The sequence below is a fragment of the Peromyscus maniculatus genome, chromosome 15 (genome assembly GCF_049852395.1).
Source record: "Peromyscus maniculatus bairdii isolate BWxNUB_F1_BW_parent chromosome 15, HU_Pman_BW_mat_3.1, whole genome shotgun sequence".
Lineage (NCBI taxonomy): Eukaryota > Metazoa > Chordata > Mammalia > Rodentia > Cricetidae > Peromyscus > Peromyscus maniculatus.
The window spans coordinates 30,186,125-30,312,165 of NC_134866.1; the positions used below are offsets into that span (position 1 = coordinate 30,186,125).

Here is a 126,041-nt window from a genome sequence, read left to right on the forward strand (position 1 = left end):
ATCACAATATACAGCTCCAGAGAAACTTCATAACTTAGGAGGACCCTAAAAAGGATACATGGATCACCTTGGGAAGGGGAAATAGATGAGTCCTTCTGGGTAAACTGGGAGTTGGGGTGTGATAAAGGGGAGGGCATGGGGGATGAGAACATTGGGGAGTGTGATGGTCATGTTGGAGGAGGAGAGAGCAAGGAAAAGGAGCCATTACAAGACTAGGGAGAAACCTGATGCTAGGGAAATACCTAGGAATCCACAAGGATGACCCCAGCTAAGACCCCTGGCAATAGGGAAGATAATGCTGGAACTGTCCTTCTCCTACAATGAGGTAGGTGACTACCTTAACTGTCACCATAAAACCTTCACCCAGTAACTGATGGAAGCAGATGCAGAGACCCACATGCAAGCCCTAGGCCAAACTCTAAGAGTCCAGTAAAAGTGAGAAAGAGGGATTATAGGAGCAATGGGTGGGGGTCAAGATAATAACGGGGAAACCCAGAGAGACGGATGACCTGAACTTGTGGGAGCTCATAGACTATAGACCAACAGCTGGGGAGACTGCGTTGGACTACACTATGACCTCTGTATGTGGGTGACATTTTTGTAGCCTGGTCTGTTTGTAGGACCCCTGGCAGTGGGACCAGAATCTATCCCTGGTGTGTGAGCTGGCTTTTTGGCATCCATTCCATATGCTGGGATGCCTTGTTCAGCCTTGATGTGGGGAGAGGGGCTTGTCTTCCCTCAACCAAATGTTATAGGCCTTGTTAACTCCCCATGGGAGGCCTTACCCTTTCTGAGAAGCCCATGGGCATGGGTTGGGAGAGGTGGGGGGTAGCAGGAGCAGGTGAGGGAGAGGGAGCTGTGGTTGATATGTAAAATGAATAAAAAATATTAATTAATTAATTAAAAAAACACTGATGGAGTACCAGTGGATTCATGACTAAATACAATCACTCCCCTCTCCCAAGATGTATCATCAGAAAACAGCTCACAATTGAGGAGTAGGTCCCCTCTAGTCCCTCCTCCATCCATGCCAGGCTGTTAATGGGCATCACTCAGGTGTTTATTCTTCTCAAGTTCTTCTTTGTTAATTTAGTTTTATTTGTTTCTTTGATTTTCTTTTAAGCTCCTTGAATTTAGATGAAGTTTATAATTTTCTTTTAGATTATGCATCCTGGGATTCATACAGGGATTTCTTGTCAGCAAATATTTCTATAGGCCTGATAGGTTTAGGGGTAAGATGCTGCCTTGATCTTTTATATCCTGGGAATTGGTCATGGGATCCCAGCACAGGGACTTTTTTTTTTTTTTGTCAATTCAGTGTTATATGTGAGCAGAGCAGATTGGGCAAGAGAATGGTGGGGTCTGGAGGTCGGGTGTGGCTTATGTGGAATGACATCAGGCAGACACAGGGAGCAGGCCTGGTACGCAGGAAATGGGTTCTTCAAACCACACATTTTCAAGGAACCTGGATTCCTTTTCATGGGAAATGGTATTTAGAGACTAGAATATATTACTGAGGTCTACTCCTTCCTAGTGAAAGACTGCTGCTTTTCTTTCTTATCTTTGTATTGGTCAGATTTAGGGAATAACAGGTTGATTAAGACTATAAAAGTCTCATATCTGTACCTCTGTGTTGAGCTCCTCCTATCTTTAGCACATAAAATGATGAATTTGGGGTCATCCCTTAAGGTGAAATATAAGCCCACATGGTAATGTCACTACTCTTTCCAAATCCCCATTTAAAATTCTCCTTTTACACCGGGCAGTGGTGACATATGCCTTTAATCCCAGCACTCGGGAGGCAGAGCCAGGCGGATCTCTGTGAGTCTGAGGCCAGCCTGGGCTACAAGTGAGTCCCAGGAAAGGCGCAAAGCTACACAGAGAAACCCTGTCTCGAAAAACCAAAAATAAATAAATAAATAAAAATAAAAATAAAAAAATAAAATTCTCCTTTTGTAGTGGGTAGCCATTCCAGCTTGGATCTGGAAGTTCCAACCACCATTGAGACTCTGGCAACTGTTACGCCTACGAGGCTGGGAGAGGGGAGGCGCCTGGAGACCCAAGAGCTGGATGGGCCAGTGCTCTCTCTGTGCGCTCTCTGTGCCGGGACGCGAAACGGTGAAGGTGGATTGTGCAGAGCTCCGGAGAACACCGCTGGATTGCAATACACCTTCCCCAGACCTTGTGACCTACCTTTCACTTAATTTGTGAGTTACGCCATTAAATAAATATCCTTTTAACTACATGGAGTGGCCAAAATAATTTCTCCAATCTCCTTTTAGTAGCTTTGGAAACTTTAAATGTCATCAAATATTTGCTTATTCTCTAAACCTATGCAAAGATAATGCATTCTCATATAATAATCCACACAACTATAAAATACAAACAATAAATTGCAAGGTCATTTGCAATTATCTTTGTCTTTAATCTGAGAATTTAATGTGCAAATTAAACTTTCTCAACTGTCATTGTAATAGCTTTTTTTTCATACTTGTATAGTTATAAAAATGCTGGTGAAAGAAGTGCATTCATTTCTGTATATATTTTATTTTAAGGGTTTAACTATTTTTCTATTTTAACATGTTTTATATATACAGTAGTAACAAACTTGCAAATCAAGAGGCTGTGTGTAATATGAGCTGTGATATGTGATCCTCATCCACACACTGCAGATATACCATCATAGGATTTTCCCATGTACACTTGGTTTCAAAAATAATATTTTATGAATAGCCACACATTGCTTGTTGTCCCTGAACTTCTATCAAATAGGACATTCTACATTTATCACTTCTCTTTCTATCTTCTTACTTAATATCACTGAAGTTGATGTTGAATCAATTTATAAATCTCTAGTTTATTCTGTTTTACTGCTATTCTGTTATTTCTGTTTTAGCTATTACTCCAATAGGTGGATAGAACGTAGTTCCTTTTCCTTACTTATTATAATTTCTCAGACATAGGGAAATAAATCTATCATATCAGTCATATCAAAAATGATTCTCCAAACCCTCCAACTGTATATGAACTACAATTTTGATATCTACCAAGAAAAATAAGGTTACTTCATTCATGTTGTCATTGTCAGGCAAATTGGTTCATATTACATCCTAGGAGTGACTGTTCCTGCCTAACAGAAAGTGTAGAATGGAGCAGGACAGGCATTCTGAACTCTAAAGAGAGATTATAAGATAAGAAAAATAGAGAGTAATAGAATTTGTCTAATTTTTATCTCAAATGATATGAGAAATTAAAGTGAGATGATAGAAGCCACAGAGAGGATGAAACTGTCATAATACTGTCAATGGCAGAAAGGAGTGAAGAGAAGAAATGGCTGGGAAAGGAAGGATTGTACTAGAGCCAGGCGATCCAGGTAGTGGAGTCACCAGTCAGTCAACGTACTGTATGAGTGTTAGGAAAGAGGCAGAAAATAGTGAGGACAACTTCCAGCAGCAGGAAGAGGGAAAGAGGAGAACCCTGGGAGTTCCTTGTGTTAGGGAAGGGGGAGGCCTCTAAAGAGCCAGATTTCCAACATCCTCCCCCAGGTCAACCCTAACATTAGGACTTCTTTTCCTTCCTGACCACACCCTGGGACCTGAGCAACAAGCCCAGCATTTTCTTCAACAACCACAAGGTGCCCAGAGTGAGCCCCAACAGGAACAATAGGACATCCAGCAGGTTCTGCACATGCCATGGCTGTTGAAAGCCTTGGGGCTTGAGATGTGCTCCTCCCCCTGTTTGTAGGATGTGGTCAATCCAGCCCACCAGACGCTGGGAAGGTGTCATGGGGTGAGAGCGCCTGATGGCCCTGGCAGCCATGGCTGCAGACTTGAACCTATGGGCAGACACAGAGAGAATGTGTTACCAATGTGCTATGATAGTACTTGAGACCTTATAACAGGCATACAAAACACACAAACACACACACACACACACACACACACACACACACACACACACAACACACACATCTTTTTCTTTTCTTTTTTTTATATAGAGATTTTCTATTTATTTTACGTATCAACCACAATTTCCCTATCCTACCTCCTCCCACCCCTCAGTCTCCCCCACCCACCCACCCACCCACCCACCCAACACACCATCCATTCCTAACTCCTCCAAGGCAAGGTCTCTCCTAGGGAGTCAGCAGAGCCTGGTACATTCAGTTAAGGCGGGTCCAAGCCCCTCCTCCCTGCACAAAGTCTGAGCAAAGTGTCTCAGCATAGGCACTAGGTTCCAAAAAACCATATCATGCACTAAGAACAGGTTCTGGTCTCACTGCTTGGGGGCCCACTAAACAGTTCAAACTAAACAACTGTCTCACTTATCCAGAGGGCCTAGTCCAGTACCATGGGGACTCCTCAGCTTTGGGTTCATAGTCCATGTGTTTTCACTAGTTTGGCTAGTTGTCTCTGTAGTTTTTCCAATCATGGTATACATATCTCTTGCTCATATAACCCCTTCTCTCTCTCCTCGATTGGACTCCTGGAGCTCTGCCTGGAACTTGGCTGTGGATCTCTGCATCTACTTCCATCACTCACTGGATGAGGATTCTATCATAATAGTTAGGCTGTTTGGCCATCTGATCACCAGAGTAGATCAGCTCAGGCACCCTCTCGACCGCTCAGGCACCCTCTCGACCATTGCCAGTATTCTATAGTGAAGTCATCTTTGTGGGTTCCTGGGGACCTCTCTAGCGTTCTGCTTTGTAATAGCCACATCATTTTCTAATATAGACCCACAGATCAGCTTCAAACAAAATTGCTGGCATATACTTGACAGCTAAAAGTTCAATAAAAATATAAAAAGGAAAACCTTATACAGAAGGATCAAAATTAACCCTGGAAGGGAAATTTTTAAAAATGGCTATGTTTGTAAGTATTGACCTATGGTACTAAAGGTGTGCTCACATTAAGTATATTTGAACACAGGTGACAGGATGTCTGTCTGATTAAGTGATTAGGACATTGAAACCTGAGTATTCAGTCCTGTTTGGTTGTGAAATCATTGTCCTAGATGGGCTAGGGAAATGTGGATCACCTGTTTTTGTGTTTGTGAAAACTTCCTTTATATCAGGCCTGTCCTGGGCCCTAGGAACATAGTGCAAAATGATACCCACTGATCCTCATGGTGCATGCTTTCTATGTGCTAGTGTGCAATAGACACACATTGCCAAGGGCTGTGGGTGTATATAGCAGGTGACAACTAGTGTTTGTGGTGATATTTCATTTGTGCTAAAATGTGGTGATATTTTATGTGTGCTTTAATAAATAAAGCTTGCCTGGAGATCAGAGGAAAAGGTCAGCCACTATAAGTAAACAAAGAAATCAGGCAACAATAGCACTTGCCCTTAATCCTATCACTTGGCAGGCAGGATCTCTGTGTGTTCAGGCCACACTGGAAACAGGGCCAGGTGTGGTAGCACACACCTTAAATTCCAAAACTAATTTAACATGGAGATCTGGAAGTCTGTACAGACAGGAAGTGACAGAGCTGTGTAGGCAGAGGAAGTGGTGTAGCTGAACGGAAAGAGAAAATCATGTGGCATAACAGCAAGGCATACAAACATGGGTAGACAGGAAGCAACTCGCATTTGGAAGCTGCAGAGTAGGTGAGGTAAGGTTTGCTGCGGCTTTCCTTATTTCCCTGATCTCTCTAAGGCTTTCACGCCTGTATTTGGCTCCGAGTTTTTTATTTAATGAGACAATTTAGAAATGTGTCTACAAGTGTTTGACAAGTCAACCCAACAGATGTATAACTCCCTGTAGGAAGCCCCACTTGACAAAGCCCTGGAGTTACTATTACTGACCAGTTGCTCCTGCCTGTCATTTTTCTCATGTGCTACTGTATTTCTTTCCTAAGAACAGCTATTGATGCTTTCCCACTGCTTGTGTGTTTATCTCTAGAATATATTCCATCTATTGGCACACATATAGTGGTGGATGGTCAGGAAGTTGATTTCTACTTAAGCTGTATTATTTTGATGTATAGAAACTATACTAGGATATTTTACATTACTCAAACTTACATAGGATTATCAATCACAAAGATAGCCTTTTATACAGACAGCTAACTTTAGACTTCAGAACAGATTCAAAGCTGGCTGCTTGCCCCTAGAGACAAATACCTGAAGCTGTTTTTCCAGGTGTTGTTTTGCTTATTCGAGGTCAGAGATTGAGCAACTTTAGACATAAATTTCTCAGTTATTGGCCCTCTGCACACAGTCCCAGCCTCAGTATAGGCTCAAGGTTCAGCCAAGTGTTTACTTATTGTCTGGGATAACTCACCAACTTAGAGCTACATGCACCAATCAATGTGACATTGCTAGCCTAAACGAATCTATGTGAATTACCTTGTGTTGTGAGAACGGGTAGGGTCCTGAAAATGTAACTTATAAGAGTTTGGCTGGCTGTAAGAGAGCAGTGGGAGTATGGAGAGAGACAGATGTATAGATTTATGTGAGAACTGACACAGAATGTGAGTGAATTGTTTGTGTGTGTGCAGGGGGTGTGTGGGTGTGGGTGCTGGTGTGTGCTGAGTGAGAGATGAAGAAAGTGGCAATGTAGAGGAGGAAGTTGTGCAGAATGTGAGTGAAGTGTGTGTGTATGCTGGGTGAGAAATGAGGAATAAGAAGCATTAGGTAATGTAAGAGAATGAATGAGGGCAAATGATATTAATGAACAGTGTAAGAGCTGGGCAGAGGGTAAGAGTGAGTGTGTGAGTGTCTGTAAATTCATGTGCTAACTGAGGAATGTAGCTGAATGGGCAGAGAGAAAAATGTAACATATAATTGTCCAAAGTTGGGCAGATAAGAAGAAGTAGTGTGAGACTAAGATGAGAAAATTAATGAATGAAAGAATGAATGAGTAAAGAGTGAAAAAATGATGTAATAATATGTGAAAAAATGTAACAGAGTAGAGAGAAGAAATGTGCAGATGTAACTGTGCCAAAGAGATTTGTAGCTATGTAGAGAAGAGGAAAATGAAACTGTATAGAAAAGAGATATAGAAGAGAAATGTTTGTAAAAGAATGATATGTAGACATGTGAAAACAGATATAACTGTGTATAGAGATATATGGCCATATGCATGTGAAGACAGACAGGTAGCTGTCCATATAGAAGGTAGCAGTGTGGAGATATGTAGACATGTGAAAACAGATATAACTGTGTATAGAGATGTATGGCCATATGCATGTAAAGACAGACATGTAGCTGTCCAAATAGAAGGTAGCAGTGTGGAGATATGTAGACATGTGAAAACAGATATAACTGTGCATAGAGATGTATGGCCATATGCATGTAAAGATAGACATGTAGCTGTCCATATAGAAGGTAGCAGTGTGGAGATATGTAGCAATGCAGAGACAGAAAGAGTCAGAGGCCATTGTTAAGATGAAGTAAAAGAGACAGTTAACATCAGAAAGTATGTGTGTTTTCTTATTTTACTGGAGAGATAAGAACTGATTTCTAAATACCCTCAGATCAAAAAGGCCTAGTCTTTACTGCCTTTGTGTATTTTCTTGCATTACCATGGAGGTGGTCTTGGAGCAGGCTCTCCACAGGCCATTGATAAATATGACACACGTGGTAGAGATATTGCAAATATTTCAAAGTGTTAAAGAGAAAGTAGTGTATGATGAGTGAGCTCAAGCACAGAAAGAAATAATAGCCAAAAACATGTTCTCCTAAGAGGATGACGTTGGAGAGATGGTTCTGTGAGTTCAACACAAAGACCCTGAAGAGTGAAGGTCACCCAATAAGGACATGCAATTGTCCTTGTCGTAGTTTAGTGAGAACGGCTCCCCTGCTCACATATATTTGAATGTTTGCTTATCAGTTGGTGCTCTGTTACGGAAGGATTAAGAACTGTGACTTTATTGGAGGAGGTTTCTCACTGGGTTGTTTCAAAAAGCCTACACCAGGCATAGTCTTGATCTTTCTGCCTCCTGCCTGCAGATCAAGGTGTAAGTTCTCACCTATTGCTCCTATTTTGAAAGATTGATGTTTGCATTTTATTTCAGTAAACAATTGCTAAAGACATCACAATAGAACATATGCAATGTTTTTATTACATACTTCTATTGAACATTACAGAATTCTTTGGGTTATTTGTAAATTAGTGAATAGATTTGAATACTTATAACCCAATACTTGTTATAACATAGAAGAGTTTGTTTTACTCTAAGGAATGAATTTGCATTTAAAATCTTAATGAATGTTTTCAAAAATGAATAGATGACATAGTACTCTAAAGTCTCCAAGTTATTTATTTATAATATTACATAGTAGTATGCTTAGCCTTTACTATGTATTAGCCATTTGTTAGATTTGTGTATGTATTTTATCACATGAATGTTAATGATAATGGTGTATGACTGCTTTACGTGAGTTCTTATGCATCTGGATAAGCAGATGCCTGTGGCCACAGTCACATCCATGATGATCATGGACTAACCTCTGAAACTGTAAGCAAGACCCAAATAAATGCTTTATCTTACATGTAGCCTTAGTCAGGGTACCTTTTCACAGCAATACAATGGTAATTAAGACAGTCCTCTTCTAATTCCATTCGAATTATATAGGTATATGATGAGTCAGGGAGATTAGCCACCTAAAGAACATGCAAATGATCTCTCCTGCCTCTATTGAAATTCTATTATAGCTATCCAAAATATAAGAGATCATGGCTGAAAGGTGTTTAAAGAAATGCTCAACATCCTTAATCATCAGAGAAATGCAAATCAAAACGACTCTGAGATACCACATTACACCTGTCAGAATGGCTATGATCAAAAACACTAATAATAGTCAATGTTGGAGAGGATGCGGAGCAAAGGGAACACTCCTCCACTGTTGGTGGGAATGCAAACTTGTACAACCACTGTGGAAATCAGTATGGCAGTTTCTCAGAAAATTGGGGATCGATCTACCTCAAGACCCAGCTATACCACTCTTGGGCATATATCCAAGGAATGCTCAATCATACCACAAAGATACATGCTCAGCTATGTTCATAGCAGCACTATTTGTAATAGTCAGAACCTGGAAACAACCTTGATGCCTGTCAACTGAAGAATGGATTAAGAAAATGTGGTACATATACACAACGGAGTACTACTCAGCAAGAAAAGCAATGACAGCATGAAATTTGCAGACAAATGGATGGAACTAGAAAAAATTATCCTGAGTGAGGTAACCCAAACCCAGAAGGACAAACATGGTATGTACTCACTCATAAGTGGATTTTAGATATAAAGCAAAGAACAATCAGATTGCAACCCACAGAACCCGGGAGTCTATATAGCAGGGGGGACCCTAGGATGACTGTGGCTTATAATAAGTTTTGGTTTTACTCAATTACTGGGCAAGCCGCAATGAAACATTTCACAATTAGGGTAAGAATTTATACTGTATCAAGCTGATAATAGAAAAATAAATTTTAAAAAGTGAAAAAAAATGAAGATAATGTGTGTATAAGAAATCATCCCACCACATTAGGTAGAGGCATAGTCTCAGTACCACATCTAAAATTAGAATTAATAACAAAAGAGCATCAGGACTTTCAGGGATCACGCATGTATTATAACACATCCCACAAAATTCTGTTTCATTGATAAACAGACTATACAAAACATGTATTCAGTCTAAGGTACCCCAATCCCAGAGAGCTGCATACCTCTTGTCTTCTATGACTTTTTTCAGTGTAAGTGCAAATGTCTCTGCCTTGAGTGTCTCTAGATGAACAGAAACACCAATTTTCTTTGCTTCTACTAGGACCATGTTTTCAGGTTGGTCTGCTAAAAAGGGAATCCCCACCATGGGTACTCCATGCTGGATGGCCTCCATTATGCTATTCATTCCCCCGTGGGTGACAAAGAGACGAATACTAGGATGAGCTGTTGCAAAAGAGAAAGATCATCCAGTATGTCACTATCAAAGTTCAGATACCAGGTAAAGCAGCAGACCCAAGAAATACCAATGTGCTAGGGAGAATGAATTTACTGATGTTGCTTTAGAGATTTGCAATGTTCCAGGATGTAATACCAAGCCTTCTCTCTGCAGAGAGATGCCTTACTTCAGTCAAAATCTATCTAAGATCTAGAGCCAGGGACAGCTACAAGGACAGTGACAAGTGAGGCAAGTTTCTTTGTCCTTCTATTCATCCTCATCTTCTCCACTGATGCCTTCTTCTTCATTTGTCTAACCTTGGCCTTCTCTTGCTTTTTACGTCTGATCTCACATGAAGTCTATATTATGGGTGTTATCTGCTCTGTTTGGGGAAGTTTACAGAAGGGGATGACAGACCAGAAACTTCTGTATTTACGGGTCGTGTCTCTTGCTCCATATTGAAAAAAAGGCTACTAAACATTTCTTATGATCATACAGAAATCATCCCAAACTATACCTCACTCAAAATCTACCCATTTTCCCTGGAAAGCAAGTCTTTTTCCTATTGTGTAGCCTGTGATTTTACTGAACAGAGATCTAAGTGAAAAATTTCCCAGCTTCTTTTGAGTCACAGTTTTAAGTACAAATCTCTGATTCAGCCACTGAGTGTAGAAAAGTGTATCCATAAAGTCACACAGAAACAAATAATTTGAGGGGAGGTGGCTTTAGGGAATTCTCTGTTGCTCAAGAAATCATTGTCTCCATATATTACTGTGAGCTTATGTGTGGTGGTACTCAAATATCTCCTTATGTCCTCAATCCCACAATATCCATGTTGTAAGTGTCTGAGTTTTCAGCTCAGCTGACAACCAAGATGTGTCTGCATGCTTACGTGTGTGTGTGTGTGTGTGTGTGTGTTTATAAATACCAAGGATTTCTCACATCACTGTGAGAATAGCAGCAACAAATGGTGGCAACTGCCAAAGGAGTAGTTATAGCTCACATATTGGTCAAGACTGTGTTGGAGTGATCAATGGTAAATACTCTTAAGTCAAGGCTACATATCTATTTAGGGAACTGAAATCTGTCTGTGTTGAAAAGGATGAGGAAGTTGTTGCTATGGCCAGTCTAGAGCACAGACTGATTCTCCCAAGAACCTTAGCTGCTTCTACCTGCCTGCTGGACATATATCTTCACCCATCAGCAGCCTTTTCTTCTGCAAGTCAAAGCACTCTGACATCAGTTATCTGTTAAGTCCCAAAGCACATTAAAAGAAATAAAGTAACAGGTCTAAAGGAGATGTTTACCCAGGAGGTCAGTCTGGGGAAGCCAATTCATGATTTTGACATTTGGAGCCATACTGACATCTTTGGGCCAATGAGCATCCTTACATGCCCACAGCACTCCTTGAGGGAGGTGAGCAAAGGCACTGTTCATCTCCTTAATAAGTTCCTTGGTCTGATACATTGTTGCTATGGAGCCCAGTGCCACAAGGACAAAACCCGATTCTCCAAACTTAATGATAAAATCTTCCAAGTCCTAGAAGAAACATAAAGAAATTAGAAAAAAGTGGTTTGTTAACGCAGGTGTGACATGAAACAAGACCAGTTGTTAAATAAACCCATGCCTTGCTTGCTTGTGTTCTATATGATAACACTCCTTTCAGAGTCCCTGTATAGCTGTGTCTGGAGTAGTTACTGCATTGAACAGCAGTCATCTCTTCAACTTTGTGTGGTTGAAATATTGTGCACCCCAATAAACTTATTTGGAGGTCAGAGAACAGAACATCCAGTATATTCAATATAGTTTTATGCAGGGGTAAGACACACATTTAATCCTAGCATTCCAGAGGCAGAGATCCATATGGATCTGTGTGAGTTCAAATCCACACTGGAAATAGCAGGCATGGTGACACACGCCTTTAATCCCAAGAAGTGATGGCAGGAAGTAAAAAGGTATATAAGGCATGAGGACTAGTATCTAGAGCCTTTTTAAGCTTTTAGCTTTTAGCAGCTGTTCAGTTGAGATCCATTCGGATGAGGATTCAGAGGCTTTCAGTCTGAGGAAACAAGGTGAAGTAAGGAATTGGCAAGGTGAGGTTGGATGATTTGTTCTGTTTCTCTGATCATTCAGTATTCACCTCAATACCTGGCTAGAGGTTTGTCTTTATCAATAAGACTTTGTAAGATTCATGCTACACCTTTGGACTCTTATGGTTTGCTCTTCCAAGCAAACACATACACCAGATTTTATTTGAATAACTGACTTTTACTGCTTAAAATGTAATCTCCAGAGTAATTTAATTGCTAAGGGCATTCTTTTTTGTTTAATAACTTGAGGCCCTTCCTAACTATTTTTGACATCATTTGTATTATTTTATATTCATGCTAGAAATTCAGTATATGAAATTTCTTCACTTGCTGTGTGGCATCGTGTCCTCTCTTCTGGTGTTGTTTTCTAGCTTTGCTTACCTAGTAATGACAGATTCATAGAATGGCTTGAGAAGTATTCCTTCCTGTGGAGGTGGCACAAATAATTATACAGGAACTGGCATTCATTCTTAAGTGTTTCACTTAATTCACCTGTTAATCCATGTTATATCAGACTTCCTTAATGAAAGACTTTGTTATTGATCAGTCTAATTTAATCCCATAACTTTAAGATTTTCTATTTTCCTCTTGAGTCAGTTATGTTAACAGCCTTGCATAGGAATATGTCCACTCATGTAGATCACCTAATTTGATGATATATCATGTTTGTATAATTCAATTATAATCTTTATTGTTTTAATAGTGGATAATTTTTTACTTTAGAACTTAATTATTTTGTTGTTCTTTCTTATTTATATTCTTAATGATCCTATTGCTTTTCAGCATACTACTCTTTTGAATTTATTGGTTCTAAATTTGTTTATTCATTATTTCAATGCTCTACACTCTGATTCTTTTATGTCCCTTCTTTCTGCTAGCATCCTGTTCAGTCATCTCTTCATTATCTCTGCCTTATATTGAAGGGTTAAATTATCAATTGCAAGTACCTTGGCTGTACTAATAAATATAATAATAGCTATGAATTATATCCTATGTCTTGTTTTTATTGCACTCCCTCATTCCATTGTGTTTTGTATCCTTATCCTTGGTATATAATATTTTCAAATGTTCCTCTTGATTTTTCTCTTTGAATTTAGATTATGTTGTTTTCTATTCACCCCACTGTGGTAAGAAATATTTACATTAACCTGAGAATTTGCAAAACTTGGGGTTGGGTTGGGGTGTGGCATGGGCTAACACACGAACCAAAGAATTTGTTTTGTGCATTAGAGAAGAATATGTGCTCTGCTGTTGTTGGAATGAACACTCAGAACTGGAGAGAAGGTTCAGCAGATTTCCTTCCAGAGGACCACAGATCAGTTCCCACAGAGCAATCACAATTCTCTGTAATTCTAGTTCTAGGGGATCCATCACCCTCTTCTGGCCTCTTCTGGGCACTTGCAGGAACATGATGCACACACATACATGCAGGGCAAGTACTCAGGCACATAAAGTCACTTACAAATACATTTTAAGCATGATCTATATATTTCTAATAATTCTATTGGGCCTATGGTATTATAAAAGGTGATAATTTGTATGGATAGTCATCTAATTCTAAAACTGTAGAATTGAAGTCTTAAGTTATTATTCATTTCTTCTTTAAATTACTTACATTTTTCGTCATAGTCTTTATTTCATAGTTTGTGCATAGATGACATATTTCCCTGTAAGTTAACTATTTCACATATTTTAAGTAATATTTTTATGGTTGCAATGTTTGATAAACACAAAGTTTCAAATATATGTAGTCTTTAAAATTCTTTGAGAGTTTTGATATAAAGTCTGATTTTCCTTATGTTGGCAACCACCACAGTCTATTTGCTTCTCACTTAATTCTTACAAAACAAGTATTGGAATACCCCATAAAGTGATTCCAGACTCTTGTGTCATGTATTATTTTGAAACATTTCCTCCCACTTTCTAACAATCCCTTCATCTCTCTGTGTGCCAATATCTGACCCATCAGTCCAGAAGGGGGAAGCTCTGGCAATCACATCTGGATTTATAAATGTAAGATATCTTCTACCACATAAAGATTCTGTCAGAGAACCCCAAACCTGTATACTGTACCCCTATTTCACCAACTTGGGTATTCAGGAGATTCTATCTAAAGCCCATATCCGAAAGCTCCTTCAAAAAGTATATATATATATATATATATATATATATATATATATAACAGTCTTCCAAACAGTATGAAAAAGCTCCTCAAAATATTTGTTGTTTATTTTTTACAGGTCCAACCATGACACCAATGTAATGATCTTTGTAAAGATTAATATAAAGCAGATAGATAGATAGATAGATAGATAGATAGATAGATAGATAGATGATAGATAGATAGATAGATAGATAGATAGATAGATAGATAGATAGATAGATAGATATCACTGATCACTCCCCAAACACTTGTTCTCACAAACTGCAAGGAAGGATGGGCACTGTGGTGCCCAACAGAGCCAGAACAAATCCACACCCTCTCTGCTTTGATCTGAACACAGGACAAATATCATCTTCATCATTTCAGCATCTTGGCCACCATGGTTTATATTCCCTTCATGGGTGAGGGAACCCCACAGTGACAGGGAACAAGCAATCTAACATCCTTAGCTCACTGTACTTGTAAATTTTCAGTGATAGTGATTCTGAGCCTTCATAGAAATGCACACTACATGGCAGCTTTGATGGTTTACAGTAGCTAGATGGAGTACCTAGTGCTCAACAGGCTGGGGACACAGAATAACAGAAGCAGTTCTTGTCACTAGTGATAAGTTCTGTCTAGGTACATGTCTTCTGAAAGCATTATCTGTTTCATTATGAAGAACCCACCTCCTTAACACATTCTAAGTGTTTTGACATTCACTGTATTTAATATATATATATATATATATATACATACATACTTACAAATATATATGTATATATATATATATATATATTCAAATAGAAATACCAATACTAACTAAAGATTTTTTCCATCACAGCAAGGAATAGAGACAAAAGAAACTCACATTTAGTACCATCTAACCAGGTATTCAAACTTAGCATGGGGTATTCTAACACTGTGCTATCACAATCCAAAAAATGTAGACTCAGAGTTCTTCTGTTGCCTTAGAGTACTTTCATTCAAGACATCTTTCCTAAGGGATAATTTCCACCTATGGTGGTTTGAAATAAAATGGCACCCAAAAGGATTGGCGCCATTAGGAGGTATGGCCTTGTAGGACTGAGTATGCCCTTGTTGAAGGAAGTGTGTTACTGTAGGGGTGGACTTTAAGGTCTCCTTTGCTCAACTATGCCTGATGTGACAGTTGACTTCCTGTTGCCTGTGGATCAAGATGTAGAACTCTGAGCTCCTTCTCCAGCATCATGTCTTCCTACATGGCACCATGTTTCCCACCATGATAATAATGGAATAAGCTTCTGAAACTGGAAGCCACCCAAATTAAATGTTTCCTTTATCAGTGTTGCTGTGGTCATAGAGTCTCTTTACAGCAATAGAAACCCTAACTAAGACACCATCTAAGCACCGCAGATCTCTGAATGAAAGATAAACTGAAAGCTAAGCTTTCACTCACTTGAGGTATTGGTCTAACAGGTTTGTCCGTTAAGCCTCCCACATAGATGATGTTGGGAAACATGGGATGAGGAAAATCCAAGGCAAAGTCAGAGCTGACAAACCACAACTCGGCTTTCCGTGGAAGTTCAGACAAAATTGGCCGAGAACCTTCTGCAAAATGCTCCTGGATGATGCCGTCATATTGAGAAAGTATTTCTCTTTGCTTCATGGATGAATCAAGGAACATCAGGAAGTTCTTCACTCTGGCCCAGAAGTCCATTTGGTCAGTTAAACTGGAACCAAATCCTGGGACAAAAGACAAAGGCCTTGGTAGCCCATAGTCTATAATGGTAAATATCATGGGAAGAAAGGCCACAAATTGTTTCCCAAGTTTCTCAGCGATCAAGAAAACACAAGGATCTGTTACATCCAAAAACAGCAGGTCAAATTTCTTATTCCTTAAGGAGTCCATGATGTCCTTTTTGCTTAATAAGTGACTGCATAAGTCCACATAGTGTTCAAAGATCTTTATGTCAGTGTGATGGGTAGACCTGTTTAAAAAAAAAAAAAAAAAGTATTTTGAGGAGCAATTTCATACTATTTGGAAGACTGTTATACTCAATCAAAGTATTTCACAGCTAGACAAATACAAACCTATAATCCAACACTCTGGAAAGGGAGTCAGAAGTATCAGAAGTTCAAGCCTTGTCACAGACTTATGACTTGAGGACAGCAGGCTGGGCTAAATAAAACCATAACTCACTTAGAATAAATTATTTTTAATATATTTCATGAGAAGAGGCTCTGAGGATTGAATTTTTCCTTCTGTTTAACGCTATACAAATTATAGTGTTACTTAATATGTAAAACACATTGCTTTTCATAAAATAAAATATTTTTAATTAAAAATAAATAGGCCCATAGGAATTCATTTTCCATTCATCTCCTTACCGCAAGGAGATATTTATTTTCTTCTTAACGATTTTTGCTTATCAGAGTTGGGGAGGATATTCTAGTTGATAATGCTGCACCACCTTTCCATGTGAATTACAGCTGTTGTTCAAAATCTTCAGCTTTAGTCATTCTGATATAGATATAGCTCTGCTTCCCAAACTATTTCTTCTTCCATCACATTTCCTCTAAGAGTCTATTTCCATTCATCATCAGTGTTAATTTATTTTCTTCTGTCTTAGAAGCCATCAATGATTATAGTGGATCTCAGAGTATCAGTCTCCATGGGCAGGTGTATAATGCTGTTTACTTCACATTGTATAATGATTTTTTGTTGTTGTTGAGAATCTTGCTCTATTGCCAATCTGTATAAGTTGCATGATTACAGCTTCTATAATGATCAGTGTTAAAGTCATTTCTTGTAGAGACCCAGAGAGGTTTCCTAGTGAGATCTGAGTTTGCTCTGGCAGTAAGGCTGCATAAGGGAATGCTTGGACCACAGGCATGCTTACCACGTGTTTGGAAGGGTCAACACTTGGCTGTGCAGTGTGCTTTGAGGGCAAAGTGGAGATCTTTAGCCCTGCCCTGGGGTCAAGAGAATGGACGCAAAGACTCTAGAGCCACTAATGAATTAGGCTCTGGTTTCAAACTTTAAGGAGAACTTTAAGACTATGATTAGGACTGATTTCTGAGCATTTGCAACCTCAGATATGAAACAGTTTTGAATTCACTATGGTAACTATGATAATCATGATTCATGTACCCTCTGTCTTGTTGGAAGAAATTATTAATATTTTTGTTAAGAGATCTCTTTAAGATGTTTGCTAAAGTTTACAAAGTAGTCCTGTAGAGAGTTTGCTTTTGAATTTAAGTTAGTGTTGTAAATATGCATAGTAATATTCATGCTAGTTGTAAATATGTATAGCAATATTCAGACAAGAATTATGTTAACCTGGTGATAATAATGAACCATGATTTGGTAAAGCTAAGGGAGTCTTTAAGTTTCATGCAGTTACATCACTAGTTTGTTTATTTAATGTGTTTATTTAATGCGTTTGCATCAAGAGTTTATTGATGTAAAAAAAGGGCTTGGCAAAATTAAGACTGTTATAGACATTATAGACACATTCAAAAAGGATATCCCTCTTAGTCATCCTCTACTCCTTTGGAAGGGTGGCAGCCCTAGGAATTCCTGTGTTTTTTTTTTCAAGTATTTGTAAGCTCTTAGTAGAGACCTGATTCAGAGCTGAGTTAAGCTCTGTACTTCCCCTGCTAGAAGCCTGTAGTCAGGGAAGGGTAACATTCCTCTTGCTGCTTTGCAATCTAAGACAGAGTATGCTTGATGGAAAGTGTATCTCAAGGAAGGGTAAGGCTGACTAGGGAAGAAGAATGATCTAAGGAAGGATATCTGAGGAGTCTGAGGGACCGTTTAAAATATTAAGAAGGGGGAGTTTTGGAGACCCACAGAAGTTTCCTAGTGGGATCTGAGCTTGCTCTACCCAGCAGGGCTGCATAAGGGAATAATCAGACCATGCTTGAGTGTGGTTAGCAGGTGTTTGGAAGTGTCTGCACTTAACTGTGCAGTGTGCTTTGATGGCAAGGGGAAGGTCCTTTTCTCTTATCCTTGACATTGTTATTAAAAGAGCCTTTGAAGAGGTAGAAGGGGCTGTTGGATTTTTATCCAGGTCCTCCCAAAGCTATCCTGTGTTTCTGTCTTTCTCCTCTTTGCTATCTTTCTATCTAAAATGTGTTTAATTCCTCTCTCCTCCTCATAGGAATCCTTTAAAAGGTGGGAGCTGGCCTCCCACAATTTCTTTTAACTCTGCATATCTTGGCTTGAATATATTATCCCACAAAGGGAACTTTCCAATGATAATATCGGAACAAGAAGATCATGATTCAAGTTCTTGTCTAGAAACTAAGCAATTAGAAAAATAAATATAAAACCCACAGATTTTTTTCTCTTATATATGAAGCCTAAATGTATGTGTGTGTGTGTGTGTGTGTGTGTGTGTGTTTCCCTTTTTGATGATGAAATCAGAAAGGAGGCAATGAGATCACATAAAAAACTCAAACTCATCAAAAGAGATACACATGTCATGGAATAGTGCTATGGAGGAAGGTGGCAACCCAGAACAAAAGATACTGACATTTATGTTTTCTAAAAAGTAGATAGCAAAGCCTATTACTTTATATACAAACTTAACTTTCTAATGGGAAGAAGAAGTGTGATTGGAAGCTTTTTGTTAGAATTTGCAACTCCTTAAAAGATCCACAACATGAGAGCCCAGAGTCTGGCTTATTTTTGCTCGCTTTTAAGCTCCATTTCAAGTCACAAGAGCTGTGGTTTGTCTGTTGTGGGAATTCACACTGCTCATGACCTTGGGATATCTGGCATGATAGAGGCATGGATTTTTTGGGTATGTGACTATTTAACTGAGCAGGGGCTGTGTACTTTCTCTCTTTCTTGGTGTGGCCAGAGACCAGAGGGCTGGTTCAATTCTCCCATGGGCAAAACAGAAGGATTCTGCAACTGGATCTACCTTGTCCTGTATATGTGAGTCTGTTTTGCCTTAGCACTCACAAATAAATTGACATATATTGACATATACATGCTTTTGGCTCTCTGTTCATTTGTCTTCAAAGGTTCACCTGTCAGAGAGTTGGTGCCCAATATGGCTGTGTAGATGTAGTGGGATCTTTAGGAGGATACCTTTGTAGAAGGTTATAAGAAACCCTTACCCTATAGAGGGTTAAAATAGTCCTCATTAGACTTTGAGTTAACTTCTGTGGGAGACATAATCCTGTTCTTTCTCTTCTCTTTTTTTTTTTTTTTTTTTTTTTTGGTTGTGAGCCTAGCCTTTAACGGCTGAGCCATCTCTCCAGCCCTCTTTCTCTTCTCTTGACTTTTCAAGTCACACATTCTTTAGCCATTATGTTGCCATTATCATGATGCTTTCAATCAACCTGCCTGATGTTGACACCAGGAGTTGAACCTCTACAACTATAACCTGAATAAGCTTCTTTTCATTATAAACTCACCTAAATTGAGTTACTCTGTTATAACAATGGAATGCAGATTGATACATGGCATAATTCATATTTATCACCTAAATTTCATTTTTTACATATTTTATATAATAATCCCTAAATACCTGTAGTAGAATGATAATCCCTTTAAAGTAAATCAATTATAAAATTCTCAACAAGTTCCTATTCTCATCAACTTGACTGTAATTTACTTGTAATTTGAACCACACTTCAAGAGTTCAAGCTTGAAAAGAAAATACAATATATATGTCAAAAATGTAAATAAATAACAACCATGTTAGACTAAGGTGCAAGTTGACTTCTTTCAAACATATGACAAAAGATATGTGATCTTTCAGTCTGTGAGTGAGAAATATTTCCAGAAAGAATCATGGTGCTGTGAGTACCATCTGGAATATTCAGTAGAATTTTTGCAGACAGAGATGAGTGAGACCAATGAAATTAATGAGGAAACAAATCTGTACTTGTCGTCCATGTGGAAGACAAAGGAGGTTCTGTAGTCAAAGACTAAAAGCCTCAGGCTCATCTGTATTACCTAGCCATTGAAAAATTTTAAACTAACCTCAAATAACCATTAGCTATTAAGTCAATGATAACCAAGCTATAATTCATAGAACCACAAAGGTTAGGTGAATAGTAAGGGACCACTAAGAATGGGGAGAGCTCATGAAGAAAGGAAACTAGACTAGATAGTTACTGTTGTAAGTGTGGGTCTGGGATGGGGGTGTTAAGTGGGGTGGGAGGAGAGTGATGAGGGAGGGAATACAGGGAGACACAGATAAAATAAATGGACATTTTAGGGATAGAATTGAAACCTATCATAATAGACACTTGCTAAAATGTATGTATATATATGTATATATGTATATACATATATATATATATATATATATATATATATATATATATATATATATATATGAAGGTGATCTCAGTAAAAATGCCAAATGATGTGGGAGACAGAGTCCCAACTCGCCATCTCTCGCCAGCAAATGATCTTGCAGTATCATAATTGAGTCAATCTAATTGAGATGATGGACAAAGGGGTCCCACAGAAATTCCCCAAACAACCCACACAATTGCCAAAACTATAGGTTACTCTCCACAAACTGACAGCAAGGCTCTTTTGCTGAAGACAACACCTACACAGACCACTGAACGTGGAGAAAGTGAGCTGTTGCCTATATAAAGTGAGGTTCTAGAAACTTTGGTAGAGAAACATACTCTGCACAGTACCAAAATAGAAATATAAACACCAAGCCAGCCACAAAACCAGTGATCTACAATGGTGTCCTGCCTGCAAGATGTGCTAGGCCAATGGAGGCACAAAGCTTGTAGGAGTAACCAGCCACTAACTGATCTGACTTTAAATCCACTCCATGAGATGAAACATACCAAACACTGCATGGGTGATCAAGAACCTGAGACTAAATAGCCCAGGGACCTAGGGTAAAACCAAATAATATTGGTCTATAAAAACAAGACAAGAAACGTAGCAATGAAATGACTTCTAAAGGCATTTTGCAATACTCCTAGATAAAGGCCTTGTACAGTCATAATCCCAGGAGCTTCCTGCTGTAGTAGATTGGAACAAATATAGAAACCCATAGCCAGATTTTATGCAAAGTGTGAGAGATCTTGGAACACTCAACACCAATTGGGATGTCCCTTTGGGGGTTAGGGATCCCAGAGAAATAGCAGGCCATGAAGGAGTCAGAGGGTTTAGGCCACATGAAGAAAACAAGGACCTCTAAAACAACATGAGGAAAGCAAATATGAACTCAGAGAGACTGAGGCAGCTCACACACACACAACACGCACACACGCATCCATCTTAGTGATGTTATGAAATTTATGATTATGTACAAGAGCAGGTCTCTGATTCTTGTGCCTTCTCTTGCACCCTTTTCCTTTTCTTTGTTTTTCTTGTGCAACTCTGATGTGATATTTTGCTTTATGTTATTATATTTTATTACCTTTTAGAAGATTGTTTGGCTTCTAATAGTGACAGAGTGACAGAAATAGAGTGGATCCGTGTGGGAGCACAGGTGGGGAGCTATTGGGAGGATAGAAGGAGGGGAAATTGCAATCAGGATATATCATGTTTGGAATAAAAAGGGGGAAAGGAAAGCTTTTAAATTAGTTTAACAGGAAATGACCAAGACAAGGCACAGCCATGTAAAGTAACTTCCTCCATTAAGGAACTTATGTAAGAAGGTGACAAGGTACATGGAACGAGGAGGCTCCTCTTTCCCTGAATAGAGAAGTTGAAGTGACTGCACCAGCTTCATTGAGATTACATGCACAGATGACAAGTAACAAACAAGGCCTAGAAGGCACATCTTCCACTTTCTAGAGACTATCCCATCATTTATGGAGCTGTCAGTCATCCACAGTGCACAACTCAAACACAATCCATCCCCACATCCACCAGTTCTCCCAGTCATCATTGCTCTTAAATTCACTCAAAGTGTCATGTGACCATCATCTCCCCATTTGTAATACTTGATTAGCAATAAGTTGGTTCCAAGAATTGAAACAAATTACCTGTAATGAACTAATTCCTCTGCAAGGAGTTGTCTTCTATTATCAATTTCCTTTTGCTTATCTTCAGATAGATGCCAGTTTATAACCTGGTATGATATTTTCTCCTCTTTAAAATCTAAGAAAACATGGATTGAGTAAAATTTAGATTTATCATAATATACCACACATTATTATGGGGATAAAAATAATTTTATTTTATTTCTTTGCAAAAATTTGATTTTTCTTCTTCAGTGGTTTCATTATTTTGATCCATTCAATTCTGTAATCTGGTAATATTTATTTGTAGTATAAATCCTAATTGATCATAAAAAAAATCCTGGAGCCGGATACTAGAATAAATTGTAAAAGATAAGAGAGACAAAGGAGCAAGCCACAGCCATCTCTTACCTTGCCAACTCCTCAGCCTGAAAGGGCCAAGCTCCTTTCTTCTCCTCCCTTATATTCCTCTCTCCACCCAGCCATATCACTTCCTGTATCCACCTGCCTATGGTTAACTAGTGACTAGCCCAACACTCTGATCTCCAGGCAAGCTTTATTTGTTAGAGCACAAAAAAGACACCACATTTATTGAGACTTTACAATAACACAAGAACATTTATACAGTCTACAGTAATGTAAAATTCTAGCAACAGCTTTCATTTAAAGACACAGCTATTATTTTTCATTTTATGTGTGAGAAAGTATAAAGGAAAACAGTCTAAAATTATTCATTAACTATCACTATAGTGAGTTAGAGTTTATAGTTAACTACAAGTCAGTTTGACTGCAGAGTCCCTGCATTTCATAGAAAAATTAAAATGAAATATGCCAAGTGTTGATATGCTTGTTTGCCTTTTTGTTGCTGTTCATTTCATGTTTGGAGTTTGTTTGTTTGATTGTTCGTTTCTTTGATTTGTGGCAGGGTTATGTTTAGTAGCCCACATTGGTTTTCAACTCACAAACCTGTTTCTTGAGGCTGCAAAGCACTTGGAGTATAAACAGTGCCAGGACAAAGTGGTGTGTATCTGGAGAGCTCTCTCTCCAGGTCCCGCCAAGCCCCGGCAGTCTGACAGTACATTTATAAAATAAACACAAAGACGCTTATATTACTTATAAACTGTGTGGCCATGGCATCGATTGTTGCTATTTATGAGAATTTAAATCAAGACAATTAGGTCAAAAACAGAATCCTCACATGATATTCACTGGAGAGTTTCAATTATTATTTGAAAACAGACTATAGGATTGGGACTTCCTTTTCATTGTTCCTGGATCATGTGTCTCAGCCCAAATTTATTTTAGAATCTGAGATTCAGTCACGATTGGAGATTGCAGCACACACTATGAATGTGTCTCCAAGTGGAAAGGCTCTTACCTTTGTGTCTGCAAGGCAGTAGTGCTCATAGTAAATAGTTAGGATCGCTACCCTGTATGACATAATATCCAGCTGAATAGATCCAACTGAATGTTTATACCCACACAACACAAATAACAATGACACAGGATCCCGGAAAATGCCCTTTATATCCCTACCAATTCCATATCTATAGCTAAAAAATTCTATTAATGATGTTACATGGAAAAGCACCCACAGAGTCATTACAATACAATCAAGGGTTCACTTCAAACTTGAGTTTAGTCTTAGACCTCTCAAAATTGTCACTCTCTTTGACAATTCTGATTTGGTCTCTCTGGAGGAAGTTATAAATATGAGAAGCTTAGAATGACACCCATCATCACTGAGGGAAGTCAAGGAACAATCAAAAGAAGGAATTGGGTGTGAGTCAAGGGTTATAAAAGAACATACATAATAATTTTAGAGAAAATTACAAAGGACTTTCCTTACATTTTGTATCTCAAAATTAGCATTAAAATCAGAGGAACTGTACCAGTAGAAACATTATTAATGGCATTAAGGCATAACAAAACAAAGGTTACAAAGACCCTTGGATACTTTCCTCAGGTGACTCTTCTTAACCCCCAGAGTATAAATTGCCTGATGCTCTGAATAAAACTAGCTATTGCATGAGACTAGTCTACCTAATTTATTGACTTCATTGTATCAGGCCCTACTGCCTCTAGAGTGGTAAACAAACCAGCAGTGAGTATGTGTTGACATGCTTCTGCAAAGTGCATGCATATTTATTCACACACACACACACACACACACACACACACACACACACACAACACAAATGTGTTCTTATGACATGTACTATGCTGTGCCCTTATATTATGATGCCAGCATTTGAAGTAATATTCTTTCAGGCATCTTTTCTTTATAGATAAAAAAAAAAACATTGCAAACTACATTTTTAAATAGAGATAGGGTGTGATTATATTTTATTTGTATGATAATAAAAGTTGCCTGTAGATTACAGGTCATAGCCAACCATAAATAGAAGTCAGGCGGTGGTAGCACATGCCCTTAATCTGAACACACAGAGACTCTGCCTGCCATCCTGTGGGCTTCAGCTACCCTATGGCGAGATCATGGTATGCAGGCTTGATCTGCAGCATGGCTGTGGATTCTTGCCATAGTACACAGAGGTGTCTCCAAGCCACACAATGTGCTGTGTGGTGGATTTAGGCTTTGCTAGTTCAGACCAAAAAATAAACAAATAAATAAATAAAAGTTTTCTGGGCTACACACTGCTTTAATGGAGGTATAGACCCACTGCTTCTGATAGTTGGTGGTACACATAGCCTCCAGACCCAGAGATGATGATAAATGCACCATTATACCACCACCATGTTGGAAAACTGAGGTGGGCAGAACCAGCAGCCAAAGCTGCCATTTCAGTCCTAGTAAGGCTGCAGTTTAAAGCAATAAATTCACAGTAATTCAGATCTAACAATACTTTAAATGGTTTACAGTGTGTGTAAAACTGTACATGTAGGCTTGGAAGAAGGAAGAATATGAATATAGGCAGTTATATAATGAAATAGTTTTAAAAAATAAACTCTTTAAAGAGATAGTAACGATCGTATAAAAATAAGCCATGTAAAGATGGATATTACACAAAGAATCTGGGTTATGTTGTCTTTGATATTTTTAACTGCAGAAAGACATTTGATTGTAAAGGCTGCTGAATTAAGCTTGGGGAAAAAAGGTATCTTGAATTCAAAATTTGGATTTAAGGATATATTGCTTTGGAAAGGACGGTCTGCTTTTGTTTCCACAGGAAGCAAGAGGCTATGGATTTGTTCTAGATTAAGATACATCAGGTTTGACCAGACAAGACCCCCTGAAAGTTCTCCAATGACACCATGGCCCAGATGATCCAACATCCAGGCAACTGCTCAGAGAATACAGCATCACAGACTACGCAGGTCAGAACTTGACCATAATTCTTAAGTTTCTCAAGATCCCCATAAGAATACAGCACCCTTTATCAGCAAGAAGTAGCCTAGAACTATGCCCACATTCCTAGGAAATGGATTATGGATATTTGTCTTTGTTTAGGTTATTAGTTACAAATTGTTATTGGTCATAGTCAATATCTTTCTAAGGTAAAAAGGGGGATATGATATGATTAAAGGACAGATTATTGAATCTACTTTTAGAGAGCAACTTGTTTAAAAATGTTTTACATTGCTATGGATTTTAGTTTATTGATAAAAATTTAAAGTTAATTTTGTTATACTGTATGTATATTTCTACTCTCATTTAAGGTATTACACTTACATAACTCATTTAAATTATAATGGATAATTAAGAAATACAGATTAATAATTGGTCTTCTATGAGAGTCAAACTTATAGTCATGATAAGTTTTCTAGGTATACATAGATATAACTCAGTTAGGTAGGTAATCTTCAAACACTCCAAAGACCTACAGAATATGGCATTTAAAATGTTTTAAAAATTTAGAATTTCTGGACAATGAGACATGTTTGCTCCTGGCAGCACCAATTTACTTCAGAGAGGAAGATGGGCATTTAAGGCACTCTATATGGAGTTTATCTTCTTCTTGGCAAAAATAGCCATTTGGGAAAGAAACTGTTCTTGCCTGGACTTCTAGATAAAATGCTGTATTGACTGGACATGCAGGACCCATAGAAAAGTGACCACTGAAATTTGCAAGGCAAGATGGTACGTCAGGTTCCTGCTTCACAGAAGAAACTGCTAGACATTCTACAAGACTCATGAAAAAGTGACTGAGAGACTAAGCCTATAGGCTCAAGATGAATGCCCCAACATTACAGAGGAACTTTGGATGACTGTCCAGGAAGCCAGCTGCCTCTGTCATTCTAGATTATTGAAAGTTGCTTACAATGCTCTTCCTGTTTACTTAGGTAATATTATATCCTTCTGAGGTCATTGATGTAGTTGAAAACTAGATAGTTATAGTTATGGTTTTCCTTGGTTATGATAAAAGATAAATTAGATATGATATTTTAGACTCACAAATATAGGATAGATAAAATATGTTCTTTAATTTTACAAAATACAAATAGACTAGATATTGTAACTGTAATTTTTGCTTGATATATGTAATTATACTAGGTTAAAGTTAAAACCATCCTTTTGTTTAGAAAGAAAAGGGGAAGTGATGGAGGACTGTCTTTTTGTATGCTGTGAAAATATGTTACTCTGATTGGTTGATAAATAAAGCTGTTTGGCCAATGTTGAGGCAGAATAGGGTTAGGCAGGACATTCTAACTAGAGAGGAGGAAGGAGAAAGGCAGAACAGAGGAGACACTGCCAGTCACCACCATGAGAAGCAAGATGTAAAGATACCAGTAAGCCATGAGCCATGTGGCAAATATAGATTTATAGAAATGGGTTAATTTAAGATGTAAGATCCAGCTAGTGAGAAGCCTGAGCCATGATCATGCAGTTATACATTATATTAAGCCTCTGTGTGTTCATTTGGGTCTGAGCAGCTACAGGAATGTAAGGACTCAGAAGACAGGTGGGCATGAGAGAACAAAGTGCTATGTGAGAGGGAGAAAATCTTTCATTGGAGATTTCCTAGAAACAGGTCAATACTAACTTTCCAATCCTCCTCAGTTCAGCAGTGATTAAGAAATAGTCAAGTAGAGCGCTATACAGAGGGCACACATGGTCCCTCCCTATGCGATTGTCCTTGATTCAACTGTTGATGTATAGAAGGGTTTCAATTGGCTCTAAACAAATAACAGTGTGAGTCTGACTCCTGTGAAAATGATCTCTCTCTCTGTCTCTCTCTCTTTCTCTCTCCCTTTCTCTCACTGTTTCTCTCTGTCTCTCTGTCTCTGTCTGTCTCAGTCTGTCTCTGTCTCTCTCTCTGTCTCTGTCTCTGTCTCTCTCTCTGCCTGTGTATATGAGAGAGAGACTGTGTGTGTGTGTGTGTGTGTGTGTGTGTGTGTGTGTGTGTGTGTGTGTGTGTGCATGCGTGACTGTCTGTCTAACTGACTGTTGGTCACCTTGACAATTCTGGTATTTAAGGATAAATGTGTGTTTTAAGAGGTAGAACCAACAGTATTGAATCAATTTTACCTTACATAGTGAATGAAAGTTTCATGCATTTCCTTCCTATAGACTAAAGTCAATAAGCTGATAGAGAAAGAAAGGCCTGTGTTTTAATCTGAAACTAAATTCTAAGGTAGGGATATCATCATATCTGCTCTATCTGCTTTTTTAATTAACTACCATGACAAAGAAGAACCAGCCTACTAGAAGGGATGAAGGTTGGCTGGTCAGGCAGAACATGTATACAAACAGGTCCTGGCCTGAATATTTGTAGCAAATCACTGAGGATCTCTGCTGTTATTGGACTGGTCCCCCCAAAACAAAAGCAACATTTAGCTTGAGATATATACCTAGTGAAAAGTGGGGTAGACAGGTATTTATATGTGGCTCAGTTGTTACAGTACCTGCCTAGTATATACAAAGTCCTACATTTGTTCTCAAGAACCATACATAAAATTTATGGCAGATTAATTATCCCAAAACTCAGAAAGTAGAGGAAGTTTGACCAGAAAATCAAGGTATTATTTAATACAAAGCAATATTGAAGCCAGCCTGGTATACATGAAAACCTTTCTCTAGATGATAAATAGACAGATAGGTATGTAGGTAGACAGTTAGACAGACACATACATATATAGATACATACATACATACATATGCTGTGGGATGTCTGTCTGTATGCTTTGAATATGTGTTGCTCTCATTGGTTGATAAATAAAGCTGTTTTGGCCAATGGCCAGGCAGAATAAAGTTAAGTGATACAATTGAACTTAAGATGGGGATGAAGAAGGCCATAGTCAAGGCAGATGCCAGCCAGCTACCAAGGAAGCAGGATGTGTAGAAAATGAGACAAGCCATGAACCACATAGCAAAGCATAGATAAGAAATATGGATTAATTTAAATGTAAGCACTAGGTGGTAATAAGCCTGAGCCTTCCGCCAAGGATTTATGTTTAATAAAATCTCTAAATGAATATTCAGGAATTGTCAGGCAGGAGAGAACCATCTGGTTACATAGATTTCTTTACAGTGAGTGCTAAAATGTGGTCAAAAGATTGACACATTATGAACAAGGCCTTGGGGAACTGTGAGAGAAGCTAGAGGGAAAAGAGGAGAGGACCTTTTACCTCAAGTGTATTTTTTTCCTTGGATTGTTCTTGGACATGATTTCATACTTGCTGCAACAGATACTTAAATTCAATTTATAAGACATGTTATTTTTGTTGCATGTCAGAACATAGCTATAGAACGCAATCTGGTAAAAGGATATTCCTAGCGCTCTCCTCAGGATATGCTGAATCTGGATATGGCTTCTAGTGTGCTTTTGTGCTTTCCCTGATAAAATCTATAGTACATGTTAAAACTGACCTGTCCTGAGTAAATTCTGGGAAAGGGTTGCTCTGTTAATATTTAATATGTGATTACTGGTGTGTATTTCCTTGTTTTTCCTGATCGTGTATTTCTGAACCCCAACAACATTCCTTGAATCATTGTTTTGATTGTTACAGTTGTGTATAAAGTACATTGAAACCGAAGTAATATTTTCTGTAACATTATAGACAGTAGTGTAACTCATTCCTTAAGTTCTTCAAATTTAAGTTCTTGAAAATAGATCTGCATAGGTCAACAAAGGTTGACAGTAAGTGTAAGAAAGCTTGTTATAGAAATGAAAGAACTATAAGGTCAAACCATTAAACTCTCCTTCCTGGCACTATCAAATACTTGCAAATCATGTGAACCCTAGATACCTTTACTTCCTCAAGTTGTCTGTCAGTTTTTCAAGTTGAATAACCACAGAATAAAAGTAATTCAGACAAATAATTAATGTTTACATGTTTTAATACAGAGTTTCAGTTGAAGGTTGGATAAAAATGCTCTAGTAATATTGTTTCTATATTCACAAATCCACTTAAACTCTACTAGGAAACAAAAAGAAAGTCTAACCCATTATCACATCTGAAATGTCCAATGTTTACGGAAGTAGAAAGGACCTCTGAATTGGGACTAGTGACTCATGCCTATGAACCCAGAAGTTGAGAAGCTAGGATAAGAGCATTCCCTGAGTTTGAGAACAACCATGGGTATATGAATATGTTCCATGAAGCCTGGGCATGTGTCAGAAAAACTAAGAAAAAGAAAAGAAAGAAGAGAACACAGCAAGGGGGGAAATAGCAGGGCATGGTGGCAGGGAGAAAGAAGAATTAGAAAATAAAAGACAAAAGAAAATTTAGGTCAACAACACATGCATCTAAGTATTAAAGACAATTGGTCAACAGACATGGAGGATTTCTTTGCAGACCTTTTGTGCATAGCTTGTTAAAAGATCAGAGAGTGTATAGGCTTGCGCAATGTATCAAAGGTTATGAGACTAGGCAAAAGAGGATAAGTATGAATTGCAGTTACGAAACCAGAATATTAAGGCAAATTAAATGTATAAAAATAGATCCAATAAACAAAGAATTGAAGTTTTCTGGGCTTCTGTGCCCGAATCGATCAGCAGAGAATGGTGGGTTTTGGTTTACTTAAGATTCTCTGTCCTCACTAATCTAAATAAAAACTTCTGATATCATTCTGCAAAGCTTTGTGAGAGCCAGTTACTCTTCAAGAATCTGGGGTTTTCTCAATCACACATCCTAAACTCTGAGCATAAATAAAAAGACTGCTAGAAAATATTTCTTAAATTGTAAGTCTTTTAAAAATAGAAACTGATTCATGCAGCCCTGAGTGTAGCTATTCTTAGATAATTAAAATCCTAAATATGGCAGAATTTGTCGGTTCAATAATACATTTAGACATACTTGACATGAAATTACTCAAAATTATCAATAATGATATGTAGTCTTGACTGTGAGTGACATACAAGTACTGGGATATTTATCTCTTTTTAGTGCCATAACAAAATATCTGATGTTATTTAATTTATAGTGTTAATATTTTATGAGATGGCTCAGCAATTTAAAGTGTATACTACTGTTGCAGAGGACCCATGTTAGGTTTCCAAAATCCATATCAGGCAGCTCCAAACTGCTTGCTAACTCCAGGTCAAGGTAATTCAACCACTTGTGTTGGCCCTCTTGGGCACTTGTACTCATATGCAGAAATACACACCATAACATGTAAATATAACAAGGAAAATATATATAAATATAAAAAATTATTTATTTCATAGTTTTAAATATTGACAATCTAGGATTATGTGGAGCTGTTGTGTGGAGCATTTGCTGGATGCCTTGTCACTGCATCATAACACAGAAGATGATGTGTTTAATATATAGTGAGCACTTGAGCCACATGACAAAAGAGAAGAAAGAGGCCAGAGAAGGAAAGCTTCATTGTTTCATAAACACCTACCCCACTGAGTCAATATATATATATATATATATATATATATATATATATATATATATATATATATATACCCATGGATGGACAATGTAATACCTTTCCAAGTGTATAGCTTCATAGGCCAACCAGCTTTTACTAGGCCTAGTACTTAAGGATCAATAATGTTCAATATCATTGGTTCTGGCCATCACAGTCAGCCTACACCAGGAAATAAAATACAGAAGTTTATCATATGAGGCCAAGACCACAAAGTCTAATGAGATCAATAAAACTTATATACCCACACATACACACATTCACACACATAAGAAAACACGTACATATACAAACATACATACCATAATTTATATCTAAATAAGATCAAATACAGTATTTATATCAAGCAGTTCTATATAAAAGCTATTATTTTTTATTCAAAGTGACTTAATGTAATAATTGATTTTAAAAGTACCTGGATAGAGAAGCTTTTCGTTAAGCAGACTGGTCACATTATGGCCATGGTCTTGAAGAATTTGTGACACACGGTTCATTAACATATAGTGGCTTCCACCTAGAAATAAAACATAAGTTCATTTTTATGAAAACTAATGAAAAGATTTCTGGTTACCATAAATAGCTGACATAAAGAAATCCAAAAGTAAGTGTAAAGACGTAGATAGCCTCATAATGCATACACAGAAATAAGCTCTTCCATGCCCTCAATTACATTTTAGGTAATATTCAGGACATGAACCCAGAGCTCTGACCAATAGCAATCCTCAACCAAAGATAGGAAGGTCATGCCTGAAAAGATGGCTCAGCAGTTAAAAGCACTTGCTGCTCTCATAGAGGACTTGGGTTCAATTCCCAGCACTCACATGGCGACTCACAACCAACTGAAACTTTAGTTCCAGGAGACCTAACACCCTCTTCTGGCCTCCATGGGCATTTCATGCACATGAAACACTTATATACTATATGTGCAGGCAAAGTAATCATAAACACAAACATAACAATAAATCTTTTTTAAAAATCTAAAGGTTCTCATCTTGATTAATGAGCTACTCTACTCAGACATTAGACACTCTTCATCCTGTGGTTCATGGATATTTACCACTGTGTCTTCCCATAACCACATTAATCATTCTGACTCCTCCTCTGAAATGATCCCTGAGCCTCAGGTACAGAAGTTGCTTCATTCAGTCATTTGGGTCAATAAATTACCACAATAACAGAAAATATATCACATTAGGATGGCTGATATTTTTTCAGTGAAAAAATTTCGTGGGGACAGATGGCTATTGAGCCCTTAAGAAATTTCTCCTCTTAGACCCAAGTTTCTACCATTTTGAATAAAGCCATTAAGGGTCGTCATGAGGTCTCAATAATTCTGGGGTGCTCATGAAGAACATCAGATGCATAAGGAACTGGGGCAACAAAGTCTCCAAAAATCCTGGGATCTTCGGGAAAGGTACAAGTAGCTATAGAAGGATTTTTATTTGGGCCAGCAGCTCACAAATAATGACACAGAAACTTAATATGAATTCCTAAAACTAGGCCTTGGAGCAGGCTTATCCCACTTGCTCTTATAATTTAAATTAGGCCATTTATATTAATCTGCATTTTACCTTGTGGGTTTTTATCTTTCTTCCATTCTGTATGTCTGATTTCCCCCCATCTCCTTGCCATCTCTTCTGTTCCTCAATTATGTCCTTCACTTCCTCTCTGTGTCCATAAGTCCTGCCTATACTTCCTGCCTAACTATTGCCAATTCAGCTCCTTATTAAACCAATCACAGCAATATATCTTCACACAGTGTATAAATATCCCACAAGTATCATCAAACAATAGATTCTCTGTGGCTACAATTTCTTTAGAACATTAGTTTGAGTCCAGAGCTAAAGCAGAGAAAGATAAATTAAGAAAAGAAATGGAATTTGTGCAACAAAAGCTGGGAGGTAAAAGTTATCAAAGCACTATGATTGGAGCAGAGCTGGAAATGTCAGGGAAGTTAAAACTATATGTTGTGTGAACCACTCTTTTCACTTACATTTGTGTTGTCTGAAATAACACAACACAGATGAAAGCCCATCACACCTTGAGTTTCCTGCTCTTGTTCTCATTAGACTGAGAAGGGGTGCCCAGGGAAATAGCCATTCTAATGAGTGCTCATGAAAAAAGAGTTCATCCTGCAGAAAAACTGAGAATTACAAACTTCACAAACTGAGCCAGTGAGGCCAGGAAAAAGTGAAGTATCAAGAGTTGTGTCTTTACCTTCATTACATTAAAAATACCAGCACGAAAGCAGATGGATGAAACAACTTCTGCACCTGAGGCTCAGAGATCATTTCAGAAGAGGGGACAGAATGATTAAGAGTCAGAAGAATATGGAGTTGGCTGTAAGATTGTGTCTCCTAGGAATATCAGAATCTAAGCTCATGAAGTCTCACCAGCAAGACATAAGCTAAATAAGAACAACATAAAAATGCTGAAGTTATTGTAGGAAAGCACAGATCCTTCAACCCTTCACACACACACAGCAAAAAGAAACAATGAAAATACAGACACAGATAAGAAAGGCTGAAAATGGCAGAACCAATCTTACCTAGGGAAGACCACAGTAATTGATTATCCAATACAAAATGGACATGATTTTGATATAATAGATCAAACTATGACACTCTAAGACTGTTAACAAAGTTAACCTTGAATCAAGGGGCAGTGTCTATGACTATATGGCCAGAATTAGCCATGGAGAATTTTTAGGACCCAGGATATGATAGAGAACATGGGAAGAAATAGAGAGCATAGAAAGATATGTAGGCCCTTTCAGTCTGGGAAATATGGATGGAGAGGGTCAGCTGGTTTCCATTGCAGCTTTCTTGAATTATCAGGGTTTTACCCCAATATCTGACTCCAGAGTTGTTATTGATAATAGAACATTTGAGATAAATGCTTCCTGTCCTCCCTAAAAACATACATACTAGTGTAGTGGGTAGCTAGCTATACCACCTTTGACTGAAAAGTACTAACCCCCAGTGAGTCTTATGGTAACTGTCACACCTACCTATGACCCTACCCTGAGGTGGGGCCAAGATGGGATCCCTTAAGACCCATGATCTGGATGTGTCTGCTGCCTGGGCTCCTGGTGATTCTGGATGCTGGATGGTAAACCAATCAGAGCTCTCCAGAGAATACCACTGGACTGCATTTCACCTCTCCCAGATACTGTAACCAATCTCTTTACTTGCTGCACATTACCCCAAAATAAAATTCCCTTTTAACTACATGGAGTTGCCTTAATATATCCCCCAATATTCTAGTAACATTATACAGACTGAGCAGGTTATACTTAGTAGTATATGTGTATATACACATGAATGTATGCATGTGACAACAAATGATGAAGAATGAGGGCATGAATTTGAAAGAGAACTTGGAGATAATTTGGGGAGAGTTTGGAGGGAGGAGAGAGAAAAGAAATGACATTATAATTTCAAAAAAATAAAATAAATAATTTTAAAAGCAGGTGAAAAATGGAGTCATGATTTTTAACAAGAGTGTGCAGGTCCCCACTGTAATGATACTCGTTAGAAAATGTAAAGGAATTCATTTTGCGACCTAATGTGAGTTTTAGCCCTACAAGAGGCAGCCCAGTCCCTTCACCCTTCTTTTCCTCTAGGAAGAACAGAGCAGAAGGTTCAAGCCCATGTCTATAATCTGTGTTTCACTCCAGCACTGAGGTACTCAGGATCCATCTCTGAAAGTGATCTAAGGGGAACCCACTGTCCTTTGTGAAAGGTTGAATAAGATCATCCCTTTATACTGGCACACCTCCAAACTATTGTATTCTATTATCCTAGACAAACAAAAAGTAAATACCATTTGAGCCAGAGAATACAGAATTTTAAGACCCATCTATCTTCAAAAATGTTGAGAAGGTAGATGAAACACAGCAGGGCAAGCAGAGTGAGTCCTCCTTGAGATATCAAGTCATCTTTTCAGTTTTACCTTGGAAGAAAATATTCCTAATATTCGCACCTTAGAAATTTAGGGAAAGTCTCTGAATGTTCTGCCCCTGGCACTGAGGAAATTGTGGGATTCCAGGGCTTAGGAGTACATCTAAACTTTTGTGCCCAGTTCTGTGTAATGATTGCTTCTACAACAGCTGAAAGAAAACATCTGCTTTACATAATTATCATCTGCCAGGTGGAGATAGCTCACACCTTTAATGCCAGCACTCAGGAAGAAGATGCAGGTATATCTCTATGAGTTGGGGGCCAGCCTGGTCTACAGAGCAAGTTACCAGATAGCCAGGGCAACATAGAGAAGATCTCTATCAAAATTAGATAAAAAGAAAAAAAGCACAAAACAAAAAGACCACAAAGGGGGAGGGTTGGTGAATTTGCTCTGTGTTTAAAGTACTGGATCTTCTTCCAGAGGACCCTGGTTCAATTCCAGGCACCCTCATAGATGCTCATAGCCACATGTAACTCCAGTTTCAGAAAGCCTGATGCCTTTGTGGAACTCCCACATGGCCTGGGCACATAAGTAGCAAACAGACAGACATGCAGGTATAACATTCTTACAATAAGCATAAGTAAGAATATATTTTTTATCATCATCTTGCTGAGACAGGATAATGATAGATAATGAAGAGATCCAGATACAGCTAACTTACTATTTGTTGCTCAAATTCTAAAGATCATTAAAAAAAAAACAGGGCCAGATTTTGGGGTAAATGCTGAGAGATCAGAGCGACAAAGGAACAAGCCACAGGTCACCTCACCAACTCCATGAATCCTCTGACTGAATGAATGTCTGAGTCCTCAGGCAAAAGGTCTCCAGCTGAAATGGGCTTAGTTCTTGTCTCCTCATGCCTTATATACCTTTCTCCACCCAGCCATATTACTTCCTTCCTAGTGCTGACATTAAAGACATGTGATTTCCAAGTACTGGGATTAAAGGCATGTGCAACCACTGGCTGGCTCTGTTTCTCTCCAAGACTGAATCAATCTCATGTAATCCAGGTGGCTTTGAACTCACAGAGATCCAGATGGATCTCTGCCTCCTAAGTGCTAGGATTAAAGGTGTGTGCCACCACTGCCTGGCATCTATGTTTAATCTAGTAGTTTGTTCTATTCTGATCTTCAGGCAAATTTTATTAGGGAACAAAATATATCATTACAACTATTCATTGTTAAATGCATAATGTCAGTAGCTTTGCTATAAAGCAGCACTAGGCACCAACAATGAAATGCTTACAGATGACCATTCCCTTATGACTACCACAGCTAAAGGAAGTAGAGTTTCAGATAGATACACAAATTGTAGGCACAAGAGGGTTAGTGACAAAAATATCTTAATTTGCAAAATCTCCTTAGTGATGTTCCAGAGTAAGCTCAGATGTCAGAAGTCAGTAAGAGCAGAATCATAGTCCCTTCAGAATGAATACTCTTCATTATAATTACCAAATAAAAAATCGAAGTAAGACAGACAGCTTCATTTGCTTTTGTTTAACTTTTAAAAAATGTTTTATTTTCAGTCTCCTAGAACCCTTGCCCCAACTCTGCTCCAGTTGCCAGACAGTATGGAAAATTCCTGCACGAAGCCACCACCACCACCAAAATCCTCCATTGGACCCTGCAATCTACAAGTGCCATGCCTTGCCTCAATATCCATCCACTTGTGACCCCAGTAACTTCCTGAGACATGGAAACCAAACTGCCAGCTCTCATTGGAACAAGAGCTTTCATTGGACCAAGAGTAACCTCCTGAGACAGGGAATCCACCAGGCCTCATTGGACCAAGGGTGGCTTTCTGAGACACAGAACCTGCCACCTCTCATTGGACCAAGAGAGGCTTTCTGAGACACAGAATCTGTCTGCTCTGACTGGACCAAGAGCCCTGAGAAGACCAAAAGCAGCCCCATGAGTCACAGAATCAGCTAGCTTGGATTGGGCCAAGAGCAGCTCCCTGAGACACAGAATCTGCCAGCTACAATTAGACCAAGGGCTAAGATTGGACCTAGAGGGGGCCCTTGAGACACAGACACACTAAGCACAGAGTGGACCAATACCAGCTCGCTCAGACACAGGCAGCTCTTGCACCTATTAGTAGAGGAAATGAACAGACGTAAATGCAAAAATACATACAACATAAACAGCAATATGGCATCACCAGAACCTAGCCCTCCTCCAACAGCAAGACCTGAACATCACAATGTAGAAGAAGCAGAAGAAAGCGACCTTCACGAAGATGCTAGAGGCCTACCAAGAAAAAAATGAAGGATTCCCTTGAAGAGATTTAGGAAAAGACAAACAAAAGATTGGAAGAAATCAATAAAGAAATTGAGGAAAAGACAAACAAAAAATGGAAGAAATCAATAAAGAAATTGAGGAAAAGATAAGCAAAAAATTGGAAGAAATCAATAAATCCCTTAAAGAAAGCCAAGAAAACCATGTAATTAAACATGTGAGGGGAAAAGCTCAAGACCTGAAAAGTGTAATAGAAACAATGAAGAAGACACAAACAAAGGGAACGCTGGAAATAGAAAATCTGAGTAAATGAGCAGAAAACACAGATGCAATCATAATCAACAGAATACAAGAGATGGAAGAGAGCATCTCTGGTGTGGAGGATAAAATAGAGAAAATAGATTGGTCAGTCAAAGAAAACACCAAAGCTAAAATAGTTATAACACAAAATGTCCAGAAAATCTGGGACACCATGAAAAGGTCAAACCTAAGAATAATAGGGATAGAAGAAGGAGAAGAATACCAACTCAAAGGCACAGAAAATATATTCAACAATATCACATAAGAAAACTTTTGTAACTTAAAGAAGGAAATATCTATGAAGATACAAGAAGCCTATAGAACACCAAACAGACTAGACTCCCACAAAAAGTCCCCTTGCTACATAATAATTAAACCATTAAACATACAGAATAAAGAAAGAATATTAAGAGCAGCAAAGGAAAAGGCCAAGTGACTTATAAAGTCAGACTCATCAGAATAACACCTGACTTCTCAATGGAGACTTTGGAAGCCAAAAGGACTTGGACAGATGTAATGCAGACACTAAGAGATCATGGATGCCAGCCTAAACTTATATACCCAGCAAAACTTTCAATCACCGTAGATGGAGTGAACAAGACATTCCAAGACAAAGACAGATTAAAACAATGCCTATCCATATATCTAGCCTGACAGAAAGCACTAGAAGGAAAGTTTCAACCTAAGGAAGTCAGATACACCCATGAAACACAGGCAATAGATAATTCCACAGCAGTAAATCCCAAAGAAGAGAAATACACACACACTACCATCAAAGGATAAGAGGAACTAACAATCACTGGTCATTAATATCCCTTAATACCAGTGGACTTAATTCACCTATAAAAAAGACATAGGCTTACTGAATGGAAATGAAAGCAGGACGCATCTTTCTGCTGCATACAAGAAACACACTTCAACTCCACTACCTCAGAGTAAAAGGCTGGGAATAGTCTTTCCAGTCAAATGGTCTTAAGAAGAAAGCTGGTGTAGCTATCCCACTATCCAACAAAATAGACCTCAAACTAAAATCAATCAAAAGAGATCAAGAAGGACATTACATACTCATCATAGGAAAGATCCACCAAGATGAAGTTTCAATTCTGAATATTTATGCCCCAAATACAAAGGCACCCACATATGTAAAATAAACATAATTAAAGCGTAAATCAAACATCAAACCCCACACATTAATAGTGGGAGACTTCAACACCCCACTCTCACCACTGGAAAGATCTGCCAGATTGAAACTTAACAGAGAAGTAAGGGACTTAACTGATGTTATGACTCAAATGGACTACATGTACTAATCAATATCTACAGAACATTACACCCTAACAAAAAAGAATACACCTTCTTCTCAGCAGAAGCTTGAAGGTTACTTTTGTTAAAATCTTGACTCTTTGCCAACAACAATAGGTATTCAATTTAGGATTAAAATAACATAACACATTCATCAACTATGCCTTCCTATTATATCTGTGTCCTTTCCTGTCTTAAACTTTGGGTCACGTCCTATTCAACTATGAATGAAAACACATTAACAATTTGAAAAAAATATTTTAAACCAGTCTATATATGGGTTTAATGTGGTCTGTTGCCTTTGGTACTAATATGTATTTCCCCTACCCAACCCTGACTTTTATCACTGATTCATGTATATAAAGCCTAACCAATTATCATGAGCTGCAGACCAAACAATGGAGCAAGAACATTTGTGGTGTTCAGAGTAACATAGCAGTTCCTACAATAAGATGATGCTCTGATGACATGAAAATTCAGTGACTGGGTGCTTGTAGAGAAAAAAAAAAACCTTTTGAAACCAAAAATGTTTATGAATGTCAGCCAAACCCCTGAAAAATCATGAAATGCTCATTGCTCCCTTTTTTGCAGAAATAGACTGATCACTTTGACTTATATGCCTCCCATCAACTCACAATTTAAAGTCCCACTAGAGAAGCCTTTTTCATCTTCCTTACAAAATACCACTCAGTCTCCTGCTGATGTTTCCACATCGGATGCTATTTCAGTCTATTATTTACCCCCACTCTTAGGTAGAATCCCTTCTGAGCACCATATTTCACAATGCATCCTTCCTCCTCCAGGTCTGATCTAAGCCTAGCTAGAAAATCTCCTGCATGGTCGGTCCACTGTATGCTATTTGCATGAGACATGTTAACCCAAGTATACTGGTCTCGCAAGACTATAGTCCCAGCAAGCACTCACCAATTGTAGATATAGTCAGGATTTTTGCAGCATCCAAAAGAAGAACCTCAAGGAGAAATAAGCTCACTAGAATCCCAATCCGATGCTCAGCCATCTGTAAATCAAGTGGAGCACAGGTACAGGATGCACAGCTTGAGAAGTGTGTGCCACTAAGGGACCCTGTGAGCCTCTGTCACAAAGCACTGGCTGTGGCCTTGAAATGAGGTAAAAGGGGAGAACTTATTCTGGTCTTCTAAATGTCATCTTGCTCTTTGCCTTGTCGCTCTGGTATCTTTCCATTGAACACTGAACTTCTTAGCCAGAGTCAATACAGGATCAGGGGCTGAGTTAATATTTAACTTGTCCTTTAGCCACAATATCCTCTTTACTGCCTCTAAATAACTCTCTAAATTGTGAATGAAGGAACCCTGAGAAATCCTGTCAATGACAGCATCTTGAAGTGACATGTAGCATGAACCTTTTATAGGCCCATTCCCTAATTTATAAGAGTCTGTCTCCTCTGTCATTTCTCTATTTTTATCCTATTGCCATATCTGCAACCCATTTTGCCAGGTGCCAGTCTTAAAATCTCCTATAGTGTCAATGTAAGCTAATGATTCAGAAAAACACCAAAGATTATTGCCCAAGGCCTCTCCCTACTCACAAATTCATGAAAATGTGCTAATTGCCTAATTGCAGGACTTTACCTGACAGACAACGTATTAGCCTTTCTCTTCTTCTTACTCCATGGCTTGCTGTTTAGCTGGGACACTGGACCCTGGTATCATTCTCCCCTTCTCCTTTTGCTCCCCATCTTTCTTCCCTGATTTCTCCTCCTATGTCATCTCTTCCTGCCAGCCCTGCCTATTCTTTCTCTTGCCTAGCTATTGGCTGTTCGGCTCTTAATAAAGAGCTCAATCTGGTGTTTAGACAGGCAAAGAACACAGCTTCACAGAGTTAAACAAATGCAACATAAAAGAATGCAACACATCTTTGCATCATTAAACAAATATTTCACAGCATAAAATAATGTAATGCTTCTTCAACTAATATTCTACATTTCTCCGTTTTTGTATAAACAAAAATGAAAGGCTTTAACATAGTAAAACTCTATACAACAAAAACATTTAAAGTAAAAATTACATTTACAGTATTCAGTTCATTTATTTGTATCTAACAATTTAGAGAAAATATTGTATTGTCTATTTTATCTTAGTGATTCTAAAGTTTTATGCCAAATTTACTTTTTATTGTAACTAAGGAAAACCATAACTATTTAGTCAAAACAATTAAAACTGAACCTGCAGTTCTGGGTGAACATCATAACACAGAATGGAAGTATTACACCATCTTCCCCAGGGCAAGCTCAGGACTGCTTCCAATTCTGCCACTTATCAATCAACCCAAGAGGAAGGAGCACACTGCCTATGCAGTCATCTTCACATTCTATTTGAACACTAAACAGATTTAGTGATATTTCCCAGCCTCAAAGCAGAAAAAGAATCTGCTTCATTACTTTCAAAGCATGTAGAAGAACACAGCTTTGAATTCTGCTTTGCAACATGGTGCCTTGTGTCTACAAGTTGTTACCAGTGTCTGAGTTTAAGCATTGTATTCATATATAATCACGCTTCTTTCACAGTCATACAACTGAAGAGACAAAAAAGGGAGAAATAATGTGAGGAAGGGGGCTGCGCTGTTCTTCACAATGAATCACCACCCAATCTATTGTTCTCATACTTCTCAAATGTGTTAAAGTGATGGTTAATTTCATTGTTAACTTCATTAGATTAAAGGATACTCAGATAGCTGGAAAAGATTTATTTCTGGCCATGTGTGAGATTGCTTCCACATGGCAGTAGCTTTTGAATCAATGAAAAGAGTAAAGAAATTCCATCTTCATCTAAAGGGTCTGAGCACTGTCGTATCTGCTGAGACCTAGAAGTAAAAAAAAAAAAAATTACAACTGAAAGGTAGATTCTCTCTTCCTCCATCTTCTGCAGCTGAGATACCCATCTTCACCTCACCTCCAATATCAGACCTCAGGACTGGGGAAATGGTTAGGTACATGAAGCACCTGTGGACCTGAGTACAGATACTCAGTACTCATATAAAGAGATAGGCAACTATAATCCCAGATCCAGGAAGGTAGAGATAGGTACATCCTGGGCTTGCTGGCCTGACAGTCTAGATTGCTTGACAAGCTCCAGGTCCAGTAAAATACCATGTCGCAAAAGTAGGGAGAGCAACAAACAGGAAGACACCTAATAATACCTAGTGTCAACCTCTGCCTTCCACATATATGTTTACATATGTATGTATGAAGTGTCACACTCATATCTGCACACAAACACACATAGACCTCTCCCTCTCTCTCTCTCTCTGTCTGTCTCTCTCTCTCTGTCTCTCTCTGTGTCTCTCTCTCTGTTTGTCTCTCTCTCTCTCTCTCTCTCTCACACACACACACACACACACACACACACACACACACACACACACACCTTGACTAACATGCATAGTGTGTGAAAGTTCATGTCACATTTCCAGAGGAGAAAGGAGTTCATCAATATCACCGAGTTACAAAACCTGAGACCTGCAGCAGCAGCTTGCCTAAAATTATACTCGTGTAATAGTGGTACAATTGATAAGAGAGTTGTAGATGTGGCCAACCATCTTATTAAATAAGAAACACAGAACCAATGTAAAAGAGAAAGCCAAAAGGTCAGAGCTCAGAGCTAAAATCTTACCCTTCCTCCTGCGGTGCTTCTAGCTTCCCAAAAGAGAGCTATTTTCTGTGTGTATGTCTTTAAATAATCTTTCTGTTCTGCCTTCTCATTGGTTGTAAACCCAAACATGTGGTGGTATTGTGTTCCCCAAAATATTGTGTACCTTAATAAACTTATCTGGGGTCAGAGAATAGAAAAGCCACTAGTTAGGCAGTGATTGCACAAGCCTTTAATCCTAGCATTCCAGAGGCAGAAATCCATCTGGGATCTCTGTGAGTTCAAGGCCACATTGGAAACAGCCAGGCTTGGTGATTCATGCCTTTAATCCCAGAAAGTGAGCCTTTAATCCTAGGGAGTGATGGTAGAAAGCAGAAAGGTATATAAGGCATGAGGACCCATAAACTAGAAGCATTTGGCTGGTTAAGCATTTGGCTGGTTAAGCATGTGGCTGGTTAAGCTTTCAGGCTTTGAAGCAGCACAGTTCAGCTGGGATTCATTCTGGATGAGGACTCAGAGGCTTCCAGTCTGAGGAAACAGGACCAGTTGAGGAACTGGTGAGGTGAGATAACTTTGGCTTGTTCTGTCTCTCTGACCTTCCAGTATTCACCCCAATAATTGGCCTCGGGTTTGATTTTATTAATAAGAACTTTTAAGATTCCTGCTACACAAACACATGACTGCCTCATCACTGCCTGTAAGTACAGCCCTCTAGGTCTTAAAGGCGTATGTCTCCAATGCTGGCTGTATCCCTGAACACACAGAGATCTAAGGGATTAAAGGTGTGCACCACCACTGCCACACTCTTTCTATGGCTCTAATAGCTCTGACCCTCCCGGCAACTTTATTTATTAACATACAATTAAAATCACATTTCAGTACAAATAGAATACCACCATAGAGAGTAACCAACTATGTTTTCATTTGGGACTAAGTACCACACCATGAGATGGAACACATACTTGACACTGCTAAAGTGCCCAAGAACCTGAGACTAGGTTGGCCATGAGTCTAGGGGAAAGCCCAATACTATTATTCTGTTAAAGGAACATACAGTAAAATGGCTCCTAATCATGTATACTGTACTCATAGGTCAGTGTCTTGCCCAACCCTCTCTAGCAAAGCTTCTTGTAGCAGAATGGGATAGGGACAAAAGACACATTCAGAAGCTGCTAAGGATGATATATTTGAACAAATTAGGATGTGTGTGTATATAGAAGTGAGAAAAGACATTAGGCCTGCATCATTAGTAGGAATTAATAGTAATTTAGCAGTACTCACTTGCTGAAACCAATTCTGTGACGTATGTGTATATGTATGTATGTATGTGTGTGTATATATATATATATATATATATATATATATATAAACAGTAATACATAGAGTTATAGCTATAGTTATTTATATATAATGCCCTATATCCCTTTGATCCTACATTTCATGTTCTCCTCTGTGGTTTAAATGCTGGTTTCTGTTACTTCTGTCTTCAATGAGATTCTCAATATGATTGTCAAAGATGCTTACCAGTAACTCATACACACTCTTTAATAGGTTAATGCCCCTGAATACTGAACAAGTTTTATAGGAAAGAAATGATAAACAATTCCCTCTCCTTTTCTCTCTCTCTCTCTCTCTCTCTCTCTCTCTCTCTCTCTCTCTCTCTCTCTCTCTCTCTCTCTCTCTCCCCCCTTCTCTCACAAACACACACACACACACACAACATATACACACCTATCCTCCACTAGTTGATGCTTTCTGTAAGAATATTCAGAAATGGGAGAAGGTGATCTGGGCAGTCCAGACTTGGGTTCTCAGATCTCTTATTTCAGTGGGAAGAACACAAGACATAAAAGCCTACAAACCTGGGCCTTGGTCTTACCTCTCCAAACCCATCCCTGGCGAATATGAGTTTGAGCTCAAAGGCTCCATTATCTACTACCTATGATAAAGAGATGTAGACAAGACAGTAGACGGGAGAGATGAGAACACATGGTACGAGGATCTGCTCATCACCTGGTGTGGGGCTTCATACTGCGTCATGAGAGCATCCCATGCCATAGCAGAACAAGCGCATCATCCCCAAGCCCCGTCCCCTTTTGGTAAAACTGTACTGTAACCGTCAGAAAGGGCATCATATGCCAACCAGAACAAGCATGTCAACCCCAGGCCCTCTTCTCTTTTGGTAAAGCCACACTGTAGCCATCCTGGAGGGCCCACCCTGTGGACTTCTTTTAACTTTAATTATATCAAAAACCTTCCACTGGAAAGTGTTGTTGACATATAAATTTTGGAACTGAGTTTCTAACATATGAATTTGGGAGGACACGTTAAAACCACAGCAGGAAAGTAAGTATGTACTGGTACAATGGCTTTCCTATAAGTCTTGACAAACAACAGACATTGGACATTTGAGTCCCAGCAGGATTCTTTCTCCTCTACCGTAGGTAACAATAGGTAAGAAATTCAAAGTGTATTTTTTTGCCACTTCCTCATGCAAAATAATACTTGACTTAGGGAAGACCAGATACGGGAATGCAGACTTCAGTCACTTTTCCCCCTGACAACAATTCTACCAGAGCTGTTGTAGGAAGATACTTCTGGATATGACTTGATAAAGTCAGGGGAAAATTACAGTCAAGCACGATACTCGAATGCTCACATTAACCATCATTTAGTCAATTTGACAACACAAAGCCAATATTAACTATGTCCTCTTTTCAATGTACCATGTTAGGACAGAAGCTAGGAGTGTGAGGGGTAACTCAGAGAATCAAGCTCTAGGATGGCATTCAAACTAATTTGAACTCTGAAGACTCATATTAAATCATAAGAGAAAAAATAAATTTTTCAAGACCTTGAGGTTTGAGAGGAAGGTAGGAGAGAGTCGTATTTCTAATAAAGAAGGGCGAGACATACTCAGAGCTCTGAGGTTTAAAAACACATCCAGCCACAGATTCCAAATATGATGTCATGATTTCACTGTCATCACAACTCCTGTTAAAGTGTGTCTGACATTTGGTCACAACAGTATAAACTGTCAGGTTTAACTCTGTTTAGAAGAAGGCACTCCTTCCCAACGCTGTGACCACAGCGTCACCAGGTGTTGGCTCACCATATGTACAGTTCCCTTGTCAGAGGCACAGTTCAGTCCATTCCTTCAACAAACCTCTGCCCAGTTTGCTAGTTTCAGGGAACAGGGCCAAAGACAGTCTTCAAAGCCCGGAATCTCCCTCTAGTCCTGCTACTGAGCTACAGTTCATCTCAACAGGAATGCTATGTATATTGCTTCTCTTTGTATCTTCTTACTTAATGGCATTGAAATTCATTCTCTCTGGCTTATCCAATTTGACACATAGCTGTTACTTCAATAAGTGGATAGACTGTAGTTTCTTTTCTTTACTTATTTAATTTTTTTACACATAAGGAAATAAACCTATCATATAAGTCATATCAAAAATGATTTCTCCAAACTCTTCAATTTTCTGTGAACTTTATTTTGTATTCTACCAAGAAAAATGAATTGATGGCATTCATATGTTGTAATTATCAGATAAATTGGTAGATATTACATGCTAGCAGAGGCTGTTCCTTCCTAACAGGAAGAGTAGAATGGAGCAGTCCAGGCATTCTGAACTCTAAAAGAGATTATAAGATAAGAAAAATAAAGGAGTAATTAGAATTTGTCCAATATTTGGGGTTTTATCTCAAATAATATGAGAAATTAGAGTCAGAGAATAGAAGTCACAGAGAGGATGAAACTGTCATAACACTGTCAATGGCAGAAAGGTGTGAAGAGAAGAAACAGCTGGGAAAGGAAGGATTGTACTAGAGCCAGGCGATCCAGATAGTGGAGTCACCAGTCAATGTACTGTATGAGTGTTAGGAAAGAGGCAGAAAACAGTGAGGACAACTGGAGGTCCCTCAGCAGGAAGAGGGAAAGACGAGAACCCTGGGAGTTCCTTGTGCTAGGGAAGGGGGATGCATGTAAAGTGCCAGAGTTCCGAACATCCTCCCCCAGGTCAACCCTAACATTAGGACTTCTTTTCCTTCCTGACCACACCCTGGGACCTGAGCAACAAGCCCAGCATTTTCTTCAACAACCACAAGGTGCCCAGAGTGAGCCCCAACAGGAACAATAGGACATCCAGCAGGTTCTGCACATGCCATGGCTGTTGAAAGCCTTGGGGCTTGAGATGTGCTCCTCCCCCTGTTTGTAGGATGTGGTCAATCCAGCCCACCAGACGCTGGGAAGGTGTCAGGGGGTGAGAGCGCCTGATGGCCCTGGCAGCCATGGCTGCAGACTTGAACCTATGGGCAGACACAGAGAGAATGTGTTACCAATGTGCTGTGCCAGTAGTTGGGACTTTAAAACGTATACACACGCCCCCCACACACACACACACATTTTGTTTCTAGTACAATTCCATAGGTCAGCTTTAACAAAATTGTTAGCATACATTTTTGTTGACACTGTCTACCTGAGTCCCAACTAAAAGGTTAATTTAAAAAACATTCAATGAAAAGCTAAAAAGAAAAACCTAAATACAAGAAGGATCAAAATTAACCCTTGAAGAGAAACATTTTTAATGTCTGTAAGGATTTCACCTATTGTGCTGAAGGTATGCTCACATTAAATATATGTGAACCTGTGTGACATGATGTCTGTCTGATTAAGTGATTGAGACATTGAAACCTGAGTATTTAGTCGTGTTTGATTGTGAAATAATTGTGCTGGTTGGGCAAGGAATATGTGGGTCACCTCTTTTTGTCTCTGTTACTATTGCATTTGTGCTAGATTTGTAAAAAGTTCCACTATAACAGACCTGTTCTGAGCCCCAGGAACAGAGTAGAAACTGATACTACTGCTTCCTCATGGTACGTGCTTCATATGTGCTAGTGTGGAACAGACAATAATGACACACATGGTGGAGATATTGCAAATCTTTCAAAGTGTTAAAGAGAAAGTAGTGTATGATGAGTGACCTCAAGGACAGAAAAAGTAATAGCCAAAAACATGTTCTCCTAAGGACAACGGTGGAGAGATGGTTCTGTGAGTTCAACAAAGACCCTGAAGAGGGAAGGTCAGCCCATTAAGGCCATGCAATTGTCCTTGTTGTAGTTTGAATGAGAATGGCTCCCATAGTCATATATATTTGAATGTTTACTTATCAGTTGGTGGACTGTTAAGGAAGAATTAAGAACTATGACTTTATTGGAGGAGGTGTCTCACTGGCGGGGATCAAAAAAGCCCTCGCCAGGCCCATTCTTGCTCTTTCTGCCTCCTGCCTGCAGATCAAGATGTGAGCTCTCTTCTATTGCTCCAGTACCATCCTGCACACACAGTCACCACCATGATGATCATGGACTAACCCTCCGAAACTGTAAGCAAGAACCAAATAAATGCTTTATCTTACATGTAGCCTTGGTCATGGTACCTTTTCACAGTAATACAATAGTAACTAAGATCATTAACTTCTGAGTCAATAGAAATTCTTTAGGTATTTGATGATTCAGGGAGATTAGCCATGTAAAGAACATGCCAATGATCTCTCCTGCTTCAACTGAAATTCTATTATAGGTACCCAAAATATGAAAGATCATAAAGATAATGTGACCATAAGAAGTCATCGCACCACATCAGATAGAAGCATATTCTCAGCTCCTCACCCAAAATTAGGATTATTAGCAAAGGAAAAGCAGGACTTTCATGTATCACACATGTATTATAACACATCCCATAAAATTCTGTTTCATTGATAAACATACTACACAGTCCAATTAATACTAAGCCTATATTCAGCCTAAGAGACCCCAACCCCATAGAGCTGCATACCTCTTGTCTTCTATGACTTCTCTTAGTGTACGTGCAAATGTCTCTGCCTTGAGTGTCTCTAGATGAACAGAAACACCAATTTTCTTTGCTTCTACTAGGACCATGTTTTCACCCTGGTCTGCTAAAAAGGGAATCCCCACCATGGGTACTCCATGCTGGATGGCCTCCATTATGCTATTCATTCCCCCATGGGTGACAAAAAGATGAATTCTAGGATGAGCTGTTGCAAAAGAGAAAGATCATCCAATACGTCACTATCAAAGTTTCAGATTCCAGGTGAAGCAGCAGATCCAGGAAATGCCAATATGCTGGGGAGAATGAATTTACTGATGGTGCTTTAGAGATTTGCAATGTTTCAGGATGTGATACCCAGCCTTCTCTCTGCAGAGAGATGCCTTACTTCAGTCAAAATCTATCTAAGACCTAGAACCCAGGCACAGCTACAAGGACAGTGACAAGAGAGGGAAGTTTCCTTGTCCTTCTACTCATCCTCATCTTCTCCACTGATGCTTTCTTCTTCACTTGTCTAACCTTGGCCTTCTCTTGCTTTTCACGTCTGATCTCACATGAAGTCTATATTATGGGTGTTATCTGCTCTGTTTTGAGAAGCTTACAGAAGGGGGTGGTAGACCAGAAACTTCTGCATTTACAGGTCTTGACTGTTGCTCCATATTGAAAGCAACCAAACATTTCTTATGATCCTACAGAAATCATCCCAAACTATAACTCACACAAAATCTACCCATTTTCCCTGGAAAGCAAGTCTTTTTCCTGTTGTGTAGCCTGTGATTTTACTGAACAGAGATCTATGTGAAAAATTTCCCAGCTTCTTTTGAGACACGGTCTTAGGTACAAATCTCTGATTCTGCCACTGAATGTAGAAAAGTTGGGTATCCATAAAGTCACATAGAAATGAAAATTTTGAGGGGAGGTAGCTTTAGGGAATTCTCTGTTGCTCAAGAAATCAGTGTCTCCATATCATACTGTCATCTTATGTGGGTTGGTACACAAATATCTCTCTATGTCCTAAACCACACAACATCCATGTTGTAAGTGTCTGAGTTTTTATCCCTTTTCTCACAACCAAGATGTGTCTGCATGCTTACATTCATGTGTGTGTGTGTGTGTGTGTTTAAAAATACCAAGGATTTCTCACATCACTGTGAGAATAGCAGCAACAAATGGTGGCAACTGCCCAAGGAATAGTTGTAGACCACATATTGGTCAAGATTGTGTTGTTGTGATCAACGGTAAATACTCTTAAGTCAAGGCTACATATCTATTTAGGGAATTGTGATCTGTCTATGTTGAAAAGGATGAGGAAGTTGCTGCTATGTCAAGTCTAGAGCACAGACTGATTCTCCCAAGAACCTTAGCTGCTTCTACCTGCCTGCTAGACATATATCTTCACCTATCAGCAGCCTTTTTTCTGCAACTGCAAGCACTCAGACATCAGTTATCTATTAAGTCCAAAAGCACATTAATGGAAATAAAGTAACAGGTCTAGGAGGTGCTTACCCAAAAGGTCAGTCTGGGGAAGCCAATTCATGATTTTGACATTAGGAGCCATACTGACATCTTTAGGCCAATGAGCATCCTTACATGTCCACAGCACTCCTTGAGGGAGGTGAGCAAAGGCACTGTTCATCTCCTTAATAAGTTGTTTGGTCTGATGCAGGGTTGCTATGGAGCCCAGTGCCACAAGGACAAAACCTGAGTCTCGGAACTTAATGATAAAGTCTTCTAAATCCTAGAAGAAACATAAAGAAATGTGCAAAAAGTGGTTTGTTAAACCCAAGGCAGCTATGACATGAAACAAGACCAGTTGTTAAATAAACCCATGCTTTGGTTGCTTGTGTTCTATATGATAGAACTCCTTTTATAATTCCTATACAGCTGTGTCTGGGGGTAGTTACTGCATTGAATAGCAGCCATCTCTTCACCTGTGTGGGGTTGATATATTGTGCACCCCAATAAACTTATCTGGGGGTCAGAGAACAGAACAACCACTATATTAATTATAGGTTTAGGCAGTGGTAGCACATGCCTTTAATCCTAGCATTCCAGAGGCAGAGATCCACCTGAATCTCTGTGAGTTCAAAGCCTCACTGGAAACAGCCAGGCATAGTGACACATGCATTTAATCCCAGGAATCAGAAAGGCATATAAGGTGTGAGGACCAGGAACTAGAGCCTTTTTAAGCATTTAGCTTTTAGCAGCAGTTCAGCTGAGATCCATTCAGATGAGGACTCAGAGGTTTTCAGTCTGAGGAAATAAGATGAGCTGGGAAACTGGCAAGGTGAGGTTGGATGAATTGTTCTTTTTCTCTGATCATTCAGCATTCACCACAATACCTGGCTCCAGGTTTGTCTTTATTAATAATACCTTTTAAAGATTTGTACTACACCTTTGGGCTCTTATGGATTGCTCTTCCAAGAAAATACAAGCACCAGATTTTTCTACTGGCACATCTTTAATCCCAGCACTCAGGAGGCAGAGGCAGTCAGATCTCTGTGAGTTCGAGGCTAGCCTGGTCTACAAAGTAAGTTCCAGGAAAGGTGCAAAACTACACAGAGAACTCTGTCTCGTAAAAAAAAAAAAAAAAAAAAGTAAGCTCCAGAGTAATCTAATTGCTAAGGGCATTCTTTTGGTTTAATAACTTTCGGCCCTTCCTATTTTTGAACATCATTTGTATTATTTTATACTCATGATAGAAATTCAGTATACAAAATTTCTTCACTTGCTGTGTGGTATAATGCCTCCACCTCTGGTGTTGTTTTCTAGCTTTGGTTACAGAATAATGATAGATTCAAAGAATGGTTTGAGAAGTATTCTTTCCTGTGGAAGTGCCACAAATAATCATACAGGAACTGGCATTCATTCTTAAGTGTTTCACTCAATTCACCTGTTAATCCATGTTATATCAGACTTTCTTAATGAAAGACTTTGTTATTGATCAGTCTAATTTAATCCCATAACTTTAAGAATTTCTATTTTTTCTTGAGTCAGTTATGGTAACAGTCTTGCAAAGGAATATGTCCACTCATGTAGATCACCTAATTTGATGATATATCATGTTTTTATAATTCCCTTATAATCTTTATTGTTTTAAGTAAGAGTGGATAATTTTTTACTTTAGGACTTTAATATTTTGTTGTTCTTTCTTATTTATATTCTTAATGATTCTATCACTTTTTCAGCATGCTACTCTTTTGATTTTATTGATTCTAAATTTGTCTATTCATTATTTCAATCATCTACACTCTGATTCTTTTATGTCCCTTCTTTCTGCTAGCATCTTATTCAGTCATCTCTTCATTATCTCTGCCTTATATTGAAGGATTAGATTATCAATTGCAAGTACCTTGGCTGTACTAATAGATATAATAATAGCTATGAATTATATCCTATGTTTTGCTTTTAATTCACTCCATCATTCCATTTTTTTGTCTCCTTTTCCTTGGTATATAATATTTTCAAATGTTCCTCTTGATTTTTCCCTTGGAATTTACATTATGTTGTTTTATATTCACCCCACTGTGGTAAGAAATATCTACATTAATCTGAGAATTTGCAAATCTCAGGCTTGGGTTGGAGGGTGGCATGGGCTAACACATGAACCAAGGAATTTGTTTTGTGCATTAGAGAAGAATATGTGCTCTGCTGTTGTTGGAATGAACAGTCAGAACTGGAGAGAAGGTTCAGCAGATTTCCTTCCAGAGGACCACAGTTCAGTTCCCACAGAGCAATCACAACTCTCTGTAATTCTAGCTCTAGGTGATCCAGTGCCCTCTTCTGGCCTCATCTGGGCACTTGCAGGAACATGATGCACACACATACATGCAGGGCAAGCAGTCAGGCATATAAAATCACTTGCAAATACATTTTAAGCATGCTCTATAATTTCTAATAATTCTATTTAGCCTATGGTATTATTCAAGGTGATAATTTGTATGGATAGTTTTCTAATTCTAAAACTGTAGAATTGAAGTCTTAAGTTATTTATTTCTTCGTTAAATTTCTTACATTTTTCTTCTTATTTTTTATTTCATATTTTGTGCATAGATAACATATCTCTCTGTAAGTTAACTATTTCACATATTTTAAGTAATATTTTATAGTTGCAATATTTGATAAACACTATGTTTCAAATATATGTAGTCTTTAAACTTCTTTGAGAGTTTTGATAGAAAGTCTGATTTTCCTTATGTAGGCAACCACCACAGTCTATTTGCTTCTCACTTAATTCTTACAAAACATGTATTGGAATAACCCATAAAGTAGATTCCAGACTCTTGTGTCATGTATTATTTTCAAACATTTCCTCCCACTTTCTAACAATCCCTTCATCTCTCTGTGTGCCAATATCTGACCATTCTGTCTAGAAGGTGAGGGCTCTGTCATTCACATCTAGATTTATAAATGTAAAATATCTTTTACTACTTAAAGATTCAGTCAGGGAACTGCAAATCTGTATACTGTATCCCTACTCTACTGATGTAAGTGATGTGATATAGATATATATAGATATAAATATATAGAGATAGATAGATAGATAGATAGATAGATAGATAGATAGATAGATAGATAGATAGATAGATAGATAGATAATATTTCTCACTCACTAATCACTCCCCCAAAAACTAATTTGCACCAACTGCAAGGAAGGGTAGGCGCTGTAATACCCAACAGAGCCAGAGCAAATCCATACCCTCTCTGCTTTGAGCTGAAAGCAAGAGAAACATCCCCTTCATCAACTCAGTATCTTGGCCACAACTATGTAAGTCCAAAGGGGATAATTCCTCCTCCCATCATGAGTGAGGGAACCCCACAGTGACAGGGAACCAGAAATCTAACATCCTTATCTCTGCACTTTATAATTGTCAGTGATAGTAATTCAGACCCTGCACTGAACATGCAAACTACATGACAGCTTTGATGGTTTACAGTAGCTGGATGGAGTACCAAGTGCTCAACAGGCTGGGGACACAGAATAACAGAAGCAGTTCTTCTTGTTACTCATACTAAGTTTTGTCTAGGTACATGCCTTCTGAAAGTATTAATCTGTTTCATTATAAGGAACCTGCCTCCTTAACACATACTAAGTATGTTGACATTCACTGTATTTATTATACAGATAGCTCAAAATTCAATTGGAAATATTAATACTTAAGGAGTTATTAAGTTATTAAGGAAATACTAAACTAAAGGAGTTATTCCACCACAGCCAGGAATAGAGAGAGACAAAAGAAACTTACATTTTGTACTATCTAACCAGGTCTTCAAACTTAGCATGGGGTATTCTAACACTGTACTTTCACTAACCCTAAAAATATAGGCTCTGGGTAATTCTGTTGTCTTTGAGTACTTCCTTTCAGTACATCTCGGGCAAGTGACAATTTCCTCCTGTGGTGGTTTGAAATAAAACTGCTCCCAAGGGGAATGGCACCATTAGGAGGTATGGCCTGTTTGGCGTAGGTGCAGCCTTGTTGGAAGAAATGTGTCATTGTGAAGTAGACTTTGAGGTCTGCTATGCTCAGCCATGGCTGGTGTCACAGTTCACTTCCTGTTGCCTGTGGATCTAGATGTACAACTCTGAGCTCCTTCTCCAGCATCATGTCTTTCTATATGGCACCATGTTTCCCACCATGATAATAATGGACTAAGCTTCTGAAACTGGAAGCCAACCAAAATTAAATGTTTTCCTTTATTAAAGTTTCTGTGGTTCTGATGTCTCTTCACAGCAATAGACACCCTAACTAAGACACCATCTAAGCACTGCAGGCCTCTGAATAAAAAATAAACTGAGGGCTAAGGTTTCACTCACTTGAGGTATTGGTCTAACAGGTTTGTCTGTTAAGCCTCCCACATAGACCATATTGGGAAGCACGGGATGAGCAAAATGAAAGGCAAAGTCAGAATTGACAAACCACAACTCTGCTTTCCGTGGAAGGTCAGACAAAACTGGCCGAGAGCCTTCTGCAAAATGCTCCTGGATAGTGCTGTCATAATGAGAAAATATTTCTCTTTGCTTCATGGATGAATCAAGAAACATCAGGACGTTCTTCACTCTGGCCCAGAAGTCCATTTGATCAGTTAAACTGGAACCAAATCCTTGAACATAAGACAAGGGCCTTAGTAGCCCATAGTCTATAATGCCAAATATCATGGGAAGAAAGGCCACAAATTGTTTCTCAAGTTTCTCAGCAATCAAGAAAACACAAGGATCTGTTACATCAAAAAAAAGTAGGTCAAAATTCTTATTCTTTAAGGAATCCAGGATGTCCTTTCTGCTTAGTAAGTGACTGCATAAATTCCCTAAGTGTCCATAGATCTTTACACGGGTATAATAGTTGAACCTGTAAAAAAATAACAAATATTTTGAGGAGCTTTTTCATACTTGGACACATTTTCAGACATACTTGGAATAATGTTATACTCAGTGAAAGTATTGCACAACTAGATGAACAGAAGCCTATAACTCAACACTCTGGCAATGGAGACAGGTGGATCAAGAGTTCAAGGCTAGTCTAAGGTTTATGATTTTGTGGCCAGAAGGCGGGACTAAATAAAACACTTACTCACTTAGAAAAAAATGATTTTTAATATATTTTATGGGAAGAGGCTTTGTAGCCTGAATTTTTTTCTTACCTTTTGTTTAAAGCTATACAAATTATTATATTATAATGTTAATTAATATGTAAAGTATATTAAGTTAGTTAGATTTCTTCTGTCTTGGAAGCCATTGCTGATTACAGTAGATCTCAGAGCATCCATCTGAATTATCAGGTGTATAATGCTGTTAATTTCACATTATATAATGAGTTTTTGAGTAGTAGTATTGCTCCTTTGCCAATCTGTGTAAGTGGCATGATTACACCTTCTATAATCATCAATGATAAAGTCATTTCTTTTAATCATGTGTATGTTGGCTTGAATGTTTTAACCCATAAAAGGAACTTTCCAATGATAATATTAGAACAAAGCTGAACATGTTTCAACTTTCTGCCTGGAAACTAAGCAATGTGACAAACAAAATAAACTGCTATGCGGTGGTGGCTCACGTCTTTAAGCCTGGAACTCGGAGGCAGAGGCAGGCAGATTTCTGTGAGTTTGAGGCCAGCCAGGTCTACAGGGTGAATTCCAGGACAGGCTCCAAAGCTACAGAGAATCCCTGTCTCAAAAAACCAAAAATAAATAAATAAATAAATAAATAATTAAAAAAAACAAACAAACCAAATATATATTACTGATTTTTCTCTTATATGTGAAATCTAAACTTAAGTGTGTGTGTGTCTGTGTGTGTGTGTGTCTGTGTGTTTTCTTTGTTAGATGATGAAATTAGAAAAGAGGCCATGAGAACACATTAAAATAAAAAGCTATCCAAAGAGATGAATGTGTTGTGGAATAGTGCTGTGGAGGAAGGAGGCAACCTAGAACAAAAGATACTGACTGACATTTATGTTTTCTAAAAATTACATAGCAAAACGTATTACTTTATATACTAACTTAACTTTCTAATGGGAAGAAGTGTGACTGGAAGCTTATTGTTAGAATTTACAACTCCTACTGCTCAAACTGACACTGAAGACTGTCCTCAACTTTAGTCATTGTCCTGATGACTCTTCCCCACAGCACTTTTCCAGGGACTCTTCCACATCAATGCTTAGCAGATAAGCAACCTGGTAAGATGCACAAGTGCACCATGTCATCCTACATCAAAAGATCCACAAGATGAGAGCCCAGAGGCATGCTTATCTTCACTCACTTTTTGACTCCACTTCAAGTCACAACAGCTGTGGTTTATCTTCAAGCATTTGTATGTCAGAATGTTGATGCTCAATAGGGACGTGTGGAGGTAGTGGGTCCTCTGAGTGGACACCTTAGTAGAAGACCATTAGAAGGCCTTACCCTATAGGTTTCTAACATAGCCCTTGTTAGATTCTGAGTTAACCCTGTGATAGATCTAAACCTGTTCTTTCTCTTCCCTTGAATCATTCTTTAGCCATTATGATGACATTTATCATGATGCTTTCAATCAACCTGACTGATGTTTTTGCCATGAGCTGGAACTTCCATAACTATGAACTGATAAGATTCTTCTCATTATAAACTCACCCAAATTCAGTTGTTACATTAAAATAATGGAATGAGGATGAATACATGGCATAATTATCTAAATCTGTCATCTAATTTCCATTTCTAAAATATTTTATATAATAATTCTAAATAAATCCAGTAGAATGTAATCCCTTTAATGTACATCAATTATAAAAATTCTCAAGAAGTTCCTATTCTCATCAACTTGATTGTTTTTTATCTGTAATTTGAATCACACCTCAAGAGTTCAAGCTTAGAAAGAAGACATAATACATATGTAAAAAAATGTGTATACATAATAACTACATTTGACTAGAGTGCAATTTGACCTTTTCTATCAAATATATGACAAGAGATATGTGGTCTTTAAGCTTCTATGAGTGAGAAATCTTTCCCAAAAAAAAAAACTTGGTGCTGTGAGCATAACCTTAACTGTCAAGTAGAATTTTCCAGGACAGAGATGAGAGTGAGACCAATGGAATTACCTTAGAGACACATCTGTACTTGTCCATCATGTGGAGTGTAGCACAAATCTTAGAAGTTCTCATTAATAAAAACAAACCCAGAGCCAGTTATTGGGGTGAACACTGAATGATCAGAGAAACAGAACAAGCCACAGCCACCTCACCTTGCCAATTCCTCAGCTGATCTTGTTTCCTCAGACTGGAAGCCTCTGAGTCTTCATCCAAAATGAATCTCAGCTGAACTGCTGCTCAAAAGCCGAAAAGCTTAACCAGCTCTAGTTCCTGGTTTTCAAGCCTTATATACCTTTCTGCTTTCTGCCATCACTTCTTGGGATTAAAGGCTCTTGTTACCATGCCTATCTGTTTCCAGTGTGGCTTTGAACTCACAAGATCCAGAGGGATCTTTGCCTCTGGATTGCTAGGATTAAAGGCATATGTGCCACCATTTTCTGGCTTCTATATCTAGTGGCTTTTTTGTTCTCTGACACCAGATAAGTTTATTAGGGTGCACAATATTTTGGGGAACACAATATCACCACAGTGGAAGACAAAGGAGATTCTGCACATCCCAATCAAGGAATAAAAGCCTCAGGCTCATCTGTAATTCCAGGCCATTGAAAGATTTTAAGCATACCTATGGCTATTAGCTGTTAAGACAATGATAACCGGGGCTGGAGAGATGGCTCAGCGGTTAAGAGCACTGACTGCTCTCCCAGAGGTCCTGAGTTCAATTCCCAGCAACCACATGGTGGCTCACAACCATCTGTAATGAGATCTGGTGCCCTCTTCTGGCCTGCTGTCATACATGCTGTATACATAATGAATAAATAAAATCTTTAAAAAAAAAAAAAAAAAAAAAAAAAGACAATGATAACCAAGCTACAATTGATAGAACCACAGAGGTTAGGTGTAGCGTAGGGGACCAGTGAGCACAGGGAGAGCTCATTAAGAAAGGAAAATAGAATAGATAGTTATGAGTGCAAGTGGGGGGTCTGGAATAGGAGGATCAAGTGAGGAAGGGAGAAAGAGATGGGGAGAATACAGGGAGAAACAGCTAAACTTAAGGGCCATTTGAGGGGTAATATGGAAACCTATCACAACAGACAGTTGCTAAAATATATATGTGATCTCAGGAAAACTGCCAAATGATGTGCGAGACAGAGTCCCAGCTGGCCATCTCTTGCCACCAAATGAGCTTCTAGTACCACAATTGGGTTACATCTAATTTAGATGTTGGACAAAGGGGTCCCAAAGGAATCCTCCTAAAACCCAGGCAGTTGCCAAAACTATAGGTTGTGCTCCACAAACTGACAGCAAGGCTCTGCTGCTGAAGACAACATCCATACAGATCAATGAATATGGGGAAACTCAGCTACTGCCTGGATAGTGCCTCGGTTCTAGCATTTTTTGTGTAGGAACATACTCTGTATACTACTAAAAGAGAAACATAAACACCAAGCCAGTCACAAACCCGGCTATCTACAGTGTTGTCCTGCCTGCAAGATATGCTACAGCAGTGGAGGAATAAAGCTTGAGAGAGTAACCAACCAATAAATGATTTGAATTAAGGCCCACTCCACGATATATAACCCATACCCACCCAACACTGCGTGCGTGGGAAATTGAGAACCTAAAACTAGATAGCCCCTTAGGACCTAGAGTAAAAGCAAATGGTATCAGTCCGAAAAACAAAACAAAATATGTAGCAATAAAATAAAGGCATTTTGCTATATTCATAGACCAGTGCCTTGTTCAGTCATCATCAGAAAAGCTTCCTCCTGTAGCAGATGGGAACAAATATAGAGACCCACGGCAAGACATTATACAAAGAGTGAGTACCTTGGAACCCACAACCTTAAATAAGATGTTCCCACGAAATCTCTTCCTTTGGCGATTAGGGAAACCAAAGGAATATCATGCAGTTAAAAAAAAAAAAAAAAAAAAAAAAACTAGAGGGTTTGGACAACACCAGCAGTGAAAGAGCCAGAGGGTATGGACAACATCAAGAAAATAGGCCTTGTAAAACGTGAGCACAGCTCATATGAACTCACAGAGACTGAGGCAGCTCACACAACACACACACACACACACACACACACACACACACACACACACACACACACGCTTCCAGTTTAGTATTGTTATGGGATTTATGAGTATGTGAAAGAGTGGGTCTCTGATTCTTGTGCCTTCTCTTCCATTCTTTTCCTTTGTTTGTTTTGATTGTCCAACTCTAATGTGATATTTTTGATTTTATGTCACTATATTTTATTATTATCCCTTAGAAGTTTGGTTGATTTCTAATAAGGGACAGAGTGACAGAAAGAGAGTTGGGCACAGTTGGAGAGGGAGCTACTGGTAGGATAGAGAGAGGGAAAACTGTAATCATGATATATTATATGAGAAAAATTATTTGGAATAAAAAGGGGGAAAGGAAAACTTTTAAATGGGTTTAACAGAAAAGGAACTAAGCATGGCACAGCCTTGTATAAGTGACTTGCTCCATTAAAGAACTTATGTAAGAAGGGGACAAGGTACATGGAAGAAGGTGGCTCCTCTTTCCCCGAATAGAGAAATTGAAGTGACTACATTGACTTCATTGAGACTACATGTACAGATGACAAGTAAAAAACAAGGCCTAGAAGGCACATCTTTGTAACTGGAGTTATCTCCAGTCCCGCCCCAGCCGGCAGCCACTCAGACTCAAATAAACACACAGGTGCTTATATTATTTATAAACTGTATGGCTGTGGCAGGAATCTTGCTATCTGTTCTTATGTCTTAAATTAACCCATTTTTATAAATTTGTACATTGCCACATGGCTCATGGCTTACCAGTATCTTACATCATGCTTCTTATCACAGCAGCTGGCAGCATCTCCTTGCCTCAGCCTTCTACTTCCCAGACTTCTCCTCTGTCTTTGTCCCTCCTATACTTCCTGCCTGGCTACTGGCCAATCAGCATTTTATTTATTAACCATTGACAGGTAGCTCCTTAAATGTCCTTGCATTAGATATGTCTGTGTTCCATCCCGGGAAAGACTTATACTGAACTTCCACTTTATTTAAGACTTTTTGGTTTGCTGGGAAATGAGGTATGATTTACCCATCTAATTTGTAAGCAATGTCAACTTTGATTTCTGTAAACATATCCAAAATATCCAACTTGGTAAGAACCAATGCAGTAAATCCATTGATCGTATGAGCATATTTGAGTAACACAAGGTCCAACCAGCTGCATCTTCTTTTCCTCCCAGTAGTGACTCCAAATTCTCTACCCTTTGTTTGTAATAATTCTCCAATTTCATTGTCTTGCTCTGTGGGGAAGGCACCAATACCAACTCTAGTGGTATAAGCTTTTACAACTCCATATACTTCTCCAACATTTTGAGGGGGCATACCCAAACCTGTAGAAACACCTCCAACAGTGCAGTTTGAAGAGGTCAAAAAGGGCAAGTTCCAAAATCAATATCTAACAATGCTGTGTTTTCAACTTCTACCAAGATTTTCTTGGGTGGTCCAAGGAGTGCCTCATATAGGAAATCAGAGCAACACATTTAGAGCATACAGAACATCCCACAGCACTTCCTCTAAGGAAGGTTTTAATTTTCACATAGTATAATTACACATAACAAAACAATTATTATAATATCTAGTCTATTTGTTTTTGGCAAAATTAAAGAAGATATCCTATCTATCCTTTATTTGTGAATCTAAGGTTTCATATCTAACTTATCTCTTATCATAACTAAGGAAAATTATAACTATCTAGTCTTCAACTACATCAAAGACCCCAGAAGGATATAATATTACCTGAGAAACAGGAGAGGGACACAAGAAACTTTTGGGACACTTGGGAGAATAGACAGAGAAAACTGGCAACCTGGACAGTCATCCAAAGTTCCTTTGTAAAGTTCGGACATCTGTCTTCAGCCCACAGGCCTAGAGTCTCTCAGTCACTTCTCTGTGTCCTGTAGAATGTCTCACAGTTTCCTCTGTGAAGCAGGAACCTGAAGGACCATTTTGCCAAGCAAAGTTCAGTGGTCACCTTCCTATGGGTCCTGCATGTCCAGTCAATCAAGCAATCTAAGCAAAAAGTTTCTTGCTCAAATGGCTATTTTTGCCAAGAAGAAGATAAACTCCATATGGAGTGTCTTCAACATCCATCCTCCTCTCTGAAGCAAATCAGTGCTGCCAGCAGCAGATGTGTCTCATTGTCCAGAATGTTTGAGTTTTTAAAACAATTTAAATGCCACATTCTGTAGGTCTTTGAAGTGTTTGAAGATTACCTACCTGACTGAAATATATCTATGTATACCTAGAAAACTTAACATGATTATAAGCTTGACTATCATAAAAAACTATTAATCTATGATTCTTAATTATCAATTACAATTTCAAATGAGCTGTACAAGCATAATACCTTAAACAAGAGTTGAAATAGACATACAGTGTCAGGGACAAGGACAGAATCTCTAGTTAGTGGAAAAATACAGACCCCCAATAAGACAGGGAACTAGATCAGCTTACAGTCAGGTTGCCTAGCAACAGGACATTGAGTCAGAGCCCTTGACCCTCTCACCCTGTAAACATCCTATACAAACATCCTGTTAGCTTGCCCCACCTTATGCAGATGACAGCTTCTTGCTCCCCCCACCCTGCAAGAACTATATAAACCTTTCTGGAAGAGAAATAAAATAGCACCTTGATCAGAATCGAGACTTGGTGTGTTTTCCTTTGTATCTCCTGTCCCTACATTCCCTCCTTAGGGTGGTCGAGAACCCGTTGTAGAGGGCAATTCAGTATAACAAAATTAACAACAAAAAAATAACTTTAAATTTGTATCAATACACTAAAATCTATACCAATGTAAAACATTTCAAACAAGTTGTTGCTCTTTAAAAGTAGGTTCGTTAACCTAACCTTTCATCCTATCTTTTTTTTGTCACATATAGCACACTTTAGTATTTACCTCAAAAGTTTCAAGATAGAAATCACATGATCTCCACCATTAACCCTGAGTGAACATGGTAAGTAATTTACTTCCTTCAAATGTATGATGAAAAATAAATGAAACATGATTTTTTTTCTTGAAGCTGAATATAACTGTGATGTATAAAGTCTTTACCAAATTGTTTACATGAATAGGGTTTTTCTCTTGTATGAGTTTGTCCTCATTTCCATACTTCAAAATGATATAAATAGACTTTAAAAATTAGAGCACTAGAGATATAACTGGGCAGTTAAGAAATGTTCATTCCCAGGATCAAGGTCTGATTTTTGACAAGTTTCTCTCATTCATCTCCAAGATCCAATGGTCTAACATTTTCAGGAACCAGATTGCATGAGCCTTTTGTATAGAGTAAAAAAGGCAGCCACTTAAACAAACACTGACCCTGAAAATAGGGACAGTGAATGAAACAACTTTTGGCCCTGAAATCAGAGTGAAAAACATTCTGACATTGAAACCAGAGTCAAAGAAACAGACTTTCTTCCTGAATCTAGCACCAGTTACAGAAACACCCTGATCCTGAAACCAGAATCAAAATTTTAAAAGCGGCCAGTAAACACACACACACACACACACACACACACACACACACACACACACACACACACAGACACTTTGGACCTATAACCAGAGCCAAACAAATACACTCTAACCTTGACAAAATAAGTACAAATCCAACCATTCCCTGACCCTGAAAACAACCAATTCCTGAGCAAGAAATCCACCCATTGTTTGAGCTTTCTGAAGCCCTGTGCCTATTCATTTGGCAGGTGCCTTTTTCTCCCTTGGAAATTCTGGAACTCTCTAAGATTCCTTGCTATCAAATATATATATATATATATATATATATATATATATATATATATATATATAATGCATTTTGGGTGAAGACTTTTCACTGGAGTAGATGAGAATCTGACTGTAGTATTGGACTTAGAGAAGCAACAGACCCTTCTGTTGGTAAACTCCCTTAAAAGATCAGAGCTGGAGTAACAACTTTTCACCAGAGACTGCTAAATTTCTCCAGCATTTCTCCAGCATTTCACCCCTTACTTGAGTGAAGCACAGACGTAACAAATTGAGCTGTAGCTGAGAAGAAACAGACATCTCTGTTAGAGATGCTTTATTAGAAACTCTAATAAAGCAGAACAGAAAATGAATCGACAGCTCTGCTGAGAAACTCCCCCAGGAGAGTGGAGAATGGCAGCAATGGTCATCCCATCATATATATATATATATATATATATATATATATATATATATATATATATATATATATATATATCACATCCCCTTTTCTTCTATAGGAAAAGATCACATTTATAATCAACTTGCTTTAAATAAAAATATTGGTTTTTCTCTGTCCCACACCAGAGGGCTCTTCTGATATGGGACAGAAAAACCGCTCAACCTTTTTTTAAGGGGAGGCAATTTGCTTGGGTTTAGAGAAGGAATGAGCCAATTCCATCTCCAAAGCCAGCTTGGTATATTTGAGAATTTGGGCGTAGCTTCTAATACTACTTCCTGCTGGATGACGACGCTGTATTCTTATTGGGGCATAAAGAAAATATTAGAATTATGGGGTAGTCTTTGAGGCTGTATTGTCTGAGCCAGTTGCCTTGAAACCATTCTGGATGTTTGATCATCTGGGCCATGGTGTCAAAGGAGACCTTTCAGGGGGTCTTGCCTGGTCAAACCTGATGTATCTTAATCTGCAACAAATCTATAGCCTCTTTCTTTCTGTGGAAACAAAAGCAGAGCCTCCTTTCCAAAGCGACATATCCTTATACCCAAATTTTGAAGTCAAGGTAACTTTAAAATATACATACTGGTTTAATTGAGCACCCTTTACAATCAAATGTCTTTCTGCAGTTTAGAATATCAAAGACAAAACAATCCAGATTCTCTGTGTAGTATCAGTGCTTATGTGGCTTATTGTTTATATTACCTTTACTGTCTCTTTAAAGACTTTATTTTTTAAAACTATCACTTTCTTTATATACCTGTATATATTACGTTTTTTTTCTTTCCCAAGCCTACATACATTTCTACGTGCATTATAAACCATTTAAAGTCTTGTTCCATCAGATTCTGTCTTATTGTGTAACTATTGCTTTAAACTGCAGCATTACTAGGTCTAAAGAGGCAGCTTGGACTGGTGGCTCCACCCACCGCAGCTTCCCAACATGGAGATGGTACATTTACACCCAGATTTGGAGGAACCATGCTCACTCCGGAGAGAGTGGGTCTATGTCTCTATCAAAGCAGTGTGTAGCCCAGGACCCTCTGCCCTTTGTTTTTACTAGAGAAGACAATCCACCATGCAGCATCATGTGCCACTTGCAGATGCCTCATTCCCACCATATTTAAGGTCAAGCATCATGCCAGGGGCCCAATACATACTAGCTCAAGCGCAGGCTGTGGATAACTTCAGAGAGACAACTAGGAAGCTGTTTTTAGCTCCATTTTAGAATCTTCTTTTTCAGGTTTTAGGTGGAAATTCTTGCTGTATGTTCTGGCGCCATTTGTAGCTGGAGTTATCTCCAGTCCCGTCCAGGGCCAGCAGCTATTCAGACTCAAATAAACACATAGATGCTTATATTATTTATAAACTGTATTGCCATTGGCAGGCTTCTTGCTATCTGTTCTTATATCTTAAATTAAAATCTATACATTGCCACAGGGCTCATGGCTTACTAGTATCTTACATCATGCTTCTCATCACAGCAGCTGACAGCATCTCCTTGCCTCAGCCTTCTACTTCCCAGACTTCTCTTCTCTCTTTGTCCTGCCTATACTTCCTGCATGGCTACTTGCCAATCAGCACTTTATTTATTAACCAATCAGAGCAACACATTCAGAGCATACAGAACATCCCACAGCACATCTTCCACTTTCTAGAGACTGTCCCATCATTTATGGAGCTGTCAGTCATCCACCGTGCACCACCCAAACACAATCCATCCCCACATCCACCAGTGCTCCAGTCATCATTTCTCTTAAATTCACTCACAGCATCATGTGACCATCATCTCCCCATTTGTAAGACTTGATTAGCAACACTTTAGTTCCAAGAATTGAAACAAATTACCTGTTATGAACTAATTCTTCTACAATGAGTTGTCTTCTATTATCAATTTCCTTTTGCTTATCTTCAGATAGATGCCAGTTTATAACCTGGTATGATATTTTATCCTCTTTAAAATCTAAGAAAACATGGATTGAGTAAAATTTAGATTTATCATAACATACCACACATTAGCAGGGGGATTAAAATAATTAATTTAATTTTATATCTTTGCAGAAATTTAATTTTTCTTCTTCAGTGATTTTGTTCTTTTGATCCATTCAACTCTGTAATCTGGTAATATTTATTTGTGGTATAAATCCTAATTGATCATAGTAAAAACCTGGAGCCAGATATTGGGGTAAATGCTGAATGATCAGAGAGACAAAGGAGCAAGCCACAGCCACCACTTACCTTGCCAACTCCTCAGTCTGAGAGGGCCAATCTCCTTCTTCTCCCTCCTTATATTCCTCTCTCCACCCAGCCATATCACTTCTTGTTTCTACCTGCCTAGTACTGGGATTAAAGGCATGTGACTCCCAAGTACTAGGATCAAAGGCATGAGATCCCAGTGCTAGGATTAAAGGTGTGTGTCACCACTGCCTGACATCTTTGGTTAACTAGTTGCTAGCTCCACACTCTGATCTCCAGACAACTTTACTTGTTAGAGCACAAAAAAGTATCACCACATTTATTGAGACTTTACAATAATTCAAGAACTTTTAAATAGTTTACAGTAATATAAAATTCTAGCAACAGCTTTCATTTAAAGACACAGCTGTAATTTCTCACTTTACATGTGAGAAAGTATGAAGGAAAACAGTCTAAAATTATTCATTATATTTGTCACCATAGTGAGTTAACTACAAATCAGTTTGATTGCAGAGTCCCTGTGTTTTATAGAAAAATTAAAATGAAATATGCAAAGTGTTGATTTGCTTGTTTGCCTTTTGTTGCTGATCATTTCATCTTTAGAGTTTGTTTGTTTGTTTGTTTGTTTGTTTGTTTGTTTGTTTGAGGCAGAGTCATGTTTAGTAGCTCCAATTGGCTTTCAACTCACAAACCTGTTTCTTGAGGCAGCCAAGCACTTGGAGTGTAAACAGGTGCCAGAACAAAGTGGGTTTTTTTTGTGTGTGTGTGTGTGTAGCAACACTTAAAATATTTTATTATTATTATTTTGCTTTTTAATTACCTTACAAATTATCAGATTTCTTTATCAGTTTTCAAACACATCTAGTCTTAATTAGCCCTTTCACATCTTCGGTGCTCTTCCTCTCTGCTCCTCACCCCAGTTCAAACCTTCAACGTCCAATATTGACATTTTTTACACCATGTATTACACTACCCATACCTCCCTTATACTCTGTTTTATTTTTAAGCCTCTCAAGGCCCTTTTTTTAATTTACTGACCTCTCCACACACTTCCTCTTAAATATGCACATATAAATTGCAAGCTGGGATCTGCATGCCAGTTGTTAATTTTTACCATTAACTGATTTTTTTTTCCATCACAGGCAATTTATTTTGTTCTATTCATTCACAGTTAATACAGAAAATACTTGGAAACATTTCCATATAATGTTTGACACAGAAATCATCAAATAGAAGTATACAATGTTGACAGGAGGCAGTACATTTATAATTTATAACCCCAAATGTATTTATAAATTAGAAATGGAAAGATCTACAAATGAAATTATGAAGGTTCACCAAAGTCATTTAATCTGTCAGTTTCTCATTCATTTTTATGTCTTAATAATATTCTATTGTATGAATAAGCCACATTTTATTTCTCTCCAGTATTTGATAGCTATTTGAGTTGTTTTAACTTTTTTACTATTAGCAACACACTGCTGTAAACTTTCATGTACATGTTTCATAGGTGCACATTTTCAGTAATTTGAGGATTTATTCCTAAGGGTAGAATTGTTGAGTAACAGAGTAACAGTGTTTTGCATTTTGACCAACCACCAAACTGTTTTGCCAAAGTGGCACACCATTTTACAATCTCACCAAATCCTTGTTTTTAAGGCTCTGATTTTTGTACAAAAGCATTCAATCATTCTGTCAGACCAAACCAGGAAAAGTAAGCTATAGTTCAGAGCTGTTCTATTCCATTTACTATGCAAAGCCATTCTTGGCATTTGCAACTCTCAGCCCTTTTGAGTATTCTTGCAGTGTTCACCTTTTCCTCCACCACTTTTTTTCTTCTTTCTTTCTGGTTTATTTCTATCTATTACAAATGTATAAAAAATCCTCCATCAACGCTGCTGTTAGCAGCAGAACCTTGAGAAATATACCTTTGGTTTGCCTCAGAAAAGGAACACATATTGTACTGTAAAGTTTATAAAATTGGCGCAAAACATTGTGATAATTTTACAATACCAGTTTTAAGAGTTCAGTGACTAATGGGGAGCCGATGGGATACATGCAGAACTGTGAAAGCGATCTCACTTAGCCAGCTGTACACGCAGACTATAAATCTACATTCAGATCATTTCTGAACTAAGACTATCATCTCAGTTTATCTGTTGAGGTCAACCAGGAAACCCTAGAATATACCTTGATTTTTGCAAAAAACAAAATAGGGGGAGGGGTTTCTTCAGCATTTCAGTCCACGAGTAACAGTATCCTAACAGGCAAAGTGTTCTCTCACTGTCAACATAGAATGAACTGCTGCTGGAGGTCAACTTGGGTTTTAATTTGCATTAGCACTTACATGCATAGTAGTCCAAGTTGTTGACCTCATGACTTTAAAAAGTAACTCTAAAAAAGTAAAATGGCCCTTCTTGGAAGACTAAAGAAAGACATCCAGCCACAGTTGTAAAAAGTCTCATCAAAACAATATACCCTTTTATGAATTACGCCTCCATTAAAAAAAAAAGTAGCCCCAAATAAGAAGCAGCTCTGAAAAAGAAAATATAACTTAAGATATTTGAAAAAATACTTGCAGCTTGATCTGCACTGACAATGATTGTCGAAGCCTAGAATTCAACATTTACAAATTCTCATTCACACACACAAAACACACTATTATCACACAACTTGTGTCTTGAGAGAATCTTCTGCTTTTTAAATCTTTGGCCTCCCAGTCAATCTTAAGTTCAACCAACTCTAACTGAAACTTCACTCAGAATTTCACCAAGCTTTTCACCCACACATTAATGCTTGTCGTATCTTTCATCAACTGTCAAAATCTGAAGCCTGCTCAGAGATCGCCAGGCAAAAGAAAGCAAATGAAATACACAGAGGTTATTTCAAAACAGAACATAACCATCATCTAAAAAAAAAAATGTCATGATTCCCGATTGGGATCATCCCTTGTTTCCCACGTTGGACTATTTCACACTCCGGCACCAGCCAAAGGACACGAGAGCTGGCTCTGGAGCATACAGTCTCTCACACAGATGTCCCCAGAGGAACACCAGAGACAAAGTCACTCGAGGCCTCTCCCACACAGAGACTGTCCCACAGGGGCAGTGAGGGAGGACACCCACTAGTCTGTGGAGATCCCTGAAGAGAGTATGATTCTTAAAATCTGGACTTTACATAATTCACATCAGCCCTGTTCAGGTACTTACTGGAAGAAAGATGCAGCTGCTTGCCAGAACTCAGCACTCCACTCCAGATCTCTGCTGCCTTAGTCTCCGTCGCGGATTTCCGAGTTCTGGTAGTTACCTGGACCACTGAGGCATTGCCACAAGACTTCTTCTCTTTTGAAACATCCTTTTTCTCTAGATATTAGGATAGCTACACCAGCTTGTTTCTTAGGTCCATTTGCTTGGAAAGCCTTTTCCCAGCCCTTTACTCGGAGGTAGTGTCTATCTTTGAAGTTAAGGTGTGTTTCTTGTATGCAGCAGATGGATGGGTTCTGTTTTCTTATCCATTCTGTTAGCCTATGTCTTTTTATAGGTGAGTTGAGACTATTGATATTGATGGATATTAATGACCAGTGATTGTTAATTCCTGTTATTTTTTGTGGTTGTGTTGTGTTGTCCTTCTGTGGTATATGTTGGTGTGGGATTATCTATTGCTTGATTTTTCATGGATGTGTTTAGCTTCTTTGGGTTGAATTTTCCCTTCTAGTGCTTTCTGTAGGGCTGGGTTTGTAGACAGGTATTGATTAAATCTGGTTTTATCCTGGAATATTTTGTTTACTCCGCCTATGGTCATTAAGAGTTTTGCTGGGTATAATAGTCTGGGTTGGCATCCGTGGTCTCTTAGTGTCTGCATGAGATTTGTCCATGATCTTCTAGTTTTCATAGTCTCTATTGAGTAGTCTGGTGTTATTCTGATGGGTTTACCTTTATATGTTACTTGGTCTTTTTCCTTTGTGGCTCTAATATTTTTTCTTTGTTCTGTGTGTTTAGTGTTTTAATTATTATGTGGCGAGGGGACTTTTTTTTTGGATCCAGCCTATTCGGTGTTCTGTAAGCTTCTTGTATCTTCATAGGTATTTCTTTCTTTAGGTTAGGAAAGTTTTCTTCTATGATTTTGTTGAATATATTTTCTGTGCCTTTGAGTTGGTATTCTTCTCCTTCTTCTATCCCTATTATTCTTAGGTTTGGTCTTTTCATGGTGTCCCAAATTTCCTGGACGTTTTGTGTTACGACTTTTTTGTCTTTAGTGTTTTCTTTGACTGACGAATCTATTTTCTCTATCGTGTCTTCAGTGTCAGAGATTCTCTGTTCCATCTCTTGCAATCGGTTGGTTATGCTTGTTTCTGCAGTTCCTGTTCGTTTTGTCAGAATTCCTATTTCCAGCATTCCCTCAGCATGTGTTTTCTTTATTGTCTCAAATTCATTTTTCAGATCTTGGAATGTTTCTTTCATCTGTTTAATTGCTTTTTCTTGGCTTGATTTGATTTCTTCCCATTTTTTATTCGTTTTTTCTTCCATTTCTTTAAGGGAGTTTTTTATTTCCTCTTTAATGGAGTTTTTCATTTCCTCTTTAAGGGAAGTTTTTATTTCCTCTTTAAGAGAGTTTTTCATTTCCTCTTTAAGGAAAGTTTTTATTTCCTCATTGAGGGAATGTTTTATTTCTTCTTTAAGGGCCTCTATCATCTTCTTAAAGTCATTTTTAGGGTTGATTTCTTCTGTTTCTTCTGTCATGGTATGTTTAGGTCTTGCAGGTGTAGAATCACTAGGTTCTGATGTTGCCATATAGGTCTTTATGTTATTGCCTGTATTTTTGCGCTGGCGTCTACTCATCTTTTTCCTCTGTGTGGTGCAGGTGGTGTCTGTGTCTGAGAGTGCCTCTCTTGTTCTAATTTTTAGTCTTGGTTTAGTAGGGGTTCTTGGTTAAATTGGTGCTATTGGGCTGTTTCTTCAGGGGCAGCTGATTTCAGTCGGTGAATTATATACTTATGATTCTGGTGATCTGGTTTAGTGGCTGAGTAGCGCCTTCTTCTGTGTTCCCAGGTCACGTTTTGTTCATTTGTCAACTCCTCAGCTGATCTTGTTTCTTCAGACTTCCAACTGTAGGCATCTGAATCCTCTCCCAGATGGATTTCAGTTGAGCAGGGTAGTCTCACCAACACCTCCAAGTTGTTGGGTTTCACAGGATCAGCAGTTGGGCCCTGGGTTGTCCCCAGACAGAGTGCCCAGACTCGCCCTGGTTCCGACCCACGGAGATAGCCTCTTCCCCAGGTGTTGGGGCCAGGGGCGTCCCCGCTCCAAGCTGCGTCCGCCCCTCTCCATCCCCGGGCCTGTCCACTCCTGTGGCTCGCCGCCACAGGCCCACCTGCGTCCACTTGTCTCAACCGCTGGGCCTGTATGTCCCTGTCAGCTGCCGCTGGGTCTGTCTGCCTCTGCGGGCCGCCAACGGGCCTGTATATCTCCGCCGGCTGCCACCGGGCCTGTATGTCTCTGCCGGTTGCCGCTGGGCCTGTATGTCCCTGTTGGCTGCTGCCTCTGGGCCCGTCTACCTCTGCAGGTCGCCGACCTGCATCCGCCTGTCTCCGCCGCGTGGCCCGTCCACCTCTGTGGGCTACCGCCGGGCCTGAATGTCTCTGTCGGCCGCCACCGGGCCTGAATGTCCCCTTCGACCGCCGCCGGGCCTGTCCACCTCCACAGGCCACCACCACAGGCCTACCTGCGTCTGCTTGTCTCCGCCATCTTGAATCTCTCTCTCTCAACAAAGTGGTTTTTACATGTTTGTTTGTGGGTTGTTTGATCAAATTCAATGGTTCTAACTTTAGTCAAAATGCTTATTCAAAAAAAAGAAAGGAAGAAATGAAGGGAGGGAGGGAGGGAGGGAGGGAGGGAGGGAGGGAGGGAGGGAGGAAGGAAGGAAGGAAGGAAGGAAGGAAGAAGGAAGGATGTAAAAAAGGAAGGAAGAAAAAAGAAAGAGAGAGAGAGAGGTCAGGCCACTATGCCTTAACTGGCCACTCTGGCATGTTTCCTTATTACTCAAGGGTTAATTAACAGTCTGATTCCACTTTTGAAGTTTAACTCCTAACAATTTCAACCTATGTCTCTCATTTTACAGAAAAAATAATCTCAAGACATCTGTTCTTGATATTGATGATAATTTCAAATCAAGACAAGCAGGCCAAAAACAGAATCCTCACATGAGACTCCCTGGAGAGTTTCAATTAGTATTTGTAGACAGACTATAGGATTGCGACTTCCTTTCCATTGTTCCTAGATCATGTGTCTCAGCCCAATCTTATATTAGAATCTCAGATTCAGTCATGATTGTAGATTCCAGCACACACTATGGATGACTCCCCTCAATGGAAGGATTCTGACATTTGTGTCTGCAAGGCAGTGGTGCTCATAGCAAAGAATTGGATGGCTGCCCTGTACGACATAATATCCTGCTGAATAGATCTAAATGAATGTTTATGCCCACACAACACCGATAACAATGACACAGGATCCTGGAAAATGCCCTTTATGTCCCTGCATATTGCATGTCTATAGCTTAAAAATGCTATTAATGACGTTGCATGGAAAAGCACCCACAGCATCATTACAACACAATCAAAGGTTCACTTCAAACTTGATTTTAGCCTTAGACCTCTCAAAATTGCCATTCTTTTTGACAATTCTGATTAGGTCTCTCTAGAAGAAGTGATAAATATGAGAAGCTCAGAAAAACACACATCATCACTGAGGGAAGTCACGGAACAACCAAAAGAAGGAACTGGGTGTGTGTCAAGTGTTATAAAAGAACACACACAATAATTTTAGAGAAAATTACAAAGGAATTTCCTTACATTTTTTATCTCTAAATTAATAATAATATCAGAGGAATTGTACCAGCAGAAACATTATTAATGGCATTAAGACACATAAGAACTAAGGTTACAAACATCCATGGATGATTTATTCAGGTGACTCTTCTTAACCCTCAGAGTATAAATTGCCCGACATTCTGAATAAAGCTGTCTGTTGCATGAGACTAGTCTCATTTATCAGCTTCATTATACCCAGCTCTACTGCCTCTAGAGTGGTAAAGAAACCGGCAGTGAGTACATATTGGCATGCTTCTGCAAAGTACATGCATATTTATTCCACAAGAAAAAACACAAATGTGTTCTTATGACAGGGACTATGCCATGCTCTTATTATGATGCCAGCATTTGCAGTAATATTCATTCAGGCATCTTTTCTTTATAGATTTAAAAATATTTCAAACTGGATTTTTAAATGGAGATAGGGTGAACAAACCATCTCTGGTTTAAAATGATATTTTCTAATAGATTCTAGTCATTGAAGGCTCAGTTTCATTCATTTTGGGTAACATTATTAAATATTCAATGTTAGAAAGGATCCATAACATTACTTTTTTGTCAAACTGACTAAGTGCTAAGAACTTTAGTATGTGTTAGATGCAAAACCAAGCTCATCATAGGTTGTTTCAGGAAATTACTTTATACTTAAGACTGTGCATACATAGTCTCACTGAGGAGGGACCATTCTTTTTTTTCTCTAGTTTTACATTTGGTAATTTTGTAAAAGCATAGAAGGTACTTATTTGTAGTGAAATCTTCTTTGTGTTAATACACTCTCTTACCATGCTTGCCCCCATTTTGAAGAAACTGGTTGAACGGAATCGTAGATGGCTATTGAGCACATGTGTACAGATTCAAAAAGGTGGAACAGGATGGAGAGTCTAGGACAATGTACTTCATGTTACTATATGTTTATTCTTAACTATATCTGTAGATGGTAATGTTTCCCACATAGTCAGGATTCAAATATCTATGAATAAATGACTAGAAATAGGAGAGAAAGAATTCACTGGCTGTTTTAGGGATATGCTAGCAATGGGTCCATTCCTAATCATTGAAAGTTTGTAGAGACTATAAAGAGGCAATGGCTGGGGAGGGGAATCCTGAAGAATAGTACTGACATAGGACACATGAAACATGAAAGTAGAGGAAATTGTGAAAAATAGCAAGCTTTAAGTGGTAAAGAGGACAGAAATTTAGGGGAAAGGTGGAGAAAGGACTACCAAAACTAAAGATTATACAGAAACCATATGGAAATCTACTAGTCTAAAGGCTAATTTTGAAAGAAGAAAATAAAACCTAAAAGGGCCAGCAGATAGTTCAGCAGGTTAAGAAACTCACTGCCAAGCCTGATGGACTGAGTTTGATTCCTAGGACTCAGACACTGGAACCCTAGATACTTTTATTTCTTCAAGTTGTCTTTCATACAGTTTTTCAGGTTGAATAACCCCAGAATGAAAGTAATCCAGACAAATAATCAATGTTCACATGTTTCAATAGAGATTTTTCAGTTGAAGGTTGGATAAAAATGTTCTAGCAATGCTGTTTCTATATTCATTAATCCACTTAAATTCTGCTGAGAAATAAAAAGAAAGTCTAACCCATTATCACATCTGAAATGTCCAATATTTATGGAAGTAGAAAGGACCTCTGAGTTGGGAGTGGTGACTCATGCCTATGAACCCAGACGTTGAGAAGCTAGGATAAGAGCTTTCCCTGAGTTTGAGAACAACCACGGGTATATGAATATGTTCCATGAAAGCCTGGGCCTGTCTGAGAAAAACTAAGAAAAAAGAAAAGAAAGCAGAGAACACAAGAAGGGGAGCAAATAGCAGTGCATAGTGCCAGGGAGAGAAGAGAAATAAAATAAAAGACAAAACAAAATTTAGGTCAACAACACTTGCATCTAAGAATTAAAGACAATTGGTTAACAGACATGGAGGATTTCTTTGTAGAACTTTTGTGCATAGGTTGCTAAAGGATAAAAGAGTCAACAGCTTTGAGCAATATGTTAAAGGTTATGAGACTAGACAAAACAGGATAAACATAAATTGCAATTATAAAACCAGACTGTTGAGGCAAATTAAATGAATACAAACACACCCAATAAACAAAAAATTGAAGTTTTCTGGACTTCTGTGCCCTGATCTATCAGCAGAGACTGGTGGTCTTTGATTTGCTTCTGATTCCCTGTACTCACTAAGCTAAATAAGAACTTCTGATATCATTCTGCAGAGTGTTGGCGGAGCCAGTTATTCTTCATGAATCTGGGGTTTTCTCAGTCACACATCCTAAACTTTTTAGCATAAATATAAAGGTTATTAGAAAATATTTCTTAAATTGTAGGTTTTTATAAATATAAACTGAATTATGTGGATCTGAGTGTAGCTATCCTTAGATAATTAAAGTCCTAAATATGGCAGAATATGTATATTCAACACTACTTTTAGACATACTTGATATGAAATTACTCAAAATGATCAATAATGATGTGTAGTGTTGACTGTCAGTGACATTCAAGTAATGGAATATTTAATCTGTTCTAGTGCCATAACAGAATATCTGATGTTAGTTAATTTATAGTGTTAATATACTGAGATGGCTCAGCAGTTTAAAGTGTATACTACTGTTGCAGAGGACCCGTGTTCAGTTCCCCAAATCCACATCAGGCAGCTCCCAACTGCCGACTAACTCCAGGTCCAGGTGATTCAAACACTTGTGTTGGCCCTCTTGGGCACTTGTATTAATATGCAGAAATACACACCATAACATGTAAATATACACAATGAAAATAAATATAAACCTAAAGAATTATTTATTTTATACTTTTAAATATTGACAATCCAGAATTGTGTGGAGCCTCAGGTGGATGTCTTTTCACTGCATCATAACACAAAAGGTGATATGTTTAATATATAGTGAGCCACATGACAAAAGAGAAGAAAAAGGCCAGAGAAGGGAAGGCTCATTATTTCATAAACACCTACCCCACAAAGAAAATAATCTACCCAGGGAGGGACAATGTAATTCCTTTCCAAGTGTATACCTTCATAGGCCAATCAGCTTTTACTAGGCCTAATACTTAAAGATCAATAATGTTCAATACCATTGGTTCTAGCCATCACATTCAACCAATACCACAAAGTAAAATACAGAATTATATCACATGAGGCCAAGATCACAAAGTCTAATGAGATCTATAAAACTTATATACACACACATACACACATTTAAACATACATACATACATACATACATACACACACATATTCACACAAAAATATACATGTAACATGATTTATATCTAAATAAGATTGAATACAGAACTTATATCAAGCAGTTCTATACAAAAGCCATTATTTTTTATTTAAAGTGACTTGATGTGTAATTGATTTTAAATGTACCTGGGGTGAGAAACTTTTCATGAAACAAATAGGTCACATTATGGCCATGGTCTTGAAGAATTTGTGACACAAGGCTCATCACTATATAGTGGCTTCCACCTAGAAATAAAACATAAGTTCATTTTTGTGGAGACTAATGAAAAGATTTCTGACTACCATAAATAACTGACATTTAAAAAAGTTCAAAAGTAAGTGTAACGATATAGATAGACTCATGATGCATAAACAGAAACCAGCACTTCCATGCCCTCAATTACGTTTCAGGTAATATCCAGGACATGAACCCAGAGCTCTGATCGATAACAGTTCTCCATCAAAGATAGGAAGGTCACGCCTGAAGAGTTGACTCAGAAGTTAAACGCAGTTGCTGCTCACACAGAGGACTCAGGCTCAATTCCCAGCACTCACATGATGCCTCACTACCACCTGAAACACTAGTTCCAGAAGATCTAACACCCTCTTCTGGCCTCCATGGGCATTTCATGCACATGCTACACTTACATACTATATGTGCAGGCAAAGCACTCATAAACACAAACATAAAAAAAAAATCTTTTTTAAAAATCTAAAGGTTCCCATCTTGATTATTGAGCTACTCTGCTTGGACATTGGGAAAGAAAAAGGGAAATGATATCATTATAACCCAAAAAAATAAATAATTTTAAAAGCAAGTGAAAAATGGAGTCAGAATTTTTAGCAAGAGTGTGCAAGTCCCCTACTATAAAGATACTTATTAGAAAATGTATATGAATTCATTATGGGAAACTATAAATGTGAGTTGTAGTCCTGCAAGAGGCAGCCCAATCTCTTCACCCTTCTTTTCTCTAGGTTCAAGCCCATATCTATAATCTGTTTCTCGCCAACACTGAGGTACTCAGGATCCATCTCTGAAAGTGATCTAAAGCAGACACACTGTCCTTTGTGAAAGGTTGAATACAATAATTCAACCTTTATACTGGCACACTTCCAAATTTTGGCATTCTATTATTTAGACAAAAAAAAGTAAATATCATTTGAGCCACAGAATACAGATTTATAAGACCCATCTATCTTCAAGTTAGATGAAACACAGCAAGGCACAATAGAATCCTCCTCAGGATATCAAGTCATCTTTTTAGATTTACCTTGGAAGAAAATATTCCCAATATTCACACTTTAGAAATTTAGGGCAATCTGGATCAGGCCCTCTGAATAGGTGAGACAGTTGATTGGCTTGATCAGTTTGGGAGGCATCTAGGCAGTGGTACCAGGTCCTGGGCTCGCTGCATGAGATAGATGTTTGAAACCTGGGACTTATACAGGGACGCTTGGCTCAGTCTGGGAGGAGGGGACTGGACCTGCCTGGACTGAGTCTACCAGGCTGATCTCAGTCCTCGGGGGAGGCCTTGATCTGGAGGAGGTGGGAATGGGGGGTGGGCTGGGGGGAAGGGGAGGGGGGCAGGAAGGGGGAGAACAAGGGAATCTGTGGCTGTTATGTAGAACTGAATAGTATTGTAAAATAAAAGAACAAAGAAAAAAAAGAAATTTAGGGCAAGTCTCTGAATGTTCTGCCTCTGCCACTGAGGAGACTGTGTTATTCCAGGGCTTAGGAGTACATCTAAATTCTAGTGCCCCGTTCTGTGTAATGACTACTTCTACAGCAGCTGAAAGAAAACATCTGCTTTACATAATTATCATCAGCCACGCATAGGTGGCTCACACCTTTAATCCCAGCACTCCGGAGGCACAGGTGGATATCTCTATGAGTTTGGGGCCAGCCTGGTCTACAGAGTGATTTACAGGACAGCCAGGAAAACATAGAGAGGCTCTCTCACAAAAAGAAAAAAAAAAAGCACAAAACAAAAAGACCACAAAGCGGGGAGGGAAGGAGAGTTTGCTCTGTGTTTAAAGTACTGGATCTTCTTCCAGAGGACCCAGGTTCAATTCCAGGCACCCTCATAGAGGCTTATAGCCACATGTAACTCCAGTTCCAGAAGATCTGATGCCTTCTTTGGAGTCCCACAGTGCCTGGGTACATAATTAGCAAACAACCAGAAATGCAGGTAAAATATTCATACAATAAGAATAAATAAGAATTTATTTTTATCATCAACTTGCTAAAATAGTTAGGAGTAATGAAGAGGACCAGATAAGCTAACTTACTATTTGTTGCTCAAATTCTAAAGATCATATAAAAAAAAAATCCAGGGCCTGATATTGGGCTAAAAGCTGGGATATCAGAAAGACTGAAGGAACAAGCCACAGGTTACCTCACCAACTCCACCAATCCTCTGACTGAATGAATGTCTGAGTCCTTAGCTGAAAGGTCTCCAGCCAAAAAGGGCTTAGTTCCTGTCCCCTCATGCCTTATATACCTTTCCCCACCCAGCCATATTACTTCCTTCCTAGTGCGGGCATTAAAGGCATGTGCATCCAAAGTACTGGGATTAAAGGCGTGTTCCACCACTGCCTGACTCTGTTTCTCTCCTAGATTGAACCAATCTCTTCTAATCCAGATGGCTTTCAACTCAGAGAAAACGGATCTCTGCCTCCTAAAGGCTAGGATTAAAGATGTGTGCCACCACTGCTGGGCATCTATGTTTAATCTAGTGGCTTGTTCTGTTCTCTGATCTTCAGGTAAATGTTATTATGGTACACAATATATCACTACAACTATTCATTGTTAAATCCATAATGTCAGTAGCTTTGCTATAAAGCAGCATTAGGAGCCAATGATGAAATGCTTACAGTCTAGAGTTCCCTTATGACTATGACATCTAAAGGAGGTAGAGTTTCAGATAGTCACTATAGTCACAAGGAGGTTAGTGACAAACTATCTTTGCAAAATCTCCTTAGTAATGATACAGAGTAAGCTCAGATATCAGAAGTCAGTAAGAGTAGAATCATAGTCCGTTCAGAATGAATAACTCTACTTTTGGTAATGAATTATTAAAAAATATATATAAGTAACCCATCCAGTTTCACTTGTTTTTGGTTAACTTTTAAAAATCATTGATTTTAGAGGTCATGGAGCACAACATGTGAGTTATTTGTTGACAACTTGGCTTTAGGTAATATCTATTATGAGTGTACTGTGATCACACATTACAAATTAAGTTTCTAAGTTCTTTTTGCAGAAGCTTGAAGGTTACTTATGTTAAAATCTTGACTCTTTACCAGAAATACTAGGTATCCAAATTAGGATTAAAATAAGATAATGCATTTATCAATTCTGCCTTCCTACAATATCTATGTCCATTCCTGCCCTAATCCTTGGGTCACAACATATTCAGTATGAATGCAAACACGTTAAAAATTGTAAAAAAAAAAAAAGTGTTTTCACAAAGCCTATATATTGGTTTGATGTGAGCTCTTGACTTTTGATACTAATGTGTATTTCCCCTACTGAACCCTGACTTTTATCACTGATTGATGTGTATAAAGCCCTACCCAGTTTTCATGAGCCCCAGACCAAACAATGGAGCCAGAACATTTGTTGTGTTCAGAGTAACATAGAAGTACCTACAATGAGATGATGCCATGATGGCATGACATGATGACATGATGGCAGTGACTGAGTGCCTTTATAGAAGAACAAGAAATACTTTTAAAGACAGAAATGTTTATGGATGTAGCCAAACACCTGAAAAATCAAGAAATGCTCATTGTTCCCTTTTTTGGAACAATAGACTAATCACTTTTCTAATATGCATTCCATCTACTCACAATCTAAAGCCCCAGTAGAGAAGCCTTTCTCATCTTCCTTATAATATACAATTCAGTCTCCTGCTGCTGTTTCCACATCAGATGCTATTTCCACCTACAATTTACCCCCACTCTTTGGTAGAATCACTTCTGAGCACCATATTTCACAATGCACCTTTCCTCCCCTAGGTTTGATCTAAGCCTAGCTGGAAAATCTCCTGCATGGTCAGTCCACTGCATGCTGTTTGCATGAGACATGTTAACCCAAGTATACTGGTCTCACAAGACTATATTCCCAGCAAGCACTCACCAGCTATAGATATAGTCAGGATTTTTGCAGCATCCAAGAGAAGAACCTCAAGGAGAAATAAGCTCACTAGAATCCCAATCCAATGCTCAGCCATCTGTAAATCAAGTGGAGCACAGGCACAGGATGCACAGCTTGAGAACTGTGTGCCACTAAGGGACCCTGTGAGCCTCTGTCACAAAGCACTGGCTGTGGCCTTGAAATGAGGTAAAATGAGATCTTACTCTGGTCTTCCAAATCTCCTCTTGCTCTTTGCCTTGTCTCTGCTGATCTCTTTCCATTGGACATTCTGTTTTCCCCTCCTTAGCCAGAGTCAATAGAGGAACAGGGGCTGAGTTAATATTTACCTTGTCCTTTAGCCACAATATCCTCTTTACTGCCCTTAAATAACTCTCTAAATTGTGAATGAAGGAACCCTGAGAAATCCTGTCAATGACAGTATCTTGAAGCGACATGTACCATGATCCTTTTACAGGCCCATTTCCCTAACTCACAAGAGTCTGCCTCCTCTGTCATTTCTCTATTTGTATCCTCTTGTCATATCTGTAACCCATTATGCCAGGTGCCAGTCTCAAAATCGCCAATAGTGTGAATGTAAGCTAATGTTTCAGGAAAACACCTTATTGCCCAAGGGCTCTCACTAGTCACAAATTATTGAAAATGTGTTAGTGGCCTAAGTGCAGAACTTTACCCCCCAAAATAAAATATGTACCTGTCTTTACTTCTTACTCTGTGACTTGTTGTGCAACTGGGAGGCTGGACCATAGAGTCCTTCACTCCTTCTCCATTCACTTCCTGTTCTTTCTTCTTCCCAGATTTCTCTTCCTATTCAATCTCTCAGCCTGCCAGTCCTGCCTATACTTTCTCTTGCCTAGCTATTTATCATTCAGCTCTTTATTAGACCAATCAGGCACAGTAACACAGCTTCACAGAGTTAAACAAATGCAACATATCCTTGCATCATTAAACAAGTGTTCCGCAGCATAAACAAATGTAGCACATCTTCAACTAATATTCCATAACATTTCCCCCTTTTGGCCTAAATGAAAATGAAAGGTTTTAACTTAACACAGTACAATCATACACAACAAAAACAGTTATCAAATAAGAATTACATTTACAACTCAGTCCATTAGTATTTAGCAATTTAAAGAAAATACTCCATTGTCTATCTTATCTTAGTGATTCTAAAGTTTTATACCTAGTTTACTTTTTAACATAACTGAAGAAAAACTATAACTATTTAATCTTTAACTCCAAAGACTCCAGGATGAAGGATGACCTAACAGCAGAGACAACTGGCTTTCTGGACAGTCACCTAAAGTTCCTCTGTAACATTGGGGCATCCATATCAGCCCAGGCCTACAATATCTGGCAGACTTTTCAGTGAAACAGGAAATTTGAAGGACTCTCCTGCTTTGTATTGGCGAAGTTCATCAGTCGCTTTCCCCTGAATCCTGCAGAATAGCTGACAGACTCCTCTGTGAAGTGACAATTTTGAAAGACTGTCCAGCCTTGTTTTGACAAAGTTCAGCAGTGACTTTCCTGTGAGTGTTACATGTGCAGTCTGCACAGCACACTGTCAACACTCAAGGCAAAAGCAGTTTCTTGTCCAAATGGCTAGCCTTGCCACATTGAAAATAAACTCTAACTGGAGTTTCTCTGATGCCTATCATCCCTTTATGAAGTATTTTAGTGCTGCCAGGATCAGATATGTCTTTTTGTTATGAAAAAACTTAGGTTATTAAACTTCTTAAATGTTATATTCTGTAGGTCTTTGAAGTATTTGAAAATCATCTATCTGTCTAAAATACACCTGTTTAATCATGAAAACATATCAGATGTGACTACGAGTTTAATTATAGATTAACTACTAAACTCATCTCTTAATTATACATTGGATTTTAAATGATCTGCATAAGCACTATACACCAAACAAGAGTAGAAACTTATTCACAATGTAATAAAAATAATTGTAAATTTGTATCAGTTTGTCAAAATCCATTCCAAAGCATAATATGTGAGATTGATAGTTGTCTTTTTATCCTATATTTCTATATTCCTGTAAATGATAGAAAACAGACATAACTCGCCAAATAACAAAAGACCACCCACCCCATCTTTTGGGAATGTGGGCATCATGTACTGCAGACTGCTTCCTGTTGTCTGTGGGTAAAGGCATCTTTAGGAGGCCCTGAGAAAATGTGAGGTAACAGCCAAGTCATGGGAAGATCAGCTATTTCCTTTATTGATATATATCACCTGTCAAGATTCAGGAGGTCTTCTCCAAATAATCATGATACATATCAACCCAGAATGAATCTACAGACTCTCATTTCCTATGGAAACAAAAGCAAAATCTCTTCTCCAATGTAACATATTTTTTGACATTATTTTAAAGTTAATATAGCCCTAAAGTATTTAGGTGGGCTCAATTTAGCAATCCAGTTCTCAAGTTCATGTCTGCCAGCAGCTGTCATTTGCTCCTCAGCATTCAAAATTTTCAAAATCAGAACAATACTATACAGGATCCAGATTCCCTGTTTATTTTGCATCATTATGTGGCTTTTTCTTTTATATTACTTTTACTCTCTCTTTAAACAGTTTATTTCGTTCTATGACTGTTAATAGCCTTTTCCTTTTTTCTTAAACCTTCACACATTGTAAAACACAGTGGAACCTATTTAGAGGGTTTTTTTTTTCTTGCTTGAACCAATTTACTGTGTATCTCTACTTTTTTGACATGTGTACAAACTTGAAACTGCTAAGTGGAAGGACCTCTGCCACTGCTTTGGTGACTGGCTTCAGCCCACTTCTTGGGTCTTCAATGCCAAGACTAAAGTTCAAGATCCAGTCAGACTACCCAGTCAGAGGTACTAGAGGTAACTTTGACAAGAACTGCCTTCAACCCCAAAACTATGGAATGTTGATGCCCTGCATTTCTTACTTAGCTTTTGGTTTCTGTTTAGCAAGAAAAGGGCTATTTCAGTGCTGGGCTATAAGGCAAAGTTTCTTAAAGGAGCAGTATCTATTTATTTTTGTTTTTTGTTTTTTGTTTTTTTAGCTTTCTCAAGCTATAGGAATATTTGAGACCCATAACGGGTGCCAAAATATAATTGGTTGTTTTTATACTTTTCACTTTTGATCTTTGGAGTTTGGGGGCCTGCCCTTCAGCTACCAAATAATTACACCACATCTTACCTATTCTTACTTAAAAATGCCTGGCTCTAGCTTGACTTGTTTCTAGACAGATTTTCTTAACTGAAATTATCCAGTCTGTTTTTTGATTCCAGGCTTTTAACTTTCTATACATCTTTCTTTACTTTTTACTCTGTGGGTTGTCCCTCAACTGAAGAATGGATAAAGAAAATGTGGTACATATACACAATGAAGTACACTCAACAGTGAAAAACAATGACATCATAAAATTTGCAGACAAATGGATCAACTAGAAAACAATCATCCTGAGTGAGGTAACCCAGGCTCAGAAGGACAAACATGATATATACTTGCTCATAAATGGATACTAGAAGTAAAGCAAAGGATAGCCAGACTAAAATCCACAGCTCCAGAAAAGCTAGCTGTTTCTATTTCCTGACAGGTTATTCATCTATTTGAATAGTTTATCTGGTCTTGATTTAACTTTGGTATAAAGTATCTATCCAGAAAATTTTCCATTTCCTTCAGATTTTCCAATTTTGTGGAGTATAGGTTTTGAAGTATGACGTGATGATTCTCTGGATTTCCTCATTGTCTGTTGTTATGTCTCCCTTTTCATTTCTGATTTTGTTAATTTGGATGCTCTCTCTCTTCCTTTTGGTTAGTTTGGATAAGGGCTTGTCTATCCTGTCGATTTTTAAAAGAACCAACTCTTTGTTTCATTGACTCTTTGTATTGTTCTCTTTGTTTCTATTTTATTGGTATCAGTCCTCAATTTGATTATTTCCTGCAATCTATTCTTCCTGGGTCAGTTTGCTTTGTTGTTGTTGTTGTTGTTGTTGTTGTTGTTGTTGTTGTTGTTGTTATAGAGCTTCCAGGTGTTCTGTTAAGTCACTAGTGTGAGGTTTCTCCATCTTCTTTGTGTGGGCACACGGTGCTATGAATTTTCCGCTTAGTACTGCTTTCATAGTGTCCCATATGTTTGAGTATGTTGTGCATTCATTTTCATTGAATTCTAAGAAATCTTTAATTTCTTTCATATTTCTTCCTTGACCCAGTTGGTGATTCAGTTGAGCATTATTCAGTTTCCATGAGACTATAGGCTTTCCGTAATTTTTGTTGTTGTTAAAGTCTAACTTTAAGCCATAGTGGTACAATAAGATACAGGAGGTTATTCCAACTTTTATGTATCTGTTGAGGTTTGCTTTGTGACTGAGTATGTGGTCAATTTTAGAGAAGGTTCCATGGGGTGCTGAGAAGAAGGTAAATTCTGTTGTGTTAGGGTAGAATGTTCCCTATATATCTATTAAGTCCATTTGAGTCATAATATATGTTAGTTTCTTTATTTCTCTGTTAAGTTTCCATCTGGCAGATGTGTCCATCGGTGAGTGTGCAGTGTTGAAGTCTCCCAGTACTAGTGTTTGTGGTTTGATGTGTGATTTAAGCTTTAGTAATGTTTCTTTTATAAATGTGGGTGCCCTTGTATTTGGGACATAAGTGCTCAGAATTGAGACTTCATCTTAGTGGATTTTTTCCTGTGATGAATATATAATGCCCTTCTCTATTTCTTTTGATTGATTTTAGTTTGAAGTCTCTTTTGTTAGATATTGGGGTATCTACCCCAGCTTGTTTCTTGGGTCCATTTAATTGGAAAATCTTTTCCCAGCCTCTTACTCTGAAGTAGTGTCTGTCTTTGAAGTACATGGCTGAAAGATAGATCCTGTTTTCGTATCCATTTACTAACCTATGTTTTTTTATAGGTGAGTTGAGTCCATTGATATTAATAACCAGTGATTGATAATTCCAGTTATTTTTTTTTTGGTGGTAGTGTTGTATGTTCCCATTCTTTGGTATTTACTGGTATGGGATTATCTATTGCCCATGATTTCATGGATGTATCTAATTTTCTTAGGTTGGATTTTTCCTTCTAGTACTTTCTGTAGGGCTGAATTTGTGGATAGATATTATTTAAATCTGGTTTTATCATGGAATATTTAGTTTACTTAGTTTATGGCAATTGAGAGTTTTGCTGGATATAACAGTCTGGGTTGGCATCCATGGTCTCTTAATGTCTGTATAATGTCTGTCCAGGACCTTTTGGCTTTCAGAGTCTCCATTGAGAATCAGGTATTATTCTGATGAGTCTGCCTTTATATGTTACTTGGCCTTTTTCCTTTGCAGCTCTTAATATTTTTTCTTTATTCTGTATGTTTAGTGTCTTGATTATCACATGGTGAGGGGACTCTTTTGGGATGCCCAGTCTATTTGGTGTTCTGTAAGCTTCTTATATGGTCATAGACTTTCTTTCGTTATGTTAGGAAATTTTTCTTCTATGATTTTGTTGAGTATATTCTCTGTGCCTTTGAGCTGGTATCCTTATCCTTTTTCTATCCCTGTTATTCATAGGTTTGGTCTATTCATGGTGTCCTAGATTTCCTGGATGTTTTGTGTTATGATTTCATTTGCTTTAATGTTTTCTTTTACTAATGAATCTATTTCCTCTATGGTATCTTCAATGCCATAGATACGCTCTTCCATCTCTTGCATTCTGTTGGTTATGCTTGCATCTGTAGTTCCTGTTCATGGGCTCAGATTTTCCATTTCCAGCATATCCTCAGTTTGTGTCTTCTTTATTGTCTCTTTTTCAGTTTTCAAGTCCTTCACCTGTTTGATGGCTTTTTTCTTGGTTTTCTTGGCTTTCTTTAAGTGATTTATTAATTTCTTCCATTTTTTTCTTTTTATTAAGAGATTTTTCTATTCATTTTACATATCAACCACAGATTTCCCTGTCCTCCCTTCTCCCACCCCTCAACATTCCCCCCAACTCACCCCCATTCCCACCTCCTCTAAGACAAGGTCTCCCCCAGGGAGTCAGCAGAGCCTGGTCCATTCTTTTAAGGCAGGTCCAAGGCCCTCCTTCCTGCACCAAGGCTGAGCAAAGTGTCTCAGCATAGGCACTAGGTTCCAAAAAGCCATCTTGTGCACTAAGGACAGGTCCCAGTCTCACTGCCTAGGGAACCCCTAAACAATTCAAGCTAAACAATTGTCTCACTTATCCAGAGGGCCTAATCTAGTTTCATGGTGCTCCTCTGCTATTGGTTCACAGTTCATGTGTTTTCACTAGTTTGGCTAGTTGTCTCTGTACTTTTTCCAATCATGGTCTCAATATCTCTTGTTCATATAATCTGTCCTCTCTCTCATTGATTGGACTCCTGAAGCTCCGCCTGGGACCTGGCCATGGATCTCTGCATCTGCTTCCATCAGTCACTGGATGAGGGTTCTCTGATGACAGAACCCTCGATTTGTTTGTCTTTTCCTTGATTTCTTTAAGAGAGTTTTTCATTTCTCTTTTAAAGGCCTCTATCATCTTCTTAAAGTCATTTGTAAGGTCAATTTCTTCTGTTTCTTCTGTGTTGAGATGTTCAGGTCTTGTTGATGTAGAACCACTAGGTTCTGGTTGTGCCACATTGCTCTTTATGTTGTTGAATGTATTTTTGCACTGGCGTCTACCCATCTCTTCCTCCATTCGGTACAAATGGTGTCTGTGTCTGAGGGAGCCTCTTTTGGTCAAATAGGCACTCTTGGTCCAATGGGAGCTCTTGGTCCAATGGGAGCTCTTGGTCCAATCAGAGCTCTCTGACCACTCAGAGCTGAGGGACTCTGTGTCTCAGGGAGCAGCTGTGATCTCAGAGGATGGGTGGGTTTGGGGGTGGGGTGGGTCTTGTGGGTTACAGGGTCTGGTGGGGGATCATGGTACTCCAGCCTGCCTGCAGGAGTCCTGCCTGCTGGACTGCAAGTGGGGCTGCAGTGGGTGGGAGTATTGGGGCATGGGTTGAGCCCCTGGGCCTGAAGCTGGAGTGATCAGCTAGGAGAACAAAGACTCACCTCTTGATCCAATCGGAGCTGGAAAAGTCTGTGTCTCCCACTTCATATTTTAGATGACTGGTGTACCACATGCTTTGGCCAAAGCAAAAAAAAGGAAATAGCCAAAGTAGAGAAATACATCATTTTTATTATTTCATTTGCATGTGTGTGTCTATGTACATTTATGTCACATGTATGTCACATCTGTGAGAAGTCACAGAAGATGGGATACACAGCCAGTATGAGCCTGTTGTATCCAATATGCTTCCAGGACCCTGTAGACAATGATGGATCCATTTAAAAATCCAAGTGACTGAACTTGAGGATTGAAGGGAAAGGAGGACTAGGGCTATATCCAGAGCTGTTGGCTGCCTCTGCCTTTCTTCACCCTCACCCATCTACACCCACAATGGCCGATGAATGGACATTCCCAGAGCAGCAGAAGGCGGGGACTTGGAGATTTGGGGCAGCGGATGAGTGGAGCAGTCCCCCTCTCAAAGGAGATTCATGGCACTGGTCCCGTGCAGGATGTCTCCTTCCACTGCTCTCTTGTACAGCTGACTACCACTGTTGGAGTTCTCAGCCCGGATTTCCAACATTCGTGTCAGATGGGACACGAAAACACACAGAGATCTGCCCCCAAGAACATTTCTTAAGGTTCTGTTTAGGCTGAGCCTTAGGAAAAGAGAGATTCACTCAGGCCCTGACATACACTTCTGCTTCAGCATTTCTGAGTTGTGTTTAGTGCTACCTTGTGGCAGAAAATTTAATTACCCTCCCTCCCTCCCTCCTCCACTACATAGACAACAACCTGTAAACACAAAAGTAGACACATTTATCAAAGTGCTCTCTAGCATACTCACCCACACATCCTAAAACAGCAAATTCTTCAACAACCAGGTTATGATTTAGTTCAAAGAAATTTCTTACCACATCCTCAAAAATGAAATCCTGCCCTTGGTTTCCCCAACAAATAGTCAAGAGAACTGGAGCAGCTTTGGCCTGCTCAAATAAAAAAAGAAAGAAAGAAAGAAAGAAAGAAAGAAAGAAAGAAAGAAAGAAAGAAAGAAAGAAAGGAGTCAATCTTGGAAGATGCAGAGGGGAGAGGACAGAATTACATAATGGAAGGCACAGCAAAGGATATGCAGGGAATATGTGCCAAGGTGGAGATGCCTGCTCTCCTGGCTTGCAGGGATGTGTACCACAGTGACTGGCCAGCTCTCCTTTGGTTTCTGCCAGTCTTCCCTTGCCTCCTAGTGCTTGGTGTACTGAGTCACAGAGAACCTATACTGCACAGACACCATCCTAATGGGTGGCAGTCACATGAGCCCACCCAGTCCCTAAGGACAGCAAGTGCCCAAAGAGCTGTACTGATTTTGCTAAGTGCGTTTTAGTGTTGTCAAGCCTATTTCCCCCTCTGCTATACTGAGCAATATTTTCTGTTATCTTAAGTGCCATTTAAGGCATTTGTGCAATTGCTAAGTGTCCATGTCACTGCATTAGATTTTTTCAAAAACAAAAGATGTAGTGTTGCTGTAATAGGTCGTGTAGTTTTAAAGCATTGTTCTGTATAAAAAGAATAGAGAGGAAAGCAATCTACAGAGCATGGGGCTACTGATTAAAGTGGGAGAGCTTGAAGCAATTGTGAGGGGGAAAGCATGCTTGCCTTCCCTCTGGTTCCCCTCTTGCCTCTGTTACCTCAGACTTCATCCTGAAGAGCATGGTCATATCTTCTGTTGCCTTCACAAACATTGTCAGTAAAAATTTGTTTAGCTTTCTGGTTCCAGAAGCAGTGTTCAGTCACTCTGATGGGATCTTAGTTTAGCATTGCACCCAAATAGCTCAAGCTGACATCAGAGACAAGAGCTAAGAGGCGTCTCTTCTTATGGCTGACTAGGCTCAGTGCTTGATCTAAATCCTAATCTATAGGGTCCCTTATATGCTACCAGTCTCTCTCCCCCATTTCCTTACCCTCTCCCCTCCCTTTAACAAAATATAATTTATAAAAAAAAAAAGATATTTTTTCCCTAGAGTTCTAGGGGATGAAGTCTACCACCAAGCACTGCAGTTAGTGACTGGTGAGAACATCTTTTCCCTTTCAATGTGGTACTATGAGCTCTATGTTCTTCAGAAGCCTGTTCTTTATTATTTATATTAATACTACAATGAAATTAAGTACTGATCCCCATGTTTGTGATGGGGAATATTTCCTAATTATCATCTAATTATCATTGTCTTAGGGTTTGTATTGCTGTGAGAAGCTACCATGGCCAAAACAATGGGAGGAAAGGGTTTTTTTCATCTTACAGTCCACAGCACAGTCCATCACTAAGGGAAGTCAGGGTTAGAACTCACACAAGGCAGGAACAAGGAGGCAGGAGCTGATACAGAAGCCATGGAGGAATGCTGCTTACTGACTTACTCCTCATGGCTTGCTCAATCTACTTTGTTAAAGTACCTATGACCACCAGCCCAAGTTACCGCCCACAGTAATCTGGGAACCATCAATCAAGAAACTGCACCAAAGGCTTTCTCACAAGCCAATCAACATCTTAGAAGACTAATATAATAGAGCTTCTAACCGATGTCAACAACTACAACTGCCTGGCTCAACAGGACTGCCATGTGATTTGTATTGTTTGCTTATCCCATTGATGGTCAGATCTTCTGATATTTGAACCTAAAGGATTCGTCTTTGACATATCTGTCAAATATTTATTCCTGCAGTAAACTTATTTGAATTGATTCTAGATATTGATCTTGATCTGGGTAAAGCAACTATACAGACTATGAGGATAAACTTCTATCTGTAAAAATTAGGTGGCAGTAGAAGATGAGGAGGTGTCCATTATAAATTTCTTCTCTCAATAGAATTTGCTTGTTGATATCAGCCTCTTTGGGACTTCTGACTTGAAAGAAAGAGAAAAATCTTCTCAGTGTGCCACTCAAGGGCTCACACATGCAGTGAAAATTCAGACTTAGCCAAACACAGAGGTTACATTCAGATCTTGTCATACTGAGCTCCTTAGGGACTGGCAGGTGATGTTCAGGAGGTATGAGGGGAGCACTCTCGTTGCTGTACCTCCTCCATCTGACTCTCCTCCTGGACTGGTTTGTGTTGCTGATGTTTTGATCAGAACATAACTTGCAGTACAGCCACTTTGGAAATCAGTATTGGTGTTCCTCAGAAAACAGTCTACCTTGGGAAGCAGTCTACCTTGGGAAGCACTACCACTTTTGGGCTCATACCCAAAGGAAGCTCGATCATACCACAAGGAAACTTGCTCAGCTATGTTCATAGCAGGATTATTCATAATAGCCAGAACCAGAAACAACACCGATGCCCCTAAGTGGACGAATGGATAAAGAAAATGTGGCACATTTACACAATGGAGTATTACTCAGCTGTTAAAAAACAAAACAAAACAATGACTTCGTGAAATTTGCAGGCCAATGGATGGAACTAGAAAAAAATCAACCTGAGCAAGGTAACCCAGATTTAGAAAGACAAACATGGTATGTACTCACTCATAAGTGGATACCAGATGTAAAGCAAGAAATAACCACACATAGTACACAGCTCCAGAGAAGCTAGGTCACTTAGGAGGACCCTAAGAGGAATGCATAGATCACACTTGGAAGGAAAAGGAGATGAGATCTTCTGGGTAAAATGGGAGTTGGCTAGGCAGTAAAGGGAGGGCATGGGGGATGAGAACATGAGGGAATGGGATGGTCATGTTGGTGGAGGGATGGACTGGGAGAGCGATGAAAGATTTCTTGATAGGGGAGCCATTACAAACTAGGGAGAAACCTGATGCTAGGGAAATTCCCAGGAATCCACAAGGATGACCCCAGCTAAGACCCCTAGCAATAAAGGCCATCAATGATGCCTGAACTAGCCTTCTGCTGTAATCAGGTTGGTGACTACCCTAACTGTCACCATAGAACCTTCACACAGTAACTGACGGAAGCAGATACAGAGACCCACATCCAAGCATTAGGCCAAGCTCTGAAAGTCCAGTCAAAAAGTGAAAGAGGGATTATAGGAGCAATGGAGGGGGTGTCAAGATAATGACAGGGAAACCCACAGAGACAGATGACCTGAACTTGTGGGAGCTCAAGTGACTGAATGTTTTTCTGGTCCTGTCTGGCTCCTGTGGCCCCACAGTCCCGCAGCTGCTCAGACCCAAGTGAACACACAGGGGCTTCCCAGGAAAACTTCCAGCTACACTCATGGACTCTAGACCAACAGCTGGGGAGCCTGCATGGAACTGAACTAGGACCTGTGCATGTGGATGACAGTTTTGTAGCCTGATCTGTGTGTGGGAGCCCTGGCAGTGGGACCAAGATCTATCCCTGGTGCATGAGCCGACTTTTTGATGCCCATTCCATATGCTAGGATGCCTTGCTCAGCCTTGATGTGGGGGGAGGGGCTTGTCCTGCCTCAACAGAATGTTCCAGGTCTTGTTGACTCCCCATGGGAGGCCTTACCCTTTCTGAAGAGACCATGAGGGTATATTGGGAGAGCTGGGGGATAGCAGGAGCAGGTGAGGGAGGGGGAACTATGGTTGGTATGTAAAATGAATAAAAAATATTAATTAATTAAAAAACACTGGTAAATTTTAAATAGCTCTAGAAAAACAACATGTTGTCTTTCTCTACCCTAATTAAGCCTAATTAAGCACAGCCAGCCACATGGGCAGCCACCATCTTGGCTGAGGTTAAAAGGAGAGGTCATATGACTTCATCACCATCTTAAATAGAGGAGACCATGTGGAAATGGGTCCACCAGGAGCCATTAGGTGTCCAGGTTATTTTGGATTCGGATAGATTTCTGTATGATAATTCCTGTTCTGTCCTAAAAACAAGGTTTATGAAAGATAGTATTTAAAACAATGCTGGTTTGCTGAGGTATTATAGTATTATAGCTGTACCTCCATGTATTCCTGTACATTTATCTTGCTGGCAGCCAGATTCTGTAAGCTAATAGCAAACCCCTTGATAAAGATTTTTTAAAAACACTAAATTGTTTGCAATGTTAAAACTTGGTTTTACCTTATGATAATATTTTAGGACCACAGCTGCAATCTAGAGACTAAAATATTCCTTCTGATCTTCTTGTTTTTCCTAACATTTGTAATCTGTAACAAATTGAGTGAGCTGTATATCCAAATTTAACTTACATATGCTCTCAAAGTTAAGCCTAAACAACATTTGTCTAATTCAGATATCCCTAACAATTAATTATATCCTGATCCGCAAGCACTTTAGAGATCTGAGAATATGGCATTTTAATAAATAAAAAAAAAATTTAAAAAACTTCTCATGACAGACATGCCAGCTCTGGGCAATATCTTGTACCTCCTCCAAGACCACAGAAGAACTTTGGCCTGGAAGCTGCTTTAAATGTGGCAAAGACAGCCATGCAGCAAAAAACTGCTTTGCACTTTAAACCACTGCCAAGACTCTGCCCAGACTGGACAACAGGACACTGGAGGATCGATTGCCCCACTTTGACATCATACAGTAGGATACTCTCCACAAATTCCTACCCTACAGGAAAGCCTATCAGATCTCCTGGGGTTGACAGCCTGAAGACTCGTAGTACCTTTGGGACTTCTATCCCCTAACGGCCCTAGAGAAACTTGGGACTACCTAGGTAGCTGGAAAAGCTGTCTCACTTCTTACTTATCCGTCTCAGAGCTGATGGCATTTGATGACTATTGTGGTGATACTTTATTTGTGCTGAAATGCAGTGATATTTTATTTGTGTGTTAATAAATAAAGTTTGCCTGGAGATCAGAGGTAATAGCAAGCCATTAACAAAAAAGTCAGGCAATGGCAGCACATGCCCTTAATCCGATCACATGGCAGGCAGGGTCTCTGTTTGTTCAAGTACACATGAGGGAACAGCCAAGTGTGGTTACACATGCCTTATTCCCAGTACCAACCACAGAGACCTGGAGGTCTGTACAGATAGGCAATGACAAGTAAGTGAGGCAGCTGGGCTAAAAGCTAATGAGAGGGCAGAACAGCAAGGCAGTAAAAGCCTGGGTAGACAGGAAGTAGCTCTCTTGGGAAGCTAGGCAGCATGGTGAGTTAAGGTTATCTGATGGTTCTCACAATTTCCCTGATCTCTAAGGCTTTCACCCCTATATTTGGTTCTGTGTTTCTTATTTTTATAAGACCATTTGGAAATTCATCTACAGAGTATGGTACTTATAAACTGCCAGAGCATTGACTACAAATAGTTTTCAGAAGTTCTTAAATTTCTATAGATTTTACTGGTCCCCACTTTTAGAGACAGGTTAGCATAAGAGAGGGTATGGAAGCATGCAGGCATGTTCCACTCTGTTCCTCCCTCACCCCTCAGAATCCCCACTCCTCCACTTACTCAACCACTTCTGTTCAGTAAATTTCCTCTGGTTGTCCTCTTAGTATAGACTTAAAGGTATGCTTCATTGGTCTGAAACCAGGCCTTAGGAAAAATGTTCATAGCTTTTAACCCAAGGCCATAGCCTTTTGCTATGACATCAAGATATAAATCTGTTCCAGTTGTTTTACAGAAACCTTCAGGTTCCTGCACAGGTCCATTTCTCTCATCATGCCAAGGGCTACTAGGGAAAGGAAGGTTTAAGCTTAATTTGCACAAGAAGCAAAAATTAGTACCTAGCATCTACCTGATCTTGATAATTGTCTCAGTATGGATATTTACCTTACTTCAGGAGACTAGCAGATGGTCTGAATGCTTATCTATCTGCAGTCTGTCCTTGGATGTTTGAGAAGCATCTCAGAAAAAAATGATTTTCTTTGGCTGGATACTTGCAAATGGAGATAATTATAGAAAGGCACACAGTTGAGGGATATTATCTAAAATACCCAAATAGAATATGCCAAGTTGTGTCCAGCAAATGATCAACTACGTTGTTATAGGTTCTTGGGAAAAGAACCAAATGGGAAAGCTATAATATCACACAAGAAGCTCACTGCAGGATACAGCTAATATATTCAAAAGCCAATATCACCAATATTCCTTGAATTTTGGCTTTATCTTCTAGAAGATCCCTGCTCTTCCAGGTATTAGATTTTGCCATTGTCAACTGAATTTTACTTCATATTTCTGTGGTTTGCAGCAAATTCTAATTGGTTTTAATAATAAAAACCCAGAGTCAGATATCAGGTTAAAAGCTGAAAAATCAGAGAAGCAAAGGAGCAAGCCATAGCCACTAGAAAGATTTCTTTCCTCTAGGAATCCTCAGACTGAAAGGGGTCAAGCTCCTGTCTCCACTCCACCTTATCACTTCCTCTCTCTGCCCAGCATATCACTTCCTGTTTCCTCAGGAAACCCACATGCTGGGGTTAAAGGCATGTGCCTCCCAAGTACTAGGATCAAAGACATGAGATCCCAAGTGCTGGGATTAAAGGTGTGTGACACCACCACCTGACCTCTAGTGGCTAGCTCTATACTCTGATCTCCAGTCAAGCTTTATTAGTCATCACAGACAATATATTACCACACAGGTTAGTTAGTTGTTTGCTGTGTGCAGATATATCTAAGCGATATTTCTTGTACTGAGTATCTACAACATCCAGCCTCCCTCCATATTCTCACCTATAGGCTCCCTCCATCTTAGAATCAAACAAAAAACTAGGACCAGAACTTTAAAGACCTCCTTCCACTTTCTGTTATGTATTTTACCCATTTATTCTCAGAATTCTGTGGTAGTTGATTTTTTTTAAGATCATTAAAATAAACAGTATAGTTTCTAAGATTTGACATAGACATGAAACAATGTGGGGATTTATTGTAAGAAAATCACCTTTAGTTGACTTAGGCGATTTCTGGTAGAATGATCTGAAGAGCAAGAAAGCAACTAGCTTCTCAAAAACTGCATTCTTTATCTCTTTCTGGGTCACATGGTATTTTAATTGATCCTTCCAGTAGACATGGTACTTAAAAGGTTAAGAGAAAGCATACACACAGCAGTGAGGGATTGTGCTTCCCACTTCCACCCCAGGACAGTCTGAGTATCTTCATGCAGCACACGGCATTTCATGAGCTGTGTCATTTTACTTTTGCCAAGTGAAATTATGAGGTTAGCAAAGTTAATTTGTAAGTACTGATCACTTAAACTAGAAACACCACCAAGGACAGATAAATCTTGCCTTTAACTGATTAGTGAACAGCAAAAGACAATTAGGAGCTCCCAGATGAGTACAAGGAGTCTTGTTCATCATTGTACCTTCTAAAGTTCCCATCACAGTACTCTATACAACTTGAAATTACTCAAGGTTAGTTAATCAAATTGGTGAACCAAATAAAATGCATTTATATGCAGGACATCTCAAATGGAAATCAGCCTTCCACAACCAGCTACTCTCTTATAGTAAGCAGTGTTTTATCAATTAAATTAGTTCTTTAACAACTTCATACATATACATAATGCATTCTGATTACTCTCTACCATGCCCTTATCTCCCTCCAATTACCCCCCTTCCATCAGTCTTTTTCCCAGATTCATGGCCATGTGTCTTGTTTTATGACTAATTTAGTTTATTGTGTAACCAATGGATTGAAGCCATACATTGGACCCTGGTGGAGTACCAGTGGATACATGACTAAATACAATCACTCCCCTCTCCCAAGATGTATCATCAGAAAACAGCTCACTATTGAGAAGTAGGGCCCCTCTAGTCCCTCCTTCATCTATGCCATGCTGTTAATGGGCATCACTCAGGTGTTTGTTCTTAAGTTCTTTCTTGTTAATTTTGTTGTTTTGTTTGTATGAAACTGTCATAATACTGTCAATGGCAGAAAGGAGTGAAGAGAAGAAATGGCTGGGAAAGGAAGGATTGTACAGGAGCAAGGGGATCCAGGTAGTGGAGTCACCAGTCAATGTACCATGTGAGTGTTAGGAAAGAGGCAGAAAACAGTGAGGCCAACTGGAGGTCCCCAAGCAGGAAGAGGGAAAGAGGAGAACCCTGGGAGTTCCTTGTCTTAGGCAAGGGGCAGGCATGTAAAGTGTCAGAGTTCCGACCATCCTCCCCAGGTCAACCCTAACATTAGGACTTCTTTTCCTTCCTGACCATACCCTGGGACCTGAGCAACAAGCCCAGCATTTTCTTCAGCAGCCACAAGGTGCCCTGAGTGAGCCCCAACAGGAACAATAGGACATCCAGCAGGTTCTGCACATGCCATGGCTGTTGAAAGCCATGGGGCTTGAGATGTGCTCCTCCCCCTGTTTGTAGGATGTGGTCAATCCAGCCCACCAGACGCTGGGAAGGTGTCAGGGGGTGAGAGCGCCTAATGGCCCTGGCAGCCATGGCTGCAGACTTGAACCTATGGGCAGACACAGAGAGAATGTGTTACCAATGTGCTGTGCTAGTACTTGAGACCTTATAACACACACACACACACACACACACACACACACACACACACACACATATCCATGTCTATTATAGACCCATAGGTCAGCTTCAAACAAAATTGTTGGCGTATACTTGACACTGTATACCTGAGTCCCAACTAAAAGTTCAATAAAAAGCTAAAAAGTACAACCTTATACAGAAGGATCAAAATTAACCCTGGAAGGGAAACTTTAAAAAATGACTATGTCTGTAAGAATTGTACCTATGGTGCTGAAGGTGTGCTCACATTAAGTATACTTGAACACATGTGACAGGATGTCATCTGATTAAGTGATTAGGACATTGAAACCTGGGTATTTAGTCCTGTTTGGTTGTGACAACATTGCTCTATATGGGCTAGGGAAAAGTGGGTCACCTGTTCTTGTATCTTTGAAAACTTCCTTTATATCAGGCCTTTCCTGGGCCCTAGGAACATAGTGGACATTGATACCCACTGCTTCCTCATGGTGAATGCTTTCTGTGTGCTAGTGTGGATTAGACAATAATTGCCGAGGGCTGTGGGAGTCAACAGCAGGTGACAACTAGTGTGTGACAAGTCGACCCAACAGACATATAACTCCCTAGCAGGAAGCCCCACTTGACAAAGCCCTGGAGTCACTATTATTAACCGGTTGCTCCTATCAGTAATCTTTCTCATGTGCTACTGTATTTCTTTCCTAAAAACAGCTATGGGTGCTTTCCCAATGCTTGTGTGTTTATCTATAGAATATATTCCATCTATTGGCACACTTATAGTTGTAGATGATCAGGAAGTTGATTTCTGCTTAAGCTGTAAAATTCTGATATATGAAAACTATACTAAGTTACTTTACATTACTCGGACTGACACAGGATTCTCAGTCACAAAGATAGCCTTTTACACAGACAGCTAACTTTAGACTTCAGAACAGATTCAAAGCTGGCTGCTTGCCTCTAGAGACAAATACATGGAGTCATTCTTCCAGGTATTGTTTTGCTTATCAAGGTCAGAGATTAAGCAACTTTAGACATAAATTTCTCAGTTATTGGCCCTCTGCACACAGTCCCAGCCTCAGTAGATGCTACAGGCTCAAGGTTCACCCAACTGTTTATTTATTGTCTGGGATCCCTCACCAACTTAGGGCTACGTGCATGAGTCAATGTGACATAACTAGCCTAACAGAAACTATGTGACTTTCCTTGTGTTCTGAGAATAGTTAGGGACCTGAAAACGTAACTTATAATTTTCCAGAGTTTAAGTGAGTAAAGAGTCAATAGATGATATAATAATATATGAAAGAATGTAACAGAGTAAAGAGAAGATATGTATAGATATAACTGTCCCAAAGGCATTTATAACTGTGGGGAGACAAAGAAAATGAAGCTATGTAGAAAAGAGATATACAAGAGAAATGTTTGTAAAAAGAAAGATATATAGACATGTGAAAACAGATATAACTGTGTATAGAGATGTATGGTCATATGCATGTAAAGATAGACATGTAGCTGTCCATATAGAAAGTAGCAGTGTGGAGATATGTAGCCATGCAGAGACAGGAAGAGTCAGAGGTCATTGTTAAGATGAAGTAAAAGAGACAGTTAACATCAGAAAGTATATGTGTCTTCTTATTTTATGGAAGAGATAAGAACTGATTTCTAAATACCCTCAGATGAAAAAGGCCTAGTCCTTGTTGCATTTGTGTATTTTCTTGCATTACCATGAAGGTGGTCTTGGAGCAGGCTTTCCATAGGCCATTGATAAATATGACACACATGGTAGAGAAATTGCAAATATTTCAAAGTGTTAAAGAGAAAGTAGTGTATGATGAGTGAGCTCAAGCACAGAAAAAATAATAGCCCAAAACACGTTCTCCTAAGAGGACAACATGGGAGAGATGGTTCTGTGAGTTCAACACAAAGACTCTGAAGAGGGAAGGTCACCCATTAAGGACATGCAATGGTCTTTGTCGTAGTTTGAGTGAGAACGGCTCCCATAGTCACATATATTTGAATGTTTGCTTATCAATTGATGGATTGTTATGGAAGAATTAAGAACTGTGACTTTGTTGGAGGAGGTTTGCCACTGGCAGGGTTCAAAAAGCCCACACAAGGTCTAGTCTTGATCTTTCTGCCTCCTGCCTTCAGATCAAGATGTAAGCTCTCACCTATTGCTCCAGTGCCATGCCTGTGGCCACAGTCACATCCATGATGATCATGGACTAACCCTCTGAAACTGTAAGCAAGACCCAAATAAATGCTTTATCTTACATGTGGCCTTGGTCATGGTACCTCTTCACTACAATACAATAGTAACTAAGACAGTCCACTTCTGATACAATTGGAATTCTATAGGTATTTGGTGAGTCAGGGAGATTAGCCATGTAAAGAACATGCCAATGATCTCTCCTGCTTCAACTGGAATTCTATTATAGGTACACAAAATATAAGAGGTCATAAAGATAATGTGTGTATAAGAAATCATCACACCACATCAGGTAGAAGCATATTCTCAGCTCCTCACCCCAAATTAGGATTAATAGCAAAGGAAAAGCAGGACTTTCAAGTATTGCACATGTATTATAACACATCCCACAAGATTCCGTTTCATTGATAAACTGGCTACACAGACCCCTTAGTGTTGGGCCTGCATTCATCCTAAGGGACCCCAACCCCAGAGAGCTACATACCTCTTGTCTTCTATGACTTCTTTTAGTGTACGTGCAAATGTTTCTGCCTTGAGTGTCTCTAGCTGAACAGAAACACCAATTTTCTTTGCTTCTATTCGGACCATGTTTTCAACCTGGTCTCCAAAAAAGGGAATCCCCACCATGGGTACTCCATGCTGGATGGCCTCCATTATGCTATTAATTCCTCCGTGGTTGACAAAGAGACGAATACTAGGATGAGCTGTTGCAAAAGAGAAACATGGTCCAATATTTCACTATGAAAGTTTCAGATACCAGGTAAAGCAGCAAGTCCACATTGAAATACCAATGTGCTAGAGAGAATGAATTTATTGACTTTTCTTTTGAGATTTACAGTGTTCTAAGATATGATATCCAGCCTTCTGCCTGTTGCTCTATATTGAAAGAAACCAAATATTTCTTCTGATCATAAAAAAAAATCATCCAAACTATACCTCACACAAAATCTACCCATTTTCCCTGGAAAGCAGGTCTTCTTCATATTGTGTAGCCTGTGATTTTACTGAATATATCTATGGGGAAATTTTTCCAACTTCCTTTTAATCATAATCTTAGATACAAAACTCTGATTCAGCCATTGAGTGTAGAAATGATGGGTCTTCAAAAAGTCACACAGATACCAATAATTTGAGGGGAGGTGGCTCTAGGGAATTTGCTGCTACTCAAGAAATCAGTATCTTCATATCATACTGTGAGTTTACTCAGTTTGGCACTCAAAGAGCTCCCTACATCCTCAACCCTCAACATCTATGTTGTAAGTGTCTGAGTTTTCAGCCCATGTTGACAACAAGATATGTCTACATTTTACATTCATATGTGTGTCTTTAAAAATGCTGAAGAGTGCCGGGCGGTGGTGGCGTACGCCTTTAATCCCAGCACTTGGGAGGCAGAGGCAGGCGGATCTCTGTGAGTTCGAGGCCAGCCTGGTCTCCAAATCAAGTTCCAGGAAAGGCACAAAGCTGCACAGAGAAGCCCTGTCTGGAAAAACCAAAAAAAAAATAATGCTGAAGAGTTCACACATCTTTATGACAATAGTGGCAACAAATAGTAGTGCCAACTACCTCAAGGAGTACTAATAGCTCACATATTTTTCAAGATTGTTTTGGAGTAATCAATGTTAAATACTCTTAAGTCAAGGCTACATATCTATTGAGGGAATTGAGAGCTGTCTGAGTTGGGAAGGATAAGGAAGTTGCTGCTATGGCTAGTCTAGAGCACAGACTGATTCCCCCAAGAACTCTAGCTGCTTTTGCCTGCCTGCTGGAGTTATATCTTTACCTATCAGCAGCCTTTTCTTCTGCGAGTTCAAGCACTCAGACATCAGTTATCTATTAAGTTCCAAAGCACATTAATGGAAATAAAGTAAGAAGTAGGAGGTACTTACCCAGAAGGTCAGTCTGGGGAAGCCAATCCATGATTTTGACATTGGGAGCCATTCTGACATCTTTGGGCCAATGAGCATCCTTACATGCCCACAGCACTCCTTGAGGGAGGTGAGCAAAGGCACTGTTCATCTCCTTAATAAGTTCCTTGGTCTGATATATTGTTGCTATGGAGCCCAGTGCCACAAGGACAAAACCTGAGTCTCTAAACTTAATGATAAAATCCTCTAAGTCCTAGAAGAAACATAGAAAGAAGGCAAAAGAAATGGTTTGTTAAAGCCAAGGAAGCTATGACACAAAATAGGCCTAGAATTGAGTAAACACAGGCTTTGGTTGCTTGTGTTCTATATGATAAATCTCCTTTCATAATCCCTGTGTAGCTGTATCTGGGGTAGTTACTGCATTGATTAACAGCCAACTCTTCACCATTGGGCTCTTATGAATTGCTCTTCCAAGCAAATACATATACAAGACTTTATTGGAATAACTGATTTCTATTGCCTAAAATATAAGCTCTAGAGTAAAATAATTGTTAAGGACAATTTTTGGTTTAGTAACTTTAGGTCCACCCTATTTTTGACATCATTTGTATTATTTTATATTCATGCTAGAAATATAGTATACAATATTTCTTCACTTGCTGTGTTGTATAATGTCTTCTCCTCTTGTGTTGTTTTCTAGTTTTGGTTACAGAGTAGTGATTGATTCATATAATGGATCGAGAAGTCTCCTTTCCTGTGGAACCACTACAAATATTTATAAAGGACCTGGCATTCATTCTTAAGTGTTTCACTTTATTCACCAATTAATCCATGGTATATCAGACTTCCTTAAAGAAAGATTGTATTATTGTTCAGTCTAATGTAATCCAAAAGTTTAATATTCCCTATTTTTTCTTGTATCAGTTTTGTTAACGGACATGCATAGGAATATGTTCACTCATGTAGATCACCTAAGTTGATGACACATCATGTTTTTATAAATATCTTATAATATTTATTGTTTTAAGTAATAGTGGATAACTTTTCACTATTAGGAGTTATGTCATTGCAGGAGTGTTGGAGGAAGTGTGCCACTGTGGAGGTGTGCTTTGAGGTCTCCTATGCTCAAGCTATGCCTGGTATCCCAGTTCACTTCCTGTTGTCTGTGGATAAAGATGTAGAACTCTCAGCTCCTTCTCTAGCATCATGTCTGCCTATATGCCATTATGTTCCCACAATGATGATAATGAACTAAGTCTTTGAAACTGTAAGCCAACCAAATTGAATGTTTTCCATTATAACAGTTGCTGTGGTTATGGTGTCTCCTCTTAGCAATTGAAACCCTAACTAAGACACCACCTAAGCAGTACAGGCCTCTGAGTCAAAGATAATCTGAGAGCTAAGGTTTCACTCACTTGTGGTATTGGTCTATTGGGTTTGTCCATTAAGCCTCCCACATAGACTGTGTTTGGAAGCAGGGAACGAGCAAATTCAAAGGCGAAGTCAGAGTTAACAAACCACAGCTCTGCTTTCAGTAGAAGGTCAGACAAAAGTGGCCGAGAGCCTTCTGCAAAATGCTCCTGGATAGTGCCATCATATTTAGAAAATATTTCTCTTTGCATCATGGAGAAATCAAAGAACATCAGAAAGTTCTTAACTCTTGCCCAGAAGTCCATTTGGTCAGTTAAACTGGAACCATACATTGGAACATAAGACAAGTCTCTTGGTAGCCTAAAGTCCATAGAGGTAGATTGCATGGGATGGAAGACCACAAATTGTTTCCCGAGTTTCTCAACAAGCAGTAGAGAACAGAGATCTAATGAATTAAGAAGTACCAAGTCAAAATTCTCATTTCTTAAGGAGTCCAGGATGTCCTTTCTGCTTAATAAGTGACTGCATAAGTCTGCAAAGGTTTCATAAAGCTTTGCAATGGTGTGATGTTTGAACCTGTAAAAAAAAAAAGATATATTTTGAGGAGCTTTTTCATGCTATTTGGAAGAATGTTATACTCAGTGGAAGTATTGCACAACTAGACAAACACAGCTTATAATCTAACACTCTGGAAATAGAGACAGGAGGATCAGGAGTTCTACACTTGTGACTTTGAGACCAGAAGGTGAGGCTAAATAACACCCTGACTCACTTAGAAAAAAATAATTTTTGTATGTTTTATGGGAAGAGGCTATGTAGCCTGAATTTTTTTTCTTTTCTTCTTCTGTTTCATGTTATACAAATCATTATATTATAGTGTTATTTAATAGTTAAACTATGTTTAACTATGTGTTTTAAATTAAAACAAAGTATGTATTTTAAATTAAAAACAAAACAGTCCCATAGAAATTCATTTTCCAGTCCTCCTTCCTACAGGAAGATATTTCTTTACTTAATAAGCTTTACAAGTGAGAGAGAGAGAAAGAAAGAGAGAGAGAGGGAGAGAGAGAGAGAGAGAGACAGAGACAGAGACAGAGACAGAGACAGAGACAGACAGAGAGAGAGAGAACATTCCAGGTGATAGTACTGCAACTATCATTCCACCTGAATTACAGCTGTTGAACGAACCCTTCAGCCTCAGTCATTCTAATGTAGATATAGCTCTGCTTCCCAAACTGTTTCTGCATCCATCGCATTTCATCTAAGGATCTATCCCCATTCATCATCAATGTAAGTTTGATTTCTTCTGTCTTAGAAGCCCTCGCTGATTACAGTAGATCTCAGAGCATCAGTCTCCATGAGCAGGTGTACCTTTTTTCACACATTACATAATGAGTTTTAGGGGTGACAATATTTATTCCCTGCCAATGTGTGTAAATGGCATGATTACAGCTTCTATAATCATCAATAATAAAGTCATTTCTTTTAATCCTGTGTATCTTGACTTGAATGTTTCACCTAACAAAGAACTTTCCAATGATAATATTGGAACTAGGCTGAACATTTTTCAACTTGCTGCCTTGAACCTGAGCAATTTAAAAAAGCAAAGTATTTATATGTGAAACCTAAACTTAAATGTGTGTGTGTGTGTGTGTGTGTGTGTATCTGTGTATGTGTGTGTGTTTTCCTTTTTAGGTGATAAAATTAGAAAGGAGGCCATGAGACCACTAAAAATAAAAGTCATCAAAAGAGATGCATGTGTCATGGAATAGTGCTATAGAGGAAGGAGGCAACCTAGAACAAAGATACTGACATTTATGTTTTCTAAAAATTACATAGTAAAACCTATTACTTCATATACTAACTTAACTTTCTAATGGGAAGAAGTGTGACTGGAAGCTTATTGTTAGAATTTACAACTCCTACTGCTCAAACTGTCACTGAAGACTGTCCTCAACTTTAGTCATCCTACTGATGACTCTTCCCCACAGCACTTTTCCAGGGACCCTTTCACATCAATGCTTAGCAGATAAGCAACCTGGTAAGATGCACAAGTGCACCATGTTATCCGACATCAAAAGATCCACAAGATGAGAGCCCAGAGGCATGCTTATCTTCACTCACTTTTAGACTCAACTTCAAGTCACAACAGCTCAGTTTGTCTTCAAGGGTTTGTGTGTCAGAGTGTTGGTACTCAATAGGGACAATGAGAGGACACCTTAGTAGAAGACCGTTAGAAGGCCTTACCCTATAGATTGCTAAAATAGCCCTTGTTAGATTCTGAGTTCACCCCTGTGAGAGATGTTAACCCATTCTCTTTCTTCTCTTGACCCTTACAGTCACACATGCTTTAACAATTATGATGCCATCTATCATGATGTCTTCAATCAACCTGACTAATATTGTTTCATGACCTTGAACTTCCACAACTGTGACCTGATAAGCTTCTTTTCATTATAAACTCACCCAAATCTAGTTGGTCTGTTATAATACTAGAATGTAGGTCATTACAAGCCATAATTATCTAAATTTATCACCTACATTGGATTTTTTAAAATATTTTATGTAACACTTGTCAAATAAGTGTGGTAAATGCAAGACTGGTTTCTTTAATATAGAAGGGTAATATAATTTAATTCCTTTAAAGTAATTCAATTGTAAAAATTCTCAAGAAGTTTCTATTCTCAGCAACTTCACTGTATTTTACCTGTAATTTAAACCACTGCTCAAGAGTTCAAGCTTGGCCAGGCAGTGGTGGCGCAAGACTTTAATCCCAGAACTCAGAAGGCAGAGGCAGGCAGATCTCTGTGAGTTCGAGGCCAGCCTGATCTACAGAACGAGATCCAGGACAGGCACCAAAACTACACAGAGAAACTCTTTCTCGAAAAAAAAAAAAAAAAAAAAAGAATTCAAGCTTGGAATGAAAACACTGTGTGTGTGTGTGTGTGTGTGTGTGTGTGTGTGTGTGTGTGTGTGTGTAAATACATATATGTAAAAAATGTATATAAATAACATCACGGTTAGACAAAGGGGCATTTTGACTTCTTTTAAATATATGACAAAAGATATGTGGTCTTTAAGCATCTGTGAGTGAGAAAACATTTCAAAAAGAATCTTCATGCTGTGAGCATCACTTTGAATGCTAAGTAGAATTTTCAAGGACAGAAACAAGAGTGAGACCAATGGTATTAACTAAGGGACATATATGTACTTTTCATCCACGTGGAAAACAAAGGAGATTCAGCACATCTCAGTCAAGGACTAAAAGCCTCAGGCTCATCTGTTTCACCTGGACATTGAAAAATTTTAAACTAACCTCTGTTAAGTCAATTTTAAACTAGCTGTTAAGTCAATGATAACCAAGCTACAATTCATAGAACCACAGAGGTTAGGTGTAGAGTAAAGGACCAGTGAGCACAGGGAGATCTCATTAAGAAAGGAAAATAGACTAGATAGTTACTGGTAGAAGACAGGTTCTAGGATGGGGGTATCTAGTGGAGAGGGAGGAGAGTGATAAGGGAGGGAATATGGGGAGACACAGATAAAATAAATGGACATTTTAGGGGTAGTATGGGAACCTATCACAATAGACACTTGCTAAAATGTATACATATATGAAGGTGATCTCAGTAAAATTGCCAAATGATGTGTGAGACAGAATCCCAACTGGCCATCATTTGCTACCAAATGAGCTTCCAATATTACAATTGAGTCAGTCTAATTGAGATGTTGGGCAAAGGGGTCCCACAGAAATTCCCCAAACAACCCATGTAGTTGCCAAAACTATAGGTTACTCTCCACAAACAGACAGCAAGGCTCTATTGCTAAAGACAACACATACACAGACCATTGAACATGGAAAAAATCCAGCTTTTACAGTCTCCATCCCTGAATACCAAATAGTGACAAGATTTTTGTCCCAAACTCCTTCTCAGCAGTTTGTGGGACACAACCCCCCCACCCCCACTCCCACCCCCCACCCCCCCACCCCCCGCTTAGTCTCCTGATTTCCCCAGATTGCAGGATGGAAAATCAATGTCAGGAACATTGGTTCAGCTGCTCTCACTCCAACTCCTCCGGAGGAGCATCAGCAGCTATGATGTCATCAAAGCTGACATTCCTCTGTTCCACACACCATACCAAGCACTCAGGCAGTCATCAAGCTTCATTTGGTAACTGAGGGTACAATTCCCCTCTCTTAATTTTTTGAAGCTGCATCTTAGGTTTGCCATGAGCTCTCTTAATGATGCCTTGTCCTTGATAGACTTTCATTAGCTCAATGTTTCCCTCACTTGCATCTCAGACACAACCCAGGTTCCTTATTTGCCCTTAAGTTTTTTCCACACTCAAAGCAACTTCCTGGTGTTCTGACAGCTCTCCCTTGCCAGCTCTCACTTGCCATGAGCCTCAATTTCTAAAAGGTCTCAAATCAACCTCACAAGCAGCATTAGTATTTTAATTGTCTCCTGAGAGGCAAGCTTTGGTTATCTGTTTCCAGACCCCAGGAGATAAGGCTTCTAAGCTTTCTAACAAAGCTTGGGAAAAAGCAGCATTTGGGGCTATACTAGCAGCAAGTCATTTTAAACTCCTTAAGCTGTTTAAAGGAACTGGAACATGCACTCACATGATATTTCCTGGGCATCTTGCTTCTCAGTTAAGGGGAACATTTGAAAGCCTTGCATCTCATCCTCTCTGCTAGCTGCCTACCTTATACTGATTTGAAGAGGAGATGCAGCACTACCAGAAAGGGTTGACCATGTTCCGGGAGGTTTTTGCACTAGGGCAATTATAGGCAACCTTCCCATTCTGATAGATGACCCCCTAGGTGAGTCTAATTCCACCCCTACAGATGGAAAAAAGACCTAGGAAGGAGATACCCGCAGAGATTCCTGTTTTTAAGAAAAAGAAATTACTAAGTTTTTCAAGCCCTCTAGTTCTTCCCTTGTCTCATCCCAATACTTTTGTTCCTTAAACTCAGCTTCATGGCCAAGAAGCAACTGACCCTGATTGGATAATGTTGTAAAGGTTTTCTCATCTAGTGGCAGTTCCTGTGGATCAGAAGATTTTGTTCTGTTCATGTCCACCTCAGGGAAAATTTCTCCCTGCTGCTTGAGGCTGAGATCTAAGCTGTCCCAAATTAAATGCCCACAGGCCAAAAGTTTCCACAAAACTTCTCCAGCCCATGTTCCTCATAATATTTTTGTATTTTGACTCCAATTCTCCCTCAGGAGTCTTTATCCGAAGTCCCATAGTCAAAGAACCAAGGACACGATTCTTCTACAAACTCCAAGAACCTCTGCACTTGTTGCATTTCTACCTTAAGGCCCCTAGTTTTCAAACTTTCTACAAGCAAACATACAAACATCTGTGTACTATTCCCCTGCCCCATGTTGCTTTTCTTTCTCAGACTGCTAAGTCCACAGTGGCTGCTTGCTCCTGGACATGGTTTTCAGGTCCGGCACTAGGGAAATTCTACTCTTACCCCAAGTTTCTTCCTACACAATATTCCTATACCTAAGCCCCTATATTTTTTCCTAATTTAATAGATAGAAGTTGAGAGAGAGATCATAAATTAAAACAAATTACCTGCCATAAGCTACTAATTCTTCTACAGTGAGTTGTATTCTTTTATCAATTTCCTTTTGCTGATCTTCAGGTAGGCGCCAGTTTATAACCCGGTATATTTTCTCCTCTTTAAATGCTAAGAAAACACCAATTAAGTAAAATTTAAATAAAACACATTATGATTATAAAATAACTAATTTAGTTTCATATGTTTGTGGAAATTAAATTTTTTATCTTCAGTGGCTTTGTTCTTTTGATCCATTAAGTTCTAAAATCTGGTAATATTTATTGAGACTTTAATTGGGACAATAATTAAAGAACTTTTTTTTTTTTTAAATGAATGACTTTTTTTTTTTTAAAGATTTATTTGTTTATTATATATACAGTGTTCTGTCTACACATATCCCTGCAGGCCAGAAGAGGGCACAAGATCTCATTACAGATGGTTGTGAGCCACCATGTGGTTGCTGGGAATCGAACTCAAGACCTTTGGAAGAGCAACAAGTGTTCTTAACCTCTGAGCCATCTCTCCAGCCCAAGAACTTTTATATAGGCTACAGTAATGGAAAATTCTAGCAACAGCTTTCAGTTGAAGACACAGCTATTATTTTTCACCTTACACGTGAGAAATCCCAAAGAGAAATAGTCTAAAATGATTCGGTAACTTTGACACTATAATGGGTTAGGGTTTATAGTTAAATACAAGTCAGTTTGATTGCAGTCCTTGCATTTCATTGAAAAATTAAAATGAAATATGCAAAGTATTTGTCTGCTTGTTTGCCTTTTTGATGCTATTCATTTCATATTTGGGTTTTGTTTGTATGTTTGTTTGTTTTGTGGCAGGGATATGTTTAATAGTCCCAATTGGCTTCCAATGAACAAACCTTATTCTTGATACTACCAAGCACATGGATTATGAGCATGTGGCAGTACACAGAGGTTTTTTTTTCTGCATTTGTTTGTTTGATCAAATTCAAAGGTTCTACCTTCAGTCAATATGCAAAATCACAAAAAAGAATGGAAGAAAGGAAAAAAGGAAGGAAGGAAGGAAGGAAGGAAGGAAGGAAGGAAGGAAGGAAGGAAGGAAGGAAAGAAAAGAAGAGAAGAGAAGAGAAGAGAAGAGAAGAGAAGAGAAGAGAAGAGGAGAGGAGAGGAGAGGAGAGGAGAGGAGAGGAGAGGAGAGGAGAGGAGAGGAGAGGAGAGGAGAGGAAAGGAAAGGAAAGGAAAGGAAAGGAAAGGAAAGGAAAGGAAAGGAAAGGAAAGGAAAGGAAAGGAAAGGAAAGGAAAGGAAAGGAAAGGAAAGAAAATAAAAGAAAATAAAAGAAAAGAAAAGTCCACCAGGCCTTAACTGGCCACTCAGGCTCTTCTTATTATTCACATGTATTGAACAGTCTGATTCCACTTTTGAAGTTTGAGTCCTGAAAATTTTAAGATATAGCTGTCATTTTATAGGAAAAAATTTCAACCCATCCTCTCTTGGTATTGAGAGAATTTCAAGTTAGGAGAAGTAGGCCAAAAACAGAATCCTCACTTGAGCCTCACTGGAGATTTTCAATAATTAATATTTGAAGAGAAACCAAAGGAATGAAACTTCCGTTTTATTGTTCCTGGATCATGTGACTCAGCCAACCCTGTCTTGGAGTCTCAGACTGAGTCATGATTGTAGATTGCAGCAGAAACTGTGCCAGAACAAACTGTGGCTGACTCTCCTCAGTGGAAGGACTCTCACCTGTGTGTCTGCAAGGCAGTGGTGCTCATAGTAAAGAGTTGGGATGGCTACCCTGTATGACATAATATCCAGCTGAATAGATCCAACTGAATGATTATGCCCACACAACACAGGTAACAAAATTAGAAAATGCCCTTTCTATCCCTACTGATTTCATGTCTATAGATTTAAAAACATGCTACTAAAGATGTTGCATGGGAAATCACCCACAGCATCATTACAACACAATCAGGGGTTCACTTCAAACTTGATTTCAGCCTTAGACTTCTCAAAATTGCCATTCTTTTTGACAATGCTGTTTAGGTCTCTCTGGGGGAAGTTGTAAATATGAGAAGCTTAGAAAGACACCCACCATCACTGAGGGATATCAAGGAACAATCAAAAGAAGGAATTGGGTGTGTGTCAAGTATTGTATAAGAACATACACAAAGATTACTAGAGAAAACTACAAAGGGCTTTCATTACCTTTTGTATCTCAAATTTAGCATTAAAATCAGAGGAACCGCACCAGTAGAAACATTAATGGAATTAAGGCATATTAGAGCAAAAGTTACAGACGGCAGAAGGTTTCACTACATTTAAGTAGTGTCTTCTCTGCTCTTACAAAATCACCAAATGTAAAACTAGAGAAAAAACATGAATAGTGCATCTTCAGTGAAACTCAGTATTCACAGTCTTAAGTACAAACTAATTTCCTGAAACATCCTGTGATGGGCTTGGTTGTACAACTAACAAGCACTCAACTAAAGTTCTTAGCACTTGGTCAGTTTGACAAAATGTTCTATGGATCCTCTCTAACATAGAATATTTAACAATGCTCCCCAAAACGGAATGAAACTGAGCCTTCACTGAGTAGAATCTGTGGTTGATATATTTTGTACACCAATAAACTTAACTGGGGGTCAGAGACAGAACAGCCACTATCTTAAACATAGGTTTAGGCAGAGGTAGCACACACCTTTAGTCCTAGCATTCCGGAGGCAGAGATCCATCTAGATCTCTGTAAGTTCAAAGCCACACTGGAAACAGCCAGGCATCGTGACACATGCCTCTAATCCTAGGAAGTGATGGTGGGAAGCAGAAAGGTATATAAGGTGTGAGGACCAGGAACTAGAGCCCTTTTAAGCTTTGAGGCTTTTAGCAGCAGTTCAGCTGAGATCCATTTGGGTGAGGACTCAGAAGCTTTCAGTTTGAGGAAACAAGATCAGCTGAGGAATTGGTGAGGTGATGTTGGTTGTGGCTTGTTCTGTTTCTCTGATCTTTCAGCATTCACCCCAATACCTGGCTCTGAGGTTTTTTTTTTTTATTAATAAAGCCATTTAGCAATTCATGTTACAAGAATCTATTAGAAAATATCTTTTTAAATCAGAGATGGTTTATCCATCCTATCTCCATTTAAAAATCCAGTTTGAACTATTGTTATATTTATAAATAAAAGATGTCTTACAGATTATTACTGCAATGCTGGCATCATAATAATAAGGACAGGGTGTAGTACATGTTATAATACATACATAGCACATTTGTGGTTTATTCTACAGGATGAATATGCATGCACTTTTCAGAAGTGTGTCAATACATACTCACTGATGGTGTGCTTACCACTGAGAGGCATTGATGCCTGGCAGAATGGAGCCAAAAAATGAGGTGGACTAGTCTGATTCAATAGCCAGCTTTATTCAGAGCGTCAGACAATTTATACTCTGAGGGTTAAGAAGAGTCACCTGAGTAAAGTGTACATGAGCAAGTTGCACATGGCAAAACATGTTCTTTCACAGAGACATATAAACAAATAGCAATAGCCACTTGTAATGAATGCTCCTGAGTAAACTCTTTCCTGTCTGCTATACCTGGGAGGAGCATGAAACTACACTGAAGAACAAGTCTGTGTTTTAAAGAAACTAGGATCACAAGATACTTGTCTTGTTTTCTTGGAGGTTACTCATAAGCACTCAGAATTCTCCTTGTAGGATTCCATTCTTGGACCGTGTCCTGACCCCGATGCTTGTATTGTTGCTATTGTTTTTCTGACTCTACTTTAAATCTAGATGTCATCCAAACTAAATGCTGACAAGGAATGCAAAACTCAGTGTTTTGCAGTGTGAGAACCATTCTCATACTCCTATTATACATACAAAAAGTAGAGATAATGAAGGAAAACCAAAATATCTGAGAGAAGATTCACATAATCAAAGACTAAATTTCAGATAGATGTATTGCCTTTGTTCTTATTTTCTATAGAAAAATAAACACTAAAGATATAAGGAGGAAAAGATTAGGAAAGGTGTATTTTGCTCTGACTCTGCAAATGCCATCTCTCTGAATAAAAGTACACTGTAGACATTCCATTGTCCTTAGATAATTAAAGTCCTAAATATGGCAGAATATGTCTGTTCAATACTACATTCAGCACACTTGACATAAGAATTTCTCAAAATGATCAATAATGGTGTGTAGTGTTGACTATGAGTGACATTCAATAATGAGATAATTAATCAACTTTTGATGCCATAACAAGATATCTGATACTAGTTAATTTATATTTTTAATATTTTACTTAGATGGCTCAGCAGCCAAAAGTATGTACTACTCTTGAAGAGGAACTATATGTAATCATACTTTTCTTTAGGCCACCAGATCACAAATAATGCCATGGAGACTTATTAATTATGAAAGCTTGGCCTTAGCTTAGGCTTGTCCCATGAGCCATTATAACTTAAATTAATTTATTTATATGAATCTATGTTCTATCACATAGCATTACTTCTCTTCCACCTTGCACCTCCTATTTCCTCTCTGGGTCTTCTGGGGTCTCCTGAGTGCCTAGATTCCTCCTCCTCTTCCTTTCTCTCCCTGGAAATGCCATTGGTTGTTCATCTTTTTAATTACACCAGTTATAGCAATACACTTTCACACAGTGTACAAATATTCCACAACACCCATGTTCAGTTCCCAGCATCCACATCAGGCAGGTCACATCTGTCTGTTAACTACAGGTCCAGGTGATCCAATCACTTCTTTTGGCCTTCCTGGGCACTTGTACTCACATGCAGAAACATAATTACACACCAATATACATATAAAAATAAAAATAATTATAAAAAAGTATTTAGCTCATAGTTCTAAAAATTGACTATCCAAGATTGAATGGTCACTGCATCATAACACAGAAGGTGATGTGTGTAATAGTGGGTAGGAGAACCACATTACAAAAGAGAAGAAAAAGGCCAGAGAAGAGAAGGTTCATTCTTTTATAAACACCCAACTGAGAATTAAACCACCCCTAGAAAGACAATGTAATTCCTTCCCAAGTATATACTTTCATAGCCAATCAGTTTTTACTAGACCTTATAGATCAATAATGTTCAATACTATTGGTTCTGGCACACAAAAGTTTGGGGTACATACTGCAATCATAGTCAACCTATACCAGGAAGTAAAATACAGAAGTATATCATATGAGGCCAAGACCACATAGTCTAATAAGAGCTACAGAACTTATACACACACACACACACACACACACACACACACACACTCATTCACCTTCACACCATGATTTATCTCTAAATAAGACCAAATATGGAACTTTTATCAAGCAGTTCTATACGAAAATCTATTACTTATTATTTAAAGTGATTTAATGTAATAATTGATTTTAAAAGTACCTGGGATAAAAACCATTTCATTAAGCAAATTGGTCACATTATGGCCATGGTCTTGAAGAACGTGTGACAAACGGTGCATCATTATATAATGGCTTCCACCTAGAAATAATTAATAAAAAATAAGTTCAGCTTTGTGGAGACTAATGAAAAGATTTCTGATTATCTGAGATAGTTGGCATAAAGAAATTCAAAAATTGTGTAAATACATAGAAAGATTCACAATCCGTAGAAGAAGCTAGCTCTTGCATGTCCTCAATTACATTTTAGGTAATATCCAAGACATGAACACAGAGCTTTGGCCAATAGCAATCCTCCACTAAAGATAGCACGGTCATACTGAAGAGATGGCTCAGCAGTTAAGAGCAATTGCTGCTCTCACAGAGGTCTTGGGTTCCATCCTCAGCACTTACATGAGAGCTTACAGCCATCTGAAACTACAGTTCTAGGAGACCAAACACCCTCTTCTGGCCTCCATAGGCATTTCATGCACATGATAGTGTTGCAGAATATTTGTTATTTGTAAATAATGTAAAATGTGTAATTATGTAAAAATGTGTTGCATTTGTCTAATTATGTAAAGATGTTTTGGTGCTTTACCTTGCCTGCCTAGGGCACCTGATTTGTCTAATAAAAAGCTGAATGCCCAATAGTGAGGGAGGAGGTATAGGCAGAACTTCCAGGCAGGGAAGTAGGAAGAAACATTTAATATTGGAGAAGAAAGAAAAAGAGATGCCAGAGAGACCCCAGGGGGCAGCTAAACAAACACAAAGGAAGTAGGAGAGTAGAACACGCAGAATGGGGAAAAAAAAAAAAGGTAAAAAGCCCTAAGGCAAAATGTAGAAGAATAGAAACAGGTTAAATTTAGTTAAAAGAGATAGTGGGACAAGCCTAAACTAAGGTTGAGCATTCATAATTAATAATAAGTCTCTGTGTCTTTATTTGGAAGCTGGTTGATGGTCCAGAGAAAATGCCAACTACAAATGGTGCCCAAATTTCCACACAGGGTCTGAGCAATATGAAAAAAAAAAACCCACAAAAACGGAAAAAGCATATGGCTCCCTAAGAGGTGCTGCTGTGCAGCAGAGCACTTGAGCAGCTGGCACACTAAGTAGAAATAGCAAGCTAAGTAAAAACACCTGCCACAGTGCAGGCACCAGCTTCCCAGGGCTGGGGCGGTTAAATGCAGCTCTTGGTTAAACGCAACACCCAGTTCAATGAAGCTCCTAGCCAGGCCCATGGACTTAAGGCTCAGCTCTTTCTGAACTGAGGAGGGGGCAGAGTTAACCACCAGAGCAGCAGAGCAAAGGACATAGGTGCCACTTAGTAGTTTAAGGTTTGACTCACCCAGTCACAGAATGCTATAGGTGCACAGTGAAGCAGGTACAAACTGGAAAAAAAAGAAACTTAAAATAGATTACAGTGTGCATAGGTGCTTAAGAAGGAAAAGAAGATGGATGTAATCCATTATAAGAACTAATAGTTTAAAAATAATTAAGTAAAGTCTTTTTATCTTCTTTTTTTTATTAAGAGATTTTTTTTTATTCATTTTACATACCAACCACAGATTCCCCTGCCCTCCCTCCTCCTGTCCACCAGGCTTCCCTCCGCAACAAACCCCCCATTCCCACCTCCTCCAAGGCAAGGTCTCTCATGGGGAGTCAGCACAGCCTGGTACATTCAGCTGAGGCAGATCCAAGCCTCTCCTCCCTGCACCAAGGCTGAGCAAGGTATCTCAACATAGACACTAGGCTCCAAAAAGCCGGCTTATACACTAGGGACAGGTCCCAATCCCACTGCCTGCCCCCCCCCAAACAGTTTGAGCTAAACATCTGTCTCACTTATCCAGAGGACCTAGTCCAGCACCATGGGGGCTCCTCAGCTATTGTTCCACAGTTCATGTGTTCCCATTAGTTTGGCTAGTTGTCTCTGTACTTTTTCCATTCATGGTCCCAATATCCCTTGCTCATAGAATCTTAAAAGTTCTTATTAATAAAATCAAACCCGAGGCCAGTTATTGGGGTCCATGCTGGTAGATCAGAGAGACAGAACGAGCCACAGCTATCTCACCTTGCCATTTCCTCAGCTGGTCTTGTTTCCCCAGACTGGAAGCTTCTGCATCCTCATCCCAATGGCTCTCACCTGAACTGCTGCTTAAAAGCCTGAATGCTTAACCAGGCCAAAATCTTCTAGTTTCTGGTCCTCACGCCTTATATATCTTTCTGTTTTCTACCACCATCCCTTGGGATTAAAGGCTGGCTTTCTGGGATTAAAGGCGTGTGTCACCTTTATCATGAAGGGGTGTTAGATTTTGTCAACGGCTTTTTCAGCTTCTAATGAGATGATCATGTGGTTTTTTTCTTCCAGTTTGTTTATATGGAGTATTAAATTGACAGATTTTGATATGTTGAACCATCCTTGTATCCCTGGGATGAAGCCTACTTGATTATGGGGGGATAATTTTTTATGTGTTCTTGGATTTGGTTTGCCAGTATTTTATTGAGTATTTTGCATCAAAGTTCATGAGAAAGATTGGTCTGTAATTCTCTTTCTTTGTTGCATCTTTATGTGGTTTGGATATCATGGTAACTATAGCCTGATAAAAAGAGTTTGGCAATGTTCCTTCTGTTTGTATTGTGTAGAACAACTTGAAGAGTGTTGGAATTAGCTCTTCTTTGAAATTCTGGTAGAATTCTGTGCTGAAACCATCTGATCCTGGGCTTGCTTTTTTTTTTTTTTTTTTTTTTTGGTTAGGAGAACTTTAATGACTGTTTTTATTTCCTTAGGGGTTACTGGCCTATTTAAATAGTTTATCTGGTCTTGATTTAACTTTGGTATGTGGTACCTATCCAGAAAATTGTCCATTTCTTTCAGATTTTTTGATTTTGTGGAGTACAAGTTTTTGAAGTATGACCTGATAGTTCTCTGGATTTCCTCGTTGTCTGTTGTTATGTCTTCCTTTTCATTTCTGATTTTGTTGATTTTGATTCTCTCTCTCTCTCTCTCTCTCTCTCTCTCTCTCTCTCTCTCTGCCTTTTGGTTAATTTGGATAAGGGCTTATTTATCTTGTTGATTTTTTCAAAGAACCAACACTTTGTTTTATTGATTCTTTATATTGTTCTCTTTGTTTCTATTTCACCCCTCAACTTGATTATTTCCTGATGTCGATTCTTCCTGAGTGAGTTTGCTTCTTTTTGTTCCAGAGCTTTCAGGTATGCTGTTAAGTCACTAGTGTGAGATATCTTCATTTTCTTTATGTGGGTACTTAGTGCTATGAATTTTCCTCTTAGCATTGCTTTCATAGTATCCCATAAGTTTGGGTATGTTGTACTTTAATTTCATTGAATTCTAGAAAAAAAAATTTATTTCTTCATTGACCCATTGGTGATTCATTTGGGCATTAGTCAGTTTCCATGAGATTGTAGACTTCCTGTAAATTTTGTTGTTGAAATCTAACTTTAAGCCATGGTGGTCTGATAAAATACAGAAGGTAATTTCAATTTTTTTTGTATCTGTTGAGTTTTGCTTTGTAACCAAGCATGTGGTCAATTTTAAAGGAGGTTCCATGGGGTGCTGAGAAGAAGGTATATTCTTTTGTGTTAGAGTGGAATGTTCTATAGATATCTATTAAATCCATTTGAGTCATAACTTCTGTTAGGTCTCTTATTTCTCTGTTAAGTCTCGAAGATCTATCCAGTGGTGAAAGTGGGGTGTTGAAATCTCCCACTACGAGTATGTGGGGTTTGATGTGCAATTTAAACTTCAGTAATGTTTCTTTTACAAATGTGGGTGCCTTGTATTTGGGGCATAAATGTTCAGAATTGAGACATCATCTTGGTGGATTTTCCCTGTGATAAGTTTGTAATGTCCTTCCCGATCTCTTTAGATTGATTTTAGTTTGAAGTCTATTTTATTAGACATTAGGATAGCTACACCAGCTTGCTTAAGTCCATCTGATTGGAAAGTCTTTTCCCAGCCTTTCACTCTGAGGTAGTGCCTGTCTTTAAAGTTGAGGTGTGTTTCTTGTATGCAGCAGAAGGATGGATCATGTTTTCATATCCACTCTGTCAGCCTGTGTCTCTTCACAGGCGAATTGAGACCATTGATATTAATGGATATTAATGACCAGTGATTGTCAATTCCTGTTATTTTTTGTTGATAGTGTTGTGTGTTTTTCTTCTTTGGTATTTGTTGGCGTGGGATTATCTATTACCTGTATTTTCACAGTTGCATCAAACTTCCTTAGGTTGGAATTTTCCTTCTAGTGCTCTCTGTGGGGCTGGATTGGTGGATAGGTTTTGTTTAAATCTAGTTTTATCATAGAATATTTTGTTTACTCAATCTATGTCAATTGAGAGTTTTGCTGGATATAATAGTCTGGGTTGGTATCCATCGTCTCTTAGTGTATGCATAATGTCTATCCAGGACCTTCTGGCTTTCAGAGTCTCCATTGAGAAGTCAAGTGTTATTCTGATGGGTCTGCCTTTATATGTTACTTGGCCTTTTTCCTTTGCAGCTCTTAATTTTTTTCTTTATGTATATGTTTAGTGGCTTGATTATTATAAGGCAAGGGGTCTTTTTTTGGATCCAGTCTATTTGCTGTTCTATAAGCTTCTAGTACCTTCATAGGCATTTCATTCTTTAAGTTGGGAAAGTTTTCCTCTATGCTTTTGTTGAATATATTTTCTGTGCCTTTGAGTTGGTATTCTTCTCCTTCTTCTATCCCTATTATTCTTAGGTTTGGTCTTTTCATGATGTCCCAAATTTCCTGTACGTTTTGCATTATGACTTTTTTGGCTTTAGTGTTTTCTTTGACTGATACATTTATTTCCTCTATTGTATCTTCAATGCCAGAGATTTTCTCTTCCATCTCTTGCATTCTGTTGGTTATGCTTGCATCTGTAGTTCCTGTTCATTTACTCAGAATTTCCACTTCCAGCCTTCCTTCAGTTTGTGTCTTCTTTATTGCCTCTATTTTAGTTTTCAAATCTTTAACTGTTTCCCTCACATGTTTAATTGCCTTTTCTTAGCTTTCTTTAAGGGATTTATTGATTTATTCCAATTTTTTTGTCTTTTCTTTAAATTCTTTAAGGGTAATTTTAATTTCCTCATTAAAGGCCTCTATCATCTTCTTAAAGTCATTTTTAAGGTCTATTTCTTCTGCTTCTTCTGCTTTGGGATGTTCAGGTCTTGCTGATGTAGCAACACTAGGTTCTGATGGTGCCATATTGGTCTTTATGTTATTGACTGTATTTTTACTCTGGCATCTACCCACCTCTTCCTCCACTCTGGGAAATTGGTGTCTGTGTCTGAGGGAGCCAATTTGATCTGATTGATACTCTTGGTGTAATGGGAGCTCTTGGTCTAATCTGAGCTCTTGGTCCAATCAGTGCTAATGGATTCTGTGTCTCAGGGAGCAGCTCTTAGTCCAACGATCACCATTGGGATCTGTCTCAGGGAGCAGCTATTCCCAATTGTGCAGGGTGGGATCTGTTTTCTGTTCCCAACTGGTGCAGGGTGGGCTTATGTCTCTGGTTTTTACTAGTGTCACAGAGGGGCTGTTTTCTTGGTAAGGGGGTGGGCAAAGGGGCAGCTTGCCAGTACCTGGGGCTCCAATGGCTTGGGGGAGGAGAACAGGATGTGCCCTCAGGGCCTAGAGGCTAGGGACCTGGTCTTCTCAGTCCAGAGATGGGGCCTTACCTGTTCCCAATCGGTGCAGGGTGGGCTTATGTCTCCTAAGTAAAGTCTTTAAAGAGAAAGTGAATTAATATATAAAAAAATAAGCCATGTAAAGATGAAAAATACACAGGGAGTCTGGGTCCTGTATAGTATTTTGTTAACTAAATTCTTTTAATGCTGATGAGCAAATGACAGCTACTGAGAGGCACAGACTGTGAAACGAGTTGCTGAATTAAACAGCTTAGATACTTTAGGGATGTCTTAACTTTGAAATGGAATTCAGAAAATGTATTGTGTTGGGGGAGAGGTTATATTTTTGTTTCAATGGGAAATGAAAGACTTAGAATTCCTTCAAAATTAATAGAGACAATATTTGGTTGGGGGAGACCCCCTGAAAATCTTGACTACAGACATAAAGAAATAAACCTAGAAAAATTTCAAGACACGTGACACATAAACTGATCCCTTGACATGGAAGCAGCTCTGAGACCGAATGAGACCTGATAGATCTTGTTGGTTATAGAATCATCATGATTTGTTATTATATGCCATCCTTTCAGATGGCATGGATAGAGATTTGGTTATACAATCCAAGCAAACTTATAAAGTTAACAGATGTCTTTTACCTGCTCAAGCATAAAACAAAAAACATCATCTTTGGCAGGCTTTTGTAAAATACAGAATCCATACTTGTGTTACTGTAGATATGTGTGTTACCTTTGAAAGTTGGTGTGTTTTCAGAGCAAGGGGACCAGACATCAATGAAAATGGGTGGACTAGGTGATCCAGCCTTTCAGATGCCTCTGTTGCAGTTCTCTCAGAGTTCTACATTCAGAACAGCTTCAAGGCAGTTAGCTGAGATGCTCAGACTCACAGACTATTCTAATCAGGACTTCAGATAAGCCTTGTATTTTCCCATTACACAGAGACTGGACAACAAGTGCTATAGCTAGTTTTCTTAGACCTTGACCATTATCTCAATTTTCTTAGGATTCCCTAGTGATGCCATCACCCCAGACAACAGAAAGCAGTCTAGATAAGACAATACCTACATTCCCAAGAGGTGGGGTGGGTGAGTTTTGGTCATTTGGTAAGCTATGGATGTTTGTCATCAGTTAGTGGCTACATAGAAATAAAGGACAAAAAAGGCAACTATTAATCTCAAATATTTTACATTGGTATGGATTTTTGTATATTGATACAAATTTAAGGTTGATTTTGTTACATCATATGTACATTTTTACTCTTGCTTAAAGTATTGTACCTATGCAGCACATTTAAAAATGTAATCTGAAGTTCTAGTTCTTGAAAGCTATTATTACAAACTGTTTAGGATAATTAAAAATGTATGTTAGCAGTTAGTTATCTCTAACAATCAAACTTGTAGTCATGTTAGGTATATTTTCAAGATTAAACAGATATATTTCAGATACATAAGCCATCTTTAAATGCTTCAGAGACATACAGAATATGGCTTAAGATGTTTAATATCCTAAGGCTTTTCATGACAGACACATCTGCTCCTAGCAGAACCAATCTACTTCGTAAAAGGATGGCAGGCATCAAAAACCTCCATATGGAGTTCACTTTTTGTGGCAAAGCTAAACACTTAAGAAAGAAACTGTCCTTGCTTTAACTCCTAACAGTGTACTATACAAACTGGACAAGCAGCACACAAAGAAAAAAGATTGATGAACTTTGTCAAGACTAGATAGGACAGTCCTTCAAAATTCTGGCTTCACAGAAAAGTCTGTCAGATATTCTAGGCATATAGTTCAAAGATGGATGCCCCATTGTTGCAGAGGAAACTTGGACAACTGTCCAAGCAGTCAGCTGCTTCTGTCATTTCTATAGTTTTGGATGATGCTTGCTCTGAACTTCCTATTTATTCAGGTAATATTATAACTTTTTCAGGTCTCTGATGGAGTAGAAGATGAGGTAGTTATAGATATAATTTTCTTTGTAACCAAATTCAGAAAAGAAACTTATATAAAAGACATAAAGTTCCTAAGGTTGAGAAACATAAAAGCTTAAATTATTTATCTAAGAAAATGCTTTGAGGTCAAAAAGATAGTTTTAGGTTGGTAATACAAGTTAGGATAGAAAGTAAATCAGGTACACAACTTTGGACTCACCAAGATAGGTTAGACAACAAAGTATTTTCTCTGAATTTGCCAAATACAAATGGACTGGACATTGTAAATGCAATTCTTACTTGGTAATTGTTGTTATTGTATATAGTCTTACTATGTTAAAGCTAAAACTTTTCTTTGTATTTAGACAAAAAGGAGGAAATGTTATGGAATATTTGTTTAACTATGCAAAGATGTGTTGCATTTACTTACATTGTGGAATATTTGTTTAACTATGTAAAGAGGTGTTGCACTTGTTTCATTATGCAAAGATGTTTTGCTTTTTACCTTGCTTTCCTAAGTCACCTAACTGGTCTAATAAAAAGCTGAATGGCCAATGAAGGAGTTATAGGCAGGACTTCCGGGGAGGGAGAGTAAGTAGGAGGAGGATTTTAGGCTTGGAGAAGAAAGAAAAAGAGAAAACAGGGAGATACCATGGGCCAACCAGCCAGACATAGAGGAAGCAAGAAAGAAGTACATACAGAATGAGAAGCAGGTAAAAAAAAAACTGAGACAAAACAGAGATGAATAGAAACAGGTTAAATTAATTTAAAATAGCCAGTGGAACAAGCCCAGGCTAAGTGCAAGCATTCATAATTAATAAGAAGTCTCTGTGTCTTTATTTTGGAGCTGATTGCCAGCCCAATGAAAACAACAACTACATGATACACTTATATATATGCAGGCAAAACACTCAAAAACATAAAATAAAAATAAATAAATCACTTTTAAACATCTGAAGATTCCCATTCTCCCATTCTTGATGTAATGAGCTACTCTGCTTGGACATTAGACACTCTTTGTCCTGGGGTAAATGTATATTTTCCACTTCCCAACAGTGCAATCATTGGATTCAAAAAATTGCCACAGCCATAGAAAATACATCACAATATGATGGCTGATATCTTTTGAATAAAAAATTTTCATGGATACAGAAGCCCTCACTTAAGAAATTTCTCTTATTGGACCTGAATTTCTATCCTTTTAAATAAAAGCATTGAGGGTTATCATGAGGACTCCACTAGTCTAGGGTGCTCATAAAGAACATCAGATGCATGAGAAACTGGGGCAACATATATTCTACAGCAATCCTGGAAAGATGATCCTTAGGAAAGGTACACATATCTGTAGTTGGATTTTTCTTTGGGCAGCCAGCTCAGAAATACTGACATAGAAACTTATTATTAATTATGAAAACTAAGCCTTAGATTAGGCTAGCCTACTAGCTCTTCTAACTTAAATTAACCCATGTACAATAATCTACATTTTGCCTCATGGCTTTTTACCTTTCTTTCGTTCTATATGTCTGATCCCCACCACCACCAATGACTCATTGGCATTTCCTCTGTACCTTGATTATCTCCTCCTTCTTCCTCTCTCTGCCTGCAAGTCCTGCCTATACCTCCTGCCTAGTTATTGGCCATTCAGCTCTTTATTAAACCAATCACAGCAATATATCTTCACTCAGTGTACAAATATCCCACAACAAATATCACCACACCAACAGCTTCTCCTTAGCCACAATTACTTTAGAACTTTAGTTTTGAGTCCAGAGCTGAAGCAGAAAAGATAAATTAAGACAAGAAATTGGAATTACATAACAAAAGCTGGGAAGTCAGAGTGATTGGGAGATCTCAAAGCACCATGATTAAATTGGGGCAGAGCTGGAGAAGTCAGGGAAGTTGAATCTATATGTTGTGTGAACCACTCTTTTCATTCACATTTGTGTTGTCTGAAATAACACAACACATATGAAAGCCCACCACCCCTCGAGTTTCCTGCTCTTGTTCGTGTTAGACTGAGAAGGGGTGCCCAGGGAAACAGCCATTCTAATGAGTGCTCATGAGAAAGAGTTTATCTTGGAGAAGAAAAAAAAAGGAGAATTTCAAGCTGCACACACTGAGCCAGTGAGGCCAGGAAAAAGTGAAGTTTCAAGGGTTGGGTCTTCACCTTCAATGTGTTAAAAATGCCAGCACAAATCAGATGGATGAAGCAACTTCTGGGATCATTTCTGAAGCTTAGGAATCATTCAGAAGAGGAGACAGAATGATTAAGAGCCAGGGGAACATGGAGTTTGCTGTGAGATTGTGTCTCCTCCTAGGAATGTCAGAAACTAAACTCATGAAGTCTCACCAGCAGGATTACCTAACATGAGCCAAACAAGGACAACAACATAGACATGCTAAAATGGATGTGGGAAATCCCAAGAGCCTTCAACCCTGGACAGATGGACACACACACACACACACACACACACACACACACACACACACACAACACATACACACAGAAAGAGAGATGAGGGGAAGGGGGAGAGAGAAACAAACAGAGGCAACAAAGAAATTCTGAGAACGGGAGAAACAGGCTTCCCCAGGGAAGATTGCAATAATTGGTTATCCAATACAAAACGGTCATCCATAAAAACATGCATACAAGTAACACTATACTGACTGAGCAGGTTATATTTAGTAGTGTATGTGTGTATGCACACACTTGTATGCATGTTATTACAATTAATGAAAAATGGGCCCATGAGTTTGAGAGAGAGCAAGGAAGTATATATGGAAAGGTTTAGAGGAAGGAAAAGGAAGAGGGAAATAGTGTAATTATAATCTCAGAAAAATAAAAGAAATATTTTCAAAAACAGGTGGAAAATGGAGTCAGAATTTTTAACAATAGTGTGCAAATCCCCACTATAAAGATACTCATTAGAAAATGTATGTGAATTCTCTATGTGACATTAGAAAGGTGAGTAGTGGTCTTGCAAGAGGCAGCCCAAGCCCTTGACCCTTGTTTTCCTCTAGAGAGAACAGAGCAGAAGGTTCAAGCCCATGTCTATACACTGTGTTTCTCTCCAGCACTGAGGTCCTCATGTTCCATCCCTGAAAGTGATCTAAGGCTGACACACTGTCATTTGAGAAAGGTTGAACACAATCATCCCTTTATACTGGCACACCTTTAAGCTTTTGCATTCTTTTATCCTAGATAAACTAAACATAAATAACATTTGAGCCATAGGATACAGAATTATAAGACTCGTCCATCTTCAAAAATGTTTATAAAGTAGGCAAAGCACAGAAGGGCCCACTAGAATCCTCCTGGGGATGCCAAGTCATCTTTTCAGTTTTACCTTGAAAGAAAATATTCCTAATATTCATCCCTCAGGAGAGCAATGAAAGAGATATCTTGATAGAGGGAGCCATTCTGCAGTTAGGGAGAAACTTGGTGCTAGGAAAGTTCCAAGGAATCCACAGAGATGACCCAGCTAAGGCTCCTAGCAATAGTGGAGAGGGTGCCTGAAGTGGCCTTCTCTTCTAATCACATTGGTGATGACCCTAATTGTCATCGTAGAACCTTCATCCAGTAACTGATGGAAGCAGATGCAGAGATCCACAGCCAAGCACTGGGCCAAGCTAATGGAGTCCAGCTGAAGAGACAGAGGAGGAATTTTATGAGCATGGGAATCAAGACCATGATGGGGAAACCCACAGGGACAGCTGACCCAAGCAAGTGGGAGTTTATGGACTATGGACTGACAGATGGGGAGCCTGCAGAGGACTGCACTAAGCCCTCTGGTGTGGGTGACCGTTGTATGGCTTGGTCTGTTTGTGGGGCCTCTGGCAGTGGGACTAGGATTTATCTCTGGCTCATGAACTGGCTTTTTGGTGCCCATTCCCTATAGTGGGACACTTTGCCCAGCCTTAATGTAGGGGAGAGGGGCTTGGTCCTGCCTCAACTTGATATGCCAGGCTTTGTTGACTCCTCATGGGAGGCCTTACCCTACCTAAGGAGTGGATAGGGGGTGGGGTGGGGGAAGATGGGGGGAGAGCAGGAGGAGAGGAGGGAGGGGGAATTGTGGTTGGTATGTAATATGAAAATAATTAAAATTAAAATAAAAGAAATGTGTGATTTCAGAAAAAAATTCACCCCTCAGAAATTTAGGATAAATCTCTGAATGTTCTGCCCCTGACACTGAGGAGGTTCTGGGATTCTAAGGCTTAAGAGTACATCTAAATGTCTCCAGTCCTAAGTGATGATTACTTCCACAGCAGTTAGAAGAAGACTGATTTCCATAAAACTATCATCTGCCAGGCAATGGTGGTGCATGCCTTTACTCCCAGCACTACTATTTGGTAATCAGTTACCAAAAATGAAATAAAATAAAATAAAATTCTAAATGAGTCATCCAGCTTGACTTGCTTTAACTTAACTTTTACAAATCATTAGTTTTAGAAGTCATGGAGCACAATATGTGAGTTATTTTCTGACAACCTGTTTTGGGGTAATATCTATTATGAATGTATTGTGATCACACATTACAAACTGTCTGTGTTCCTTTGCAGAAGCTTGAATGTTACTTTTATTAAAATCTTGATGCCTTACTGTCACCCATAGTTATCCAATAGAGGATTAAAACAAGATAACACATTCACTAACTCTGCCTTCCTATTATATCTATGTCCTTTCCAGCCCTAATCCTTGTGTCACATCCTATTCAACTATGAATGCAACCACGTTAACAACTGAAAAAAGTGTTTTCACAAAGCCTATGTATGGGTTTAATGTGGTCTGTTGCCTTTTGGTACTAATATGCATTTCCCTTACCCAACCCTAACTTGTGTCACAGATTCATGTATACAAAGTCCTACCCAATTATCATGAGCCTCAGACCAAACAATGGAGTCAGGACATTTGTGGTGTTCAGAGTAACATAGCAGTTCCTACAATAAGATGATGTCCTGGTGGCATGCAAACGTCAGTGACTGGGTGCTTATACAGAAGAAGAACATATTTTGAAACCAAAAATGTTTATGGATGTTAGCCACCTCCCTGCAGAAAAATCAAGAAATGCTCACTGTTCAATGTTGTTGAGGAATAGACTGATCACTTTGACTAATATGCCTCCCATCTACTTACAATCTAAAGTCTCAGAAGAAAAGCATTTCTTGTCTTCTTTGCAATATACTACTCAGTCTCCTGTTCCTATTTCCACAACAGATGCTATTTCCACCTACTATTTATCCCCACTCTTTGGTAGAATTCCATCTAAGCACAACATTGCACAATGCATCCTTCCTCCCCCAGGTTTGATCTAAGCCTAGCTAGAAAATCTCCTGCATGGTCGGTCCACTGCGTGCTGTTTGCATGAGACATATTAACCCAGGTATCCTGATCTCACAAGACTCTATATTCCCAGAAAACACTCACTCAGTGTAGATACAGTCAGGATTTTTGCAGCATCCAAGAGAAGAACCTCAAGGAGAAATAAGCTCACTAGAAGCCCAATCCGATGCTCAGCCATCTGTAAATCAAGTGGAGCACAGGCACAGGATGCACAGCTTGAGAACTGTGTGCCACTAAGGGACCCTGTGAGCCTCTGTCACAAAGCACTGGCTGTGGCCTTGAAATGAGGTAAAATGAGATCTTATTCTGGTCTTCCAAATGTCCTCTTGCTCTGTGCCTTGTCTCTGATGGTCTCTTTTCATTAGATATTCTGTTTCACCCTCCTTAGCCAGAGTCAGTAGACGAATAGGGGCTGAGTTAATATTTACCTTGTCCTTTAGCCACAATATCCTCTTTACTGCCACTAAATAACTCCCTAAATTGTGAATGAAGAAACCCTGAGAAATTCTGTCAACGCCAGCATCTTGAACTGACATGTACCATGAACATGTTACAGGCCCATTCTCTAACTTACAAGACTCTGCCTCCTCTGTCATTTCTCTATTTTTATCCTATTGCAATATCTGTAACCTATTATGCCAGGTGCCAGTCTTAAAATCTCCAATAGTGTGAATCGTAAGCTAATGATCCAGGAAAACACCCAAGATTATTGCCCAAGGCCTCCCACTAGTCACAAATTCATGAAAATGTGCTAGTGGCCTAAGTGCAGGATTTTACCTGAAAGACAAAAAAAATTAAGATTGAACATGTGGTTTTGAATGAACATCATAAAACAGAATGGAAGTATTA

At 38.8% G+C, this 126,041-nt stretch overlaps 3 protein-coding genes and 1 pseudogene across 7 annotated transcripts; all 4 read right to left on the bottom strand.

Annotated features, from left to right (window-relative positions):
* Window positions 1–2,527: 2,527 nt before the first annotated feature.
* Window positions 2,528–45,670, bottom strand: LOC143268656 (UDP-glucuronosyltransferase 3A2-like). Of its 3 annotated transcripts, XM_076551795.1 has the most exons (8): window positions 39,635–39,682; window positions 31,324–31,422; window positions 30,969–31,070; window positions 22,091–22,205; window positions 15,561–16,092; window positions 11,197–11,428; window positions 9,678–9,897; window positions 2,528–3,835 (listed from the first exon to the last, which is right to left on the bottom strand). In XM_076551795.1, exons 3-8 carry the CDS (start codon window positions 30,988–30,990, stop codon window positions 3,559–3,561), a joined length of 1,398 nt encoding a protein of 465 aa, XP_076407910.1. In that variant the 5' UTR covers window positions 30,991–31,070; window positions 31,324–31,422; window positions 39,635–39,682; the 3' UTR covers window positions 2,528–3,558. The 3 variants fall into 3 exon arrangements, with proteins under 3 accessions (XP_076407910.1, XP_076407908.1, XP_076407909.1); XM_076551793.1 differs by lacking the exon at window positions 30,969–31,070 and having other exon boundaries at window positions 39,635–45,670; XM_076551794.1 differs by lacking the exons at window positions 30,969–31,070; window positions 39,635–39,682 and adding an exon at window positions 32,902–33,017.
* Window positions 45,671–45,809: 139 nt separating this feature from the next.
* LOC102906580 (UDP-glucuronosyltransferase 3A2-like) lies at window positions 45,810–79,743 on the bottom strand. Of its 2 annotated transcripts, none has more exons than XM_006994713.4 (7): window positions 79,450–79,743; window positions 75,456–75,554; window positions 64,836–64,950; window positions 53,997–54,528; window positions 49,688–49,919; window positions 48,170–48,389; window positions 45,810–46,644 (listed from the first exon to the last, which is right to left on the bottom strand). In XM_006994713.4, the coding sequence occupies exons 1-7, from the start codon at window positions 79,541–79,543 to the stop codon at window positions 46,368–46,370; spliced, it is 1,569 nt and encodes a 522-aa protein (XP_006994775.3). In that variant the 5' UTR covers window positions 79,544–79,743; the 3' UTR covers window positions 45,810–46,367. The 2 variants fall into 2 exon arrangements, with proteins under 2 accessions (XP_006994775.3, XP_076407907.1); XM_076551792.1 differs by lacking the exon at window positions 79,450–79,743 and adding an exon at window positions 76,580–76,719.
* Window positions 58,654–61,113, bottom strand: LOC143268657 (adenylosuccinate synthetase isozyme 2 pseudogene; annotated as a pseudogene).
* Window positions 79,744–95,390: 15,647 nt separating the features above from the next.
* Window positions 95,391–125,549, bottom strand: LOC102906269 (UDP-glucuronosyltransferase 3A1). 2 transcript variants are annotated; one of them, XM_006994712.4, is made up of 7 exons: window positions 125,277–125,549; window positions 112,261–112,359; window positions 106,885–106,999; window positions 101,343–101,874; window positions 99,949–100,180; window positions 98,547–98,766; window positions 95,391–95,809 (listed from the first exon to the last, which is right to left on the bottom strand). In XM_006994712.4, exons 1-7 carry the CDS (start codon window positions 125,368–125,370, stop codon window positions 95,533–95,535), a joined length of 1,569 nt encoding a protein of 522 aa, XP_006994774.3. In that variant the 5' UTR covers window positions 125,371–125,549; the 3' UTR covers window positions 95,391–95,532. The 2 variants fall into 2 exon arrangements, with proteins under 2 accessions (XP_006994774.3, XP_076407906.1); XM_076551791.1 differs by having other exon boundaries at window positions 95,394–95,809; window positions 101,763–101,874.
* Between the last annotated feature and the right edge of the window lie 492 nt (window positions 125,550–126,041).

What these genes read in the sequence shown, in the direction of transcription:
- LOC143268656 (XM_076551793.1), bottom strand. Translation starts at nt 39,728, where the DNA reads ATGGCTGAGCATCGGATTGGGATTCTAGTGAGCTTATTTCTCCTTGAG. An exon ending in CCTGACTATATCTACAATTG is followed by an intron (nt 31,423 to 39,634) that starts GTGAGTGCTTGC and finishes TTTTATTTCTAG; the next exon opens with GTGGAAGCCACTATATGTTA. An exon ending in GAGGAATTAGTTCATTACAG is followed by an intron (nt 16,093 to 22,090) that starts GTAATTTGTTTC and finishes TTTTTTAAACAG; the next exon opens with GTCTACCCATCACACTGACA.
- LOC102906580 (XM_006994713.4), bottom strand. Translation starts at nt 79,543, where the DNA reads ATGGCTGAGCATTGGATTGGGATTCTAGTGAGCTTATTTCTCCTTGAG. An exon ending in CCTGACTATATCTATAGCTG is followed by an intron (nt 75,555 to 79,449) that starts GTGAGTGCTTGC and finishes TTTTATTTCTAG; the next exon opens with GTGGAAGCCACTATATAGTG. An exon ending in GAAGTCATAGAAGACAAGAG is followed by an intron (nt 46,645 to 48,169) that starts GTATGCAGCTCT and finishes GTCTGCCCATAG; the next exon opens with GTTCAAGTCTGCAGCCATGG.
- LOC102906269 (XM_006994712.4), bottom strand. Translation starts at nt 125,370, where the DNA reads ATGGCTGAGCATCGGATTGGGCTTCTAGTGAGCTTATTTCTCCTTGAG. An exon ending in CCAATAGACCAATACCACAA is followed by an intron (nt 100,181 to 101,342) that starts GTGAGTGAAACC and finishes TGTTTCTTCTAG; the next exon opens with GACTTAGAGGATTTTATCAT. An exon ending in GAAGTCATAGAAGACAAGAG is followed by an intron (nt 95,810 to 98,546) that starts GTATGTAGCTCT and finishes GTCTGCCCATAG; the next exon opens with GTTCAAGTCTGCAGCCATGG.